Source organism: Cheilinus undulatus, linkage group 23, assembly GCF_018320785.1.
Source record: "Cheilinus undulatus linkage group 23, ASM1832078v1, whole genome shotgun sequence".
NCBI classification, from domain to species: domain Eukaryota; kingdom Metazoa; phylum Chordata; class Actinopteri; order Labriformes; family Labridae; genus Cheilinus; species Cheilinus undulatus.
This window is the reverse complement of record NC_054887.1, coordinates 28,055,241-28,194,714: the sequence shown is the minus strand read 5'-3', so window position 1 is coordinate 28,194,714 and position 139,474 is coordinate 28,055,241. Positions and strand designations below refer to the sequence as shown.

The 139,474-nt window shown below is 39.2% G+C and overlaps 5 protein-coding genes across 7 annotated transcripts; 2 read left to right on the top strand and 3 right to left on the bottom strand.

Moving 5' to 3' along the window:
- Window positions 1-36,215: 36,215 nt before the first annotated feature.
- ndufa12 (NADH:ubiquinone oxidoreductase subunit A12) lies at window positions 36,216-38,973 on the bottom strand. Its single transcript, XM_041781066.1, has 4 exons — window positions 38,841-38,973; window positions 36,780-36,865; window positions 36,585-36,672; window positions 36,216-36,464 (listed from the first exon to the last, which is right to left on the bottom strand). Exons 1-4 carry the CDS (start codon window positions 38,927-38,929, stop codon window positions 36,284-36,286), a joined length of 444 nt encoding a protein of 147 aa, XP_041637000.1. The 5' UTR covers window positions 38,930-38,973; the 3' UTR covers window positions 36,216-36,283.
- Window positions 38,974-41,117: 2,144 nt separating this feature from the next.
- On the bottom strand, window positions 41,118-77,210 carry fgd6 (FYVE, RhoGEF and PH domain containing 6). 2 transcript variants are annotated; one of them, XM_041781241.1, is made up of 21 exons: window positions 76,978-77,210; window positions 70,881-72,933; window positions 62,368-62,479; window positions 58,821-58,888; window positions 58,708-58,738; window positions 50,863-51,014; window positions 48,421-48,577; window positions 47,937-48,024; window positions 47,101-47,151; window positions 46,955-47,013; window positions 46,795-46,866; window positions 45,906-45,974; window positions 45,657-45,740; window positions 45,245-45,324; window positions 45,056-45,158; window positions 44,826-44,969; window positions 44,636-44,738; window positions 43,310-43,404; window positions 43,082-43,210; window positions 42,852-43,000; window positions 41,118-42,520 (listed from the first exon to the last, which is right to left on the bottom strand). In XM_041781241.1, exons 1-21 carry the CDS (start codon window positions 76,985-76,987, stop codon window positions 42,478-42,480), a joined length of 3,852 nt encoding a protein of 1,283 aa, XP_041637175.1. In that variant the 5' UTR covers window positions 76,988-77,210; the 3' UTR covers window positions 41,118-42,477. The 2 variants fall into 2 exon arrangements, with proteins under 2 accessions (XP_041637175.1, XP_041637176.1); XM_041781242.1 differs by having other exon boundaries at window positions 58,821-58,885.
- Window positions 77,211-77,635: 425 nt separating this feature from the next.
- On the top strand, window positions 77,636-102,759 carry vezt (vezatin, adherens junctions transmembrane protein). Of its 2 annotated transcripts, none has more exons than XM_041780637.1 (12): window positions 77,636-77,779; window positions 78,939-79,076; window positions 87,060-87,149; window positions 87,237-87,421; window positions 87,857-88,141; window positions 90,956-91,102; window positions 91,340-91,487; window positions 92,602-93,014; window positions 93,225-93,418; window positions 96,690-96,793; window positions 96,975-97,182; window positions 99,451-102,759. In XM_041780637.1, exons 1-12 carry the CDS (start codon window positions 77,744-77,746, stop codon window positions 99,999-100,001), a joined length of 2,499 nt encoding a protein of 832 aa, XP_041636571.1. In that variant the 5' UTR covers window positions 77,636-77,743; the 3' UTR covers window positions 100,002-102,759. The 2 variants fall into 2 exon arrangements, with proteins under 2 accessions (XP_041636571.1, XP_041636570.1); XM_041780636.1 differs by having other exon boundaries at window positions 90,944-91,102.
- A 1,852-nt stretch (window positions 102,760-104,611) lies between these two features.
- LOC121505331 (methionine aminopeptidase 2-like) lies at window positions 104,612-120,080 on the top strand. The gene is made up of 11 exons (XM_041780533.1): window positions 104,612-104,807; window positions 110,121-110,216; window positions 110,321-110,383; window positions 110,534-110,636; window positions 113,393-113,554; window positions 113,777-113,958; window positions 116,318-116,412; window positions 116,496-116,592; window positions 116,751-116,854; window positions 116,971-117,086; window positions 119,017-120,080. Exons 1-11 carry the CDS (start codon window positions 104,651-104,653, stop codon window positions 119,267-119,269), a joined length of 1,428 nt encoding a protein of 475 aa, XP_041636467.1. The 5' UTR covers window positions 104,612-104,650; the 3' UTR covers window positions 119,270-120,080.
- A 553-nt stretch (window positions 120,081-120,633) lies between these two features.
- Window positions 120,634-139,168, bottom strand: usp44 (ubiquitin specific peptidase 44). Its single transcript, XM_041780532.1, has 6 exons — window positions 139,084-139,168; window positions 133,015-134,734; window positions 128,692-128,890; window positions 126,089-126,197; window positions 125,445-125,698; window positions 120,634-122,631 (listed from the first exon to the last, which is right to left on the bottom strand). Exons 2-6 carry the CDS (start codon window positions 134,569-134,571, stop codon window positions 122,507-122,509), a joined length of 2,244 nt encoding a protein of 747 aa, XP_041636466.1. The 5' UTR covers window positions 134,572-134,734; window positions 139,084-139,168; the 3' UTR covers window positions 120,634-122,506.
- Window positions 139,169-139,474: the final 306 nt, after the last annotated feature.

The following is a 139,474-nucleotide window of genomic DNA, read 5'->3' as shown; positions in this document are numbered from 1 at the left end:
CAATTTTACTCCATTCTTCTTTGCAAAACTGCTCAAGCTCTGTCAGGTTGCATAGAGATCGAGTGGGAACAGCCCTTTTTAAGTGCAGCCACAAATTCTCTATTGGATTAATTGGATTGGTCTGGGTTTTGAAGCATCCCCACAGCATGGTGTTGCCCCCACTGTGCTTCACAGTGGGGATGCTGTGTTCATGGTGATGTGCACTGTTTGGTGTCTGACAAACATAGCATCTTGTCTGATGGCCTGTAAGCTCAGTTTTGGTCTCATCAGACCAAAGAACTTTCTTACACTTGATCCATGGAGTTTACAACATGCCTTCTGGTGAACTCTAGTCCAGATTTAATCAGTTTCTTCACTTGAGGCACATTCACTGCACTCAGGTGATCCCCATTTAACTAGCTGTGAGACTAAAAGCACCAAATCAGCTTTTACTTTGATAGAGGGTTTTTTGTTTTTTGTTTTCAAAAAAGACAAATTAAATTATAGGCACTGTAAGTATTTATGGAGAAAGATCAGTGAACAGGTAACCATCCTACTTTCTCCACAAGGGGCACCAAAGTGGACACAAGCCAAAAGTGATCAAAGAAGCTTTACGTCAAAAGATTCTTAATGCTTTTTTTGTCATACAACCATGAACTGTTGGTAAGACTGCACAGTTAATAGCAATTTAATAGCTAATGGAATAGAAGCATTTATACTAAAAACATTATTGATTTTAGCTGCCTTCCACTGAAACACTTGTGACACTCCAAAGTCTCCAAAACTAAAGCACAGAGTCACAGTAGGAAAATACATCATCTCCTCCAGCTGCAATTGTGTGATCAAACAAGCCTACAGAACATAGCAGACCAGCTGTTGCATGCAATTTCAAGTTTCAGCTCATGATGCTGCAGATCTTTGGCCTGATGTGGGATTAAAGGTAATAAAAAACACCAAGTCACCTTGATAATTAGATCGCTGATGCAGCCTGACATGACACCAGTCACATCTCAAGTGAAAGGATGGATGAATTACTTCACAAAGGTCTGTGGACTGAGTCATGAATGATTTAAAGGCGCAGCAGGTCTCCTCTGACCGAATGCTGATAAAGATACCAATTAGCATGGTTAGTGGCCCTGTTATGTGATCCGAACCTGCTGATAGTTTATTGTCTGGGCGTGCATTAAGTATTCATTCTTACAGTAAATGTCCCCTCTTTAACCCTCCGTCTTGAAAAACACTTCAATAGAGAGGAGGTTTTCATCTTGGTCTTCCTCTACTATCATTCCATTTCGTCTCCCGAACACATCGACCTGAAGGCCACTTTATGAGGACAGTAGTGAGTCAGCCACCTGTTAATCACTGTGACGAGTGTGCATGCTGACAGGTTGGGCACTCTGCGGCATGATGATTCAGCCTGCGGGGCGAGGAACCTTCAGGGCACGAGCGCTGTTATCGAAATTTGAATCCGATCCATACCGATTCAATTATATTCCATGAATGTGTGTTTGCGTACGTGGAAAGATCCTTGCATTGCTCTGGGATGGAGCCGCAATAAATCATTCTGCTGCGATCAATCCAAATAACCTAATCAACTTCCAGTCCATTTCTCCTGTGTATTGATTTATAATATCCACACGTGTGTGTGAGTTAAAAAGAGATAGCAGGCGTGGAGTTAAATGTGACATTTAATTAGGTTCAGATTGGAGCTCACTTGTACTTTAGCATTGATTTTGTGCAGAGAGGGCATTCGCTGGGAAAGAGCCGGAAACAACTTTGGCCTTATGTAAATGCCATTAGGAGCAGTAGCCAAATGGTTTTTGCAGCACTGCATGACTTGTGTAAAGCTGTAAGAGCAACAGCAGTTTTTTCCTCTCTGAGTGCTTTGGTTCACCGCAAGAATATAAAAATATTATGTCAGAGTGGAGAACACAAAGTCTGACACGCATGCCATTGCTGTACTTCATCTAAATGTCACTACATTTGACTTTTAATAAGTGCAATTGAGTTCAAAATCCTATTAGCCGACTTGGAGAGATGTGCAATGCATTATTTCTGATTTGAAGAGGATAAATGTCAAAATTCATCGTTATAAAAAGGCATAAAATCCATACATGCGTCAGGGATCGAAGGATTTGCGTGCATACATAAAATTCACTCCCTTAATCACAAGATGCTATTGTTCCCTTTCCCCACCAGCGATGTTTGTGTTCTTCATGGTTTCCTGCAGCAGTTCCTGTCTCCGTCTTAGCTGTGACATCAGTCTGACCTCCTTCACCCTGGAGAACTCAGGAAAACTGATACAGGTCAGAGCATTTTTAGGGCTGAACTCTGAATGTTTGGAAGAGGACAGGGAGCAGAACATTCTGGTAAGGCTGTCCGAGGGACTCTGGAATTTTTAGGCAGTAGGGGATCAAAATGTTCCTGTAGGTTGATGGAATGTTTAGGGTGGAAAAAGGGAACATTCTGTTGGGATTAGATTAGACCAAAGGCTTCTAATGCAACCAGATGTTTAGAAAAATGTTGGGACACTTGCAACTGTATGATTTGAGCTGGTGCAGCTTGACTCCGACTGGCTGATGATGTTGCCTGTGATTCAGAAAGATAAATTGCCGATAGCTGGTTGTAGAAGGTCACAAGCAGATAAATGTGAAATTGATTGTCCTGATAGGCTATAAAAGCCAACAAACATTTGTTCAAATTAGAGTGTTTTGTTTGGAAATGATCACATCTATCTAAGGCTGTGTCTGGATTTGTCAGTAGAAAAATATTATTCTGTGCTGATATCTTGGTTGTAACAAGAAGGAGCTAGCAGAGCATTTTTGTGGTTATATGTGCTGTGAAATTTCACTGCCACAGAACTATGGTGATGAAAAAGGAATTACTGATGAGCAGGAATAATACAGCATTTATGTAACACGTTATCATGATGATATAGGGGGAAACGGTTAATGTTAATGACTTTATAATGCAATACATTTTTAAAACCTTCAAATAGTGTAGCAATGAGAAATGTTGCTACAGAGATGATGAATCGTCTCTCCCGGTTGCAGCAGTGTGAACTGACAGGCTTCTAAAATGTTGCAACTTTTCTGCCCAACTTTGGAAACCTGGGAAAGATGTTCTGGAAGCATCCCAGATCGTTAAAGTTACTGGGTTGGAGTATTCCACTGGGATTCAAAACAAGGCAGATGTTTCCACAGAGATTCTGGAATTTTAAGGCTAAGAGTTCCAAACTTCCTGTTGTAATTCTGGAATGTGTAAGGGGAATCTTACGACTCCCATAGGGTTTTTGTATTTTTGGCTTTGGGATATTATCTGTTTTTAAAATGCTTTGCTGATCATTTTGTGTAATGCAATGACTTCAGTGAATAAGGGTGCAAAACACTCCAACCCTGCAGCGTTGCATTGGGTCATATGATGCACCTCAAGTGCCGCACCTTGCAGCAATGTTTCACCAATCAAAGTCAATGCATTGGGCCAGGAGCTTGATACCAGAAACAAGAGCTTGCCTCCCTGCCTCACTGGGTAAGTGAAAAAACAAAACAAAAGCAGTGGTACTTCACTGGCAGACAAGGCCTTCCAATTATTCAACACTTTGAATGGAAGATGGTGCTAATTTTTTTCTTCTGTGCTCTTAAACAGAGCTGCCACTTGGCAGCTGAGATGAGAACAGCTGTTCTGGCAGGAAAACATTTCACCAGCTGTGGCTGGCCAGAACAGAGTAGTGGCTTTACCATGGAGTAATTAAGTGCCATGGCGAAGGGTGTCCACATGCGCCTAGCAACCGCCAGAGTGGGTCTGTTAACAGAAGTAATGGGGGTGATCATTTAGACGTGCATCAGTTGGCACGTGTTTTTTTGGCTTCACACAATGCATGTTTGATCCCAAGGTCCAGTTTGTTTTGACTAGAATAAGTGCACCATGTTATATTAAAGCCCAGTGTACTTCCTTAGCCCTGGCTCTGATGGAAGAGGCATATTTCAGGAGAGAACAATCATGCATTTACACAAGTACCAGTGGGCAACAAAGATATGACTTATAATCAATATAATTGTTCCTCTAGACCAGTGTTTCCCAAATATTTTTCTGATGGCCCACTTTTTACAGGATACAAGCCATCGCGACCCAACAACTTCTCTTTCTGCCCCGTCCTTGGCTGGTTGGTTGAGCTGATGGCTAGTGCTGACTTGGATTACTTTAACTCTGGACTCAATCTGATCCTGACCTGGTGTTTTCCGTTTACAAGCTTGAAAGAAGCCACTTCACCTCTGTCACTTTTTTCACATGCTCAATCCTTTCTGCCTTCAATGGCTGTCTAGTCTGGAACAATGTGTTTCTTTTTTATTAGCCGAGCATCCATGACTGTGACTTTGGCTACATTCATACTGCAGGCCTTAATGCTAAATTCTGATCTTTTGCTCAGATCTGATATTTTTGTTTGGCTGGTCACACTCCAGTCATATTTCAAAAGATCAGATATGTATCTGAATCTGATACCAAAGTGTCACATTCAATTTGACTTGTGCTGTTTACACTGTCAGAAAAAAATCAGATTTGAGTCACTTTAAGCTGCAGTGTGAACGTAGCCTTCAGCTCTTTTACTATCCAGTGGCTGGTAGAGCCTTTTTTTGTAGTCGAGACTTTGAGTCTTAGAGGGTGGAACCCCCATGTGGCCTTAATGTGGACTGTAGACATAAATGTCACATTAAATACTGTAGAAAATAAATTCTGAAAATTCATGGTGACCCCCAAAAAATCTTCATGACCCAACTGTGGGTTCTGACCCAGACATTGGGAATGAGTGCCTTTGACTATCACTTAAATGGCAGAGTGTGAGAAGGCCATATCAGACCAAAACGCCTCAAAATATGCCACAAATTGAGTAAAGGTACTGTCACATTGACTGTGTACTTTTCCACTGTGCTGACTGAGAGAGTGCTTCTTGTAAACTGTGTGCCATATTATGAAGCAGATATCTCCACTTTTCTAGAATGAAGAGAGAAGAGCAGCAAAATGTCCCAACTGAGAGGCCAGAAGTTAGAATTCAACAGTGCACTGCTTGGTACAGATGTATAGGGTTTCTTCACGCTCACTGAGTTCATTGTGTTGCTTCTATGTCACTTGATGACAGTATTACTATCTACAGCGTTATTATTCATAACTTCCATGCCAGAACAGCTAATGTATATGCTAATATCCGTTTGCCACACCTCGGTGACTTCATCCTATATGTGTGAGATAGAAATGTCAGGCATGAGTACAGACTGTGAGAGCTAATTGACACACTGCTGTTTTAATCCAGCCGGGTCACTGCTGCGTGTGAGTCAGACAGGAAGGGAAACTCCAAAACAGACTGTGTGTTCAGACAGGTCTCTGTGGGAAAAAGCATCTCTTCCTCTCTCTCATTCTTGTAAGATAGCACTACTCAGACACAGGCGCACACAGAAATTAATATAGACTGTCAAATTGAGTTATAGTATGGAGATTAAACCCACAGGAGGTCAGGTGTAATTAATCCCTCACTCATTTTCATTCATTACAGATATATTGGATGAATGTGTGAGCGCTTCTGCTATTAAATGACGTAAAATATTTGGAGAAAAGGGTATTATGAGAAGAGGATTACATTTTAATTTTATCTTTTCACTCCAGTAGTAGCCAGGGCCAGAGGCATTATGATTTCAGATTCTCTGGCTGTCCAGCCATATATCGGTATGAGCCATTCCTGTGAATGCAACATCTCAAGAATGCTTTGAAATTTTCTTCAAACTTTGTAGAAATATATACCTTAATTCAATGGCAAACTGATGAGTTTGGAGGTCCAAGGTCAAGTCATTGGGCCTCATATTCACCCCTTGCTTGTGGGCCTAAAATTACAAAAACACTTAAAGGTATTCTCTTCAAATTTCAACTATCAACTCTGACTCAAGAATAAGCTAATAGGATTTTAAAGGTGAAAGGCATAGGGCAATAGGCCTCATGTTCATCCGTTGCTTGTGAATGGGGTACTGTACGGACGCTTTGAGAGATTTTCTGCAAACTTTGTACTGATATATATGAGAGGTCAAGGTCAATTCCAACTTTGCACAAATGTTCTCTCCAGAGTCAGGACAAACTGATCAGAAATTGAGGACAAGGTCAAGGTCATTGGGCCTCATGTTCGCCCCTTTTTTGTGAGCCTGATATCTCAATAACAGCTAAAGAGATTTTCCGCAGACTTTCACAAATGACCTCTCTGACTCAAGAAGAACTGATTAGATTTTAAAGGTTAAAGGCTATAGTCACGGGGCCTCATGTTCCTCCCTTGCTTGTGAATTGGATACCTTAAGGACACTTTGAGGGATTTCTGCAAACTTTGCACTGATATTATCTACTAAGAGTGAATTTACGACATTTAAATTGGTAAGGCCTTTGGGCCTCATGTTCATCACTTTGCTTGTGAATGCAGCACCTTAAGGATGCTTTTAGCGATTTGCAACAAACTTTGATATCTCCTAAGACTCAGGGTGAATAAATGAGATTTAAAGGGTAAAGGTTTTTGGGCCTCATGTTCATCCCTTGTTTGTTGAAAAATCTCAGGAAAGACCTTTGGGATTTTCTTCAAACTTTTCACAAAAATCTATCTGATTAAGTTTTGAGGGGCATTGGTCAGAGGCCTAGGTCATCGGGACTTATGTTCATCCCTTAGTGTGAGCCTGATATCTCAACAATAGTTAAAGGGATTTTCTGCAAACTTTAACAAATTACCACTTTGACTCAAGAATGAGCTGATAAGATTTTAAAAGTGAAAGGCCATGGTCGCTGGGCCTCATGTTCATCCCTTGCTTGTGAATGGGGTGCCTTAAGGATGCCTTAAGGGATTTGCTGCAAACTTTGCACTGATATTATCTAGTAGGACTCAGTGAATCAATGACATTCAAATGGTGAAGGTCTTTGTGCCTCATATTCCTCTCTTGCTTGTATATAACACACCTAAAGAATGCTTTAAAGATTTTCCTGCAAACTTTGAACTGATATCCATTAGGTGTGAGGGAAAAACTGATACATAACATCAGTATTGTGCTATTTTGCGTTGCAATATTGTATTTGTTCATTCCCACCAAGTAAAATTTTTTCAAATTAATTACTTATATGAACTGACATCTTTGATACTGGAAAAACAAAATCAGTTGCTTTTTCTGTCCACTTATAAAGCTGTGGCATCCTTTGTCCAGTAAGGTTGGCAGAGGTGATGGTCATAGAGCAGGAGAAAGTAAGTGCAACAAATATGGCAGCACCAGGGAAAGGACATCAAGATTGAAAGCAGGACACGAATGAGATGGATATGACACGTGGTATTGCAATAGTAAATGTATAGCAAAATGTTTAAAACTGCAGTCATCTTGAATTGTGACCTAAGTATCGTGATAATATCATATCATGGGGCCACCCTGAATATCGACTTTTACTGAGAATAAAGAGGACAGACTTTGAAAGTCAACAGTATTGGTCATTGGGCCTGATGAAATGAGTTACCTGAATAAAGGGGTTTAAGCTGCTCCTCATTTATGCAGGTGGCCCAAGTTCAAGTCCATTTAAGTCTCTCCCCAACTCTTTCAACACTGTTTCTGACTCTATTCAATCTTTGTCCTCTATGAAGAAAGGCATGAAAATCCCAAAAATATCTTTTAGAAAGATTGTTTTAAAGGATTTCCTCCAAACTGTGTTCATCTGCTATGACTCGGGATAAAGCTCAAGGCTAGTGTGCTCTCAACTCTTGTGAACAAATATTTTCAGAATGTACAGAGTGATTTTATTCAAACTGAGTTCAAACCTACTCTCTCAGGGAGGTCAAAGGTCATTATTGTTATGCATCGCTTTGATCCCCATACTCTTAACTAACTCTGAGTTGCAAGGTTTATTAAAAACATGCACACACCATTAAAGAAATACGATTTCTACTAATCACACAAACCTGAAAACCACGCAGCCCTTCCTCTTGACCCTGCATTGTACTCTCACTGTCTGTATACTTCATGGAGGCATATAGATGCCAGGCAGTCATTCTTGTTGCAGATTTCACAGTTATGACTCCAGCCTAATGTTTCTCTATCACTGCCACAGATGATGTTAGAATATGCTTATAATTTTGCATTAGGTTGGGAAATTTTCCAGCCTACACCCAGATGAGAGCAAAGGAAAAAAAAGGCTGTGACCCATTGCTGTGGGCATCTGTTGGGTATGAAGTCATCTGTCATCATCAGTGCCATCTAGGGCGAAGACAGAATCCGCATCAGTTCAGTCAGAGGCAACTGAACAGGGACAGGCTTGCACACATATGTGCATCCTTTGGGCTCTGTAATTGGAGCAGTGAAGTTTTGGTGTATTTTTTTTTATTACATAACCTTCACAGAAGCCCTACAGAAGAAAAAAATCCCTACTTTCATGGCTGTGTGCTCTAACACTCTTTTATTAAAGCTGTCAACCTCCAGCTCACTTTTATATTACATCAGCGCTTTAGTGCCAGCAATTACATTTTCTTCATGATGTCTCCTCCTTAGAAGATAGCGTCCCTGCCTCTCTTTCACCTCACTGCTTTTATCTCCCCCTTAATTTCTCTCACTTACTGATTTGCATTATATATTCAGCAAGCTTTTGAAACACTGCAGCCTGGCTTCAGTCAAATACAGCTCCTGATCTGTGTCACTCACAGTTTCACCCTAAAAAAAACACGTAATCCCTCCAGATCATGTTGCCAAAAAAAGCCAGATTTATCAGCGAGGGTAGTTTGAACTACATAGATGGTTCATCTACGATGTAATATTAATTCTGATAAGCCCCATTAAACCAAGCAGTGGACGAGTAATGATACTTTCTTGCAGACAGACGTGTTGCAGCACAGAGAGGGTAGTAGGGCATGAGGGCAGCTGCTGCTGCTGTAGCTAACGTTTGGCATCAGGGACAGTGACTAATCAGGCTGAGCGTCCACATAAATCACCAGAGCTAAACAATACAAGCAGCAGACAGGGTCTGACATGCTTTTATCAAACTCTCTGCAGCAGCGGGGTCAAATATGGTGCCAAATTCTGTATGACATGCGAAGATAAGGCACAGAAATAAAGATTAAGTTGCATGACATTCCTTTAAGTCCCTCACAAGACATTTATGATATTGATTTAGTTTTAAATGAACTTTATAGGATTAGAAAATCATAATTACAACCTGAAACAAATTCACATGCATTATGGACAGCAACAAAAGAAAAAAGCAAACATTAACATACATAGCCCTCTTACAGACTATTCGTTTGAGACACTGTGTCAGGATGAAAATACACACTAAAACTTCCGATTAAACTTCTGTTTAGGGTTAGGGTAAGGGGTAAGGTCATGTTAGGATACCAAAGTTAAAGTCTGACCTACAAACCCTGATTCAAAAACATGTAACAGAGTCAAAAAAAAAAACATTCAGATAACAAGAAGAAAGCTTGTTCTCCATGAAAACAATTCACCCAGCAGGCAGAGCTTACCATTAGCTGCATAAGCTATGTAGCTAAATAAAAGCTCACTTTGCTAAAGCTTACTTTGCTGAAGCTCACTTTGTTAAACTTACTTTGCTAAAGCTTACTTTGCTAAAATTTACTTTGCTAAAGCTTTCTTTGCTAGAGCTCAATTTGTTATAGCTCATTTTGTTAAAGCTTACTTTGTTAAAGCTCACAATGCTAAAGCTTCCTTTGCTAGAGCTCATTTTGCTAAAGCTCACGTTGCTGAATCTCACATTGCTGAAGCTCACTTTGCTAAAGCTTACTTTTCTAAAGCTTACTTTGCTAATGCTTTCTTTGCTAGAGCTCAATTTGTTATACCTCATTTTGTTAAAGCTTACTTTGCTAAAGCTCACGTTGCTATAGCTAACCTAGCTACATGGGCTTATGTTGTAACGTCAATAACGGAGCTAGTGTAGCTATGTTAGCTTACCTAAAGCACACACATTGCTGAATCTCACATTGCTGAAGCTCACTTTGCTAAAGCTTACTTTTCTAAAGCTTACTTTTCTAAAGCTTACTTTTCTAAAACTTACTTTTCTAAAGCTTACTTTGCTAATGCTTTCTTTGCTAGAGCTCAATTTGTTATACCTCATTTTGTTAAAGCTTACTTTGCTAAAGCTCACGTTGCTATAGCTAACCTAGCTACATGGGCTTATGTTGTAACGTCAATAACGGAGCTAGTGTAGCTATGTTAGCTTACCTAAAGCACACACATTGCTGAATCTCACATTGCTGAAGCTCACTTTGCTAAAGCTTACTTTTCTAAAGCTTACTTTTCTAAAGCTTACTTTGCTAAAACTTACTTCGTTAAAGCTCACTTTGCTAAAGCTTACTTGCTCATGCTTTCTTTGCTAGAGCTGAATTTGTTATAGCTTATTTTGTTAAAGCTTACTTTGTTAAAGTTCACAATGCTAAAGCTTCCTTTGCTGGAGCTCACTTTGCTAAAGCTCACATCGCTGAATCTCACGTTGCTGAAGTTCACTTTGCTAAAGCTTACTTTGCTAAAGCTCACGTTGCTGAAGTTCACTTTGCTAAAGCTTACTTTGCTAAAGCTTCCGTTGCTAAAGCTAACCTAGCTACATTGGCTTATGTAATAACGTTAATTACGGAGCTAGTGTAGCTATGTTAGCTTAGCTAAAGCTTACAAAGCTAAAGCTAGTCACTGTTCGTGTATATAAAACAGGCCAACATATAATTTTAGCCTTAGACCTCTAACCTTTTTTACTTATGCAATGTTGCTTCATCTGTAAAGTTTATGAATAAAATTTAATGTTTGAAAAAATATAAAACTGGAAATATTTTTTAACTGGTAAAGTACGACACTTCTGTTCTGAAATAGATGGTGTGTTACAAAACGGTCAGTGAGTGTGGTTGTCAGAGATGTACAGTCTGAAGCCACAATGTCATGTCGTATTGTGCTAACCTAGCTTACTTTCATTTAGTTAGCATTGTTTGCCCTACATTTGAACTTTATAGAGCTTTTTTATCTCAGCATTAAATATTTGGCATAAAATCATTTTAAACAGCTTTTTCTTACATGTAAGGTTCTGAACTTAATGCAACATTACTACTTGAAGTCTGATTAGTAAAATAGCATGTTTTAGCTGAAACTGTGGCTGCAGTTGTTAAAGTAGCTGCTACAACAGTCAGTTAAATATTCCTTAACATTAGAATGTAGTGAATCCTTTGTCAAGTAAACATAAATAATTTCTATGTGGAAGAATACTGACATTGTATTGTTCTGTATTGTATACCTTTCTTTCTTTATTAGGATCCCCGTTAGCACTAACAAAAGCATTGGCTATTCTACCTGGGGTCCAACACCTAGCTAACACTAAGTAGTCACTCAGCTAGTAGTACAGTATTTCATGTGTAACAGTTTAAATTTTGACATATTTTGTTGTTAACATAAACAACAAATGTCTTAAACTGCACTTATTGAGATTCAGTTGTTGAATTTTAAACTGTAACACCTATTTTTCTTCTTATGAGTTAGCTAACACAAATTTAGCTTTAGTTTTTAGTTACAACCAACAGTTAACTGAAGTACGTCTTTAGTTTGATGTAAAATCTTGGCACAAACTTAAATTCAAACCTGTGAGGAGCATCTGGCTCCAGACTTTTTAATTCACTTTCCACCTTTTATTAAATATCTTTCACTGCTCTCTCTGCTATCTCCTTCTCTAAAACATTTATTTTTTTTCAAACAGATAAAAAGAAGAAGCTCCCCTCCTGCTCCGTCGCTCCCTCCTCTTTATGCTCCTCAGCTCTGTTCAGCCTTCATAATAGAGTCTCTTCAGGGAGGGCGAAAGTTCTCTGCTTTCCAAAACCATCCTTTGTCAGAGTCCATGGGGGAACTAAATGAATGGGGCACTTGAATGGACAAGCTGGGAATTCAAAAAACAGATCTGGCTGTTGTGAAGGGACTCTGGCAGTAAATTTAAGATGACTGGGGTTTAAGCTCTGCAGAAGATAGATGCAGCACTGTCAAGGTTAATCACACGGTTAATATTTCAGTAAATCTGATGCATTTTTATCTTAAACAGAACTTAAGTGTAAATGACACTGTGAAAGAAAACAACATGGTGTATCTTTGGGTAGCAACAGATGGTCCACTGAGGGGGCAGAATAGGGACGGGGGTTTATGTGTCCAAAGGGTGATGCTAGCATTTGCTCCACTAGTAGAAAGATTAAAAATAAAATATGAAATATGATAGTTGGTCACTGCATAATTTTGAAAATACAAAGCCATTCAGGAATAAAATATCAAAAGTTAGAAATGTTCTATCAATCACATGACACAAATATCAGTAAACAATCCAACAAATAACAGCGAGCTAGATATATTGATATAATTCTAATTACAATAAAGTAAAATGTTTGCTCTTCTCTGATGGCTTTAAAGCTGCATAGGGAATAGGGAAACAAACCATGAAAGCACAAGAATGCTTACCTCATAAAATAACCATGAAAGTCTACAGCATTCTCAAAATATTGACAGCTATAAGGGCATTTCTCCCGTCTTTGTTCCAGTCTCGGGAGCATCTCTTCCTTTGGTCTTAAACATTTCAGAGTATTGATTTTGAAGCTTAGCTGCTGTGAAACGCAGACGTATGAATCACATTGACACTCAATATTTTTACACAGTTCTTGCCTTGGATTGCATTTACTCAGAAAAATATCACACTTGCTATCATACCCATCTAAAATCTCTCATCTCCCTTCTGACCCTTTGACTCTGTGAGCACTAGGCCGCAAAATAAATCACTGTTTCACTGCATCTGCAATGTGAGAGTACAAAACATACAGCAAAGGTCTGAGAGAAATGAAAGTAATCAAAAAGACATAAAGGCTTTCTTACTCTGCATGCTCCAGTTTTACCAACTGGAGGTAAGCCTCTATATACTGGTGATGCTTTTACAACATTTTGATGCAGATGAAGCTCCGGCTCACTATCAGCCACTCTCTGATTCATTGGTGCCAACTGAGTGGAGAAAAAATGCTTTTTAGAATTATTTTGGATTCAAGAGTGGCATGGTGTAAACATGCAAAACATAAAGAAAAGAAAAAAGTTATTATAGCAGTTATATAGTTATTGCTTTATGCAGTCTGTAACATTTATGATCTAAAAATATCGTAATTCTCTTGCGATCACACACTGCAAATTATCTTCTCATGCATGGCTACTAAACAGGATGTTTTTGATACATGCAACTACTGGATTAAGAAAATCCATCTTGCAAAGCTCTCATCTGCAATGTTTGTAGCAAACCAGCCGCTGCTCGGACCAATCAGTGTCATTTGAGGAGAACAAGGCAGTAGCTACGGGTGGGGTTCAGTTGTACTGTGAGCCGACAGCAACTTCTGAGTTACTCACAGGTAGCTCGGTGGAGTATAGCGGCAGTTTTATCACAACTGGACCACATTTCTTTGTACAATAAAGAGCACAAAACAGTACTGAAAGCTTTTCATGACGATAAAGACATATCCGCCCTTCTGTTGACCTGCTCCGGCATGAGTTTGCAAGAGTTACAGGGGAAGGGAGGCAGGGGGTGTAGTGTGGGTTTGTATATACAAACATCGGCTGTAGCATTGGTAAAGCGGCAGTTTAATCAGAACTGGACCGCATTTCTTTATTAAAACAAGAGCAAAGAGCCACAGTGTAAGCTCCTCTTGGCAGAGAAGACATTTTCGCTCTTCTCCCGACTGCCTGCAGTGTTTAATCCACATCATAATCCACGGTTCCTTAACTACTTGTGATGGGAACTTTGACTCTTTTCAGTGATCTGGCTCATTTGGCTCAGCTCAGCAAAAAGAGTCGGCTCTTTCGGCTCCCAAACGGCTCTTCATTTGGGTATCTGTTTTGCATCATTTGACCTGCCACCTTTTGCAATGTTATAACATATGATTGACATTTGGGCAGGTATTTTACCCTAACTATGCTCAATTTTTAAAATTGATGAAAATATTATGTAATTATTTTTCAAAATGTACTGTCTCCCAAAAACACCTTGTGGGTCAGATGAAATCTGCTCAATGTTTGGGATGCATGACACATCTGACATAAAACATGAATGTTACACCATCAAACATGAGTCCTTAATGCGAGGTGTGCCTGTGGTAGAGGATCAAAGATCATTCCTACTAAAGAATCAAATAACACACAGACACACACAATCTATTTACAAACGATAATAATAATAATAGTTATAAAAATATAAAAACGGCTCTTATTATTCACGTAAAAGAGCCAGCTCTTTGAAGCGGCCTGTTCACGGACGACCCATCACTATAAACTACGTATGCAGCCCTTAGGAACCAAATTGGCCATCCCTGATTTAGAGCAAGCACATTCTAATGTTCAGTATATGGGTGAAAGACATAGAGAGGCAAAAACTACCTTTAAAACTTACCATCACACTGAATTGTTGATGCGAGCATCAATTTTTTTTATGTATCAAATATAGATTTTTGTTTTGATAGCACAGCAACAAAAACAGAACTCAAAGGCATCCAATTTTGTTGAAATTCTTGTTTTTCTACCGACAAAAATTGCAGGAACACTCCTGCACACTGTCAGACAAAATATTTGCAGTATTTAGATATTAAAACATTGCCATATTTTTTCCACATAAGGCAACGCTTTTTGTCTTGTGAGGGTCTGATTAAGGCACACTTTTGGGCTTTGATGCTTTTATACAGACAGGATGGTGGATAGAATCTGTAATTGGAGAGAGCAGGAGAAGGAGAGTGGGGAATGGCATACAGAACGAAGCTACAGGCCAGATTTGAACAGCCTCTGCACATGAGGCATGCTGATATGACCAGGTGCAGTTTTAGTAATTTGGAAGCCCCAGGTTTACTCTTGGCCCCTATATTCAAAAACTTGATCATTTAAAGGAATTTAACCTCATATCTGATGCACACCTATAATGACTTTATCTTAAGACCCCTTGGAGCACAAAGCCCTGGCTTTGCCTTCCTTTGCCTAATGTGTGACCACTAGTCTACCGGCATCCTTGAAGCTTTATTAAAATATGACTAAGGATCTGCCATTTAGTTTAAGTTTCCATTAAAATACCAGAGAGTATAAAACATGTGGTATGAAAATGCCTCCAAGTATCTAAAACTGTGACAACCTTCGATGCCTGGTGTCTCCATCAGCATTCATCAGCGATCCAAACTATCCAAACACACTAAAGGAGAGCCGACCTGACCATCAGAATGCATAGACGCTTTCATAAAGGACAGAGCGGCCTCTTTGAGCAAACACCGGCACCAGGCGGCTGTTTGAAATAAATATCTGAGGGGTCACACTTTCAAAGCGTGAGGGGGACAAACAGGCACGCTTTCATGTATCACCCTGCTACACGCCCACGTCACTGCCCGTCCTGCAACGCCAGCCGGTGACATTTCAGCCTCTTTGTCTTCCTCTGACTGCTCTGAGCCCTTTCTGGATTATTCTTTTTTTCTGTTGAATAAATGACAGCGGCCCTGATCTGTGGGAGTTTAGAGAGAAAGAGGAATTGAAAGTTAAAGTGGTGTGACATTAAAGCTGGAGGTCAGGGAGATAAAACAGTTCAATGAACTGTCATATCATCACCATTAGTCTGTCAATACATCATATCCCTCCACAGCTAATGGATGCATCTCTTTAGCAGCTTTCTCTATGTTTCCGTAGTCATACATCTTTTTGCCTTTTTAATGAGATTTGTACTGAGAACTAGGATGCTACTCCATAAAGCTGCTGCTATCGGCTTAGCTTGGTACAATGCATGAAAACAGAGCAAACGAGTTGTTTCTCTTTTTTTTTTAGGTACTTAACATGATACTTACAATGCTGCCTGATGTTGCTGAATTGCTTTATCAAGCTGTAACAATAGCTCAACTTAACAGAGCATGTTAATGTGCTAAGTGAAGGTTGCAGGGAGCAGGGGTGTCAGCAGGAAAAAATATGATGTAAAAAGGATGCAAAAGAAATCTAAGATTGCATAGAAAGCAACAGAGTTCAACAGTCCAACTGGACTCTTTGTATTACATGAAAACAACAGCGCCATCCAGATGAGTACACAACAAATCATAATTTTACTATTTTTCTTCAAAATCAATCACTGACATTACAGTTTGCCTGGTTTTATTCTGGTATGGCAGAGAGACTGAAAACTTGATTATAATTGGAGTAAATGGGACACTTTTGTCCCCACAAGGGTTATTAGGGAGCAAAATTTAAATCAGACTCTACACACAAAAAATATTAGAGCATCAAAAAAAGTTCTGTTGTTAATCTTCAGCACATTCAGGACTAAAATTAAAAAAATACCACAGCCCCCCATCATGTTTTATGTAGAAAATGACTTGTTTTTTGTGTGATTTTCATATAAAACGGTGACACCGTGTATTCAAACTGCATTTAAAGGGTTAAAATCCTGATGATAATTGAAGATTTGGTAGTTTTCATCAGGATTGAAGTTGATTGAAAGATTTAAGCCAGAAAAAGCAGAAAATATGAATCTGTGAAATTTTCGTAGCAGTTTTCATGTGTGGACATTTTTGTCCACCAATAGCTTATTAGGGAACAAAATTTTTAAATCAGATTAAAATAAAACCAACTTCATATCAGTTTTGCTAATATTCAACAAATCCAGAACTATGCTTGGAAATAATCCCCCAGCCACCTGACATTTTTTTTTTCATTTTCTGTGATTTAAAAAAAAAAAGAAAACCATTAATTCTTGTAGTAAATGGCATTTAAAGGGTTGAAAAAATCTCTAAAATATTAGGCCTAAATATTTGGTAGTTTTGGTCAGGACTGAAATTGATGAAAATAATTAATTAACAAAATGGGGGGAAATATTTTTACATAACTTTTAATTCCTGTTTTTATAGTGGGCATGTATGCCCATGATTTGATAGGACAGTACAGAATAAACTAATGGTCAATGTAAATGTGAAAAATCCACTCTTTTTTGGATAAAATGCCAATAGTTAAACCAGAGGGTTAGGCTTCTCGCCTTTAAATCAAATATGTTCATCCCTCTATAGGGCAAGGATCCATATATGGTCACTTTGGTTTTGTGGTCTCCCCCTGACTCTGAAAGATTTTTCTCAGCCAATCAGTGGAGATCAGTCAACTTTGCAGAAAATTACATCGCAGCATCTGACCAATCGGAAATGGCTCAGGGAGTCTAGAACTTCCCGTTTCCTCCAGAACTCCAAAAATGCAGTTTTCTGTAATTTTTGGTCCTAAAGAACAAAACACCCTTAAAACCATTGTGAAGGATTTCTATCAAAAATGCTGATGATATTAATGCATATGATCAACTCATCATTTTCTTACACAACCACTAGTAACATAGGATAACAATACTCCATGGTGTAGTATACAAAGCATGTAATCACTTTCACTTTTAATCAAACTCATAGCAAAGGCACAAAGAAAAACTACTGTGTTAAGTATTTTGAAAGTGCCATAAAGTTGCTCCTTTTTCTCCTCACTGAGCCAGTATCCTGAGTTTGAGTCTAATGCTAGTTTATGTGTCATAATGAAGCAAAATAAAAGAAAAGCCTCCCAGCAGAATTCAGCAAACATCATCACAAACAAAAAGCTCCAAAAATGACTCTAAAGCTGTCTCACTACCTCTCCAAAGGCTGAAATTGAACTCAGCATTACTGCCTTTATAAAGCTGGGATTTATTGTTTTACAGCAGCTAGAGAGCTAATAAAACACCAACTGGATTGTACATAAAGTCAAGACAGTGTGAAATGAAGAGCAGAAGGAGACTAGAACATTTCCTTTTTTTTTCCTGCTGACTTCACTGATTAAATAGATGACAGTAGAGAAAGGACTGAACCTGTATTTACGCCACAAAGCTTGTTTTTTTTTCCTTTAGCGCTGTTAGCTAGAGGCCACGACTGACACAGACAAGGTTATATGTTAGTGGAACGGAGTGCACACACACACACAAGCACCAATGCGCTGTTTAACTTAAGCTCAACAAGGCCAGTTAATCACTAATAAATGCTATCATATCTGCTGTAATGGTCTCATACAACTGGACGAAAATGTGCTTATTATTTCCTGTGTCGTCTCTTCATAATGACAAACCACAACCACACACCAATGCACAGAGCCACATATAGAAGCTGCATGAGCCGTTAGTTATGGTTTGACCCCTGTTTTGACATCATTATTGCTCCAGCTTGCACAGTAAGAAGTGTGTGCAGGTGTGTTGAGTCTTCTATCTTTATGAGGAGAACAGGAGTGTAGATAAAACAAGAACATAAACCCAAACTCTGTTGTTTTGAGGTGTACTACTCTACAGTAATTTTGTATGTTTAAATCACTACTAGCTTATGGAAATAAAGCACTATTACATAATAGAGCACCTAGAGTACCTGCTGTCTCTCCTCACCTACCACCCACTTAGAAACTCTAACAATGACTTTCATAGCCATTGTGAAGAGAGGAAAAAGTGCACCTTGCCATAATTCATACCTCTAGTTTTTGTCAGTGAAATCTGGGGGACGAATACACATCCTAATACCTCTGAAATATGTGTTCACTAAACTTACCGCTATCTATGGCACTCTAAAGAAATCAAACACCCTTCAGATAAGACTTAGGTAGGTACTGACCCCAATGCATTCGCTAGATCTAAAAATACTTGGTGCAACTCCCTATCCTCTGCCTTAGCTGCCTGACTCTGATGCCACATCATGCTTGTGTGCTCTATGCACCCTGCAAAACCTGGTATCCCTGCTTTCTGTTGCACCTATTAACCTATTAATTTCTAAATAACTGGATAACCTCTGTGCCATGATACCAAAGAAAATCTTCCCCTCCACATTCAGGAGTGAGATGGTACAAAACTGCTTCAGATCATAGGACTCCTTCTCCTTGGGAATCAGGATTCCCCCTGCTCTACACCAGGCTTTTAGGAAGACTGTTTCTCTCAAATAGTGGTGGAAAAAGTATTCAACTCCAGTACTTGAGTCAAAGTATTGATACTCGTGGTCAAATCTTACTCAAGTACAAGTACAAGTTGCTCGGTGAAATTTTACTCAAGTTAAAGTACTAAAGTACTTCCTTTAAAAATAAAAAGAAGAGGAACTATTTCCAAATCCTAACCCAGGTGTGAGCGGTGACTGTGATTAGTTCCCTTCTATGAGAAGCACACCGTGTGGCCAATTGCATTTTAGAAAAGAAAAACACCAACATCTGACTACAAAGCTATGCTGAACCTAAAAGGAATGAGTAACGACAAGCTTCCGAGAAATGTCGTGGAGTCGAAAGAACAATATTTGTCTTTGAAATGTAGTGGAGTGAAAGTCATAAGTTTCCAAAAAAACAAATACTCAGGTAAAGTACAAATACTGAAAAAATGTACTTAAGTACAGTACTCAAGTAAATGTACTCCGTTACTGTCCACCGCTGCTCTCAAACTAACGTCAAACACCTTTGTAAACGCACCAGCACATGAGTTGTAGAAGCCAACATCATTTTTAAAGGAACTGGCATCAAATATTGACACTTGTTTTGATACCACAGCAACAAGAACAGAAATCCAAATGGCAAGCAGGACTCCTGCACACTGTCTAAATGACACAAAATATCAGAAATGTTTAGGTATGAAAGCACTGCCAGAGGTTTATTCACTTTAGACAGTGCACGATGCAGGGTCTTTTGAGACATATTTTTAGGCTATAACGCTTATATCCAGACATGACAATTGACAGAATCTGAAATTGGAGACAGAGAGAGGGGGAAGGACATACAGAAAGTAGCCACAGGCTGGATTTGAACAGTTTCTGCTGATGTGACCTGGAGCAGTTTTAGTAATTTGGAGGACCCAGGAAAAAAAAATAATAATAAAAACTCCCTTCATATAAGAATATTTGGACTTTTTGAGGGGGCTCCCCAATGGACTTTATGGGATAATCAAACTCTGTTTAAGGTATTTTATTCACTCTTTACCCCTTATTTCTATTCAAAATACCCATCTTGATAATCAAAAGGTATTTTAATGATGATTAAGAGTTTTTGCCTCAGTTTTCAGGGTTACATGTGGTTTCTTAATAAAAGGAAAGGTTCGAGTTTGACTTAGATTAATTCATAAAGAATATCATTTTAAAAATATAACAGTTTTTAAATAGCCTGCCCTATTATGAAACACATATCTGTTCATTATGCTGGGAGTAGCTGGAAGCAAATGACAGGATACTGTCTAACTAGCACGTATAATATTAACCTATCCAAAAAAACTGGATTAAATTTTAGGTAAGTGACATTTCACTGAGGGTTTTCGCTAGGAAAAGCTACAAACTGTGTTGTGCTGCTGAAGCCAAATGTCCACCAGTGTGGAATGAGAGCTACTGGCTACTGGCTTCATCTCTGGTCGCCATGGTGACAAATTGATCCGTGCATCCGCGACAAACATGATGAGGAATGAATGGTGACCACGGGATGACACTCTCCACAGTTCATGTGTCTGTTGGTGTGTGATCTGCAGATACAGTCTGAGTAGATCTACTTGGTCGCTGTCTGAGAAGGTCACTCTCATCATAATAATTATAAATCCTCCATGCAGAGACACACGCACACAGACAGCACATCTAATCAGGGTGACAAGCTCAGGGGGGTGCCTCGGGATGATGAAGATGTGCTCAGGTTATGTATGTCTGCTGCTCCTCTCCTGGGGTGTGGTGACGGAGGTGGTGGTTTTTTACATAAATGCTCTTGCGTAAATAATATGCAAGTGTTTAGATGGTGAATTGCAGTGGGGCTTGTTAAAATAAATGAAGGCTCCACATGTATACTCTGAGAGAAAAAATGTAAATAAATGATGCTGTCTGGACTTTATTAACCACTGAACTCAGTACATGATACCTTCATCAATACTAGTAGCTCTTGTAGGAACCAAGAGTTCATTTTTCCCTGAGAGTTCTTCCTATCCCATCAAATTATGGTTGACTGTATGTTTCAACAAATAGAGGATAGGAAATCGTGCGTTCCATATCATGCATTGATACGTTTTCAGTAACCTATTGGACTCACTCGACTCCATCTTCTACAAACAACGGACATCTTTTCCGTGGCTCCTTTACCATGGCTTTGTATCCTTGCATGCTGCGTGCAATGAATCTGCTGGCAGTACAAATGAACAGGGGAGAATTAGCCACAAACTAAGAGGTTAGAAGTGCCTTTTAACAGCTTTTCTCCCTCATGTTGTCATAAAAAATCTTTTTAAAGGGCACAGTGATTTATTATCCAGCACATATTTTGTAGGGCATCTATTCTATCAAAATAATAACTCAATTTCAGACATCGTTGATGTTGAGGTTTCACTTTTTACAGGTCCTTCAATATTAAAACTGAAACACACTGCAGGGGGTGTTAAAGTTTGTGTATAAATTGCAGGTTCAGTGCTAAATGACTTGGCATATCTGTACAGAGTAAGGACTATCAAGAGGGCCCAGTCAATTTGGCTCAAGCTGCTTCCGTCTGGCTGCAGATTCAGCCTGCCAGGGTGCACAACACTCATTTGTCCTGGCTGACATTGGCTTCTGGAATCAGCTGATTTGCTCAAGACACGCCTAAAATCGCCCTCATGCTGCCATATGTAAACTGCTCTCACCCAGCTACAATTTGCTGCTCACTTAGCAAGCTGCTTTTTTGCAACCCTCCACCCCAGCTCCTCCTTTATTCTGCCTCTGAATTAATCAGTGTCATTCAGTTGTCAATGACGCCTGCGCTCCCTGCCTCAGACTTTCCTTGTACGCACAGGAAAGGTAGTGACGTGTGCTATTCCTGCTTAATGATTGCCATGCGGGGTCATGAAAAGGCAGGAGGATCCCAGAACAGCCAATAATGAATAGCAGCAGTAAGTGCAAACTAACAGATGCTAATAATAAAAATATCTGTAAGTGCAAATCATGTGTGTTTTTTTAGAAAAGGAATATAAATGTTTTACTGCTGCTGTAAATTGCCCTTTGCATGGCCTTATGTGTTGTTTGCCAGTGATCTGGTTTTAAGAGCTGGCTCTTTTTGTGAGTTTCTTCTGCCTTTTCTTTAAATTTTGGATCCACCAACTACTTTGGTACTAAGAGCATTAGGGCCTCCATTTAAAACCTGCATTTATGGGACAAAAAATCCCTAAAACTAGGCTAATAAAAAGGACTGGGATCAAAACAGGCTTTAATTTAAAGCACTACACTGTTCTAAAAAACACAAGGTCAGGTGTATAATCTACATTGCTACCTACTCTGTGAGGCTGCTTTGACAGACAGTATGCACATACTTAATGCAAATACAAGTTTTCATGTTCTAATTAAGGTACAGTGCTGCTGCATTACACAGTAGCATACCTATATACTACATACTAGTCATAGCTTTCAGTCAGGTGACTGGAGTGGGGTCCTGGATGGCAAAACGAGTTTAAGGAAATGGCAGTGACGATTTCAGACTCTTTGGCACTGCAGCATGCACGTGTTGATTTTCCAACTCAATGAAATGATGCACTACCTTAAAAACTGAAACTATAGGGCAGCGCCCACATCACAACTTCAACCTCTAAAAACAGTTAGTTCCTAAAGCCGGGTGTACACTATGTGATTTTCCTCAGATTCAGCCATGAATTTAGAGTCGCATGACTCACTTTGAAGTCGGGCCGACTTCAAAGTGAGTCATGTTGGAGCGGGTGTCGTTTGTCGTGCTGTGTATAGGGGGATACGACGCTGGACCACAGCCCAACTATGACCTGACGACCTGCTCCCAACTGGTCAGGAGGATTTCTGGCATGTTTGATATTTTGGTTGTACGACTCCAGACACTTCACAGTGAGACCAGAAACGCAAGCAGAATAAACAACTTTGTGGGATTGTTTTCCTTTGTAAACAGTCGAACAGCATCCTAAATTATCATGACAACAGCTGGAATCAATTTGTGATGCACCCCTGCTATGATAAAGGAAATAAACAAGCAGGAAATATTCCTCCTCGGACTTGGAGCAGACACAGAGGTGACGCTGTTTGTGTGTTTGGGATAGAGAGAGGTAGAGGGAGAGGGAGAGAGAGCGAGAGAGAGCAGGAGAGATATGGGGGGAGAGAGAGGGAAAATGACTGGAGACACTTCTCCCTGAGTGTGTGAATCTTTTTAAAAAGGAAACTCTGTGGGTTTCTGTCACAGTCCATCCCGACTTCAATCGCACAATGTGAGCACTCAGGTCATGCACAACTGTCGGATCGTACAGTGTGAGCACACAACTTGTGTGCGATGGTCATGCGTCGTAAGCAATGCAGTCATACAGTATGAGATGACATTCTGCCACGACTGTCGTATGGTCGGCTTGAAATCGCACAGCGTATACCCAACTTCACTGTGGTGAGGGACAATGAGACCATTGACCACTATGTGGAGCTGCAGCACCAGGCATTTGCCATCACTTGAAAATGATACATGTTTAATTCACCCGTCATTGGTAGAAAAACTGAGATAATTTAAATATGGACCTTCACTGATGTTAACATGACAGTATTTAGTGGGGAATCCTTCCCTTTGCATCACCACCAGGATGAAAGTGACACTTAGCTGCATGTATTTTGATGTAACTGGGTCACTAACGCTGCTGTTTGAGAAAAGAAGGGCAAGAATTTTGTTGTTATCAAAGCATATGTGAGTGCTAATTATCTAGCTAGTTTATGTTATCTAACTACAGTATCAGGATCTATCAGCTGTCACTTTCACCCTGTATTCTGGGGAAGCGATGTTAGGGTATATGCAGTAATATTTAGCTCAGTTTAACAGAATATTTTGTGGCAGGATTAGGAGAAGTTGATTCTCCTGTTCCCTAAGGCGAAAGAGGAGCGTCTAATAGAATTAAACCACATCTCCTCCTCTCTGGGGTTTATTTCTCTGATGGGGTTGAGTGGAAAGATAACCCAGACAGCTCTCAGTGCAACTATTTAAATGGCAACTGTCCCTTACACAAGAAACACTTGAGGCTAGTGTAAATGTCTTTGATTTGCAGACATTTATGCGGCACAGATTTGCATTTTGACCCAGTGAGGGCACTGGACTAGAATTAAAAGGACTGCAAATGTTTGAAACATGAGGGTAAGGAAACTGTGTAAACTAAGTTTGCAGAACAGAAGAAATGAAGTTCATCCAAGCATTTAATTTGCCTTCTTGAGATCTCAGAGTTTTGTTTGTTTTCCCAAGATCTTAATCTACGTATGTTGTTATTTCAGTGTGACACAGCTGGTGTTCTGGTGATGGCGAGTTAATTACAGCCATTCTTTCAGGAAATCAAGGAATTAAGGAAACAGCCATTATCACAGGAAAATGGAATAAGATAAAATACATGCAATTCATAGCTTTCACATGACTTCAAACACTCATGGAACCGCCCTCTGCTGGGTAAGAACTTCCTACTGCTGTTAACTGTGGAGAAGTTGACATCATGTTTTAGTCATCATTTTTTATTTCTGTGTTTTTGAATGAAAGACAGCTGCTCTGACTCTGCAGCTGCATGCACTAAGCAATGAGGAGACAAGCTGGAATTTTACTCTACAGAACCCCATCAGAGAGAGAAAACCCAGAGAGGAGCGCAAGACAGATTAAAGCTGTTAGATGCTTTGTTTTTACTTTCGGAAACAACGCAGGAGAGCTGAATCGAATCCTGCCGTCAAATACTGAATTAACATGATCAAAACATGACAGTGTTTTTAACAGTATTACAGAACCAGAACACTGACTGACAGCTAACAGTGATCAGTGTTTTGCATGTAATGACACTGTTCTAGGGCAGTATAGGTAGTTGTTATGTATGTTTAATTTTTTTGTGGTTCTACTATTTTGAACATAACCATCAAAAGAGAGTTGTGTGAAGGCACTCAAACAGCATCACTCACCTACTGAAGTGAGTATAGAATATTTGCTGCAAATATCTGCAGAAAAATGTTGAAAAGATGGCATTTAAAGCTTAATTTTAACCCTAAATATCACACCTCAATCAGGGCGTTTAGGGGAGGGACATACCAGTGGATGTCTCTGCACACACAGATGGTCTTGCAAATTTTAAGATGAGATAAAATGGTTAGCAAATATACCTAGGTGGCTGTAAGTATACCTGGGTGGCCTGCCCAAATATTGTTTATATGTGGAAAATACTGAGTGATCCTCTTAATATCACTAAGTAAATTGAACTAGCTAACAATTGATGATTTTTTTGCCTGTCACTTCCCGAATAGCAGCACATTTTAATAATATTAAACTGTTGAAGCTAGGGTGCACAGATAGCCTAACGTCTAAGGCACAGCCTTTGAACATGGGCGGCCGGGTTCGAAGTCAACCTGTGGCCCTTTGCTGCATGTCTCTACCCATTCTCTCTTTCTGACTATCCACTGTCCTCCTCTGTCAAATAAAGGCACAGAAAGTCCAAAAATAAACCTTAAAAAAAACTGTTCAGGCTATTGCCCCATCAGATTTTTCTGATTGTAGTCATTTAGATGATGCCCCAGGTTCAACATAAGAGTCTAACATATCAAAAACGTACAGTTTGAGTTAAAATCTCAGTTTTTCTTCACCTGTCAAGTGGTGTAAACATACATAGTTTTATAAGGATGGAAGAAATAAAATGCCCAGTGCTGAGGCTCCATGTGGTTGTCAATGGTACCTGCTACCGTCCAGAGTTCTTTTTCCACTCCAGCTCTCCACACTGGTCATGCAACTGACAGCTTTGAGTTAGGGCCTGTGTCCACAGCCAGCTTTTTCAACACTGGCAGCGCTTATTTTCAATTTAAAATCAATGAAGTCCAGCGTTCTGAGTGCTCAGCACGCTGTAGAGAAAAAACAAAAAAATACATCCTCAGCGTTAGCTGTTTTTGTTGCTGTTTCAAGCACTCTTGGTTGGAAACCATTCAACTTTTGGAACAGCACTCGTCAATGTCACTCCTCCCTCACTTGCCAATCAAAATCAAGAAGGGCTGGGACTTCTGACAACAGCAGAAGAGAAATTGGATTTCTCTTTGTTTGAGTGTTATTCTCAGCTGCTTGTGTTAGGACAGGATTCCTTTACATTGTCTGCATGTCCTTTCTGTGATATTTCCTTAAAATACGGAAACATGAAGCAAGCAGCAATTTTAAAACAATGCTTTGGATTCTACAGAGGATAGCAGGATTCGTTTTTGTGAGGTTGCATCAAGGATTGTGGTGAGAAATGCTCTGAAAAGGAGCTATAGGTGCTGCCATTACTGAAAAAGCCAGCTGTGTGGACACACAGTCCCTCATTTATAGAAAACTTGTATCTTTAGAAAGTCTGGGGCTGGAGAAGTCAGTATTACAGCTTAACCACTAGACACGCCCTTTTAGTCCACCTGGATTTGGACCCAGAGGAAAAAGACAGGAGATTGTTTAAGTCAGCAGGATTTTATCCTCTGGGACAGTGGTTCTCAACCTTGGGTTCAGGACCCCCTTGGGGGTCACGAGACACTGAGAGGTGGTCTCTAGATTCCTTTAAAAACAATAAGAATATTTTTTAAATTACACTGTTGCTACTTTACACAAATTTAAGCAAATGTTAACCCTTTTTCATCACTTTTTGACAGCAATTTTAACACATTTTTTGCCACTTAAAACCCATTTTTGTCCATTTTAAACCCTGTCCATCACTTTTTTCTGCTTGTTTTTGCCACTTCTCAATCAATTCTTGCTACTTTCTGCCAATCGTTGCCTCTGTTGACCCATTATTGCCTCTATCGACCACATTTTACACCCTTTTGCCCATTTTAACCAAAGTTTACCCATATTTGCCAGTTTATATCACTTTTTCATCCCATTCCACTTAATTTCCACCTATTTTTGTTCTTTAAAGCCATTTCAGCCACTTTTTAATTCCCTTTTTGTGTCACTTTAACCTATTTTTGTTATCTTTTGCCACTTTTAACCCACATATGTTCTTTAAAAATCCAATTTCATCACCTCTCCACCATTTTTTGCCATTATTAACCAATTTTAGCAACTTTTCACCCATTTTAATTATGACTTTGACAAAATTATTTCATTTAAAGAAGCTAAATGAATAAATAAAGATAATTGTTTCTTTGACAAGAGTGGTTATTATTTAGGTCAAATATAAAATATGGTTTTCACAGCTTAACTTTACAATAGACCATGAGTTTGCTGACCTCCATGGGCCCTCAGTTTGGCTGGGTCCCTGAAACCTACCCCTTTATCCCTCCTCATGGATGGCCTTGTCTGCACACAACTGTTCTTGAATGTTCATGGCTGTGTATAACCACCTTCAGGTCCATTGGGGGTCCCCAGTCTCTGGCACCTTTATTTTGGTGGTCGCGGGCTGAAAAGGTTGAGAACCACTGCTCTAGGATCATGAATAATCTTTGCAGAATATCATAAAAAGCTATGAAGTTGCTGAGCCGTTGTATGGCTGAAAATGACGCACAAACATCCCCGCTCATTGCTTTGCAACAGCACATTAAACATGAGGATAGAGACAACCACCACATCATAAACAAATACTACGCTACATTTCATTCACATCATCAAACTTGCACTGTTATAATCTTATTCTGGAGTAACCTAACGTAGTAAAACCCTTCAGTGTCCTAAAGTTGCATCATTTCTCACAGAGAGCACAAAAGGACTAAAACAGACAGATGCACTCAATGACCAAAAGAATGGAGCTTCTGACACAATAAACTGTGATGTCCTTGAGATACTTCCTTTGTTATGGGATAAACACACTCTTCTTAATGAGAGAGGATATGGAGGTTATAAAAGATGAGTTTCAACCAAGGTCTTAAACGGCATGTGTCAGAGACACTGTTATGGTTACCATGGTAAACTGATGAAAGTGACCACAGCTACCAGTGGGAGGGCGTCTACATTTCTAAGCCTTCACAGATACATTGAACACAGCTGATTTCACAACATATCAGGGTTGCAGAAGCTGTAAAAACACTCATCAAGGCTTATTATAGACACCGCAGAACTTTGCAGACCTTGAGGAGGGTGTAAACAAACCCACAGTGCGATAAAAAGCAGCGTCCTGCCGCTTCTTCCTTCGACTATTTCCTTGTTTGTGGACTTACAAAGCCTGCTGCCTTGACAGGAAAAGCCCCATTATACTGGAAGGGTTACATAACGTTATTTTACTGCTTTTTGTTGTGTGTATACTGGCAGATACATAACAGAGAGTGTCAGCAGAATAAAGGCAGCCCAGAGAATGCAGACCATCCAGGGAATCAGGCAGGGATGCTTCTCTTAGAGCCGACACTTTCTGATAGAGCTGCCAAGATTGAGACAGACAGATTACGACAGGAGGGGAGCAAACATGACCTCCTGCTCGAGCACTCCAGGGCAAAAAAGAGAGACATTTAAGGGTATGTTTTTTCCAAGACAGAGAAATGAAAACAAGCTCTGCAGTTTGGAACATATGCATGATATATGGCCGACTATACACATTCCTTAGGAGTTACCTAAGCAGGATAGGCCAATCATATGCTGGAGACAGAGAAAGAGACGTGGTGAAACTTGTCTGTCTCAAGGCTTAACTGCCAAAAAACAACTTCTTTGATTAAGCCTGATCGTAAAAAGCAAAGGGACTCATTTACAAGCACAGCTGTAATAAACAAAGCCATTTAAGAGCACTGCAGCTATACAGCAAGTGCCAACCCTTGGAGAACCGTCCTGAAAAGCAATGAAGTTTTTATACCTAGAGCTCCACATGTGACCCTGTAAAATGTCAAGTTCAAAAGTGCAAATGTGCCCTGCTGATTCCATGTGACTCTCTGACTTCATTTGACCTTTTCAAGCTTTTCTTTCATGCAAACAGCACCCAAACAAACAAACAAAAAGCTGTTTGAGAGTAGAAACAAATGCTAACCTCTGTCACATAGATGAGCGGCGCAGCGCTGTAGTTCTTCCTCATACCTCCCTCTTCCTCACAGCCTGAGGTCAAAGTGTAGCTTCAGGAGGAACCCTGCACATCAGAGAGCTCTGTCTGCTTCTTTGAAGTGTGAGGACGACCCAATAGGGGCAGAGGAGTGCGTGTCAGTCTGTATGTCAAGTAGTATGTTTGCACCCTGCTTATTAAGGAATATTTGCTTCCTGTTTTAGCTCCCTGTGCACCTCCTCAAGCTATAATCCAGACCTGCGCTACACCACTGCGTCCTGAGGTGCGTTCCCAAGCTCTCCTGTTCCGGACTGTTCTCAGACACTTCTGCCCCGTCAGGGAAACACCACCTTAAAAGGAATGAAGGCAGCCTGAGTCGGAAATTTCTGTGATCCCTATCTGCTCGGGCACACTCAGCTGCCAATCAGGAGGGAGAAGGGAGAGGATGGAGAGACGAGGACAGGGGGTAAGAGAGGGACGAGGAAAAAGGGAGTGAATGAGTGTGGGAATGTTGAGTTAGTGCAGGAATCTCCTGCCAGACGTGCTCCCTGAGGGGGGAAACACACTCTGCAGGATGGAGACTGTGACAGCACTGCTAATCTGCAGAGCCTGATAACAGCATGTGTGTGCATGTGTGTGACACCAGCTCCCACTCATGCTCATCGGCATTCTTTAAGAGTGGGAGTGGGAGCGGGGTCAGTGTTGTTTCTTGTCATTCAGCTGATAGGAAGGCAGCCGTGGAATGTAACCAAATTCTTCAAATAATGTTTAGGGAAAAATTAAGGTGCTTATAATTAATGCAGCTGTTTTCTTTTTATAAACTTTTTAAGCTGTTTTTTTCTCATGAACTCCTGAAAATTTAAATAAAATTACAGTACAAGGGGCTGGATCTCATTCAACACTGCAGTCTTTATGCTCATAAAATACCCAAGATTGTGGACGAAGCAGAATCCAATGTTTTGAAAGTTTTTTTTTTTTTTTTTAACCTGTACATCAATGCTATGTTTTTTGGACACATCTACAGTGTATTTAGAGCCGAAATTCAGGATATTTAAAGTGTTTAAAGGAATAGAATAATTCTGCATGTAGGTTTGTTGTATGACAGGTCAGTGTGTTACAAACCCCCAGGTAAAATAAAACATCTCTAAGTTTAGAAAATTAAGCTTTGAAATCATGAAAAATGAGGCAGTAAAATCCTCTCCAGGATGTTGTGGGTGTGCCCGTTGAATGAGCGAAAGCCTACAACCTGATTGGAGGAAAGCACTCAGGCCATTAGCCCGCCCCTTGACCTTACATTGACCTTAGTGCAGCTGCCTGGCTCTGCGCCAGAGAAGAGACAAAGTCTGTTTTCTGGCTCAAATCTCTGTTATGATGCTTTAAATGAACCATAGACCACTTTGTCTGATGGATTTGGTGAATTTACCTCACAATGAACAGAAAACAGCATTTGACTGACTGTTAACTTTCAGCGAAAGCAGTGACATCAGCTAACAACACTGTACTGAGATGAACTACTTGGTGATTCATTGTAGCATTGGGGGGTGGGGTTATCTGCCATTGGGGGTTGGTGACATCACCAGCCCACATATTTGCCCCGCCCAAATTAAACCCAGCCAGGAAAGAGGTGAAAAACTTTCTAAATCCAAAATTCTGTCACACATAGATCTCAGTATTTTCATGTTTACGGGAACCTTATTCCAACACATCTAGTGTGTTAAGACACAAAGATTAGATTTCACTTTACAGGGTCTTTAAATCAAAATCCTGCTGCCCAGCTGATTGGTAAATAAAGTTTTCAGATAAAATGGAATTGTAGCCATTAAGTATTAAGCACATCAGCACTGTGGCTCACATTTAACCAAAAGGCAGCATTTGACTGCCAGCTTGAAAACCCTCTGCTAACTCATCTGTTTCTGCTGTAAGTCAGTTATTTTCCTCTACACTAGGGGTCATCAAGTGCATTTGCACAAGGCCCAGATTTAGTCTTGACAGAGACTCTGGAGCTGGACTTTCAAATGAACAAAAATTAAATAAAGAGTATTTGTATTGTCTTCCACAATGCAGAACATTTCTAGGCATTAACAGTGAGATCTATCCCTATTATCTAGCTATAATTCAGCAGGCCACAGTGAGACAGGCCTGACTGGCCCCCTGAAAATCCTACAAAATTGGCCCTCCCCAGTTGTAATTTAGAACCAATATTAACTCATTTTTGACACTTTTTCATCCCTTTTCACTACTTTGCTAGGCTATACTTGTTATATTTATGCCACTTTTAGGTCAAGGTAAATAAAAAGTCTCCAAAATGAGTTTAAATGTAACTTAAAGATAAGAAAATTCAGAATTCAAAAGGCTCCATCTATCCATCTCTTGAGTGCCCTCTTATGTGAGGAGACACAAGTGAAGTGGTCAGAAAGAACTGGGACATTTCCTGTATTTTTTACTGCAAAACACTCAGTGGATGCCTAAAAATAAAGGACCCACAGCACCCACTCCGCCCCATTAGGCAAAGTGAACATTTAGAGAATTGCAGAAGAAATGGGAAGCCTGGAAATCCTCATTAAGGATCTCACACACTCTCACAGCCATGCATGGGAAGAATCTGGGCATGAATGATGCGGAGGAGGCTGCAGGGAGGGGAGGAAAACAGCCATAGACAGTGATGTTAAACAGAAGAGAAGGAGAGTGAGGAGGAGGAGAAGGAGAAGAAGATGATGGATACGCTTAAGAGATGTGACAGCTAAAGGCACAGAAGATTGAAGAGGAAAGGCGGCCAGTCGTGGAGCGTGTCTGGCGTTTGAGATGACCCTCTTTAGCCTCTTCCTGGTGCCCAGCTGGCATCACTAGCAGCTGCCACTTCAGCAGACTGCTGCATCAGCAACTATAGAGGCTGACATTATCTGCTCCATTTTGCAGAGAATGAATCAGATAACGGCTATCGGCTAATTTTACATGCAGACGAAACAGAAGGAAAATAAACTAATCTGTGCATATAAAAGTAAAATTTGTGTTAGCGAGCATTACACTCCACACTAGGGGCTTTTTGTGATCTGTCAAAGCCGTTCCAGCTCATTATTCTTAATTAATTTCAGGGGTTTTGGATGATATATCCCCTTGTTTCTGGAAGCATGGTTGGCTCTGGTTTCTATATAAAGAAGGGGAAAGTATTGTTCACTGAAACGCTGACTCAAGAGGATGCCGCAAGCCTTTTTCATCCCTGATACAGCTGACTCACAGACAGAAAGGAAACAAGACAACGCCCCCTGTTGATCAACAAATATTACTACAGAGAGTGTGTTGACATACATCTAGCAGACAGTCTTCTTCCCCTTCATCCTCTTCCTCCAGACTATCCCTTCCAGGAAAAATGGATGAAATAGTGAACCTCCTCATTAAACAGCAGCAGCACACTGAAACGAGGAAAATGATCATTAAAGGGCATAACTATGAGACAAAAATACAGTAACAAACGTCATTTTATTATTACAGTTACAGGGATAACCTGAATAAACACAAAAAGCATTTTTAAGTGATGATTTCATTTATCAAGTTATCCAAACCTACCTGGCCCTATCTGAAAAAGTAGCTGCTTCCCTTATTAAATCATGAATTAACTGTGATTAACCACATTTTTTGGAAAGCTGAGTCAAGAAATCCTGATAAACAGAACTTGTCTGACAAAGTGAAGTAGGGTAAAAGATCTCAAAGAGCAAAAACACAAGAACATATGAGAAACAAAGTCACTGACATCTATCAGTCTGGAAAGAATTACAAATCCATTTCCAAGGCTTTGGGACCCCAGCAAACTGGGATGAGAGCCATTATTCACAAAAGGAGAAAACTTGAACAGTGCTGAACCTTCCCAGGAGTGGCTGGACTTCCAAAATGACTCCAAGAATACATTAACAACTCATCCAGGAGGTCACAAAAGAACCCAGAGCATCATCTTAAGACCTGCAGGCCCCACTTGACTCTGCTAAGGTCAGTGTTCATGATTCAACAACAAGAATGAGACTGGGCAAAAATGGCATCCATTGGTGATTTCCAAGGCCAAATCCACGGCTGACCAAAAAGAACACAAAGGAAAACAAAGGCTGATTTGCATCCAGTTAAATCTGGTGTAAATCAAACACAGCATTTCATCAAAACAACGTACAAACAGTCAAACATGGTGGCAGTAATATGACCATCTGGGACAGCCTCAGGACCTGGGCAACTTGCTGTTGATGGAACCGTAAATTCTGCTCTCTGCCAGAAAATCCTGAAGGAGAATGTCTGCCAGTCAGTTTGTGACCTCAAGCTCACACACTTGGGCAAAACAAGCAAGCACATCCACCACTGAAAAGCTCAAAGAAATGAAGGCTTTGGAGTGGTCTCGTCAAAGTATGGACTAATATCTGACTGAGATGCTGTGGCATGACCTTAAACAGGCCATTCATGCTCAAAAATCATCAAACATAGCTGAGTTAAAACAATTATGCAAAGAAGACTGGGCCAAAATCCCTCCACAGTGTTGCAAAAGACTCATTGCCATTTATAGCAAATGGCAGCTTGCTGTATTTGCCGCCAAGGTTGGAACAACCAGTTATAGGGGACAACTATTTTTTCACAGGTAGGTTTGGAAGGCCTTTTCCCCCTCAATAAATGAAATAATCACTTAAAAACTGCATTTTGTATTTATTCAAGTTATCTTTGGCCTGATATTCAAATTTAAGTGTGCCTAATATGCAAAGAAATAAGAAATCTCTTATGAGACAAATTATTTTTCTCAGTGAGAGACTGTAACATGTTTTGTAGGCCATATCTCCATTACTGAGCTTGACTGAAACTAAAAAACACTATGTGTTATGTTTTTTAAACTGTAATTTCATCATCGGTGCACCTTTAAGTATTTGCATGGCCTTCTTTAAAAGGTGAATAAAGTAACATTTTGATGATACAAAAGCATATGATTCTTGAACACCTTCGATTGATGACTACACTTACTGTTAATAAAGTTTTAATAACCCTCAATCTGCATTTAGTTTTAAACTTGTATTGTCGAATAAGTTTTGTAGCTTTAAAAGCACATTAGGCCTATTTGCTTCTAAATTTGAGGAAATTAATAACAAAGTTGCATCAAATCTGCAAAAACGTACAACCAAAGCTGTATTTAAATAGAGTAAAATGACTTAAAATGCTCTTAATTAAATGGAAATACTTACATTTTTACTGTATGCTTTTCATTAAACATTAAAACCGAATGAAGCCACACAAATTTTACTTAATAGTATGATTATATTTCGGGTAGATTAAATTTAAAAAATAAGTAGGGACGACGTTTTTACTGTAGAAAATATTCTAAAAGCTGTTGGGCAATGCGTTATATCATGCTAAAAGATATGGGCTAGAATTAGCATGCTAACAAACCGGTGCCCAGTGGTAATGGTGTTTTAGCATAGCTAGCGCGTTAGCATGCTAATATTTAATGCGTAGCACAAATATCAAAGTACGGCCAATGTTAATCGACGTGTCACTACATTTTTAAAATTATTGCGGAGATTACATTTAGTCTGGGTTTAAAAATGGCCTTTGAAAATATAGATACAAAAAAACCCCAAAACAAAACTATTATTTGTTTCATTAAAGCTTAATTAAATGCTTCAAAACATACTGAAATAGCTAACGGCTCAACGGGGCATGCTAATAGTACGTTAGCATGCTTATGTTGTTACACACCACTAAATTAAGATTACATTTAATTAAAAAGTATTCGCTATTTACCTGAAGGACAGGACATTTTTCTACCTGTTTAAAGATAAGATTGACAAAGGAAAAGTGTCAAAAGTTTCTCAAGATATAATTATTCAATGTTGCCATGGCAATCCAGCTAACTCAATAAATATGAAAAAGGTTGTTTTAAGTATTGTTTCATTTCAAAATAATACTTTTTTTATAGCATCATGTTTACCAATTAAAGTAACAGTCGGTTCAAACTTTCCCTTATATTGGGGGCTGCAATCACATTAAACTTGGTATTTTTATTTTTTGGTCATACATAGTAGTGCCATAAACTGTATTGAATCAGCCTGGACGAAATAAATGCAGTTTTAACACTTAAGTCGTATTGTTTCTCTCCACAATAACACTTTGTAAAGACTCCCCCCACTCATTTTTTTTATATGTTAAGTAAGTACTGATTCAGTTTCTTGAGACTTGAAATAAATTATTTTAGGTTAAACAGAAAGGGTTTCTGTTCACTGTCCAGTCCACAGATTGAAGTTATGAGTTACCCAATGAACTACAACTTCTAAACCACTGGTTTTCATCAAAAATAGCCTCTTTAAACATTTTACAGAAGCTTATGTTTAGCTGTAGTAATAAGTTATGGTTGTACAAAACCTACTACACACTTGCCTCGCACATCTGGGAATCATCACTCTGAACTAACTCACAAGTCAAATAAGCACCTCTGCAAAACATTCAAATCTTCATAAAAAAGGATTTCTTGGAAGGATGGTTATTAAGCCTGCATTAGTTGCATCCCACTTCACCTGACTTTAGCATAAACAAACAATTGAAAATATTCACCCATGGTATCCAAAAAGCTGAAGTAACAACCAAAAACACAAACCTCCTCTTCTGGAGTTTGACAGGAACTCTGGCACAGGACTCCTAATGATGTTGAGTCACTTTCACACTCTCCCAGCAGGCAGCTCTGAAGGATCTCTGCACACCTCAGTGTGAAATGCTTCACAGTGCAATTTTCTCTCAGCTCAGCATAATCCCAATGTGATTAACATGCAGCAGACAGAGCTATAAGCTCCTCATCCTCAGTCTCTGCTGCTTCTCTCTGTCTTCAGAACAATGGTGGAAGAAGTTTGAAATTTACGGGAAGGTACAGCTGTAGGAAGGTTTTAATTTTGCTGCTTTACCAACCATTCACAGCTTAGATGAGAAATTGGTGAATTGCTTTAGGCACCTCAATCATATAGATGAAAGCCTCAAGCTCAGCTTCTAAAAAAAGTTAGGATTTATGTTTTGTTTTTTTAATCATATTTGATGGGAAAAAATGTCCTTTTATTTTGGAAAGTTGATCAGACAAAATGCAATAAAGATAAAAATGAAAACAGCCTATAGTCACTTCATAGTCAGCCTACGTTGTTTAATTTAACCCAGCTAAAAAAGGCTATTAAGTAACCAGTCTTTAAAGTTGCAGAGCGTAGAAGTAAGGCTTGATATCTAGGCTCAAATAAATTCATTAACAGTTGAGAACTTTTGCTATACAAAAAAGTTTTCCACAAGGCACCATATCCATCATAAATGTTTGAATATATTCTTTATTGTTGACATGGCAGGGTAACATAATTTACAAATATGTAGTCCGAGCTCACTGAGCTCCGGCTTTGGGCGGGACCCACTCGTGGATCTTCTTTCTGGTGGTGGGGTAGGGCACATACTGCTGGGGACTGCCGCTCACGTTGAACTGATGGACTTCAGCCAGGAACTTCTTGGGCACTGGTGGATGTGTTGTAGGAGGGTCATCTGTAATACAGTGCAGCCAGCGATGCCTAAGAGGAGAGAAGAAGAAGATATTCGCTTGCTCAAGAGAAGTCCTGTTTACTTCATTGTTCTGTGTTTGCTGACACTGAGGTAACATTCTAATTACTAGAATTAGTTGTAGGTCATACCATTCAGCTGGGACCATGCTGCCGTCCACCTCCCACAAGGTGTTTTTTCCATTCATCTCTGTTGTGTAGATTACCCAGCGGTGACGCCCTAAACACACAGGAGAATTTAATTATCAGTTTAGCAGCAATAAAACAGAAAGCAAGCTGAACCTCCATTCCAAAGTCCAAAAACAAAAGTATTTATACTCGACTCACCGAAGAAGTAGTGCTTATTGTCCTCATAGTATTTGTTTCCATATTTATCCACACCAATCAGGGTTCCTGTCTTTATATCGTTCACCCTGTGAATAAAACGAGGAACGTCAGGTTGACCAGCAAAAGGCGTATAAAGCATCTTGAACACAATTAAAAGTTTCACTCAGTTTTGACAATCTGTGCTAAAACATTTACTTTTAAATAAATTCTTTACTTGCAACTTTTACCACAGCAGAGCTTTTCCAGAGTTACACAAAAAGTAATCTTCACTCACTTGGACGATTGTGTGGTCAAATGCATTAAATTTTGGTTTAGAGAAATTACAGTTAGACCAGAATAGAGCCACAAATCTGGCACTGAGCTGTGACCTCAGAGCTAACATCACCAAAATGCACATGGGTTGCCACTGGAGTATTTTACTCATTAAAATCCTAAATGTTCTGTTTAATCACTTGCTTTATAGTAAAAACAGGAATATTTTCAATAAAAGACATGCCTCTTACAGGTATTTAAACGTTGACTCACAAGTACCAATTCAGGACAGCATACTGTCCAGATTAGACGTATGAAAATATGGAACAGTCTTCTGTCAGATGTCACAGGTTAAACAAGTAAATCATTTTCTAAAAAGCAGTCAAAGCAATATATAATGTGACAGAATACGTTCCATCATGATTCAAAGCTCGTTATCAAAATTGTAGAATCTTAAGGACCTTTGTGCCATCACATAGTTACTGTACTCATTACCCAATACATGAATCCTGTTCTTATTGATCTCTATTATAGCTGTTAATGTGCTTTATCATCAGTACTGTTATTCAAATACGACTTATATTACTTAGAGATGAACACAATATGGTATCATCATATATGGAAACCACTGCCGCTATTGACAATCAGCCATATGTGGAGTTTTAGACTGAAAAAAGGGATTGAAGTCTTCACTTTTCCACATTCCTTGAGTTTAAAGTGTATTTCTGGATCTGAACTTCATCTAAATATCTGTATAATTCCAAAATGAACTGATAAATATCAGCATAAATCCATTGTGCATCCCTGCTTCACTGTCTTTTTTTCTTGGACTTTTAATACTAGAATTTTGTGTGGATATTTTAATGTTTGCCTGTGTAGACCTATGAAGAGTAGCTGCTACTACCAGATTTCTTAACCTGACTACTACTCAGAATGGAATAATATCAGTACCAGTTTCAATATCATGGGAATAAAAGTAAATGTCTTAGGACACTTAAATTTTCCAGTATTTTACATTATCTTCAATACCATTGCTTTAAAATGAAGCAATCTCCATTCCTGTAATGTTAACCAGTATTTAGTAGTATCTTAACATTAACAATCTTAACACAAACAGCGTGTATGGGTTTCCTGGCCATTTCTATTTAACATAGTTTTTAAACAGGTTAACAATTATTAGGATCATGTGACCTCTATTTTTCCTGCCGTGACACTGGCAGAGGTATCACCTGCACATTGTCTGATTATATTTTTGAGTGAATTAGCCAGTGCTCTTTCTGTTTAGTTTGACAGATTTAAGTTAAACTGTTTCTGATGACCTATAGTGTTTAATGGTTTGATACTAAACGGAATGGAAGTTAAATAATTTATTCGAAATATATTGTCCAAAACTACGTGGTATTGAAAATATTTCAGTATCTTAGATTTTCACAAACTTTTAAGAGTTTTTCAACACTGTGGTATTCTTAGAGGTAAAGGGTAAAAGCGGTTCTCCTTCTGCCGTTGTATTTATTTCACCAGAACTGGGCTCGTTTACCATTCATTTCAGTCATGATCTTTAAAAAAGATTTTTTTTGACAAATTTGCAAGAAATTCATCACGAGCTCACACTTTAAACAGTAATCTCAACACAAATACTTCAACGGCGTTGGTTTGATTTAACGTTAGCTTGAGCTCCAGCTAGTTAGCCAAATTAGCTGTCAACATGCTAGCTCTGAATAATTAGACCCAGGTCAAACCTCTTTAACAAACCCCGACAGTCACTGACAGTCATATAACAGCTAATTACCTTTATTTAACATAACTTACCTGAATAACTGAAGGAAGAACCCTCGGACTCCTCCATGACCTCCTATCTGTCCCAAAGCCCTTCGGACGAGGTTCACATACTCCGCCATGTTTAGACGGAAGAATTATGAGGACGGACCGCTCCGTAGTAAAAACAGGTCCGAGTTACACCCACGGCTGTTAGTTCCACATCAGCATGCAAATAAACACTGGCACTGCAACATGTCAATAAGAATATTATGATAACGTCTGAAACCATTAATAGCACTTGAAATTACAGTGTACATATTTATTCATATTTTCCATTAAAATGTTGACTTTATCACATTTTTTCAGCTTTACAGACAGAATCGAATTAAAATTGACTACAAGCAGTCCTGACCAGAAAAATCCACAAAACCCTACAGCAAGGGTGAACTTAAATCATGGCACCATGGACGGCAGGGATGGCACTTGGACACGCCACGGCGTTTTATAGCAGTTGCCAGTAAGTTGCCAGTGTCTGTGCCAGATACACAGACGTGTAACAGCACTTGCCACTGTGTTATAGCAGTTGCCAGTGAGATGGCACTGCCTTGGCCAGATGTCACAGACTCACTGCAGCAGTTGCCACTGCTTTAAAGCCATTGTGTGTGAGTTACCACTGTCTGGTCCAGATGCCATGACACTTACCATGGCATTTGCCACTGTTTCATAGCAGTTGCCAGTGAGTTGCCAATGAGCTGTCTGTGTTTGGGCCAGATGCCACGGCATTTGCCACCATTTCATGGTTGTTACCAGTGAGTTGCCATGACTTGCCAATGCTCCTGCTGCTGTTTGGAACAGTTGCCAGTGCTGACTTGCTGCTGTCTGCAGCTGTGATCACCCCACCCCACACTACTTAAAAGCAGTTATTTATGGTGTTCAAAAAGCACCCTATTTGCCTCTGTGTGCTTGTGACCAATTCAACTAAGATAGTTCAAAATCATTATTTCTGAAAAAGGCAGACCACTCCAGCTCAACATAGGGATGCCCAGCCAGAGTTTGGAAGCTTAACTTTCACACTTTAAGGCAGGGGTGTCCAAACTTTTTCCACACAGGGCCACAAACAGAAATATGTAAGGGTAGTGGGGCCACTGTCATAATCCTCACCATCAATGTTTTAAAGTTAGTAAGACTAATCCACAATGTAAGTTAATGCATGTTTAGTGACTGAGTACGCCTAAATGGCTACTGAATGGCTGACAGGGCAAATAGACAGTAATTTTTAGGGTGTTGGGGAGCCAATCAGATTTCAGAGGGCCCTGTTTGGTCATGGCTACCAGTGGCTCTGCCCATGAAATGTTACTGGTTCTGCGATAACCCATCGGGACGTTATTAAACAAAATATCTTGTCAAATGTTTGTTTACAGAATAAACATGGCAGCACTGCCTTATGCTGAAACTAAAAAGTTTAACAAAGTTATGCGCATGCTTCATCTTATTTCTAGAATTTGCTGCAGGCCAATCAGAAATGGGCTGTGGGCCATAGTTTGGACCTGTCTGTTTTAAGGCATCAGTCTAAACCAGTACACCAATGTGTTACCTTACAGTGTTTGCAGGGGTGGGGTTGTATCCTTTCAAGTACCATACATTAGTGTGGTCAACGCTCCAGCAGAGGGGCCTGCCAGGATTTGATCCTGGATCCTGCATAGTGTAAGACAGCAGTCCTTACCGCTACACCACTGTGTTGTCTTACCAAAAAATCGCTTTGAAGGTGGTACAAAATTATCATCCAGACTTCAGTGAAACAAAGTCCCACACCCTCAACAGAGGAAGAATGTAGCCAAGGTTTCAACCCTAAACCCACTGACTATGAAGTGGGAGAAGAATCCATCACATTTATGTGCCACCCTGGTGTGCAGCCTGTCAGGGTTGATTTCCTTTCTGCTACATTAGACCAGTTCAAAATCAGGCTCATGACTTCAATAACAGACAAGCTGACTTTATCTCTTCTTATGGAAAAGGTCAGCCTCTCATCGAGCTCTGTGTTCTGCTGCCTGAGAGGTTTGATATGACACAGTTCAGTGTCACAGCACAGAAAGATCAAGAGGAAATAGAGCAGAAAACCACAGTGAAGTCTGCCTGACAAAAAATGCCTCATTTATAAAACCAGCGCTTTGACTGACCAAAATGACAGATATTTAACTCCGACCTTTCATCTACACATTTGCCTGCAATTCAGTCCTGACACTTGTTTGCGATCATTGTTTGAAGTAAAAGAATGGAACCAGATGAGCATGATTTATTTATACATTTTTTATTAAAAACTGTTGCCTGACAGTTTAGATTCATTGTTTATAAGAGACTCTTACTCTGAAAGAGTTTATGTTTACAAAATGTTAATGTACAATCATTGGAAAATTCATGCATGGTAGCTCAGGATCGGCCCAAATCTAACAAAGACCGGATTAACTGATTAATTCCTTCACTAGAAAAGTGGGATTTAGGTTTCTTTAACTGAAAGTTAACACCTACTGGGGTAGTGCAACATTCTGTACACCAACCTTACCAATGAGAAAGATTTTAAAATAACTGTTTTAACAATTAAAACTCACAATATCTTGGCTAGAACGTGAGCCCTGCTTACTGAAAATCTAAAATTGTTAAATGAAAGACATCTAATAGAGAATGGAGGCATAATATCTGTAAAACAAGCACCAGAAGTCAAATATTGTCTTCAGAGCTTTTAGAGCTTTTCAGTGGAAATAGAGCTCTTTTATTGTCTCATTTAAAAAACTCATTTTGAGTTTTAATGAAAATATATGTCCTAACAAACCCTGACTACCAAAATAAGTGGCAACCTGTGCTTTTCACACAATAAATCTTCCTATTTTATAAATATTAGCTCTTGGCTTTGCTATAAAAAAGGTCAATGTTGCTCTTTCATGTTCATATACACAGTTTCACTCATTTCACCACTTATGTGGTTTCACAAGCAAAAACACATTTTTCTTATTTAAAATATCTACACTATTTATGGCATTTCCAGTTTTCTCCAGGATGTTTTTATTCCAATGATTTGAATGTTTTGTTAAATTTAAAATTGCAGGAGTGAAATCTCTAAACCAGCGAGATAAAACAAAAGAGTAGAACTGCTTTCTGTGTAAAAAAAAAAGTCGGATTTTCACAGTGAAATCCCACCTCTATACATCTTTAAACTTTCTAACTGGCATCTATGATAATTGTGTTTTTATCCCATTTTACAGCCACTAAATAACACAACAGTGTCTCCTATAAAACATGATGGAATGAAGGTGGAAAGTTTTTGTTGTTTTCTTTCTCTTAACTTCTTCATTAATTTGGAGCTCAAAGACTTTTCCAAGGTCTTTAAAAGTCCCTGACGACTGTTCTGTCTCACTTCCACAGACGTGCTTCTAGACTTGATTTTTGACCCACAGCTGTAAAATACTTTACTTTGATCTCAGGAGAAGATCAACTGTTGACGATGGAGAATACGATTCAAAAAGAACCCAGATTTTGGAGGACATAGCAGTCCGTCTTCCCACATTTTGCAGCGGCTTTCTGTTCAAAGTTAACAGTCCATCCGGAGTCTTTACTGAGCGGGTAAACTCTGTCAATCAGGGGTCTTCAGGTTTCTCTATCAGCCTTGGTACAACTCCGCTGTTATCCAAACGACTCACTGCTCAAGAATCATCGCCTCCTGGAACGCTTCGATCCATCTGAGGACAGAAAATATGCAAAACAGAAAATCAAAAGACATGTTCGTACTGGCAGCCTCAGTGCTTGCTATTTAATTTTTATTGTACATGCTACCACTTGGAAATATCATAACACAATATAATGTCAAACATCACTTCTATGCCGATGACACCCGCTTATACATCTATGTTTCTCCTGATGACCCTACTTTAATCTCTCACTGCCACTGTGTACAAATATTTCATGCTGCCCCTGTAGAAGTTAATGTGCTGCCACATCCCTGCTGATTCACCACTTTCTTCTGTAGGTTTTGAAAAATAAAGTAGCTGCTTTAGGAGCTATTTCAGGTACCTCTGAGCAGTGGGAATGTCATCAGCCTTGAAGATGTAGAACAGAGTGTTTTTGTGATACAGCTTAAACTGAAGCTTCTGAGCCGGACCGTTCTTCTCCTCCCGCAGGAAAAAACCCAACAAGGGCTGACTCTCCAACGCTGCAACATCCTGGAGGGAGAGAAGTTTATTAATCATCCAATAATGTGGAAAAGCTACTCAGGGTAAATTGAAAATGAGAGGGTTGAGTACCTCACTGGCAGCGTAGGTGTACAGGACTTTATTCTTAATGACAAACCACAGCCTCTTCCACTGCTTCTTGTTACCCTTTGACCGATTCAAGTAGCCGCTCATAGAGGAGTTCTCCGTGTTGGCAGACACCTGGAAATCAAAATAGAAAAAAAAAAATTGCTCTCAAATTGTAAGATTTCTGAAAGGAGGTACCATATCTTGCCTGTGGGTTGTCATTTCTGTTCCCACCTCTTTTAGTGCAGCAGGAATCTTCTTCTGCTTTCTTGTGAAGGAGAAAGCTCCGGATTTGATCGGAGAAACTGATGTTGAAACACAGCGGTCACCTAAAATAAACAAAATGATCCAGTTACATAAAAAATGCTCATTGCATTTTGTCTTAAGGAGGTAAAACTTCCCTAAAATGTTCATGTGCTGTTATCTTAACTATATTTACACTCCAACTCCAAAAAAGTTGGAACATTGTGTAAAATGTGAATTAAAACAGAATATAGTGATTTGAAACTTGTTTTCAACCTATATTCAGTTGAATAGAGCATAAAGACAACATATTCGATGATCAAATTCATCAATTTTACTGTTTTATGGAAATGTACACATATTCTGAATTGTATATCTTCAGAGCATTCCAAAAAAAGTTGGGATGGGGTCAAGAACAACTGATTAAGATGTAAAATGCTAAAAAAAAAAAAAAAAAAAAAAGGTGGGTAAGTAGGTTGGTCATAGGTAACAGGTGACAGTACAATGTTTGGAGAGAAAAAAAGGAGCACTTCTCAAAGGCTCAGCCGTTCTCACTCAATGATGGCGGTATGTTCTCCACTTTGCAAAAGACTGTGTAGGCAAATAGTCTGACAGTTTTTGAACAGTGTTTCCCAATGTGGGATAGCAAGGTCTTCAGAGATTTCCCCACTTATAGTCCTTAATATCACCTAAAGATTCAGATAATCTGGAGAAATCGCTGCATGTAAGGGGAAGGCTGAAGAATGCCTGTGACCTGTGACCTTCAGGCTGCACTGCATTAAAACCTGGCATAATTCTGTGATGTGATTAAAACCTGGGCTTAGGGACACTTCAGACCATTACAGTTAAAAGAGCGGATCACTGCATATTCAAATGTAAGTTAATACAATGCAAAGCCAAAGCTGTATATAAACAGCATCTCTGATGAGCCGCATAGCATGGCTTGCTGTCCAGATCTGCCTTCAGTTAAAAATGTACTTCAACAATTAGTGTCTTCAGTCCCTTGATGCTCACAGGGTGTTCTTAGAAGAAAATTTGAGGTAACACAGCAGTAAACATACCTGTGTACCAACTTTTTTGGAACATGTTGCAACATGCAACTGAGAATGTGTATGTTTAAATAAAAGTATGTTTGAACATTCAGATCTTGTCTTTATGCTGAATTCAACTGAACGTAGGTTGAAAAAACTTGCAAATCATTGCATCCATTCACATTTTACACAACGACCCAACTTTTTCTGGAATTTGGGTTTGTAAGTCGAAGTCAGCGTATTTTGGCTAAATCGTTAATAACAGCTGAAATCCCTGTGAACTCACTGTTCTCTTGCAGCTTTGCAAAGCAGTGATCACAGACGCGTGCCGGCTGGTTCTTCAGATACTCTAGGTAGTATTTATTAGCGGAGCAGGCCTGACAGACCACCTGTAGAAACACATGTACACCAGTGATGAGAGGACTTAAAATAATGATGGACGATACTGCAGGAGCAGGGGTAGCTTATATATGAACCTTTCCACAGGCGCGGCAGTGATGCCTCCTCCAGGTGAGCGTGAACTCGCACGTACAGATCATGCACATGGTTGCTCTTAGATCTGGGATCCAAATGGGAGCTTTGGAACCTAATGGGGCACCACTATCGATAACCCCCTCCGCCTGAGATGAGAGAGACTGAGAGTTAATAAAGATGCCTTGATAAGGTATTTATTCTTGAAATCACCCCTACAGATTTATGTTTTTACCTCCTCCTGACTTCGACTTGATATAAACGTGATCTTCTTTTTCGTGTAGTCGTCGATGGCTTTGGCAATGGCCTCCAGCCACTCGTCTCTCTCTGTGGCAGAGCTAAAACAACAAAACACAGCAATTCAACTCAAGTAAATACATGAGAGTTGATAAAAATTTATATCTGAAATATAATGACTGCTAACCTAGCAGACAGGATGAAGGAGCGTTCAACACTTTCGATGTTCAGCTCATTCTGATACGCCTCCTGACTCGGCTTACTCACCTGGAGAACAAAAATCCACAGCTTACCAATATTATCATTATTTGTAAGATCAAATATATAGAGAAAATGTTAAAGCTTTTGCTGCAAGACTGATGCATCAATTAGCTGCAGCATGTGTAAAAATGATCTGGTAAAAAAAAAAGTAATAGATTTGCTGAAGTTTTAACGGGAGTTAAATAAGGAGTCAACTATTAAAAGAGAAGGGGAAAACAGGTAACAAGATTACAAAATCCAAATAAAGAGGCCCCACTGGTTATAAGAAAACATAAAATAAAGCAAATAATGCAATAAACATGCTGAGTGAGCTTTTTTTCCCCCATAACTCCTCTGACCTTCATCCCAGCCAAGGAGAGCACACTGTTGAGTTTATACTGGGCTGACTGGACGGGAGTGGTGTACATTAATGCATCATTGAACTGGAAAAAAAACAAGAAATTTTTCAGACAGATTAACAGAAAAACATCAAAATATCATCACATAATTATTTCTGTGAATTCCATTACCTCTACTTTTAGAGGGCATACAGTTGAAGCATAAAACCAGTGAGATTTATAGTAAAGAATTTCCTACTTATAACTCACCAGGAAGAACATCCGTGGCTGCATGACTTTCCTAGACAGCTTCATCAAGGTGCCCTCCTTCAGAAACACCTGCAAACAGGACGACTGTTAAAGGCATGCTTGGATAAATACAAAAATGATAAGCAGCTGCAATTAAAGGGGCAAAATTTAACATATGGCAAAGGAAAGAAAACAGTATCAGTGAAACAGTGGTGCTTGTGGATCTTTTGGCTGTACCTCATACTACTAGCAAACACTACTTTGATTATTACTGGTACTTCTACTAGAGCTAGAAAGGATCCCCTAGTGCTAGTGGGAGAGCAAGTCACTAGTTTTACTATTCATGCTACAACTAAAAAAAATATTTCCCATTTTGACAAGTAAATAGTTTGCGTATGCAGATATGCAAGCGTTCATATGGAGTTTTTTCTTTTTTTTCTTCTTCTTTTTTTTTTTTTTACAAACTCCAAGCAGGCTTTCATGTGTTTTGCACTGAGTACAGACTTCTGTCTACCCACTCTGCCATAAAGCCCAGATCAGTATAGGGCTGCAATGATGGCTGTCCTTCTAGAACTTTGTCCCATCTCCACACAGGATCACTGGAGTTCAGTCAGAGTGACCATCAGGCTCTTGGTCTCCTCTCTTACTCAGGCCCTTCTCCCTCTAGTGCATGGTCTGGCAGGGCAATCAGCTCTTGGAAGAGTCCTGGCTGTGCCACATTTCATCCACTCGAGAATTATGGAGGCCATTGTGCTCTTGGGAACCTTCAGTGCAGCCTATTACTTTTATACTATTATACTAGGACTATTCAGTATGTTCTATTCTATTTCCCGGTACAAACCTGTCAAGTTGGATCTTTGTCCTTGTTTGGGATTCTATCACAGGTTGTGAGACGTTTTTATTCACTCACCCTGCCTGGTTGAACGATCTCATGGTGTCCGTTGAGGCTGTACTGAATCTGCATCAGCTTCTGAAAGTTATCCTGAAACACAAACATCATAGAGATGAGGAGGAGAACCATGAAGCTGTAGCAGATCAAACTTAAAGCCCTGTGCGGAGAAAGCTCTCACCCCTTGCTTCATGATATCGTTAGCATGGTTGGCCACTTCTTTCACGATGCTGAGGGCAGCTGCATGGACAACAAAGACAAAACAGTGTTTCTTTCTAGTGCAGCTTAAATAATGATCATCCTGGAGAGTACTGCTCTGTTTCTAACCTTGTGTGTCTTTATAATCCTCAGAGTCCTCTGGAAGGTTTTTCAGATAATCTGAAAAAGAGAAAAATGTGTTCGTTTGTATTTAAGTGGGAAAAATGTGTGCATATTCATCCTGACACACAGCTGCTGGAGAAAAAAAATACGGCAACAAAAGCAAAGAGGAGGCTGCCCGCCCACAGGTATTTGTAAGATCCAAGAAGTTTCTATAAATACAAAGTTTCATTCTGCACAGACAAACCAAAGTGAACAAGGAAGACTCTATTTTTTCTTGGTGAAAATTCTGTCCTCCCAAGGCAAAAGTTGAAAAACATGACCCTTTTTGTGCTGAATATGCATGCAGAGACCAAGGGAAGGCAATATTTTATTCCAAGCAAACAGACCAGTTTCCTAAAAAGATGGGACTAGGCATTCTATATGAATAAAAACTGACAGTTTAAAAATGCTCTGCAGTTTGTAATGTGTTGCCAGAATAGAATTCAAAAAGTGCAATATCAAATTGAAAATAGCTCTAAGTTAGCATAAGTTGAAAGTGAATTATCCCCCCCCCCCCAAAAAAACAGTTTCAACTTATTATATGATAACTTTGTACTATTCTTAATTAGTATGAGGTTTAAATGCCTTATTAACAGATGCTTGTGTCAGACTATTTTCTGTTCCCGTTTCTGTCCACCAGGTGTCAGTGTAGCAACGAAACAAGCATGAAACCACTGCAGAAAAAACAGACTTCAGTCCCAGTTACATTCAGGTGCTGTCAATAAAGAGGCTGTGATTTAATAACCCCTTCAGCTTTAGTGTGCAGAGTTCAACAGCACAGAGAGAAGAGTGCATGATCATACCTGTGAGCAGCAGCTGGTACTGAGGGATCCTCTGGACTGGTTTCAGCAGGTAGTGTTTCAGAGCCAGGCTGGCACATCTTGGACTCATCTGAGACAAAACAAACACAGAGATAAAAAACAGACATTACTTTTGGACTGATGCCTATAAGAAACCATCTCGAGGCAGGAATGGAGTGTTTTGGTGGTAGCTTCTTCAAAGGTTGAAAGACATTTGAAAACAGTATTTTTAATGTTATTAATGTTTTCCAATTAGAGGGTGAAATGCTTGGCATGAAATTGACAAATACCCAAATTCAGACCAGAAAAACACTAATTTGACACTCAGAGATATAAAATTAGCTTAATAGATACATTTTTTTGTCTATTCGTTAATCAAAATAATAAAAATAAGAATAAGAATAAGGATACTTAACACATGCTGGGCCTTTATCAATAAATAACACATTAAACTAGAACACTTAATTTGCAATCTTCAAAGCCCTACCTCAAACTCTTTGACCACAGCAGCAAACGCTGTGTTTTTCCTGCACTGCTCGTCCAGCAGAGCCACGTTGTTGTCAAACTGGCGGATGTAGGTGGAGTACATCTTCAGGTAAGGACCTTTCTGGACAAAGATGTCCGACAGTCTCTGATGATCACTCCTGAAAACAGAAACACATAAACAGACCAATTAAGTTATCCTACTGAGACCTCATAAAGCCTAAACATTTCAATAAAAATGTCCCCAAAAATGCATGTCAGTTCATCTAATTTCAAAGCAGTTACCCCAGAAATTTCTAAATACATGAAAATACCTTAAAATATCTTAACAATGATATTTCATTGAAATTCTTGAGAATTTCAAAAGACAACCAAGCTCCCAAAATCCCACCCCACATTTCAAAACAGTAACAAATACATTTCCCAAACGTTAACAGAAATACTTTAACAATGTCAAAGCAAATTTCCCAAAACATTTAAATCACATTCCCTGAAATTTCCATGTAATCCTTGAAAACTTTAAAGGATATTCCCCAAATTCCCAATCAAATTTTTTTAGAAAACACAATTTGTTTTCCCAAATTCCCATGAAAATGCTAATTAATTTCAAATCAAATTTTCCCAAAAACTTCTAATGAAACTCTCTAAAATAAACAAACATCTAAACAAAATGTTCTTGATAATACTTGAAAAGTGCCAGCAAATTCACCTAAGCCTTCGAACAAATTCCCTGAAAATTCATTGAAAACCTTGAGATATCCAAAGGACACCGTTCATTCCAGGAAATCTCCCTTCATACCAGAACATTATTAAGTAAATTTCCAAAATTGTCTAAAAAATCTTTAAAATTTCAAAGCAAATTCCCTGATATTTTCATGTAATCCAAGAAAATGTTAAAGGACCCCACTCCCCCACCAAAAAATTTCCCAGTCAAATTCCCAAACATTTATAAACATATTTCCCGAATGTACAATTTCCATGAAAATTTCCCAGATTTCCAGAGAAATACCTGAAAATTTCACAGCAAATTCCCCTTAAAAACAAATTTCACAGATTTCCATGAAAATACCAATACATTTCAAGCTAATTTTCTCCAAAATCTCAAATGAAAATCTCTAAATATACAAACATCTTCCCAAAATGTACATTAAAATGCCTGAAAATTTAGGATGAAATTCTCCCAACATTTTTAAGCAAAATAACATAAACTTCAATGAACATAATAGACAATTATCTCCAAAAAAAAACCCCAGCAGAAGTTACCACTACGTTGTAGGAAAATCAACATGTAATTTCCTCACATGTCAATGCAGGGTCTTAGAAGGTTAATAAAGTAGTGGATGAAGTGGAAAATATAAGATATCACTCCTTATTTGAATTTTTTTAGACTTAACACATAATTTATGGCTAATTTCAATTAATTTTGACATTATTCTTTTTATATGGTCCTTGTTATGCCTCTGCAAAGGTGAACGCTAGGTCCAGAGGCATTATGTTTTCTGGGTGTTTGTCTATTTTAAGAATGCATTGAAGGATTTTTTGTCAAATTTGGCCCAAATCTACACTTAGGCTTGAGGGTGAGCTGATTAGATTTTGGAGGTCATAATGGCCTTGCATACTGTGCTGTCACATTGCCCATGTACCATTTTGTAGCTTCTTAGGAGCTTGACCCACTACTATACTGTCATTACCTGTACATTTTATACTTCACTGCGGCATACGACCCCCAGGCAGTAGCTCTACTTCTGCATCTATGAAATACAAAATGCTGACAAAAACAAGTCCAGTAGAGCAGCAGAGCTGATCTAAGACTAGTAAACAAACCTCCAAGTTCAACAAAAAGTAGTTAAATACACTTCTTTAGGAAGAAAAGATTATATTGGATGCAGTAGAACTGTCCATTAAAAAGGTTAATTGCACTGTAAAATGGCACAATGACAGCAATTACAGCGAGTCAAAGTTGAACCAGGAAACAGCTCTGCTAACATGTGAGTCAAACCGCTCAAAGTTGGGTAATGACTGCTATTCACTGTTGTTTAAACAGACTTTTGAGCGACTTAAATGAAGGGTTTTAAATAAGGAGGTGTGTATATGGGAGAAGCACAGAGAGGGCAGACAGGGAGAGAAAGAGGTAGAGATACTACCTGAGGTGGAAAATAACAGGAAGTTTGGGTGTTTTGTCTCAATGATTATCTGCTTATCACACTGTAAACTACCCTATGACACAGCTTATCAGGATGATTACGGTACTTTTAACACTTTACTGCTGCATCTATCCAAAAATATACTGCTTCCAGGAGTTATAACTGTTATGATGAACATATTCTATATTTAGCAGGACTTGCACAGCTTATCATTACCTTCATGTTTATCACTATAATCTGAGTCAATATGATGTCCAGTGAGTTATAAGTACAGTTGTGTGTCTTGTGTTGTGAAATTTTACCAGTGTGCCACCCTCTCCTCCAGCTCCCTCAGCAGGTCTCTGTTCAGCTGGTAGAGCTGTGGCAGGTAATACAGGATCTGACTGAGGATCCGCTCATCAACCACCGGCTTCCCGTTCTGACGTGTCGCCTTGGCAACAGCATCCCTGAAGTCCTGAGGAGAAGACGAGGAAATATGGTGTCATTATTTCACAGACACGCTCACAGATGCCCACAGTGTTATAAAGGGTTCAGAGACACATGACCAACATTTAGTTTAACACTTTAACAGGAACACCTGGTTATCACCTCATAAACTCTCCACCCTTTTCCTACAGCTCTGCACATATTTAACACAAGACACAATCACACAAACATGCACACACAGAGCTGAGTCAGCACTCCTGACTTCAGGCAGTGTGTGCCAACACTCACATCCACCTGGAAGGAAACAGGGAGGCCAGGCAGGATCCCACTGACCTGGTTAATGTGGTCACCCTCCCATAAACCCACAAGGACTGCTCCACCAAATCACTCTGATTCATCTCAAAAGTTACAGATAACTGAAAAGGGTTTGATTTTGTCCCTTTTCAATCTGGCCAATCATAAACATGCCACATTCAAAAACTAGAAATGTGATTGGTTGGCTGAGCTTTTGGAGAGAACATGCACAGGCTCTTGCAGGATTGGGCCTGAATTTTTGGGCCCCTTTCAAGCTCTAAGTCGGCTTTTTTCTAAACTCTGCATGACGCAGCAAAACCAGTAAAACATGCAAAATCCTCGTATAGACACTACTGCCTCCACAGTGCTTGCACCTGTTGTCATAAACAGTTACTCTTAGATGATCACATACAAAAAGCACAACAACTAAACAAGCAATATAATGGAATGCTCAAAGAATTTACTACTCTTTATATGGTCTCTTAGTAAATCCGGGCCTCAGGCTGGCCACACACTAGAAGATTTTAAAATTGGCTGTTGTGAGTAGGGATGCACAGATGCATCAGTTTTACATTGGTTTTGGCTGAAATCGTCCCTGTTTACAGACATCAGTTACTGGTGTTTATCTGTTGTGTGCTATCATTTTAATGTTGGCATCTGGTGTATATATCTGTTGATTTAATTAAGAGACTTTTTACAGAGCAGAGGAGGTGACCAGTTAGACAAACTATGATATGTTTATATGGCCAAACTAATATAGGAAAAAAGGCTTAAAGAATTAATGAAAAAAAATGGTATTGCTTTCAGCAAACTAGTTATGTTAAACATTGCATAATATTAATTATATGATTATGATATCAGTAACAGCTCATAATGGCCTAAGAAGTGAATTGTTGGCATTGGCAGGTATGAACATTTCTGCCAATATTTACAACGATACTATGATATTTTAGCCATAAAAATCTGCCTTTATATGCTGTAAATAATTGCCAGATTGATGAAGTTTCACGCTTGTCCAACAGATGTACATGAGTTGAAGTTCATCCACATGCCTTACACTTTAAAGTGAGTTTTAAGGACTGAAGTTTTAGGTGTGAACTACATTTGAATATCAGTATCCATATTGGATAAAACTATTTTGAAAATATCTGAAAAACCCAGTATTGTGCATTCCAAATTGGTATTGTATCCAGTGTTAATTTTGGCAGCTATTTTTAATTTTAGTCCTAGTTTTAGTCTTTAAATGAAATGCACTTGAGTTTTAGTCACATTTTAGTCATTTCTATCCTGGCTGGGCTTGAACCCTGGCCGCTCGCATACAGGAAGCTCGACCTAATAGCTAGTAGGGGAGAGGGAAAAAACTAATACAGCATAGTATTGCGATATTTTGTGCAGTGATATATCGTATCCTGACTTCTTAAAATTAATTGCTAATATGAACTTAAGTCTATGGCACTTGACAAATAGCTTCAGCTGCTTTCTGTCACTTGATAATGCTGTTGTGCCTTTTGTCCAGTGAGGTCGGCAGAGGTGACGGCCATACAGCAGAAAAAAGTAGGTACAACCAATATGAAAAATAAATCAATAAAATACTGCGATAATATGATAAAAATAAAGGCAAGGCTAATGCTAAATCAGCTTAACAGTTGAAATAAAAACAGTATAGATAGCAAAGTACTGCAATATATGGTATCACAATACTCTGTGTATTGCAAAATGTTACAACTGCAATAATATTGAATCGTGGCATAAGTATTGTAATAATATAGTACTGTGGGGTCAGTGGTTATTCCCAGCTCTAATCACTATGCTACGAGGTTTTATATATTTCTGACTAGAAATTAGACAAATACACTTGTTTAGATTTTAGTGATTACAGTGCAGATTTTTAAAGACAAAATCAAACTACAGTAGCACCGATTGTAGAAATTAGGGCTTATACTGATGATCAAAATAACAATTTAGTTAATTGCCAAAACTGATGTTCTGATGTTTTTATAGATAAATAGATAAACTTTGTTGTCAGTCCAAGAGGCAGCAGAAATTATTCTCTGAAAAGGCTAAAAAAAAAGATATAAAAATTTCTGAAGGTATTTTTGACCAGTATTTCAGCATATCTTGACTGTCAATTTTTGCCATTTTTCTAACAAGTTTGTAAAGTTTTAGGCTGGAAAAATCCAATATTGTGCATCCCTATTTATTATATTGTTTAGGGTGGTTATTTCAGAGGGAATGATGGATTATTTGTAAGTATTTTCAGGGCCACAGGGACTTTATATTGTCTGCCTGATGGCAGTAACTGGAAGGAGAGGTGGAGGGTGAGAGAAGGATGCACTGTGATCACAGCGCTGTTGTACAGTTCAGAGAAGGGATTTCAGGGTGAAACTGTGATTTTGCTGTCCTGATTAACAATGCAGGACAGTTTTGTTTTATGTTTGATGGTGTAGAAGGATAAGATGTTGAAGGTGAGGATAGATTCATCGCTCCTTTTTGTGTAAAAACCCAACTTTGACAACATTAACTTTTCCAGAGGACCATGAAAACAGATCAGAGTTTCTTAAACAAGATTTTTTTCTGCCTGATGAAAAAAATACTATTTCAAACAGTAGTTAGAGGTCAGCTTTAACCATCTGGACATAACAGATTAGGCTACCGACTTCCTTTCATGCCATTCTTAAATCCTCTACTCAAGACTTCAAATCACCAACAACAAAATAAATCAAAAACAGAAGAGGTGCTAGTAAACAAGGTCCAGTCCCTGCCACTAATATAAATCTCTGCACCAACATCTGCCAAGATCAGGGAACCCAAAATAATACAAAACTTCAAAATGGACCAAAATATTTTGGAGATTTTGGCCACAAAATTTGAAGAATATAACCACCTCAGCACTATTAGCTTGGGTTTTAAAGTACCACATGTGCTGACAGTGAAAAAGGAAAAGTGCTCAGTCAGAGTGTTCCTGTCCTTAAGGTAAACTGAAAAACCGCCGTCTTAATATTCACAAAACACACAAGAACTCTGGGTACAAATAAACTTCAAACGGGCTGAAAAATGTAAACACATGGGCAGGATGACATGCCATAAGTGTCCACAGTCACCAACCCTCCCACTCCACTGACCTGCAGCCACACAACACTTAATACACACTCACAGTGGGGGATTATCTGAGGTATGCGTGTGTCTGGAGGTCGTCTCTGTGGCCTGAGGAAGCAGCTGCTGCTCGGCCGGGACGTCCACACACAGACAAGAATGCGTTCTGACCTCTTTCTTGGACTGAGCGCCGCGCCTCGCCCTCCCCCGTCAGCCGCAGGACGATGGTTTCTACTAATCCTGCTGTGGGCTCCTTTAAAGCTACGCCTGGGGCCCCAAGACAGGTGGACCCTGGAGCCTCAAGGTGGACCGAATGAACCCTGTCACCTGGGACTCCCTTCAGGACAAGACGACACATGCTTCCTGTGAACTGAAGGTGTTTTTATGCTGATGTGACACTAAATGGTCACACCAAACATGGCTGTAAAGATTCTATCAAAACTGCTCTGAGACGAGGGTTTTTATAAATACTGATACTTCAAGTCACAGGACCAGCCTGCTATGATAACCAGACATCATCCAGTCACATGATTCGTGTTTGACTGGCCTTCATTTAAAATAGAAAAGCATGCAACATGAGTGGCAATTATAGAGCGTTTTAGTAAATTCAAAGACTATATGGAAACAAACTGGTCATGAAAACAAGTCTATGAACTCTAAATTACAGTTTTATGGGTGTCATTGCTATGCTGAAGGTGAAGGTGGATATGTCTCCAAGTTAGAGAGCTTTACTGTTTCTTCCAGACATAAATTACCTGGTGGAGCTTCTGCTTTTTCCCAAAACACCAAGCTTTTCTTTTTTTATGATAAGCATGAAATGCTGCTATACAAGAGTTGTCTCTTTTTATGAACAATGGGAGCTGGCTCCTGTTTGAGAGACAGTTTCTTTTTTCCATTTTGTTGTAAAGACATTAAAAGGCAAATGGCATTGAATGAAGGGTCGCTGCTGAAAGACCAGATCTTATTACTGAGATGAGATAAATAATCCAGATTTTTAGAGAGCTACAATTCCCTTCACTATAAGTGAGGTTAGATGGGCATAAATAAAGCCATGCTTGTTTACTAGGGGAATACCGCAGATCACATCAGTTGTTGGGGCGGTCGCCATGGCTTTCCATAAGTGCCAGCAGTCAGCCAAACAGCCGACTAGTCACTTTCAGTCTCCCCTCGCTGGCTGCTTTTTCCCACAGGCTGACTACTCCATATGTCTGTGGAAAGCACCGGGTCTTTAATGCATGCCAGCACACGATGTGTCTCCACAACCAAGCCGGTTTGGGTAAAATCTTCCCAGACCACTTCCATATGCAGTCTCAGCAATCGGATGCCAAACCATTTTTAATTCACATTAATGTACGTCCATGTACTGCATTCAGGGTTACTAAGTGGTACCTGGATACCAAAAATGGATATAAAACCCTCTTAATGCATTCTAAAAATGGGTGTCGATGCGAGGTGTAAACGCACCCCTATGTGTCCTGACTACATGTCGACACCTGACAGCTCAGACTACATATGAAGGTGGTCTGTTGGCAGTGTTAACGCTTGTGTGTCCAGGGCCGCATTAGAGACCACCCCCTCACCTGGAAGAAGAGAGCTGCTTTCTGCCAGATGTAAAGCATTCAGTCTTTTCAGGCTGTATAAACCTTGAATTAATATCCATCCTAGGTAGTCATAGTAGGCAGCAGAGGAGATGCATTGTTAATGCGAAGTGTAAATGCCTGCATTTGAGTGTGGTTCACTGGAAATCAAATCACCCAGGCTGGAAGCTGATTCAGCATTTAAACAGTCTTCTAATGTTAGGCTGAAGGGGTTGTGCAGTAGTGTCATTGTGTTCCTGCCTTTTTCACTGATTAGGTTGTGTTTTAAGCACATCTTCTGCAGCAGGAGTTATGTGCAATATATTTTTTGTTTTAATTGATATTGGTTTCTGTGTTCACTAGGGAAGCATGATGTTGGATTTTTGCTGAAATCTGATATGCTGTTATTTCCAAACCTAATCTAGCCAATACCAACATATGCACACCTTATTTTTGTAAAGGACACCAAGTGTCTCCTATGCAAAGGAAAGGAGAGTCTCACAGAGCTGAGAGAGGAACGGGGAAGTAGGCAGTCCTGCAGTTGTTTTATGGTTGGGGCTTCATTCAAAATGTTCAGGGCTAGGGTCGGGTATCGTTTGTGTTTTTCCCCGATAATGGTGCTAAATCGATACTTTTTAGATGGTGAGGGAGCCTAAGCAATGCCTAAATCAATGCCTTTGAGGGGAAAAACGTGTGTTGAACGTCAGGATAAGAATGAAAGCTGTCTGGTATCATACATGGTTAGCAGAAGTATCTTTATAAGATGCCAGTCCAACATGGAATAAGAAAAGGAAACCGGTGTAACTTTAACACATAAATCACACAGATTCTATAATGTATTTCTTGCCTTTCACTGGGGTGGTTTCAAAATGAAGTTTTGATATCTGTGTCTTAATTCAGTCCAGTAGGTACTGGATATGTTGGTTCTAGTACCACATTGGTACCGGTTTTCAAAACTCATCCCTATTCAGGGCTCAATGGCCTCCTTAAGTTTGTGGCGGCTTAGGCCTACACCTGATGTTACCGCTGTATATTTTACTAATATTTAAGGTTGATAAATGATTTGTACCACCAATATGTACGACCGATGTCAGCTGTAAGTATCGGCAGAAATGGTCATATCTGTTGTTACAGATATATAACTTTTTATGTGAATATATGCCAATACCGATATCAAGCCAATGATATCATGCAAACCCAACATTTTCATGTGAATTGTTTGCCTTTTTTTTATTAGTGATTCAATAGGTCAATCAATCAATCTTCGTTTGTATAGTACCAATCCATAACCAGTTATCTCAAGACACTTTACAAAGCGGGCATGTCTGGATCATACTCTCTGTCTATTATAATAAACCCATGTTAATCACCATGAGCACAGCACTAGCAGTATTTAGCCCCATTACAGTGGCGACAAAAACCTTCCCTTTAATGGGACAGGGTATTAAAGCAGAACCAGACTTGTGTTAGAGCCATCTGCTGAAGCTGAACTGGGGTTGGAAAGGGCAAGTAGGAGTGGTGGAGGTGGAAGAAAAGCAGGAAGGCGGGAGGGACAAGAGAAACAACAAAACAACAATGGAAGACAAACTTACGGCAGTTAAGGCCATAAACTTTTCTCCCTAAATGTGTGTTATTTGGTGTCAAACTATAATTTCTCCAAGAAGAAGATAAATCATGTCAGATATTTGGTATCATATCATTATATTATTATATCAAACTGGTATCATATCATATCAGTGTCGTATCATATCAAATTGGTATCACAACAGTATCGTGTCCATGTCACATCATATTGTCTCCTCTCCAGTCTATATGGTTTGATTGGTATCATAGTGTACTGTATCGTATCGTATTACATTGAATCATAATATACAGTTTCGGCTGTATCATATCATTTTCTGGTCTTATTGTTTTGCATATCACATTGCATCGTTTCGTTTCTATCACTATGATTTTGTGTCGGATCAAAATGTTTTATATCGTACCATTTCTTTCATACTTTGTTGTGTTGAATTGTATGGTATATCGATCTTGGAAATACTGCTGTTGTATGTGGTCAAAGTAAACCTCTTTTTAAGTGAATATGGCCTCTTACAAAAAAAACTTTAACAGAAGAAACAGCAAAACAAAGGAAAACTTGAATACAATTATCAATGAAATAAATAACAAGCAAAAATTTTATCAAATTAATTAAACCACCCCAACACTTTAGAGTGAATAGCACTTAAAAAAGAAAACTGCCCACAGTAACCCACCTATATTCAAGTACTTTAGAAGCTTAATGAAACTACAGATTTAACATATAATTAGCAACTAAAATATAGTTGAAAATCAATCTTAACTCATCAGAAAAACTACACAGCTTGCTGCAACAGATCAAAACTGAACCACAACTAAAGACAAGCTTATAATCTCTCCTGTTTCCTGCATCTTACACATGCTGATCAAAGCAGCGCCTCCCTTTTTGTGGCCATGCCTTCACCTGCCCACTGTTACCCACCGGAGCAACCAAAACCCACCAACACAGCAACTTCAGCTTTGAAATGTCTGCATTATTCAGCTCTGTATGGGTACTTAAGTGGAGACGGCCAACAAGCTCATTAATTCATGCCCATCCCTTGAAAGAAAAAAAAAAGCTTTGAACGCCTTTCAAAACAATCACAGCGTCTGCGCTATTTATTATGTTAGGCTCTCTTTTTCCCTCGACCACTAAAATAACAACTTTTCAGTGAAACTCTTGAATAACAAAACACTTACTATGTGAAGAAGCTTGAGGACGTCCACAAACCTGATGAAAAAAGAGGAAGAAACCATAAAAGTCTGAATATTAAAGCACAGATTTTACTTAGAGTGAGATTTTTCTAACTTACACTTTCTCCGAGCTCATAATCTCCTGCGCGATGTGCACCACTTTCTTCCTCTTCATTTCGTCCTCCTGCTGAAAGAGGGGAAACACAGTCAGAAACATCAACAGCGACTTTTACTAAAACAAGCCACTCTTAACTCACAGGCTCACTGCAAACCACCATGATGACTGGATCCTGTTTCTCTCGGTAAAAGCATCAGGATTGAGTTTACAGCCGTCCAAACAACAGTTCAATCAGACCAAAAAAGTGGAGCAACAACCTCTCCCTGCTCTCTCCCAGTGTCTCTGATGGTGTGTGCTGCTGAATGGTAATGGGGGGGCGGTCTCTCAATGACTTAATTTGGACAGCGGCCTTGGCCCCAAGCGTGACTGAAATGTCCTGCTGGTCCTATCGGAGCCTCTGTGTGTGATACCCAAGAGCTGTGAGGGGCATCACACTCAGGCGCTGACATTATCACAGAGAGGGTCACATAGGATGAAAAAATACACCTCATTCAGTCATTAAGAGAGCTATTTCTGAACCAGTAACCCTTCCGTGTTTACCCCTCCCTCTACAGCAAACATTCACAACAACACACACCTACTTCTGAAGCTGTGATGGACAACTAACACACTTGGCAACAAACATTTGCACAATCTCCAGCGGCTCCAGTTTGACAGTTTAGACACTGGCAATGATACGAAGAGACGCCCGTAATCTGTAAACATGCTGACAGTTTTATACTCTGGCATCATGTCTGAAAACAGCTCTGAGTAATTTTTTTTCCCCACGATTAATGTTTGCTTCTAAAAGACGCCATCTTGCATCAACAGGTCTTTAGATCCAAAGTGATATATTTTGGAATGTGAGGGAGCCTAAACAAATCTTGGCTACAAACTAGAAAATTATGAAATCAATGAGAAATCATGGGTACAAACTTATATCTTTAGAACAAAATTCTTACTCTCATACCCCTTTACCAGCTGTTGAATCAAGTCAATTGAGAAATTTCAGAGCTATCAAATAATCTTTCTTTTAATTGTAAGCCGCTGCTACGTAGAATATATCAGTGTTAAAAATTTCAGAGTTGATTTTAACTCCCTAAAAGTGGTTTAAGCTCCATTCCTAGCTAATTCACAGTGTTAATCCAACTCTGTAGAGAGTCAACTGTTCCAAGCTTCACCCACTGCCATTCAAAATCTGGGGACAGAGTTTTCCCATCATCCCTTTGGGCAAAGTGTTTACCTGTTGCCTGTAGTGCAGTGATCACTGCTGGGATTCCTTTAGTCCTGTTTCTGTTGGATTATTATCTTTGTTTTTGATTTTAGACGTTTCTGCACCACGAGTGAAGTTATCCACCAAGTTACCGACTTCCCGCCTGTGTCAAAGGGTGGTCTACAGGAAAAGGTGGTCAACTGATTTTCATCAAAGGTGTGTTTCCCAGCTCCACAATTGTCTCTTTGCTCCATCCTCAGCAGAAGACACCTGACATTGCCACAAGTATCTAATACAACATGGCAATCTTAAGTAAATTATGAAAAGTGCATTGCAATGTCTCATTAATTAAAACTGTAAAAACCTAAAATTTACACCCAAAGCAAAAGGAAGTAACACCTTGTTGTGTTTAAATCTTTATTTCTGGCAATATTTCATTCTTCAAATAATGAACTACATACATTTTTAGATCTTACAGCGTTAGCATGAGGATAACACCTTGATAGCTTAACATGATTCACTGAGAGAGTACATCTTTGTAATACTACAAAGAAGCACTAATCTAAAGTAAAACTGCTTGCTGTTAAGAAAAGTTTGTTTTTCTCCAGCCTTTTTTTGAGGTTCCAACTCTACATAAAGAGTCAAATCACTTGGTGGAGTCAATCCATACAGTCACTATAAAAGTGGCAGTGTTAACTTTGACAGTGTTACTTTGACTACACAGATTTTGCTCTGCAGAATCTGTTGCAATTTTTCAAAAATAAATCCTTCATTTAAAAATGATTTTTAAGTCTTGGTAATGTAAAGAAATTATGACCAGTGACTTGATTCAAGAATCAAATGCTGTCAAAGAGATGTATTTTTTGATGCAGATTTTTAGATTTATTAGATAAATGAGGACTGATACAAGTGTTTATTCTATCAAATTTACTGTTTAATTAACAGGATTGCATGTACAAAATGACTCACTGATGTCAATTGATCTTGAAAACATTTACACATTTCAGAAGCTAATGTTTGGTTGATTTCTCTGTGGAAGTAACCTAGTTAAGATGCTTATTTTAAGGCTTTGGGTTTAAGGTAAATGGACTTGAGCTTGTATAGTGCTTTTCTAGTCGTCTGACTACTGCAGGTCATACCGACCCATTCACACCCATATTCACACACTGATTGTGAAGACTGCTTTGGAGAATTTGCCATCAGTATTAGCTGATCACATTTGAATGCGTTCAAACCTCTTTACAAGCCACTGATGAAACAGTGGGACGAAATTGGGAGTGGAAGTCTTGCCAAAGGACACATCAGCCTTCAGATTAGATTCATTCCGACTGCAAGACAACCAACTCTACCTACCGAGCCACAGTTGCACTGGCTATTCAGACGTCTGTCACATACTAGGAAACTAGGCGTAATGGTGCTTTCCTTCCTGTGTGAGTAAATATCTACTTTATTTTGAAAAAAAAAAAATATATGGAACTGAAGTTATGGCTATAGTTTAACCAAAACAGAACGTGCCATGGATAGAAAGAGAAATGATGTCTTTGTTTTAAAAGTGGATATCAAGCAAAATAGATAGAGAACAAATTTAAACGTATCCCAGTTCAAAGATAGGAAATCGTAAATTAATGTTAACTTATCAGGACCAACTGATCTACTTCACCATGCACACCTGGTTTGATGTCTTCTTAAATAACTTAAACAAAAATAAAACAACTGAGATTCATGGCATATGATATAGAACTGAAACCAAACTATTTCGATTCTAGATTTGAACGTTAGATAAACAGAGGTGTTGCTGCTTACTTTTAAATAATAGAAAAGAGCATGTTTTTTTATTTTTACAGTCAAGAAAATAACTCCAAAGAAGTTAGGAACAATTAAATAAATAAAAACTTGATGGTATGACACAGTGAATTGTTGGGCCTTTTAACAGTACTACTAAATCCATACTTTCAAAACTTTACCAAAGGTTCACAAAGGGTGGAGGTATTATGACGAATTACACCTGAAAGTAAAATGAGACATTCAACAGAGCAGCAAAGCCTTATTTTCCATCAATGTGAGAGCCAGGAGATGCTGCACAGCATTTGCTTAGCTTTCAACTTGATAGTTGATGTTGTTTAGGTCCATTTTTTCAAGTGTGTTTTATTTCTAACTGTAGGTTTATTATCATAAGGAAACTTAAAGTAAGATAAAACAGAAACTCAATGTTTTATTAGTTGTTTAAGGGTTTTGTTATTGATGTTAAGATCAGGCAACCCTTTCAGTTTTACTTTTATGTGTGACTGCTGAGTTTGTAGCGGTACAGTTATTACTGTATGAAGTCATTGTCCAAAGTTCAGAGGGAGGTGATTACCTGTTTGTCTGCCTCATCCAAGTGCTCTTTACTCGACGTGGAGCTGTTGTCTTCTTCGTCTGAACTGTGGATTCCCTCCTCCTCTGAGTGGATGTCCTGCCTCAGCCAGCCGCTGCTCGACAAAAACACAAACACCGCATATTAAACACAACAACAACAACAGAAAAAACCCCAGAGTGACTAGGAAAGACAGATTAAATGTACTGTGTTGCAGAGTTTAGCCCTGCCTTTTAAGGGATGTAATAATGTGAGAAAGAGCTGAAGACGGGCCTCTGTGGATAAACAGAGATTAGAGACAGTCAGAGAGGAGGACTTGACTAACAGAACCCACTTCATCATCAGGGTTTGGTACAATGGAAAACATTAACAACACTGTTACAGCAACTACAATGATGGGAATTATTACAAAATATTTAATTAGAGGTTTAAAGAAAATGTCAACACTGGCTGAGTCATGAACATGCTGAGTGAATAAAAGTATAGAAAATTTTGGAAAATACATAAACAAAATCAAGTCTTACTACAAATACAACAACAAGATAGAGCAGTTGGTTTATTATATCATAAAAAGTTATTGGAATCTACCAGTGTGTTACTGAGCTACAATTAATAATCTAAAATAGCATGAATCAGTGCTAAAGATAACAAGTGTATGATGTATCATTTACTTACTATAACGCCTTTCAACAGGAGTACATTCACTTGCTGTGTGTACAAAAGTCTATGTAAAAAATGATGAATTCACTTGTGAAATAAGTAGTATTTTAGAGTTCTTTAACAAAAGCAATATAGCCTGTTCCACAGTTTATACATTAGGGTTGACACATAACTGTCCAATATTGAATAATCATTATCGTATAAAAATTTACATTTCCAATAAAAAAAATCAAATACTTTGCAGGCACATGCTTGTAACGTGGCACTAACGCTAAACCATGGATGCAAAGCGGTTTTCTAACTGCCATGAAATAGCAAGAGAAGAAGAAACCACTACTGTCAAGAGAGGCAGCTATATCACTACAGACTGTAGAGCAATGGTCTTCAACCAGACCAGCCTCAGGACCCACCCCCATCTCCTTAATGAATATTCGTGGCCAAAATGTTTTGATATTTTGCATCCATCCATCCATCCATCCATCTTCTTCCACTTTTTCAGGTTGGGTTGCAGTGGCAGCAGGCCAAGCAAATCAACCCAGACATCTCTCTCCCCAGCAACATTTTCCAGCTCTGCCTGGGGGATTCTGAGGTGTTCCCAGGCCAGATAAGATATATATAATCCCTCCAGCGAGTTCTGGGTTTACCCTGGGGTCTCCATCCAGTTGGACGTGCCTGGAAGACCTCCACAGGGAGGCGACCAGGAGGCATCCTGATCAGACGCTCGAACCACCTCAACTGGCTCCTTTGGCCAAGGAGCGAAAGAGCAGTAGCTCTACTACAAGATCCTTCCAGATGCCCTATCTCCTCGCCACAATCTTGTTCTTTCGGTCATTGCCTTCTGGCTCAGCTTCTTCTTCACCACGACGGTGTGGTACAACGTCTGCGATATGGCAGATGCTGCACCGATCTGCCTGTTGATCTTGCAGACCCTTCTCACCCATGAACAAGACCCTGAACTCCTTCACTTGGGGAGAAGACACTCCCCGCCAGGAGGGAGCAACCCACTGCTTTCCAGCAGAGAACCATGGCCTCAGACTTGGAGGTGCTATTTTCAATCACTCAAATCTATTCAATGAAAAGTGAGAAATTCTTGAGAAATTCACACAACATAATTTTTAAAATGAGCTTAATCATTGCATCCCTGTTAGGCATTTATTTACTATTGTATGTTCATATACTGTGATGCATTTACTTACAGTTGTGTTGTAGCATGCATTAGACTGCATAACTGCTGCTAAATGCCAATAACATTGATGTGTTTACTTGCTGATGCTCCTAATGCAGTGCAGCTTGAAATTGCTTGCAATTATTGATGGGATATATTCCTCTCTTATGCACCTGTCTTTGGAAATAAATGCAATTTGAACCCTGATAAATTTACTTACTACTGCATTTACAGAAGCAACTTTGTCTAGTGATGTGTTTACTTGCTGTTTGCACTTTTCTTAAACAGGATCTGTTAATACTCATCATGCTAGGTAGGTTCACATCTACTCTACTTTTTCTGAAAATTATGACAGAGTGATTTAAAGACAGTATTTCTATCATCTGGTGCTGCCGGGAGCAATAATACTTGCTGACTCTTCCCTTAAACTGAGTTGTCTGCCAGGTTGGAACAAGCAGCAACATGTGAGTGTGTCACTAATGTGTTTGTCTAACTCTCATCGTCTGTTCTGCAGAAATAAGTTGTGTGATTTCAAACTCTGATGAAATTCAGAGGAGAACATGTTTTGATTAAGCCTCTTCAGCTGTTTTTTCTGCCCTGTGTTACTCTCTAGGGGGAAAACGAGTGATGGCTCCGAATAAATATCAGATAGAAAAGACTGTGAGACTCCAAAAATTCTCACATTTCCTTTCACTCTCTCTCTTCACTTCCTTGTTTTTCTTACGTGCTTCCCGACACTTTCTTTGACCTAAATCTCAATTCACACTCTCTTTCCCTCGCTCACTTCTTTTCTATAGTGGAGCATTCCAACACACTGGGTCAGGCACAGAGCGCCACTTGTTTACAGCCCAAGGCTACTTACATAAACCTAACAGGCTCAGATGCCTGGGAAACACTACAGATTCACTCGCTCCCTCCTTCACAGCTAACTCTGTGGCAAGCACTCAGCATACCAGACAGAATTAAAAAGCTGAGTACATCTTAATTGTTTCTATAACGGCTTATTTCACACCTCATAGTCACCTAACTTGGCCTGGACGCTTTTACTTATCAGTGGAGGAAACAGGAGCCATGCCATCTATGAACCAAACAAATCGTCTGAGCCTGCTATCAAAAACACAGCAACTCAAAGGGATCTTAATGGCTTGAATGTGACTCAGTGACAGAGAAATTTGCTGGCTTTGTCCAGTTTAACTAACCAGTGCTGATGAGGTTAGCAAGTTCATTAATAACCAATTAACGTTTAGCATTCATACAGAGAAAAGTAAAAAGTCTGGTGCTTTTCAAATTAGTCAGACCAAGATGTGGATCCACTAAAAGCTTTCATTATATTGGGATGAACCCAAAGAAATATTTAAAAGGAACTGTATTTCTACTGAGGAGCAATCTGTTGGCCTTATTCGAAGGAAGATAATACTTCAGTAGAACTGCCTGCATGGGTTGCTTTAGGAGAACTTATATTTATCCTTGAATGATGCTAAGAGTCATAGAGAGTGTGCATAGGAAAGAGCTAATTTTCTTATCTTAACATCCCCTTGTCATTTGGCAAGAGGAAGGGTACAGTCAATCACAGGGCTGACATGAAACAACCATTCCCGCTCAAACTCACATCTACGAGCAATTTAGAGTCACCAATTAATCTAAGCAGCTTGTCTTTGGTCTGTAGGAGGAAGCCAGAGCACTGGGAGAGAAACCTCATGCACTGGGAGAGCATGCAAACTCTGTTTATATTAGCTGGTTTATAATAAGGGCTTTCATAACCATACATTTTTTACATCACACTTGGAATTTCTGCAGCTGCAGTCAATTTATCTCTCCATTTTTAAAATCCACTGTTTTGTATTTAAAACTGTTTTTGTTTCATTTTCAATTTTGTACTGTCATAAGCTAAGGGTAATTGACTTCCTATTTGGAAACAGACCTGTTTTTTTTATTTCAAGAAAATAAGACACTTCAGGTAGGTAACATCAGGTAACATGAACTTAACAATAGAAAAAATGATTTTTTTATGGATTGAAAAGGAAATAAGGAAATGTTAAGGTAAATGTTGGATTTCACAGTGCAGAGAACTTTTGACTGGCCCAATGAGCTGTCTGAGAATTTTTAAAGTGAAATTCAGCATAAAGGTATGTTGGTGGACTTTTTTACATCACTGTGGCACAAGGGAGACACAATAGTAGCTTAACCAAAGTCTGCTACAAGGGAAAATAAAACACTCTAAATTAAGAGAAAAAGCACTAGTTTGGACCTTATCTAATTGCAGTTCATGTATTAATCCTCTGAGCCCTACACTATTTTGTAACCGTTGTGTCTCACCTGTCCTTTTTGTCTTAAAAAGCTCGTAAAACATCAACCCTGTGGTGCACAGCCAAGCTCTAAACCAGCAACAGTTTTCAAGATGTTACAGTTTTATTAACATAAATATTTCTAGATTACACGAAATAATAATGGACAAATAAATTGATTATGCATGTGCATATGCTGCAGTTGTTTAAAAATGAACTTCACTAAAAAAGTTATTTGATTATTTTTAAACAGCAGGTTAGAAAGCTATTCATGGAAGGTTGTAGCATCTAAGTACTTTTTATACCTCCACAATCAATCATGTCAACTTTTCAAATTAGATTCTGCAATTTCATATTTCAGGATACAACATGTAGAATTTTAGGGTTGAAATGTGTACATTTATAGAGAAAATGTAGCTTTGCTTTTTAACTTTTTAACTGAGTTCTAAGATATTTCCAACAGTTTTCAAAGCCAGGGAAATTCTTATTTTCATAGCTGTAACAAGACCTGTCTTGTCATGCCACCTATGTGCCATGACAGATTGAAGATGCTTATCAGTGCTGTGGAAGCACCTGATATTATGTCAGAGATTGCTACTTAAGGAAGCGTGAACAGCTACTGGAATCTGTAGTTCTGATGCCATTTCTAATTCATGTTGTGTGCTGCTTACTTGTGATGACTTATGACTATCTGCTGCACGTTTGTTGCCCAAACTTCCACCTTGATTTCATCATGGGTGGTGAAGTACCAGGGAATCACGACCACAATTCCTGACACTCAGTGTCATCTTTTGTTATTGTTTTGATTAAGAGCTCTGTTGCAAGGAATTTACATACAGTTTTTATAACCTAATTTATAGAATATTCTTCATAGAGTAACTGATTTAATATCATCCTTTCATATTGCACTGCAGTTTTCTTCCTTCCATATCCAGCCCTCTGTTCCTTCACCAGGTTGAAAACAAATCTCTCAGAGACACAGAGAGGAGAAAAGTGGAGTGATGAGGTTAAGAAGAGGCTAAGCACAGTGCGAGGGCGTGCAGCTTGAGGAGGAGGAGGCCGGTGGTTGCTGGAGGTTTATTTTCCCTGTTCTAGAGAGCTGTGTGGCGTTTCTGCGATTCTCAGACATTTCCTGCCCTGGCCACTGAAAATAACCCACAGGAAAACAGGCCGACCTGCAGCACATCAATGCTCTATTCAAGTACAGTGCCACTGGCTCACTGGATGACTTTCACACGCTTGCAGACACAAAACGCTAATGTCACCTGTCACACATAGCCGTTCCCTCAGTGGAGCTACAGCTCACCTGAAATTACAGGGTAGCAGCAGCAGGGTCAAGTGTTTAACAGCAGGTCTGCACTTCAAGCCTACGTATACTTTCACAGGCTTTAGTTTAGGATGATAGTTGTGATAAGAATTATCAAAAAGCACATGCAAATCACCTGATGTGGTAAAGGAAAATCAGGGCTTTTCACGTGTGCCAGTGTTAGCAAAACAGCCTACTACTCACTTAATCACAGCTGACTACTTTTTAATGGCTTAATATATATTTTTACTGAAAAGTTGTGGCCTGTTTTTCCTCTGCCTTTTGGAAGCGCTCACCTCAGCTAAAACCTTTATGTTTTTGAGAGAGATGCCTGTCTGTCCGTCAACAGACCCTGCCCTTGACAGTATGAGTATGGCTATTTTCTCCCACATGCTTACTACTCCATATGTCTGTGGAAAGCCCTTAACAGTGAAACGTGTCAAAATGGGAGTAATGTTATTTAAGCATCTTTAATGTACTGCTGATGAATACTGTCAAAAAAGCAAAAACACTGTGAGAGGAAATGTGCAGATAAGAGACTGAAAAGAATGAAAGAGAAGTAAGTTTAATTTTCTGGCTCAAGAATAAAATATCTATTAAAAAATGTTGTTTCCCATTCCCCTGTCTACCTAGCCGCCTAGGTACAGTGAAATTCTGTGGGAAACACTGAATTACTGCTACACTTCTGCATGAGCTGGGAAAAGAAACATGACTTCTTTGCCAGATACCAAGACTGCACAATTACAATGTGATTCACCATTAGTTAGAAATGTGCATTTCTGTGTCTAAATCTTTGTTTTCCCCCAAACAACAATCAAAATCTTTACATCATTCAAGCTTTGTTTACAGTCTGATCCAAACCAATGTTTCTCCTCACAGCTTGAGAATAAGACTCAAAGAACAGGGCATCTCTGCAGTGTATCAGCATCACATTATAATACTGCTAAGTCACAAATTTGACCTTTATCAAGACGAGGCTGCTGCTGTGATTTAGGAATTGCACATGGCCATGGAGGTGCATCTACAACTAGATCAAAATTGCAATTTCAGCTGAAATTGCGTGGGGATGCTTAGAGCTGACTTGTGGAGGAACTGCTGAAAATAGCCAAAAGCACAAAAATAGCTGAAAATAGCAGAAAATAGAATAAAAATGCATAAAAGTACCTAAAAAAGGCATTCAATAGCTCAAAAAAGGATAAAAATAGCTGAAAGTAGCCTAAAAAAGCTGAAATAGCCTGAAAATAGCCAAAAGTAGCCTTAAAATAGCTGAAAATAGCATAAAAATGTCTGATCTTGGCCTAAAAGTAGCTGAAAATTGCATTTAATGGCTGAAAAAGCATAGAAATAGCTGAAAATAGCATGAAAGTAGCTATAATTTAGAAATTATAAAAGTTAAAAATGAGAAGTCATAGCAGTCGAATGACAAAGAAACTTAATTTTTTAAAGTTTAAACGGTGTTGATACGACAAAGTATGAAAGGGGAGATAGCCGGTGTGGAAGAATAATAATAAAGAAAATGGCCGACACGATTATCAATAGTGTGGATGCTCAGCATCCCCATTAATAAGTATATTAACAGAGGATAAATGCTTATCAATTAGTAGTTTTATCTATTATGATTTAATACATTTGTTTTATTATCTTCAAACCTCTAGCCTTTTAATTAAAAGGACAGTGAATAGGTAGAAAACGAGAGGAAGTTTGGTAAATGATACCTTGGAAAGCAACCACAGGATGAACTTAAATCAAAGATGCTTGCTTAGAGCCTCAGTATAAGGGGCGAGACATAGCAACTACATCATCAGCACCCCTCTATCATCAATAAATGGTTTCAGACATTTAGGGAGGACAACAGCAATTTTTGATTTGCAGACTATTAAATGTCATGATCTGTGGAGTTTTGTGTGTATTCCATCACTGTGTATTGAATACTTCTGGGATTTAGACAGAGAGAAAAACACATCTTGCTTAATCAGTGAAAAAAGCCAATTACCCTGTTTACACGATGCTTTAATGAGGAGTAATTGGAATAGTGGCTCTTTTAAGCGATCAAGATGTTTTTAGCTCAGCTCAGTAATAGGGTCAGTCTTTGAGATACCAAATGGCTCTTCATTTGGAGCCATTTAACTTTTTTTTAGTTTTTAAACCAACAATATGTAGACATTTTGCACTGAAACGTCTATTTGAATTTAAAAATTACTATGCAACCCTGTGTTTATGTATGCACAATACTGTATGTAAATTTTAAGCATGTCTGGGCCGAAAATTGAGGCTGCAGTAAGGTGTAGATTTGGTTGGTAAGCTGCCTGAGGGCACCATCAGGAGGGACAGAGGACTGACACAACCCTGTTCATGCTCTGGATGTCCTTGCATATTACCAGAGGCATAGGAAAAAATCATGCTGAAAAGCCCACACTTTTAGGGTAGAGTAATGGGTGGATGTGATGAGTATGATCAGCCTAGGTAATGGGGAGCAGGGTTGCCATGAGTCCCCACTTGTGCTGTGTATGGCCAGAGGGCCCGAAGAACTGCCAGTGGCCTCCAGGCATAACACCAGCCATGAAAGGCACGGACAATTATTCTCTGCTATTGGTTTCCAGTCCATTTACCCAAGCTCAACCCGAAATGTGGACACCCCCACCCATTGTGACCCCACTTGGCATTTTCATGTCCTGGAGAGGCCAGGCCTCCTGCTGATCAGTGCGGCAACCTCTGTGGTTTACTCCTTATTTTAAATTGAGGACTATGATCATTAAAAATGGAACTACATACAGTGTATTTACTCAACAGTAAATGAATGTTTGTGGTCTCATTGATATGGTTCACACATTGAGGGAGAAAAACTGTTTAAAGTCCTTCCAGGCACACGTTTCAAGCAATCCAAGAACATTTTGCAAGAAGCTTACAGGATGAACCCATACGGGCACTATTAGCAGCTTTTCTCCCTCATTATGTGACATTCAACATTGGTTTCTTGTTAAGCAAAAACATCTTATGGAGTGCTGTTTTTAAGAAAGAGTCCTCAATTCAGAATAGCTGATTAATAGTGATAATAATATTCAAAAACGTATCTGACATCAGAATATGCATGATACTGTACCTTTCGTACTCATGGTCCTGGCATCTGTGATAAGGATCCTGCACTTCATAGATGTCTGAATCATCAGAGTCTGCCCAGCCGAGCCTCCCACTGTGAAATGGCAGGTTCATGTACTCCGGGATCTCCTCATACAGAGGAACATTCTCATACTCCACTGACCCATCTCCACCTTCTCCACAGATATCAGCCTCCCCTATGCAGCTCCTAGGCCGCTCCAGGCTCCTCTCTCCCCGGTTCGACTCCGTGCTTGTACAGTCCAGAGACTGTCCTCCCTTGGCCAGCAGCTTTGGCAGCATCTTGACGGACAGCCGGAGCTCCAGCAGCTTCCGGAAAGAAAGGCTCCTCTTGTGAGAGTCTGCTCTTGTTGCCAAGTCTGCTGCAGAGAAGGACTGCGCCCTCTGCTTTCCCCCCAACATTGGGGCTCGGCTTTTTGGCGGCACACTGCTCCTGGTGGGCATCTGCCGGCTGAAGAAGGTGACACAGGGTCGGGTGAAGCGCCATGATGTCCTCTCCTGAGGCGGTGCGGGAAGCTCTCTCATTGGGGTGTGGGCATGTGGAGGTGCAGGAGGGCAGAAGGAAGGCGGAGGTGGGGCTGGGAGGCTGTGTCTCTGAGGTTTTCTTGGTGGGGCTCTAGGTGATGGCTGGTCTTCAGCAGAGAAGGCTTTCCTCTCATTAGTTAGCGGAGGGTGACAGGCAAGTTTGATCTGCTTGGGGAGGCTGTGTGTGATCGGATAGCGCTCAAAGTCGCCGTAGCCATCCTCCTCTTCCTCCTCCACACGCTGCTCCTTGCCCTCTTTCATGTGGCCCGCTGGGTCAGGATGTGAGAGCAGGTCTAAGGAGTGGGAGGTGTTTTTGTTAAGAGAGGACAAGGGAATGTTGATAGTTCTGTGGAGGCGTGGAGAGAGGGAGGTCTGACGAGGAGGGGGAACTGGGGCATCAATTTCATCATCTCCTTTATTTGAGTCTTTTCGGTGTAAAAGTTCCCCACATGAGTGTCGTTTTAGCTCCACTGAACTGATACACAGACCAGCTAGACTCCCTTCAACCTCCCGCACTTCATCTACATGTTTATGCTCCTCTGCCACATGATCCTGGGTGCTGCTTTCCACGCCATCCTGCCTCACCAGGGCAGGCTTTTTAAGTTTTCGTGGATGTGGGACCGGGAGAGGCTTACTGGGGGCAGCAGGGACGTGCATATCATGGTGTAACCTGGTAGGAGGCTCCCTGTGCTCTGTTTGAAAGGACTCATCAGATGATTCATGAGGAGGGACAGTTGAATTGAAGATGATGCTGCCTGCAACATCACAGGCTGAATTACAGTTCGTTAAATGTGTGTTTTGCGTCTCATTCTGTACCTCTGCTGTTGAAACATCAGGCTCAACAGAAGCACTTTCCTGTGATTTAACAGTCTCTGTAGCCTCCTCATTGTGCTCCTCAGTCCTCTGTGCCTCTTTGTTTACCAAAATCCTGTCCAGGTGTCTCTGTCTTTGAGGTTTATCCCTTGGCTTTTTGCTCTTGTCTCCACCTTCAGCCTTCTCTTCTACAACCGTGTTATCAGCTTTCTCTTGCGTCTTTGTCCCAGGAAATCTGTCTGTTGAAATCCCATTCTGCAACACCTCTTTGTGCAAATCACTCCCAGTTTCGGTTGTAGTTCCATTTTCTAAACCCCGGCACTGTGAACCGTCTTCATGCCCACAAGGGCAGGTGGGAATTATGTAATCCGACTCACGTTTGTTTTCCTCTGATAAAATCCCATTTTTAGAGTTGAGAAGCAAGAGGCTATCTCCCAAAGATTCCTGTTGTTCCTGAGATAGGATTAAGGGTTCACTTGGTTTAGGTGGTGGGGGTGAAACAGGAGGGGATGAGGGAGAGGATTTGGGAATGCATGGTTTGGGGGCGACAGCCGGCTTGGTCCTTTTGAGTGTTGAAGGGGAAGGTTGGGAGATAGATGAAGACTGGGAGAGAAGACCAGGTTTGGGGGCGATGGGTGGGGGAGAGGGTTTGGTGGTAGCAGGGAGTTTAGGTTTGGGAGCTAATGGAGGCTTCTTTACACCTGCAGACAAGTAAGAGGGAGGAAAAATTCAAAAATCATTACTCACAATTACATTTAAATTATGCAAGATCAGAGAGGCACAGAGAAGCATGTGTCATCAACACCTCCTCCAACACTAACAGCTGCAGGCTTTAGTTAATGCTGCAGTTCGGGAGGTCAATCTGGAGGTCAGTGGGGAAGAAGGGATGGCTGAAGTGATGGTGGGATTGAAATAAGGGTCTGTGCCTGTCAAATCTTCTCCGGAAGTAAAGTCTCTCAAAAACTGGATTATTCTCCTAAGCTTGATTATTATATGTTTACTAGGCCTGGATTATTTCTCAGGTTTTAAGATTTTATTGATAAGTTTTCAAACAAGATAAAGGGTGAGACAATGTTGTTTATGTTAATGTCTGTTTTAAAAAATAGATCCCAGGCCTACTTTTGGTTTAAAAGATTGTTTTACAGCAGGGCTGGAAATCAACTTTTTGCCTTCCTTCTACAGTGGCTGGTGGTTTCAGAAATCTAACAGCCACTGACTTTTTTTTGCCTGCCACTTTTTATTCTTGCAAGCAATGAGATAAAGTATAATAGTCAAATCTATTGAAGTTATAGGCTTTTAAAAAATATGGAAATGTTTTAACTGTTTAAGAAAACACCGGCACGATCTCTGATGTTGCTCATAAACCAAAAAAAGTTTACTTTTTTTTAAGGCTGGTTAGAGTCTCCACTGCAGCCAGGACCTCAAATGCAGATTCGACTGCAACTAAACTTCAGCTGAGAGGCAAGAGAACTAATTTATCATCATGAACTTATATTTTGTTCTTCTTCTGTTTGCTTTTGCACATGTCAAAGCACTTTGTAAACCCTTGTTTTAAAAAGTTATGTACAATCTTACAATCTTGACTTATGACAATCATTAAGGGTTTGCTGAAAGGTGTGAGTGTTGGTTTGCTGTCACATGTAATACAGCTTTTTCCACATGTCCCATGTTTAAAGAAAGTAAAGTGTTTTTAGAACTACTTACACATGTACAGGACAAGCGGGAAAACAGATGTACCAATTTCTTTACAGGGCTCACCAAAATTAACACATACAATTAGTTTCTCTCCCAGTAATGTTAACTATAGGAAAGACTCTTTGGTCTTTTTGGATATGAACATTTTTGCACATTTTTGCATGAACATTTTACATCTGATATTTTGGCTATAAAATGTGCCTGTATCAGCTGTAAATATTGGCCGTACAAACAGATAAGTTGGTCAAGTTTTAGGCTGGCAGACGGACCTTCTTTGGCTGAAGTATTTTTCTTTATTCATCATCATTCTTTAAACAAAGGACTGAAATTTTAGGTCTGAACTATATTCAAGTATCAGAATCGATATTTAGCTTGTTAATATTGGCATAACAGATCTCTGCAAAAAACAAGTATCCAATCCAGTAATCTGTTTGCAATGCTCCATCTGAATGGGAGAACATCTTCTGATCTATTCTATTTTGTTTAACAAGAATTTTTCAAGATAGTTTATTGTCCTTTTTCATGTAAGTGTCGACATTCTGCAGCTGGCTATCAATAAAAGTGCCTGTGTGACACTTAATGTTTTGCTAATGTGGGTTTGACAACATATGACTTTATTTTTGTTGTTTCTATACAGAAAATATCGAGATATATAATGACATTTTTCCATTGAGCTTAAAAACCCTACAGAATTCCAGATAACATCAGTCAAAAACACCTATCCAGAATACCCAAATTAAAGTGAATGCTGTGTTTGAACCACTTTGAGTATGAGCAAAAACAAGACATCTTTAGAAAGGTTACACTCTTGACGTTTCTTCCCAAACTATCAGACTCACTCTAACTACTACTACTATAGAGTAATACAGCAAAAAAGAATAACATTTGTCCTGTATTGTCAAACAGAGGTTTGTATGACTATAGCTGGGAGATATTCGCTGGAAAACTCAAGTGGACCAAGGCATGAAGCTTTAGCTTCTTCAGGTTCTAAGCTGATAACAATAGACCAGGAGTTTCAAACTGCAGACTCCTACAAGGATCAAGGTTGGCAGACATTTTCCTATATAGCACTGCTAATAATTGCCTGGAATAAATGATATTGTTAAAACAAGTACAGTGGACTATTGAGAACAATAATGATAGATTTCAAATTATACAAAACCACGGATGCAACCATGTTTTTGGACAAAATATTTGATGGGATTGTGAGGACTTTCTGAAGCATGGACTATATTTGATGGAATTTTACGATCGGGAGAGCTTCTAATGGTCAACTGTGTCACTTTATTATTGTTTATTTGTAGCCTGACAGATGTATCTATTGTGACTGCTGTGGTGGTTTTATCCTGGCATGGTTAACATGGTCAGAATCCTGAGAATCAGAGCTTTTTCGTGGTGTATAACATGAGGTATACTTATAAACAATCATTTTGTGAAGAACTGAATAGTTAAAAAAAACAAAATCTGTCTGTCCGCAGGTGGATTCTCAGATTTTAAGGGGTTAAAAATGCAGCAGTATGATTTTTGGTCCATTTTGCCCAGGCCTAATTTGTACCCTTTGTCCTGCTCTTTAGAAAATTCTCAATATCTTTATCCAAAGTCTAAAATATATTGCATTAAGAACCCCAATGACAACCAGTATTATCAAAAAGCAACAGAGGATTCTTTTTCAATATGAAAGTTCTTCCACCCTACACTTAAAGGTGTGTTTTAGTCAAATACTATAAGAACTGGTAAAACCAAAGGTTTATGTACAATGCCATACGCCCATGTTGAACTGATATATTTACTATTATGTGAAAACAGAAGACAACGGTGAGACAGTCCAAATATTATTGGAATTAACCTGGCTACACAAGTATATAGACAAAGTATAGTATAGTATACTCATGCCACTATCCTTTATAGTTGAAGACACAGTCGCTACACCAATAAAAACTTGTGAATTAAGATTATAGGCCACATTTTCCGCTCTACTGGCTGAAATTCTTGGCTGGCCGACACCACGAGAAGCGGAGTCATCGAGCGGATGTTTCCGAAAAGACCAACGACCAACAAACCGCTCAGCCCCCTACACATGCTGCTCTGCCCTAGCATACACTGCCTTACACCAAACTCCGTTTAAAATTCACCATATATAAAGTCACAAGGCCTATTAACAATATAACCTAAGTAGTGGTGAATTAATTAACACACTACATATGTAATTGGGAATTCCTCTTTAATTCGGCGTACTTGTATAATTTGAAAAGTTCAGCTTTAAGAAGTGGTTCAACCAAATATCTAACGGTATGGCGGAGATGAGGGGGAAAAGTAAGCCCATAAACTGTATTTACAGCTAGTTTGTGTTTTATCTATGAGCCGAATTTGTCAGCTCACGCTTTCAGTGGCGTGACAGCAAGCTAATAAGCTATGACATTATCGAAACAAGAGCAATAAAGGCAGTAGCCAAAGTGATAGTCAACTGCTGGATTTTTAAGCGGAATTTGGCCCCGAGTTCTCGCTGTAACACGGAACGCCAGGTATCTGGAGTTAACCCGATTTTGCCGCTGAAAGAATAAACATTCAACGCTGTAGCAGAAGTCTTTGTAACACAATTCCAACAACTGTACATTCGGGTCAGTGTTAACGGTTAAAAACAGGGATGTTAACACTTCAGCGTCTTGTCGAGTCCGACTTGTTGCCTCAACAGCAGGACAGATGTTTTAAGACAAAGGATTTAACCCCTCCAGATGCAACAGTAGCTGTAATATAATGAGGAATGTGCCGTTTTTTAAATTTGAGTTATTAAAGTTTTTGTGCGAAGAAGTCAAACTGAACCATGTCATCCTTTATACAATTTAGAAAGCTGTTATTATGAAAAACTGTAATTAACTATGGCTGAGTAAAAATAGAGTGGATGCTACCGTCCGTTACAACCTTACTTGCGTATTTCTTTGTCTCAGCCTACATACAAACGACTTATTTGTATAAAATTTAAGAAAACAACAATATATACTCGCATATAGCTTCACTTTGCTAAGTTAAGTTAGCTCCCACACGAAACAAACCTGTGCTCATGACTCCCGACTGGCTCCTTTCTCCATGGGTAAATTTACTTTCAATGGAATAGCGAGAAATTCTCCGTTTTTCCCTCCTTCGACACCATTGTCAGTTAAACCACTTCAGGGTGAAAAATATGCAGTTCCATAGTTTTTGTTTCTTATCTCTCAGGCGGATGCGCGGATGAAGTCTTTACGCCAGATACTTTTTCCATTTTCCCAAAGTTTTCAGCCACGGTGCTTTTCCCAACATAATCAAACACGACACAGAAAAACAAAAGACTTCCGCTTAAAAGTTAAAAAATAAAATTTGCTGAAAACATAATTATATTCAGCTGTTTAAAATTCCAAGTAAGACACATACATGAGTGTAATTACGCATCATTTGCATGTCCTAAAAAAATAAATGCAAATTTGAAGTGGTAAGTTGGTAATTATGCGCACAGTATTCTGGTAAAAAGTTGAATGATTTTATTTTGAAGAACTTATTCCGGTGACGTGCTTGTTAATTTTGCTAACTTTGCGATATTTCTCCTTGCCCAGCATTCCCAACGGTTGGGCCACAGCCTCTCGCGACCACTTGAAGCGCTCTTGTGCACGAGCTCTTCTCCGTTACTTGCGAGGAAGCGGCAGTTGAACTGAGGCATTGTGGGGAACGTAGTTCCAATTGAAGTTTAGCAACCGGCTAACTACCAACTTCTCAACGGCTGTTCTTGACTGCTGTCGCCTACAATTTCAGAATGCTTGACGGGCTTTGTATAGATGGCGGAGAGCAATGACTGAGGAGTTTGATGAAGATGTGGTGTTTGAGGTTTGTATAAACGCCGCTGCTTGTTGACGAAACTTGTAATTGATGCTTTGTCATACCTCGCGAGCCCTGAGGTGATGTATACGTTGGGTTCTTTAACGGCTGCTAGCTTCCTCAGATAGCTTAGCGAGCTTGTAGGTGTGCTAGCCTCTCATTAGCAGCCGTTTGCCCTGTTGCCATGCGTTGACAAACCAAAACAAATCCACATATTTGGCTGCCTTCTTATTATTTCCCTGCCAAAGAGCTTTGGTGGTCATGAGAGAGGCTGAGCTGGGTGCTAGGTTGCTATTGTTGCTGGTGTTTCATCAGACTGGTTGTTAAAGGTAGGGTGGGGATGACCAGATCCAATGCGTCGGTTCTGGATCTAAAAAAAAAAAAATCTTCACATACACGAAGCTACATCTGGATGGTGACAGCATGAGCTGCGACTTCGTGTGACAATGCATGTGAGTAGCATTTAAATGCTTGACAGCTGCTTTCTAGACCTGCAGCATTCAATGATGACAGATGGTTGAATTAATGAAAATGTGATGCTCCCGCAGCTGACCACAGACACCAAAACACAGCACAGAAATGTTCTCAATGCAGCTGGGGAGAACTGGGTCATGCATCTGTAGGACCAGTCCTATCATGGGATATTTTTCCTCCTCTGCTTATTTCATGGCTGATTTGGATGTGAGCTTTCTTTGTTCGGGGTAAGAAAGTACAAGGTCTGTGTATAAGACGATAAGGTGGTTACATGATGGATTGTGTCTACATGAAGTCCGGTTTCCACGCAGGGGAGAAGAATTTAGAGAAATACAGGGTGGAGGTAGAATCTCAAAAGACAGCACTGGCCTCTGCGTGCATATATGATGATTTACAGATTCATACGTGATGACACTTCTGCTTTACAGCAATCCTCCAAGAACAAGAAAGTACGCTGCATGCTTGTGAGAAAGATCCTGGTGATTCCTCTGGGAAGGTAGACCAGCTTGACAAATGCTTTTCCTTTGCTTATTGCACACCTTTGGATACACACTGAGAAAAACTAGTGCGAATGTCAGCTCAATCTACGTCAGAATCTATCCCCTTCATTCAGTTGGAACTATTCTGTCCACTACTCACTCCTCTCACCTGTCATTCTTCAGCTATGTTTGAATATCCCTCTTTTTCTTTGCAGAACTCGCCTCTTTTCCAGTACCTGCATGATTTAGGACACACAGACTTTGAGGCATGTCCAACGGCATCACAGGACGAGGACTATGGCGGACAAGAGGGAGACGCTGCATCTCTTGATGAAGCTTCACAGAAAACTAAAGTAAGTTCTTTTTTAAAACTTCCACACAATATCAACATGATACCTGTCTTTCCCCTTTCTCCTGTTGAATCAACTAGTTAATTTCCCTAAAACATTTTTCATCTTTGATATAAAATTTAAGTGTCTCAAAGGTAGTATGTTTTATACACAAGGACCTTCAATTTTGTTAAATCTATAATCTAACTGAACTTGGCAACATCAAGCCCATCATCACTGACAATTCTGAAATGAACCAGCAAACTATGAAAGAATTAGAAGAAATAATTAAAACTGAAGTGCATTTACAAGACTAGCAGTGTGTTCACATGAATTATTTACACATTTATAAATATTGTAATTCAGCTATAAGTGCATCTTCCATGTCTTGGTGAAATGGTTGTCATATTCACCTCTTACCATATCATTTTTAATCAAAATAGATGTGTTAATTAATTAATTTATTGTCTGATATGAAAGGTCCAATACATAGGCTATAATTTAAGATGAACATAAATGTGATGTTGTCTATGGATGGACCTACTTCATTCATCCTAAAATAGATCATCAAATGACTAAGATAAATCATTAATTAGAATCAGAATCAGCTTTGTTGGTCAGGTTTCACATCTGTGAAATTTGACTCAGATTAACTTCACTCCTTGTGAACACTGTTAAACATTAGGTATTAAACTAATAAACTAAAACACACCGGCTGTTTATTTCGACTTGGCAGTGGCATTTTAACCAACATGAGATCTCACAGAAACTCGCTTGTTCAAATATATCTGTAGAGGAAAACAAATGTGGAGGAGGGTCAACATTTAGTCAGCTGTTTGCCCTAATGTTGCATGACTTTATCAAGACATTGTAAAGGCACTGGTGTTGTTGCTTTAATTTCACCAGCTGGTCTTCCTTGTCAATTTGCACATTTGCTTGTGGTGTGTTTCTGTTTGCTGCAATGTTTGAAGCTGTAAAAGTATGCAACATTCAGTTGATGATGCTACCTGGTCTGCTCGCTTTATGGTTATCAAAGGTTGAAGGCAGCCAGATCTGAAATCTTAAATATCACTCAAGGGCACCAAATGCACCAATAGATTTGGATATCACCTATATTGGCCCTGTGGACAGGCAACAGCACGTTGACAAATAATCAGCATGAACAAATGATGGTAAAAGAATTTCATCTGTTGTGTAGAATCAGTTTAAATCTGGCATCCAGGGAACCAACTGCTGACTCAGAGACAAGTTTTTCCAGGTAGAAGATGGGAACTGTCAGACAAACTCAGATCTGTTTTTGAGGTCAAACATAAAAGAAAAAAATCTGCATTTTGGGAGTCTTTCATCTAATATTAGTGGTTGACAATTACAGTTAAAATCATAATTTTGGCTTCCAACAATCATGGAAATTGGATCACTGTTTGGTAACTGATTATTGGGCCCAGGGTATAATAGTTTTGCATTTTTCATTAGTTTTAATTTTTATTTAGTTTTACCTTTTGTTTTAAATTTCAGTTTAGTTTGTATTAGATTTTGCAGTCAGTTTGTTAGTTTAGTTTTTATTTTAAAAAATGCTTCTTTTTGGTTTAGTTTTTATTAGTTTAAGTGTTAGTTTCAGTTTTTTAAGCAATATGGATGCTTGTCAGGACCCTGATCCAAAAGTGCTCTTCACTTTTCTTTTTATGTATTCAATTTTGATGTTTGTATAACACTTCATTGTGTTCAGTCTTCTTTCATAAAATCAGGCCACTTCACCCTCTCCCTTCTTCGGTTCACATGTCAATCAGTCTTCTGCTGTCAAAGACTAAAACTAAGGAGATTTTGTCTCTAATTATATTTTATTTTAGTTAGTTTTGTCAGCACAGTATTAACTTTTAGTTTTCATTTTTTCTTGTAAAAGTTAGTTTTTATTTAGTTTCAGTTAACTCAAATGGTTTTTAGCTTTTAGTTTTAGCTATATAGTTAGTATTAGTAAACTATAATAGCCTTGTTTGGGCCACATGCCATGTGCTTGTTTTATTCATGTTTTTTTTTTTTTATTTGTAGCAAATGTTTATTTATTTATTTATTTGCAATGGCACTACAGCAATAATACTTAAAAACATGGTTAGCTAATTAATTTCTGTTTATTTATAAAATAATTTTTTACATTAAAATATTTGAAAAAAATATTTTCATATATTGCTTGTTTTCCAAAGTGCCCTGAAAAATCAAGTTCAATAAAGGCATTTGATTTAGATTATGTGAACTCAGTGAGTAATAATGTTTCATAGTTGTGATCTTGATATCAGTTAAATTGATCACAATATCATTTTTTGCCATACTCAAGCATCCCTAGCTTGCATTGATTTTCAGCCCTGATTTTCACAATTGGTGTATCTCTTCTCTATATCAAACATGTTTGATATACTAATTGCAGTGCAGGGAAGCTATCACTTAATTTGGAGTAGTAAATAATAATATTGGCATCTCGCACTTTAGGATGATTTGGACAAATAATCAGTTTTGATAAACCTTGTATCGAGTCATGTCCCCTATCAATGGGAAGAAGGGCAAATTGGGCCAAAATTGAGCCTAAAATCATCTAGTGTGTGGCCACTCCTACTGGAACAATGTTTTTTATGACAGAAAATTGAAATAAGAGCTAAATATCACATCACTTCATTAGTATATTAATTTTTATTCATTAGTTAGTAGACAGGCCAACATTCTGAGTATTGGAAATTATTTTTTCAGTGCAAAATTGCACGAAATTCTCTGGTTGTATGCCCTACTTATCTCATTTTCTTTCATCAGTAAAAAGATTAGTGATTATGATTTAGTTTTAGCTGTTGGTTTCAAATTTCATGAAGGTAACAAAAACTTAGGAAAAGTAATGTTTGTTCTGTCTGGGGGTTCACAGTTTAAATAACACAATACAATGTCCGTACTCACATTGTTATTACCCTACCCATATGTTAAACGTTGAAGTAGACTGAAAAAAAATACACCAGTATTTGGATTAATAAGCCAGTAATGAAAATAATCATAAATAGACCTCTAGAATAAATGAAACAGTCTTCTTATCCATAGACTATATGTATGAAATAAAATCAGTCTACACATTTCAATGATAAACACCCCATTTATGTGGACTGACTTTCAGGGTGCAGCCCTAACTGCCCCCCAAAAAGAGACGGACAGTCTGTGCCACTGCCTTGGGGCTGTGTGTGTCACTTTTTACTGTTTGACCTGTGCAGTCAGACAGAAAGTAATGCATTTGTTGGTTGACTCCATCAAATCCATTGTGTTACATTAACACCCACAGACTGTTATGTTCCCTGGCTTACATGTTTTGCTTCTGTCAGACAAGAAAAGACAAGAAGGGCTTCCTACTCACAGATGCAGGTATTAAATATTTTTGAATACACGTTCTTTACTTTGCAACAATACTCAGAAGATTCCTGTTGTGCATCTCTCTCCTGCTGTTGTTCTGATCTTACCAAAGATAGCACAAATACGATTACTGCTGCCATGCTCTCTGACGTTATTCCTGCCTCTGTGAGCATCCTCTGACAATCTGTGTGCTCCTATTGATGTCATCTGTAAGTCTGTTTTATTGGATTTGTGTGCACTTTAACTCTGCAGTCAAAGCAACTTGTAAAGTCCCTATTTTTACTGATCAAGTTGTAATGAATGTAGTTTGAGTTGAGCTGTGGTTCATACAGACATTTAATGTGTCCTGGGATGCTCTGAATCACATGACACAGCCCACCCCTGTTCTGGACAGGAAACGTTGTGTTTGCTTCGTTCAGGAACTTTCCGTACTTGTCATGCTTCCTCTCTGGTACGCTGTTGTTGTAAGGAGTTAAAGATTGGGATGTGACAGGAAAGCTTTTGGCTTCGTCTTTCTGTGACTGGTTTCCTGGAGCTCTGATAGAGTTGGAGCCAAACACCTTGTCCACATAGACGGACGAGTTTGTGTGATGAATAAACAGCCACATTGTCCTGTCAGGTCATACATGTGGTATGTACAGTATGTGTAATCATCCATGACCTGATTCTCGGACACCTGTGAAACCATGTAAGGTAACTTGTATGTTGAAGCGTGTGATATTTAGAAGAGGAAGGATTAAGTGAAACTCAATGAAAGGAGGAACACAAAGGTTCTTGGTTAAAGTCCACAGACTGGTTTTCAGAAATGATGGAGACAACAATTACCTCTATATGACAATCAATACAGCTTTTTTTATTGTACCTGGTCAAACTGGAAGTAGGTTTCGGGTTGCTCTTTGAAATAAATAAAGACTGAATGTTCAGCATACATTTTATATGAGCAGACCTGCAGTAATGGCCAGAAAAAAAACATCTCTTTTGTAGTTTAACATGAAGCCAACATTACTGGGGTGAGAGGTGCATGACACATCAGATAGGGATAGATTAAAAGACAACATTAATATAGTACATCACAGTACTTGATTTGCACAATATGACATGCCTTTAAAAAGAGGATGCAGAATTGATATATTTGTTGCTGCAAATTACTTTCAGTTTTAGCCCTTCACCCACTCAATTTTTTCATTGCTGTCTCACATGTTTCAGCTGCCCTTGAAAGCCAGTTGGGAGAATAGCAAAAACTCCTTTAATCAAGAAAACATTTTAGTGTGGTTTGCTCTTCTTTTAATAAGGAAATGTTGTCCAGTTCTACAGCTGCATCCGTGTTAATCTGTTCCCTGGTCTTCATTGTTTACAGGCTTTCAGTACAGTTAAACCATTCCCATAGCTAGTACCTCTGTCTCTTCAATCTACACTGATTGGTCTGGCTTTTCTCCAGCCAGTTAATCAAACAAAGCCCAATAAAGAGATTTCATCTAACCTTGCATCAGTTACCTAGGAGGGTGGGGGGTCACTTTCTGATGAGGGACGGGCTTGATAAATGAGCACTGGGGTCAGTCGCACGATGGCGACGTATTAGTAATAGTTGTGAAGATTATACTATATTATCACATCTTCTTTAGTTAATATATTTGTGTTTATATTATAATGATGACAATACTTACAATACATTTATTTGTATACCACTTTTAAAAACAGGGGTTTACAATGTGCTTTGTTAAGAATCACATCATAAGGGCCCAAAAATTTGCTCGTACTATATGAGCAAATCAAAATTCATACATGGCACCTAAGGAATCCCTTTTTTTCATCATGGGGCTGCAAAAATCTTCACAAATATAAAGAAGAGAATGAAAAATCTTCTTTCTACCCCCCCCCCACCCACACACACACACACACAAAAACAGCAGTGTTCCTTCCTTAATTATATTCCTCAAAAATAAAAGACATATAAAAGATTTGAATGGTGGAACCAGTATATAACCCTTTGTCTGATAGATTTACTATCATATCCTTCTGTCTGTGCTGTGTCTGTTCTCTTACATTGTGGTGTTGGAAGCTGCAGAGATTCCTGTGTGACAGCAGGAGAATACTGATGAGTAAGAACTGACTGTGCCAGTCAGCATGTAATACAGTAAAGAGAATGCTGCTGAGACATATGAGAGTTAATCTGTACATGGTTTACATCATCTCTGTTGGAGCAGTGCGTGGGAATAGACAGTTTCATGCTCTGGAGAGGACTGAGCAGAGTTGTGGCCTACTTGTGTCGGATGTTTGGGCATACCCAGTCCTGAAGCTTTGCCTCCAATCACTAATCAATACCACTGCAGCCCTTAGACTAATAACACTTCTATGCCCCCTGTGAGAAAAGGGTCAGTGTGCAGGCTGCTCGGCCTGAATCAATAACTGCATGCAAACTGGAGCACATACAAAGATATCTGCAGGATTCTACCATTTATATCTGAAGAGAAACAGTGTGAACGTGAGGCCTGGGTTAATACAACACATTTCAAAGACTCTACAACATGCTCTAAGCATATTAGCATAATCTAGATCTCATTTCTGATCAGGCCATACTTTGTTTTAGCCTCTTGCATGAACAACTTGCTGCATTTCAGATCAGTATTAAGTTGTTTTTGCATCAGAATGTGAGCACACTTTAAAATTTGTGGCACCATGTCGCTCTGGTTGTGTTTGGATGTCTCAGACTGTTTAGAGGAGGAGTACACAGTCCTGGGAATGCAGCAACTTTAAATAGGCAAGACATAAAACAAAAGTTAGTGTGTTTCTGTGTTGTGTTTCCAAAAAGGGATGAATAAACTTGTTTCTTTTTCCGGAACTAAAAGAATCTGTCTTCTTCGTCCTTGAGACATGTATTTTAAATGTTTTATAGTTGCTGAAAATGTAAACATTCAGTTAAAATACCAAAGAATTTGACAAATGTGGTTTTGTGCAACTGCAGAGCTACACAGGAGTGTTTTTTACAAACACACATTACTCTTATTGTTGTTCCCCAAAAGAGTCTGTCTCCTGGGAGACTCCTTTGTACCGTGAGTGAGGTTGTTTGTTAGTGCACATAACTTTTAACTGATACGTGATTCCTTGGAAGTAGACCCAAGAAAGAAGAAGCATATGAATATGAGTGAAAGACTTGCAGTGAAATATTGCAACCTCAGCTCCAAAAATGTTTGGGCACTGTGTAAAATCTAAATGGAAACAGAATGCAATGATTTGCAAATTTCATAAACTCAGATTTTATTCACAATAGAACAGAACACATCAGATGTTGAAACTGAGACATTTTACCATGTCATTGACAATATAGCCTAAGCTCATTATGAAATTTATGGCAGCAACACTTGTCAAAAAAGTAGGACAGGGCCATGTTTACAATAGTATAGCATCCCCTCTTCTTTAAAGGTGCAGTGTGCAATATTTAGCCTAGTAGCATTTAGCAAAACAAGCTTGGTTAAAATGAAACATAACATTTATAAGTAGATTGATCCAAATTAGTGTTGACATCTGATAACACATTTTTTAAATTTATGTTTTAAATTAACTCAGAATAAGCCTTTTATTCATACATAGGGAGGGTCCCCTCCAAGGACGCTGCCATCTTGGATTTTTGCATTTTGCCTGTTTCTATGGCACCATAGAGGGAACAAAAATAAGAATTAAGCATGTATTGATTTTTAAACTTCACTGGTTTCCACAGTTATCACCAGAGAAATGATCATCACACTCCAGAATTGACTGTTAGATGTTGATAGTCCCAATTTTACACACTGCACCTTTAATAACACTCTGTCAATGTCTGAGAAATAAGGAGACAAGTTGCTGGACTTTTAGGAGAGCAATGTTGTTGCATTCTTGTCAAATGTAGGATTCTAGTATCAGAGGATTTAAAAAAAAGAATTATTTCAAAATTTTCATCTGACCACAGAACAGTTTTCCATTTTTCCATTTTCCAGAGTCTTTCTGAAATAAAGACGGGCAAAGGTTCACCAATGTGGAAAAATCTACATCTAAAAATTGCATCGTAAATAATTCAGGAAAGTGTTTCTCAGTGTAAAAGTGTGAACACTTTGAATATCCCACCATCTATAGTACATAATATCATCAAAAGATTCACAAAATATGGAGAAATCTCTGTGTAAAATGGAAAGCTGTTCTGTGGTCAGATGAATCTAAATTTGATTTTTTATCTTTTTTTTTTTTTTAAACCGCGCTAGAATCCTACATCAGACAAAAATACGACGACATTCCTCTCCTTAAACTCCAGCAATTGGTCTCCTCACTTCCAATATGTTCACAGACTGTTATTGAAAGAAGAAGGGGTTCTACACAATGGTAAACATGGCCCCAGTCCCTACTTTATTGAAATGTGTTGCTGCCATTAAATTCCAAATGAACTAAAATTTTTCATGAAATTGTAAAATGTCTTAGTTTCTTTATCAGATATGTTGTTTATGTTTAATCATGAATACAATATGGGTTTATGAGATTTGCAAATCACTGCATTCTGTTATTATTGTCAAAAATATTTCAATGTAGAAAGCTCTGTACTAAATTTGAATCCAGGCAGTGTTTAATTGATTGCATTCCAACCTCTCCCCTGTGTATGATTGGCAGGGAGGACGTTTGTGGAGACTGGCTGAAGCCCTGTGGAGATGGAGTCCGATTCACCAGGCGGCTGCATCTAATAAGCTGGGGCAGCAGCTGGTAGGTAGAAGAAGAACAGCAGAGGAATGCTGGTGCTATAACCTGCATTTTTAAGCACTTCTTTCATGTGTTTCTCCTTTCTCGTAGGACTGCGTGTTCGGCCAGTACTCGGTGAGGTGCATTCTGGATCAGGATGTGCTGCTGCAGGAAGATGTGGAGCTGATCGAGCTGTTAGACCCGAGTCTGCTCACCCTCGGATCGTCTCCCTCAACCTCGTCCAGCCGAGCAAACACCTTGCCAAAACCAAGCCTCATAGCCAAGCCCTCACTATGGTAAACTGTTAAGACTGAGCTTCATAGATGTACGATGAATGGGAGAAAAGGGCCTCTTAAGGATTGAATACATCCCCTTACATCACCAACATAAGCTAAAATTGTAGCCTTAAAGCTAATCATTTGTTATAGCTTTTTAAAGTGAGGTGTTTCAACTCAGAACATGTATGTGAGCTCTGAATTTTTCATTGAAGCCAAGCATTAAGATTCTTGTAGACAAGATAAGAAAATAGACTGTTGACAAACATACAAAATGACTTGTTGAGCTCTTCAGTAAGTCAGAATCGCCTGTTTTTTAAATTCTATATTAGTTTTGTTTAACCCCAAATTAAGATTACCATGTAGATTTCCTTCATAGTCAGCCAGTCATTGTTGCTGACATGATCTAAGTCTGTCTTAAGGTTGCACTACTCTAAATTCTCTCCTGCCCCTCAGGGACATGGCTGGTCTGGTTGGCCTGGCTGCAGTCCTGCTGGGTCTCTGCTCCGCCTCTGACAGCCTGTGGTCACTGGCAGCAGCTCCTTGGGGCCTAGCACTGCTGGGCTGGGTGGGGCTGCGGGGGTTCATGCTGTGGAGACTCGGCCGCATGCAGAGAGCCGTCCACGCACGGGCCACACAGCTCCAGACTCTGGTCCACAACAGCAAGACTCTGACGGGACTGTCTCGCAAAGCCCTACGCCTGGTTCAGGAGACCGAGGTCATCTCCAGAGGGTTCACCCTGTAAGTGTTCTCATTTTATATCTGCTCTCACCTCACCCAATCACATGATGCTAATGGGCATTTCCTGTCATGTCTCCGACTGTCACTTCCTGGTTCAAGCCTGCTTAGTTGATTCACTCCTTTGTTGGCACTTGTAGTTAGTTTAGATCCTCAGAGAGTCCGTCTGATCTATGTTAGCATTTTTTAGATCATTGTTTGTCTCTTTGTAGCAATGACTGTATATTAATATGGACTGCATGTCTCTTTCTGTTGTACAATAATGAAGCCAAAATTACCCTGTGACAGTTGCTGATATATTGCCCCGTAATGTGAAGCCAAGTCAAACAGGAAACTGACTGATGGAAATTCATATTCAACACCTTATTCACTAACTAAAGTGTAAATTTTACTTACCATTAAATCATCAAAGATCCCTCAGGTCATAACAGAGCAAGATATTGTTGCAGGAGTCTACACGTCTGTTTATGTAAAGTTTTATGTCTATCTTTAATGTTTATGTTTTTTGTTTTTTTTCCCTCAATTTTCTTCCTCTACTCTCATAATCAGATAAAGATAATAATTAGTAGTGGCACAAAGGGATATTTTGGTATTTTTGATGTTGAATTTTATTAGGTACTTGGCGATAGTAGTGCCATTAATCTCCAGGGATTTTAGAGAGCATTGCTCCTTCAACAGGACATGCTTGGGGAAGCTAGGCTATACAGTGCCTCAGATGGTTATAGCTACTCTGCATTATTTAGCTAGTCTTAGGCCTAAATGGGCCCAAAAAAACAAAGTCTGTTCACTTGCACGCTATATCGATCATTTTTGAAGCTCTTCATTTTTTACCCAAAAAGTCTCTGTGTTTGGAACTATTTTGCAATGCCAGCTTTGGCTACCGGCTATGTGCTTGTCCGCCTCAACGTATCTATGCCAGTTTTTGTGTCTGTGGCCTTGTCAGAGAAAAAACACCAAATTAAATTTAAAGTAGTTATTTCAGCAAAGTTTTCCACTACAACAGCTAACACAATGTTTTCAGAAGGTAAACATAAAATTCTGACTGTAGCTTGTCTACTTGTCAGCCATTAAGGAATGAAGTGTCATCCATAAACTTTTCTGGATGATAAATTCCCATTCAGCCCTTCTGGTAGGAGTCAGTTTATCCAACTTATCCTTAGAAAATTTAAATAGGTCCATAAAACCCTTGTATTCAGTAGGGTAGGGAACTCTGGATGGGGGAGTGATGCAGGCTGCAGGCGTCTGTAAGCCACTATTTTCGATCAGAAATGTCCTGAAGAAGTGTTTTTGAGATCTAGTCCTGACAGCTCAGTGGGTGTGGGCTCAAAGTTTCCACGCCCAATGTAACGTGGGATCTCTCCTGCTTGCCAGTCTCTCCTAAAGTTTCTCTCCCCACATCTGCAGAAGGAGTACCTCTGTCTACCCTGGCGCATAAAAGTATCCCCTTGTATTCACAGTAAAAGGCACGTTACCACCAACCAAGTCAAAATGGCAAATTTTAGTGTTGTTTTAGATTAGTTACTACTTGTTTCCTCTGATTAAGCATGCCAACCAAACAGCTTATCAGATCGATGAGACAGAAGAGCACATAGCCGGTGGCCAAAACTCGCATTGCAAAGTAGTGCCAAACACAAAGGCTTTCTTAGTAAAAATAAACACCTAAAAAAGGGTTTGATATGGCATACAATTTTGCCAACATTAATTTTTGGCCCATTTTTACCTTAAACTTGCTAAATTAAATGGGTCAGCTATACCTGTCATGCCATATAGTCAAGCTTCTCCGAGTGTTTCATTCTTAAAGGAGGAATGCACGCTGACATTTCTGGATTCTAATGGCACTGCTATTGCCAAGTACCTCATAAGACCTAACTACAAAACAGAAACATCCCTTTAACATCTGCTCTTTTTTGTGTCGAACAAGTTTTAAAAACAAAACTTTTCAGGCAAATGAACACCTGGACGTAAATCAGTTAAATAATACACCATCATGACAGAATCTTGGCAAGATAAAATTGTTGGATGTGAATTTAAATTTTTTATTTTGTTCATGTCCCATCTCGTAACATGGATGAGACAGGATTTATGATCTGTACTACTAGCAGTGGGCAGAAGGAGCTCTAAATGTTTTGGCTTTACTCTCAGGTGGCTGTTACTCTGTCCATCTTAGTACACAGTCAGTGGTTTGTAGTGTTAACATTGTCCATAGAAAATCACTGATTTTGTTGTATTATACTTCAATCACAAGTAGGAGAAGTTTGACATTGTCGGACATTAGACTACAAAATTGGTACATTCCCATGTCTGCAAAGGAAAGATGAAGCCAAAGCAAGCAGCCATTGAGCTTAGCTTTGTTTAAAAACTGGCATCGGTAAGCCTGGATGTCCAAAGCCAACAAAATCCTTCAAACAAAACTTCCTTTTTGAGCAACAGTAGGTATAAGCTTCCTCCCAGTGTTTTCCAGTCTTTGGATTTAGTTAAAGCTAAAAAGTTGCAACTGTTGCTTCATATTTATCACACAGACATGGGAGTAGAATCAATCTTGACATGTAACTCTCTGTAAAAAAAAAAGAAAAAAAAAAAAAAAGTAAATAAATAAGCACATCAGCCAAAGTGTCAAGCTGTTCCTTCAGTCATATTGTCTTGTCATCACAGCTGTGTTTGTTTCAGCGCTCCTGTGTAGTGATCACGTCTGAATTGTCCCAGTCTGTCAGTTTTGTCGCCTTTAGTGATGTGCTGTTCAGTGTTGTATGTGCCCCCTGCCTCTTTGGGACGTCTCCACAGTTGTATCACATTTCACTTGTCAAGTTTGCTCGACAGGGTGAGTGCGGCCAGCTCCTTTAGCAGGGCGGGGCCAGGGGCAATGCCGAGGGGCCAGCAGCTCATCGGACTGAGGAAAGCACTGTACCGGGCACTCCGATCGGCCTTTAGAGCCTCACGTAGAGCGACTTGTCACATGCTCAAGGCATATCCTTTACCTGGAGAGAAACAGTTTAAGATTATCTAGTATCAGAAAGAATCTATGTGTTTATTTGTGAAGTGAAGGGGAAATTTCTTGAGGAAAAAGTAAATTTGGTCTGATCTTTTGAGTTAGCACTTGTTACTAGGCAGATACCCTTTGATTAATTTAAGGGCATACTTTTTAGCCAAAAATATGTGCAGAATGTTTTCACTAAGTCTGATGTGTCCTTAACTCCTCCAAACGTTCCCGCTGAACTCTGAGATTGATAATGTGACCAACTACGTGTCTGCGGTGCCCCTAAAAGAACTTGGGCTCGGCCTTGGTATCGAACACCTTGGGGATGAGCAGGCTCAAGAGCTGACGGACGACTACAGTCTGCCTGCCCTGAAGGTAAGACCCGAGGATAAACAAGAGATTAATGAGAAGGGGGAGGAACAACATACAGGTGTGGAAACAGAAGATAAACATTAGCAACACAGAGCAAATGAAACAGACGATGTAATTATGGTCATTTTTTTCTTAATTTGATCACAAGTATTTGATGGATGTTTTTAAAGCGATACCTGAATCAAGATCCAGCCAAAGTGGGAATCTTTCACCTTTAAAGGAAAGAGTGTCTTATAGTTATAGGCTATAGTTATAGGGCTAGCGTGGAAACTCAGAGTGGCTAACCTAGCATCCAACAGTAACAAATCCTATACACATCCTACACACACACATTAATGCCTTCAAGCAATTAGGTCAGAAATTAACGTATCAAAAGCTTTAATTGCATCAATCACATGTCAGTTTGTCAGTTTCTGGTCGTGCTGTAGTGAAAGACACAATATGTAGAACTTTTGCACTGGAATATCTTTATTGATTGAAAAAGTGATTTGTGTGTCATATTTTTTAACTGAGGTCTTTCAGTATCTCAAATATTTCCAAAAGTTTTCAAAGTCAGAGAAGTTAAGACCAGCACTGCTCAGTGCCATCCACACCTCTGCGGCTTCCTTCTGCGCTACCACTTCTTCTTTTGAATTGAGGACTTGTGCACTCTTGCGTTGCTTCCAGTGCACATAAGCATCCTGGGATCACTTCCAGTGTAAACCGTCATTTCTCCCTCATTATGAGTAATCTATGAATGAAAGAAAAAACAGTTTTCTGTTCAGTCAATATACTCCTATGATGTGCCGTTTTTATTGAGCGGAGTCCTCAATATAAAACAAGAAGCAAACAGCAGAGAAGGGCAGAGCTGGGCAACTCTGGTCTGTACTCAATTCAGTTCAAAACTTTATTACAGGCTCTAGGTCCAGAGAATATATAAAAAACAATACAAAACATGCATAAAAAAGGACAGAACAATACATACATGTTTCCATAAAGGTACAATACTAGGTAATAAATTAGATTCAGTATAAAAAAATCATAAAAATAAGATCACTCATCATATTTAAAGAAATTTTGCTGATTTATGTCAAAAGATTGTTTTAAATGTATGAATGTTGTTTATCTCCTCTTGCAGATGCTGTTTCAGCTGTGGGTGGGACAAAGCTCTGAATGTTTCCGTAGACTTGCTCTTCTCCTGTCGCCCCAAAGAATAGAGGATTTAAAGGAGGAGAGTACCAAAGGAGAAACTTCCCTCCCAACTTCTTCTGCTCCTCCTTCTCCTCCTCCTCCTCCTCCTCCCCCTTCTCCACCTTCTCTTCCCCTGCTCCATCGGTCCATTGCTGCGGTGACCGAGCCCCTCCATCATGCCCTTGCTACCTGCCTAGGGGAGGTGCAGCGCAGCTACGACTTCCACCGACACTTTGAGACCCAGCTGAGGGCGGCAGGCTCAGACAGGATGGGCAGAGTCAGGGAGAAATGCCGAGAGCTCAACACCCTGCACACCTCCATCAGGAGTCTGCAGCTGCACCTCAAGGCCCTCCTCAGCGAGTGAGACACACAGACACAAACATGTCATCTAGACTGCCTCAATCGACACCTTCTGTCTAATGAGATGAGAATTTAATGACCAGTTTTGGAAAACTAGGTCATTGCACCAGCAGAGCTATAATACACAGTTGTAATAACAAATATTAAAGATTTGTTTTCTCATTAAAATTGACCTCTTTCTGCCTTCTCTCTGTATTTCATAATCTTCAGAATGATCATCCTGGAAGATGACCTGGAGAAGCTGATGGTGGCCAAAGAACCGACAGAGCTGTCGTTCGAGGGCTACCAAGAGCTCAGTGACCGCCTACACCAGCTGCAGCCTCACATGCAGGCCAGCACTGGCTGCTGGGAGGACACAATCAGCCAGGTGGAGCGCATGTTGAGACGGGCCAATGCCTGTCCAGGTGAGCTATTGCCAACAAAAAACATGCACACTATGTGCTTCTGCTAAAATGTCCTTAATATTTGTATTCTTTTCAGAAAAATGGCTACTAAAAATAATTTGCGTAAGACACTTTTTTATTTCTAACAACACAGCCACAAATACAAAAATAGAAAATGGGAGCAAAAATAATACCAGATTGTAAAAACACTACAACAGAGTAAAATATACACAAAAGACTGACACCCTGAAATAAGAAAGAAACGTGTCCATGTTGGTCCAGATAATGATAATGTCTGTGAATCAAATAAAGGTCACAGGGAGAGTGCATGAATCCCAGGCAGCACACAGCTGACTAAGGTACATGGTAAATACTAAAGAGCAAAGACCAAAAAGCATCAAACAGTGCCACTCTCAGTAGTACATTAGAGTAAAGTGCAAAACTAACAGGCTTAAACCATTAACAGTTTGACATTTCTCCTACTAATCAATGAAAAGACCCTAAATCTTTGGATGAATTTTAGACCAACATTGCCTGATTTCTGTAAGATATAAGCAGGGAATAATGTTATTTAACAGTTTATTAAAACAGGGAGGGGAGGCTTATTTCAGTGCTAATTTCCTCAACTGAAACTATAAATAAAAATGTTAGTCAGCCATGAGGAAGACGAGACATAGACTAGGTAAAATTAGATCTTTGATGAAAATCTCTGACAAAAAGTGAGGGGATTTTTTTGGTCAAGGAGACAGAATTAGACTAGTTTAGATGTTGTCTGAAATTCAAAATCCATGATATGAGAGAGAACAAGCTTTAGGTGGACTGAATCTGTCGCTTCTACCTTTCAGCTGTAGAAAGCAGCAATACTGGGTTTTGCAGGGTGCATAACACATATGTTTGATTTGCACCAGGTTCATGCAAAGAGATTAAGTGTTTTGACAAAATTCTAAGGACCTTTTATGGATTAAAACTGGTCTAAAATATTTTTTTGTTTTCTTCTTCTAAAACCAAACCAAACTAAAATGATAAAGAATAGAAATGACTAAAATGTGACTAAAAGTAAAAGGTAAATTCAATCTTAAGACTAAATGTCAAAATGAATAACTCTCTTCACAATTATAATACAAAACCTCAGATTGTTGTAAAGCAGAGAGCAGGATTAAAGAATGATTGTAGTGTCCCAATATCCCAGCAAGGCAGTCAGGACTTAGATTCTTTGCAGATGACACCACAAAGCGGAAGAGGACACCTGTTGGGGGTCAAGAAGTGATTTCTACATAGAGAAATGCTACCAAAAAACTATGTTTTGAGCTGTTTACAACTATGCAAAGCGTTCGGTCATGCAAGACATTCTTAATTCTTAATTGCTACTTTTCTGTCCCAAAAGCAGGTAAACACTCAGGCAAAAATTAAAAAGTACAAAAAAATTAGAAACTCATGGAGAAACAGCAACAGGCACAGATTAAAAAAGCATGGACAAGCAGTGTCACACCCCGGTCCATTCCTACAAAGTGACCATGTTTGGTTCAGTATAGTTTGCCATGGTTTGCACATTTTAACTCTGATCTTACCCATGTGTCCTTAGCTGATGTCTGTCTACTCACATTTGTTGTAATGGGATATCCTCCTCTTTAAAGAGATCAAAATTGTTTGGCTCAGCTCAGTAGAGTTGGTTGTTTGGCTCTCAAACACCGCTTTACTTTTTAACAGTTTGAATTTTTAAATGTGGATCAAATAACAACAAAGTATGGAGGAAAGGAAACTGGCACTCAAACAGGAGCTAGCAAAACAACTGTGATAGTACATGACTGTTTAAATTAAAAGCATGCTTGGGACAAAATAAGTATTTTTTATCTGTTAAAGGGGCTTAGCTAGCCTCTCTGCTCAGTATAGACTACTCAAGAGTCATGTCTCCCTCCATCTGGTTAGATGCTGCTAGGGCTGTGGGAAAAAACAACACTTTTTGTAAAGTGGGTTTGTACTCAAAATTTGCTGATGATAATTGCAGTGTAATAGTCCATTTAGAGCTGCAAAGTACTAACTTTCCTCTATTCCCATCCATTCTAATCGCTGTCCCCCATCTCCTGACCCCAAACGGATATTCAGGATCTTGTGATTGGAAACAACCTATCATATATGATATTCTACAGCTGAAAAATATTGTCAGAAAGTCTTTAAGTTCATGGTATGTACAGAAAAGATGCCCTAGTGTCTTATCATCTAATTTACACTTATCACAGGTTGCAGAAACTGGAGATAAAAGCCTGTTAAAGCCACTTTTGATACCCATTTATACATTAAAACCAAAAGTACCATACCAGTAAACACTGACTTTTCTAACACTAACAACTTAAAGAAATCATTCAACATTTTTGAAAGCAAACTGGGCCATAATGAGAAGACTGATAGGCTTCAGTACATGTATATTAAATAGAAATCTACAGACAACAGATAGCTATTCAAACTTAGACATACACTAAAATCAGAGGGAAACAAATGTCTGTCTACCTACCAGCTCTCTAAAACCTTCCAGATCACTAGTTGATCTGGCTGTGAAAGTCACAGTAAAACCAACAAAGCCAGTCTCCCTGCAAAGAAATGTTTCAGGAGTTTTTATATCATTTGAAAAATAGGGATTATTCAGTTATTTAGTACTGAGAGATGTTTGAAGGTTTATTTTTGCTAACTTTGGACATGGCTTACCTTTCTGTTTACTCTGGCTTCCTGTGTTTTTACTAAGTTTAAGCCAACTGGCAGCAACAGATCTGCCCTATTTAGCTATCACGTCATTTCCACACAGAAGAATGGCATCAATAATCTTTCCTAATGTCTCCTAAAATAAGTTACCAAATGTTTGAATTATTCCTTTAGATTTCTATGACCCCAGTTGAATTTGAACTCCAACTTGTCACTGTTTTCTGTAGATTTTCTGGGACTTTCCATAGATTTTCATGCAAGCTTAGCATGTTAAGCTTCCTAAAGCACAGGAGGTTCAGTGCTAGGTCACAGCTTTAGTCTCACATGTCCTGCAATTCTCAATACACCATAAAATATTCACAAGACACGGCAGTGACACCCCTCTTGTATTATGCAGCTTTCCACATTTATTCTGGGTCTATTTTTAGCTCAGACTTCCTCCTTCCTTTACAATGACTCAAGACTGCTGCCAGTCGTGGAGGAAGTCGCTCCTTGACGATATAGGACAAGAAACAGACCATTCGGAGCGCCAGTACAAAGCTGTTAAGGTCATTTGTTTTTGTTGTGAAAATAAGGTCAGTTCACACAATCACTGCAGGTAACGCTGAGGCTCTGGAGCACTGTGGACCCTCGTTACAGGAGATTCCTGCTCCTCCATCTTACCCGCTGATCCTGGACCAAGATCCAGTGCCAGAGGAGCTGGTAAGATGAAAATATGCACCTTTCATCTGGCGTCTGTCACAGTTTCCCTCTTAAACACCACAATCCCCATCCTTCAGTAAAGATTTCCCCCAGTACTGCTGTAAAACTGACATCAAACAACCTGTTTCATTCATTTCTGCTCTTGTCATCCATTTCTTGGATGTTGATCTACCTGAATCAGGAGTGGGAGGCTTACGTGTCCGACTCAGACTCTGACGGTGAAGGTAGAGATTCCTGGTCAGACATGTTATCACCGGAGGAACGGGAGCGTCAGCGGCGGGAGAGGGAGGAGTCCCGCCGTGTCCTGTCTGAGCTGAAAGCTGTGCTGGGCTTCCGCGCTTCAGAGGGGGAGAGGATGAAGAGGAAGCAGCTGCTCTTCAACGACCAAGGTCTGCAGTCACATATCTCATTTGTCAAATGCGATGATTGTGACTGTACTGTGGACATTTTTAGCATAAGAGGGTTTGGGTCCATTTATTCTGAGGGTCTTTCAAGTGTAGTTAAGAACACAAAAAAGTGCTATTCTCTGAAGTAAAGTCAATCGAAATAGATTAAAACAAAGCCTGAATAAGAGAGAGGAAAAAGGCCATCTCTGCAATTCTGCAATTCTCTGCAATTTCTGACAACAAAATGATTTTGTTCAGACATATTTTGTCTTTAACTCATTAAGTTTTCAAAAGTAACAATATTTATCACTTTAAACTTGCTTTGTGATTCCTAAAACACTTCTTACATCTTCAGTACAGTTTAGCCATGGTTGAGCACATTGAACTCTGATCTAGCCAATGCTTCCTCAGCTAAAGTTCGTCCAGTCTCGCTCACTGTGACGGCAAATCTGTCTCTTTAAAGAGATCCAGATCATTTTGCTCAGCTCAGTAGAGCTTGTTACTTGGCCCCCAAATGGCACTTTATTTGGTACAAGTTTTTTGTTTAAAATGTAAATTAGATAACGATGAACGATGGAGGAAAGGAAACTGGCACTGAAATGGGAGCTAGCAACCATGGCACACATAAAAGAGCTGTTTTGTAGCACAGGCTTGTCATGAACAGCACATCACTCACTTACTTGATCACTTACCCCCACAAGGCTTATTAAGTTAATAGTATATCACCCTTTTCAATTGAAAGCATGTCTGTGACTAAATGAGGAATTTGTTATATGTTAAAGGGGTTCAGCGAGCCTCTTAGCTCAGTTCAAGATTCCTCTAGACTTTTTTTCTCCCTTCATCTGACTTGATGACACTTGGAGGTCTGCAGGGCTGAGTAAATCCTGATATTGATGGACTCCATGCCAGATAAATCGGTTAAAATGTGGAGAAAAAAAACACTTTTTTGTAACGTGTAGGGATCAAACTCAATGTATGTTGAAATTTTCTGCTGATAATTGAAGCATATATAGTTAAGCACGAAATTATTCATACCACTGTCAATTTTAAGGAGTTGTGGAATTTTCTAATTTATACAGCAGCTCTCCACCCAACATATGTGATAGGATAGCTTTTGATTACTAATTGTTCCCCAGTTCCCATTCATTGCCAATGGTTTTCCCTCACTACCTGACCCCCAACATACATTTGTGCATCACCAGACTCGCGTAACTGCAAAGAACCTTTAGTTACCTCCTCGTAGGGGTGGGAGAAAAAAAATCGATTCTTAGATGAGTTGTAAGTTAGAGATGGAAGATTCTGAATTGATGGATAAATGTCCCATAATCGATTATTAAATATTTAATATTGTGGAATAGCCGGAACAAAAAAGTAGAACTCTGACTCATTTCAGATATGTTACAAGGAAAGGATGCTGCTACCTTTGTTTCAGTGCAATTGTAACTTTCCAGTTTACACACTTCTTCAATTAGAGGATAATAGATGTTTAATTTATCTCATTTTTTTTCTAAACACAAAAAAATGCACCAATAATCGATTAAGAATTGAATTGTGGCCCTATGAATTGTAATCGAATTGAATCTTAAGGGGCCTAAAGATTCCCTCCTGTACCTCCTTGAGTGTTTCCATGTTGTTAGTTTACATCCCACACATCAGCTAGTTGTGTATGGCCTAAGGTCTCTGGTGTACCCTCTAGTGGTGTCCCCTAGTAACATGCGTCACATCCAGGCAAGTTTATTTATCCAACCCCAGTTAAACTGGCTTCTGTGTGATAGCTAACATGAGTAACATTTATTGGCCTCATTACTGATAGATTAACATTATATGATGATAGCACAGCGCAGTGACTCAGTAACATAACATTCTTTTATTCACTGGAACAAGAAACTTCTTTGTGTCAGTTTTTTTCCATTGTAGAGGGGTGGGGTAGTGATGCATCTTTCCCATGACTCCCCACTGCTCTTGATGTCATCCTTTGTTATTGTTTTGATTGAGACCCCCCTGGTGGCAGAATTTACACTCTTAAAGGCAGAAACTGTCATCATAGTGCTAGTGTGATTTCTAGACCTTTTTACTTTGTGTTTCCTACTGAGACGATCCAATTTTTGTTGGACAGGGAGAAGATGTGTGAAAAGGCAACTCAGGGGCAGCCTGTCCTGAAAGTGCATGTGTAAAATGCATTAAAGCCATTTAAATGTACAGTTTTCCCAAAGAAAGTTCAGTTATGTGCACCAGTTTAACACTAAATTTTTGTGTTTCTGCTTTTTTCAGCTGCTGTAGCACCCTCAGCCTGCTGTGAGGCTTCAGATTCCACCACATCAGACGCCGTGACCTCTCTGAGATCAGTAGAAACCTGTGACGATGAAGGAAACCACCTCTCAGAGCGGCCCGCAGGAAGAGACGGGGAGGAAGAGGAAGGAAGAGACGGCAGGGTGAGGCCTGACCCCACTGCTGAGCCGCTGACAGAGTTCAGCTGCGGCTCCGAGGCAAAGGAAGGGGATCTAGGAGGAGCGTCTGTCTGCACACGAGGAGGAGGAGGAGCGTCAGAGCTGCATCAGTACGACGGCGTCCCGGAGGAGGGCGAGGGGCAGAACGGTTTGGACTGCTTCATCACGCCCAAAATCCCTGCTGTCTCTGTGATGGACAGACTGACAGAGATCCACGGCTCAGCGGCTCTCAGCTTCAGCTCGGCCATCGCTGCACAGGTGGCGGCACGCTCACACTCGCTCATCAACATGGAGGAGCAGACGTTTGGAGATGAAGAAGATGAAGAAGAAGAGGAGGGAGAGGAGAGGGACAGACAAAGCCTTGAAAAGGACTGAAATAAAACCTCGCTGCTGTAACGAATCACTGAGCAGAGACTGTATTTATGTCTGATGTCTGGGCATCTGTATCGATGGGTCTCGTGTTACATCTTTAATGTTTCTCAGAAATGTATGCCAATCTCCGTCGCCCATCCGTCCACGTTACTGTTCATCACCCACGATTCTTACTGCTCTTTAGCTGTTCAAACTCAGGTACCAGAACCACTAAAGCAACATCTGGCCTTACAGTGTTTGGGTCAGAAAACCAGAATGTCTGCAGTGTACTCGGTGACATCCACATAGTGTTTATCGTTCACAATCGTCCAACATGTGTGGAAACAAAGATTGTAAGAAAATAAAAATGAGCATCATTCATAGAAAAATAGAAGAGAAACGTTTGTAATGACAGTCATTTTCATGAATCACTGTGATCAAAACACTCCAACATTAGTCAATGTGAGTTCAGGGGTGGAGATAGAGATATTAAACAGATGTGTTCAGACAGAATCACAAAATGTATCAATTAAGATGTCAACCTTAAGGGTGGTAAATTTGCAGGAAGATCTGTCTGCATGTTTTTATCTGTAGCAACAAATTTAAACTTACAGATGATTAAATTCTACAGAGGTCAACGAGAAAAGACGAAAAGTGAGTGTTTATTATTCAGTTTGTAAGAATGAAAAAATAACAAACAAAAAACAGCCCAAAAGCAAAAATAATGTTCAAAAAATATTTGGTAAAGGAATTTAAAATTGATGTTTTTTATTTTTATCTTTTTTTTTCTTTTTAATTTTTTGACTTTTTCTATTAAAAACACTGAGACTAATTAATCTGTGATCATATTAGTTGGAAAGGTTGTCAAAATGTTTGATACTTTGAAAATTTTGTTATCAGCCTTGTTTTAAAAATATATAATCTCCTATATTTAAACTAATGATGGTAACAAAAAATTCAAAGAATTATCTCTTTCATGAGACGGGTGCTTAGCTACAAAGGCCTATTAGAGTCACTTTTAAAAAGAAAAATAATAAAGATCAGTTAATTGAACACTGGATAAGCTAAAAAATTCTGTGTTTTTATTCTAGTAATCAACACAATAAAAACCAAAACATTTTGAGTTTTTTTCTTGTATGCTTACAACTTAACTCCAAAATTCAGAGCCTGGTTTTCAGTAAATTTAAAACTTTAAAATCTCAAAAAATTCATTTTTTTTTCTTGTTAATAGACAACTTGATAAGATCACAAATTCTCATAAATTTTCAACTCAAACTTAAAGCTTAACAACTTGGAAATTCAAAGTTTGTTTTCTCATATTTTTACAACTTTACAATCTTAAAAATTTCAATTTTTTTCTTGTAAATTGAAAACTTGATAAGTGCTCACAATGTACACAGTTTAAATCCAAGAATTTTGAGGGGTTTTTTTCTTGTAAAGTTCAGTCTTTATTAACATTGGAATTCTGAGTTTGGTTTAAACTTGGTAAGCTGAACAATTGAGAATTTTAGTTTGGTGATCATTTCGGTTTTTTTTTTTTAATGTATGGAAACATAGAATTCCAATTTCAATTTTAGACCTACTATTCAATTAACTTGGAAATTTTGAACTCAGTTTTTGCTTATATTTATGACTTCAAATCTAAAAATTTAGAATTTTTTTAATGAATGGATCCTTTTTTTACACCATACTAAAGAGAGGAATTAATCTTTTATTAGTTAAAGGTAAAATCTTACACTGTATTAGGCAGTGTGCAATTTTTGATAACTGAAAACTACAAAATTAAAAATATTTGGTGCCTGAGACTTCTGTTTTTGATGCCATAGTATCAATTCAGATTTTTATATTGAGCAATTTGAATTGTATCATACTTTAAAGTGTAAAACTCTGGTGACTTGACAATCCTGATATTCTCCTTATATTTGGTGATTAGAAGACATTTTTTTAAACTTGAGCTATGCTAGCCAGCTACATGTAGCAAAGTTCTCCCTGAGCAAAAATGACCCATTTTTAGAGAGTTGGTAACCAACTAACCCCAAGGAATTGTTATTTATCAGGATTAAAATAGTTGAAATTGAACCTAGCTGCACTTCTTAGATAAATGATTGTTGCTCTCTGATGTTATTGTTGGTTTCTTTGAAGATTTTTGGCCAATCCACCATAAATCTGCTGTTGATTCTGTCTGAACACGTCCCTGGTGGAAGGCCAAACTCAGCTGAGATTAATCCTGACAGACAGATATGTAAGCCCACAACTGTGGAAGAAGAAGTAAAAATTCTATTTTTACTATGAGTGCTTTATTTTTGTCCATCCATCCCTGCTGTGTGACTGGACGTAGCAAGGGTTCACGATGACACAGGGGTGAAATTTCATTCATTATTTGAGCTAAGACATTACTGTATTAAGTGTGAAGAGATGCTGTTTTAAGAGTGTGATTACACATGGACAGATCAAGAGGACTTGTTACTGATTCGACACTTTATTGAATGAATTGTGTGGCATGAATTCACTGAACTGTGCTGCTGTGAGGTTAAAAAAAAAATCAAATACTTGTACGGGTTTAGAATAAAAAGAAGAGGTCTTCTCTCACGTGAGGGCAATCTTAAACTCTCTGTTTCATATGAAGTTGCCATAATAGCCCTGATGTATGCCTCTGCCCTGTCCTCCACCTCTCCAGTCTCTCTTTGTCACCATGTCTGCCTTGTCCTGACCCCTCCTGCACCCTCTCTCTGGGGATGAGGTCCCCCCCTCCTGCATTTTCCAAACGTGAAATAAAATACCATTCTGGAAGTGTTCGTTTCATCTTCAAGTCTTTTCTGGGGCTCGTGTTTCAGACACTCTCATGGTGTCGGGGTTAGAAACAGGTCTGGTGAGTCACTTGATATGTTTTGTAGGATTTTGCATTTGTCTCACTCACAACAGCTGGTGCTCCCCTTTAAAGACACTACTGCCTTGGAGCAGTCAACACAAAGACTTTACATTTAAGAGACACATGAGAAGGGAAACAACAGATTTCAGCAGCTAACTCTTATGTTTTAGTTGGCATTACACCAGTGAGCTTAAACTTTGATTATCATGAAAACCACCCACTCTGAGGCTGTCTCTCCAATAAATTGTGCATTAAGTAGCGTACATGCCAACATTATTAGGGGTATTATTTTATTAGGTCATTTTTGCAGCTTCTCTGCCACCTTGTGGTCAATTTTAGAGCTTCAATATTGCAGGAATTTTACCTAAAACATAGTAATAAAATAATCCATACACAGTAAGTGTGTGAAATTTTGAAAATTAACTATTTTCAGATAACATCAGTATGTTTTGATAAATGTTTGCATCTTAATTTTGTCAGATTCAACAACTTATTAATCATTTTTATCTAACCAAGGTTATTTAACTATTTTCAAATATATGTATTTTGATTGTGATATTATGCTCAGTGTATTTAAACGTCCATTTTTTAGCATTTGAACAGGTTATTTTCCCATTAGGCTCACCGCACACCTTCAGCTGATTCAGCATGTTTTACTTCATGCTGCCTTCACAAGCCACTAATAATGTAGGATTTCTAAGAACATACAAGCGTGTGGTTTTATAGGATTTTATAGAATATACCACATTTATACCAGTGTTGGCAACTTGGCCTTCATTCTCTGTAGCATTTTTTACAGCAAACAGCCCATTGTCATTAAGTATGGAGGCCTTGAATGGACATTTATCCACTTATTGAATTTTACTCAGTTTGAATGCATTTTAAGACTGACCAGTAAAGTGTTTCTTAAAAATTAGTTGCGCTTACTAAAAAAAATCGAAAATGGCTATTTCACCTCTATTTTTCTGAGTTGACAGAACACATTTTTAGTTTTAAATAAACAGTACTAAGTCAATTTTGGTATTTTTGTCATTATACTCGCATTATTTGATATAACTATAAGCATTGGACACAATGCACCATGGCTGAAGTAGCCCTCTCAGTTAGGTGGTCCCACCTCTTGAGTTAACTTACCTTGTACCTTGTTTGAGAACCACTTGAAAATTTTGTAATAGGTTAGATGCAAACAATAATTAATTTTCCAAAACTTAGTGTAACATAAAAAATAGCTAATAAGTTAACCTAACATAAAGTTTCAAGTAAAATTGAGTTCATATTAAAATTGCCAAGTACCTGCTACTTAACAAAAACAAATACAAAGACAAATTATTTTTAGTATTATTTAAATTTGTTTAAGAATTAGATTCCTGTTTATCTTGAGTTCTGTTCACTTATCAGGCTTTACAGAGTGGTTTAAATTTGGCCTTTGAGGTCTTAGTTTTATACATATCAATGCAAGGTTATATATTTGCATATCAATCCTAGTTTATGGTAATGACTGCGACGACATCGGCCTGTTTGGAAGTGTATCTGTGCATTTATCGTATAAAATAGAAGTTATTTTCTTGACTGTTTTGTACAATTTTTGATACTGTTGGCCATTAAAACTGCCATTGGCAGTTTCGTCTCAATTACGTGGTATCGAAAAGTATCAAAGTGTCGAACATTTTTAGAAACCTTATTTTTGACAACGATGGTGTAGTTTTGATAACGGTGTTACAAAATCCGAGCGTCCCTAACGTCACCATCACACACAGCACTCCCACAGTCCCTCGCGCTTCCTTTTCCAGCAGCGCCTGCGATCATGGCGGACGTGGTTGCGGAGCAGGTTGCGGACCAGAAACCAGTCCCTGATCAAGAGCTGAACGGGGAGGCGGAGGACAGAGAAGAGGCCGACCCCGTGGAGGAGACAGCAAAAAAGAAGAAGAAAAAGAAGAAGAAGAACAAGTCCGCAACTGCAGGTGAGGCTGACCGGGCCAGTTTGAAGCTAACAGGCTAGCAAGGCTAATGATACTTAGGGAGCTGCGTCAAGGTAGCCGCAGTTAGCTACGGCGAACGCCAGAAGTTACAGGAAGTAACTATCAAAATAAAGTTGGGCAAGGCTTAACTTGCGGGAAAGTTCATTTCAGTTACTTTAAATGTTTAGAGAAATTCCCTACAAAACCGCAAAGGTTTAATCGAAATTGTCGCTGAGGTCTTATTTATGGTTTTAACTATATCGAAAAATCGAATTACTTGGAGTTCCAAGTTGAAATTGTTTGTAGAAATAAATTTAATTGGATTTTGTAAAAAAAAAAACAAACAAACAAAAAAAGAATTTATTAATTCTTGTCTTTGTCGGGGGATCTTTTTCATTAAAAGAGAAGTTATTTTCAGCAGCTGAAGAGAAGATTGTCATAGAAATACATAATGAAATGGTCTTGTTTAATACAACACAAACACTGGTATTTTGCCCATTGTGGCTTTGTTTCTGTCTAATCTGCATGCTTTAATAAACATGTACCGTCCATTTTGAACAAGAGTGATAAGAGAAGCAGGACGGTTTTTTTTTTGTTTTTTATTTTTAATTTTTAAGTTTTTAGTCGTGATTTGATCAACACGAGTAGAGGTTTGCAATTAATTGATTATTAAGGAAAATTGGAATGTATTTATTTCTAGGAGTATCAAGAAACCAAGTGGTTGTTTCTGGGCTTGTCGTTTATTTTGAAAATTCCGCCGGAAGTGTGGCTCTGTAACTATGCGTAACTTGACGCTGATCCTCATTAGCCATGCGGGTTATGAGCGGTGTGGACGGTGGAGCTGTCAGGCCTCATGAAAGACGCCGGGCTTCAGTCAGATCCACATTTAGGATCAGTGTCAGTAACCGCAGCTGACGTAACGTGTATTTTACGGTCTAATTCAGAGAAAAGACAACATTGCGTCAAACTAACTACACCTCCTAGTTACTGTTATCACTGCTGACTGTGTTGACCCTCCGCCAAGTTTTACTGTTTCGTAATTCCCCCTCTGCTGGAGTTATTATGTAAGGAAGAAGAATCAAAAGATGATTTATTTCTAATTCGACCACAACATCAACATTGCAAACCCACATGCGCTTTTAGCCTCATTAAATCCATTAACTTTGCTGCAATGTTGAGACTTTCAGCTGAGTGTGATGGTTACAGTTCACAGAACAAACCCAAGAAAGAATTTAGCAATAACAATAACTTCCTCTCTAATAAAGACTGAACATAATTAATCCTAAAAGACGTGTGCCGATGCTTCAACATTAAATATAAGTAACATACTCTCAGTACTCATACACAATAAACATTACAGATTCTACATCAGTATTAATGCCCATCATGTTAGTCGCTCATTATGTGAACAGGTGGCGAAGTCAGAGCCATGCCTTACAGTTTGATGATAATTTAACATTAATTAGAATGAATTAGAATTAGAATGACAAAAGAAGGGCAGACAGCAGACAAATACAATACTAAGTTTATAAGAGTATGAAGGATTTAAGGAGTCAATACAATAACAACTAAAGCTGGAGCATTACATAGTTTAAAAAGATGCTTGAAAGTACAATTTAAGGATATCACTCATAATAAGCTGGAATACCTACCACACTGAATGCACACACACACAAGCAGGCACAAGGTAGATTTTGCATTTATGTATTCACTTTTACAAGTCCTGTAGTGCCTGCATGAGAGCAGACATTCATATTCTTGAAATAAAATGTCCCTCTACGTGGTTCGAAAAAAGTGGCATCAGTGCATTCCCCAAAAAATGCAATAAGTCAAGTAACAAAGCAAGTTGTTTAAAATAGTAATAGCATTATTGGTAGTCAAGCCTCAGACTTGTCTGTTAGATTAATCTAATTTGTAAATAGATTTCTTATGACTTTACAACAACTTTAACATATTAGAACTATCAGTCTTTTATCCTAGATATTCTCTTTCTGTAGGAGATGTGCTGTACTCCCTGTGAAAACTGAACATTTATGAAGTGTTTGAGTTAAGCAAACAGATATTTTCGTCTGAAATGATGCTGAACTGAAGAAGGACGTTATTCAGGTCATTCAGTTTCGTGGCTCAACTTTAGAAAACAAACCGTGTCCTCTCTCTATATGGTCCACTTACAAGAAGTGCATTTTTGCTGATGTTAAAGTTATTTTTAAATATGCTTTACATCCGAAGAGGTCAGTTAGATAAACTGCAAATTTGACCGACTTCATAAGTCAAGCACAAATCAAGTCTTCACAGATCCTCCACATATACCCTTTCTGATTCCACTGTTAAAACTAAAGAAAATCCTAAAGGATCATGTCTTGTATTGTCTTTTTTCTTTGTGTATAAACTAGAGATTACCAATCAGTTTAACATCAGTATCAGCAAAGATTGGTCCTGTTGACAAACATCAGCCATCTGCAATTCATCTGGCATGAAGGGATGTCAGCTGTTTCTGCATCTTCCTGCCCAGGGACCACAGATGTAAATTAGCTCTATAGATAACCCTGACTCAACAGCTGTGTTGTGCATGGCCCCAGTCAAATACACTAATCAACTCAGCTAAGCTAATATGGGTGCAAGATTTTCTCAGCATGATATCTGTATCAGCTTAAAGTGAATTGTCTTTCTTGGCTGACAGAAAAAACTTCTGCTGGTTTTTACACTAAATCCAGTATTTATGAGTAAGTCTGTGGAGTTTTAGGCAGGACCAACCGCATCAGCCTCATTTCTTAAACTGTAAAGCAGTGGTTCTCAGATGGTGGATCAGGACCCAAAAGTGGGTCACAAAGCGGTCATGAAGGTGTGCCAAAAGTCTAAGATGTACAAGTGGACATACAGCACATCCATACTTTTTTAGGTTTTCCTGTGATGACGAGCAAATTTTGTCACTTTCTCCAGATTTCAACTTTACTATCTCCCTTTCCCCCCCCCGATAAAAAAAGCAGGTTTTCTCTAGATAATTAGGATTTTCCTTAGGAAATGACCAGATTTTGATGCTGTCTTGTGGAAGAGGAGCAAAATCAAATATATGCAAACAGGTCCTTTTATAATGGTGTACCTTGTTAGCATGTTTTTTGTCCTAGGATCCAATCTGCAAAGTTTTCATGAATTTGAGTGGTTGGAAATTTCTGAAACTTGGGTTGTGGTTTCTATGAGGAGGTGGTGGCAGGTCCTGATGTCTGAACAGTTGAGAACCACTGCTTTAGAGAGTGTTTTAAGGGCTGAAGTTTCTCCATTGGATTTGTATAATGCCATTGGCTAAACTGAATTTGTAAATATCAACATTTTAGATAAATTCAAAGTCTAATGTTGTGCATCCCTAGACAGTAACACATGTTTATATGATATGTCCAGTCAGGTTAATGCCAACAACTTGCACATCTAACTATTGGATCAAAGAAGAGGTGTTTTTTTTTTTTTTTTTTTACTGGGCAGAGGTAGTCACCTGTTGTATGACCCTAGTTTGTTTTAATCATACAGAAGAGAAAATGTGAGCACAAGGGGATTCTTATCCCAAAATAAGAATCTAAAGAAACTTTGATATCGACATCAGAAGTCAGCTAAATGGTTATTTTGAACAATGGTATCTGCACTTATTTTGACAATTGGTGCATCTCTCATAAATGTATTTATAATGTGTAAAGTGCAAAAAAAAACAATACAAAAAGGGGCATAATTAACATATCTTCAGACCTTTTTGGGTTGCAATCACGCAATATCACAGAAACAAAGCTCCACCACCAATACGACATTCATTTTGATTGTTAATTCACTTTGCATTATGACAGAGGTCATCAAATCCATTTTCAAAGGACCCGCTTTTTCTTGACTAACGCTGGTGGGGGCTGGACATTGAAATAAACTCAAATACAATCAATATTAAAATATTATTTGAAAAAAAAATTCCTTACAAATTTACTGGAGCTTTAAGCCTTTAACAAAGAGATCAGTCCCTATCACCTTTACTGCAGCCAGCCACAAGGGGGCGATTGAGATATTTTAGCAACATATTTCTGAAGCCCTCTGGTGTCTGTCACTGAGTTTGATGTAATCTAATTGGCCAAAAACACATGCAGGAAACAGATCTGTGAAGATTCTCAGAGGAGAGAAATTGCACTCTCAAAGAGCCTTATGTGGAAAATTATTGTTAATAATAAGTTTACTGTTCCACATTACAGAAATACTAGTGGGCTTCTTGTCTGATAAGCCAACAGGTTGAAGGTTTTCTTTAGACTTCAAGCATGTCATATTTTTGGCCTCTCAAATTTTCTGAATTTAATAATCCTCTAGGGGGCAATTGCAATATGGCCTGCTGCAGTTTTTAAATTTCTTTGACCTGAAATTTGTTACAAAATAGCAGTTTTAAACTTTTTTTTGCAGCAGAGTTGTTATGCATGACGTATCATGCCATCATTCAAATGCCATATTTTTTAGAAAAGTCTACAAAAAAATCCCACCTTCTTTTTGGGCTTTTTTTCTTATTAAAAATTAGAATAAAAAAAAACCTTCAATGAAAAAATTCATATCCAGTTTGCAATAATAGTCAAATGATCAGAGTTAGATATTTTTAAAGAATTATTCAGCCCTTGTTTAGGAATTAAATACAGTTTAAGAATAATCACATAACAAATCACATAAAAATATTTTGGAAAAAATCTCAATTATTTTCCAAAATCTCTCAGCCCTAGCAAAAATGCGAGAGAGCACGACACAGCAGAAGCTCCTCATACACAGACATTTGCAAAGACACTGCACTGTTTTTCCTCACTCCACCCATCCTACCCCGCCTCTCTTACTACATCCAAGGCAGGCGCAGAGGAGGGATCACTTCATCCCATCTTTACACGTCTGTGACATTCATATTGGAGGCAAAATATCACAGAGGTGTAAATATCCCACCCTGGAACTACAGTCTGAAGGGACCGTGCTTGTCTGTTTATCATAGAGAATATTTTTATCATAGCCTGATTAAAAAATGCTCCAACTTCTCAAAATGTTGACCATCATATTTTCATTGTGGTTGAGCTCTATAGAATCTCTTTAAAGCCAGAATCTCTGCAGTCAAGAGGATCTGTTTTTATACCATCATTTAAAGGATGCTGCCCTCATAAGACTGAACCTTGGCTTCACTCATGAAACCATTTCTGCCCCCCCATCCTCTGCATTCTGCTGCCTGTGCTGACTCAGCACAACTTGACTGCTGCTGCTAGTTGATTATTTATTCTTCTGTGCATTTGTTTTCCTGTTGTTGACAATGTTTTTCGTTGCTTGCAGGCACTGAGGCAGAGACTGACGGAGTGGCCGAGGTGACCAAACAGCTGGAGAAACAGGCGATAGAAGACAAAGAGAAGGAGGAGGATGGAGAGGAAGGTCATTATCATGTGACATCTTACATACATCATTGTTTTATTACAGTAATACTGATGCAGTACACCTGGTTAGCATGAGTAACAGCAGCATCTTTCCTCACACAGATGGAGATGATGGAGAAAACTCGTCAGGGAAAAAGAAGAAGAAGAAAAAGAAGAAGAAAGGACGTAAGTTGTAAAGCTTTGCTCTCACAGTTGTACAGGACGGCGTTTGTCCTCAGCTGAAGGTTGTCTGTGTCATCTCTGTTGTCCTGATTCAACCCTTCACTGTAAGACATCTGTTTGCCAGCCTGATTGGGATTTCTTTTCTCCTTCCAGCCAAATCTCAGACTGATCCCCCGTCTGTGCCCATCTGTGAGTTATACCCAAATGGTGTGTTCCCCATCGGACAGGAGTGTGAATACCCCACTGTACAGGACGGGTAAGAGGAGCACACGCACGCACCCATGTTTTCAGTTGCTCTGGCTCCTTAAGTAAATTTCCCTCTGTTATATCCAATATAGTCATTTTACAAAATCCTTATATCAGCATTTTTAACCCTGCAACCCAGCCAACCAGCCACCTGCATGCTTGAATCAGCTTTTCCCACACATGGACAAAACAGCCACCCAAGTATGTTTACCCACCATTTGTCTTTTTAATAATTTAACATTTTAATTCATTTTTAATCACCATCTGCATGCATGAAAAGGGATCCACTTGTATATGCCTCCTGTAAATGTACCGATTTAATTGCAACGATTCATATTTAAATTTCTGCCATTGTTTCAACTATTTTCTGGAGCTTCTTGCTATCTTATACTCTTGCACTCTCTGATGATGGTTGCAGTATACTACCTCATCAACAATAGGCCTCCAAACATGCAGCTCACCTGCTTTGATAAAGAGATATCAAGAAAAACATTTCAAAAGCAGGGTGATGTTATTTGACTGTCTTTATACAACGTACTATTGATGAATCCTGTCAAAGAGCAGAAACACATGAAGCTGAACATAAAGAATGAGGCAGGGCGGGATGTCCTTCCCTACCACCCGAGTAGAGAGTCATCCTGTGGGAAACCCATGATGGGTTACCATAAAACATCAGAACTGCTGCAGTAAACAGGATTGGAAGTCTGAGAAACGTCAAAAGCTGTATATTCTTTCAGGGGTGAAGGAGAGCTGTGTTCCCCATCCATTGTGATTCCTTTAATTTATTGTGAATAATAGATTTTCCAACTTTTAAGAGGCACACAGATCAACTTTCTGGCATGAGTCTTTTTATTCTTGTAAAATCTCATTTTGTGAGACTCCACAGCTTGAAAGATGGATGTTAAAACCTGCTGCGTGTTGGTACAGTTATGATTACATCTACAGCGGTTGCCTTGACAGGTTTCTTTTTTTTAACAAAATATGAAGGCAACGGATGATAGTTCAGAGGCAAAGTTTGTATGTATGGCAAAAGCCACGTATAAGAGTGTAAGTGTGATGTTGAGAAAAGTCTCGGTCTCTTCTGTTCATGTGTGTCGCGTCATGTTGTCTCAGAGTGAACTGGTCATGTGACACTGTACGTTACGTCCTGTGACTTTAAATGCTGTTAAAATGTTTCGTTATATCGAAACCTCATCATGAGAGCATAAAAACTTTTTAGTGATATTTGAGAGGTGTTTCGAATTTCAGGTGTTTGCATTGCCAGTTTTTTAGATTTTGTGCATTTCTAAGGGTAATGGGAACGCAGCTAGAGGTTCAAACATTTTCCTAAAGAAATAGTGGACCACTGACGTTGATATGTGGTCATAACTACAGTTTTCTGACAGTGTATGAACCTGAATTCAAGTACATAAAGCAGAGCCTGAGGGCACACATCAGCCTGCTTCATCAGTGATGAAACTGAATAAATGAAGTTTTGTTTACATGAAGCTGTAGATCAGTTGTTTCTCTGTATTTTAGTGTTTATTTATTGAACCAGTAGAACATGCATTGCAAAATAGAGACAATAAACACAGAGGCTTTCTGGGTAAAAAATAAAATGCTTCAAAATTTGTTGATAGTGTGTATGTTTGAGTAGAAAATGAGACGTCAGCACTCAAAAATGTCCTTTTAGGTTCTTTTATTTAGGCAAAGCACAACAAATGTGTTTCAACTCATGGTCTTCTTCAGTATCCGTTGTGCCCTGCCTAAATAAAACTACATAAAAGGACATTTTTGAGTGCTGACGTCTCATTTTCTAGTAAGTCTTTTTTGTCGTGCACCTTGAGTTTATTGTTTGGAGGGTTCTCCTTTTTTTGCTTTTTCAGTGTGTACATATGAGCCAACATTGTTATGTGGCCCATTTTACCAAAAACTTGCTATATTCCACTGAGAAATTGTACCCATCTGTCTCCTTGAAGGAGCAGTGCTCACTAAAATCACTGGAGGCTAATGCCACTACTACTGATAGGTCCCTCAGAGGATTCAGCTTAAAAAATATGGAAACGTCCAATAAGACTGATTTGGCTTTTGCTGTTGGTGTCCCCTCAGTTCTGAAAACCAAAATAGCTGGTTTCTTTGTGCTTTTTTTCTTGATTGTTTCCATATTTCGCAGCTTTTTCAGTTCTTTAATGCAATTGAGGAATGCTTTTTTGCACTCCCTTTTCTTCTTCTGGTCTTTATTTTGCACCTCTGACTTGCAGCTTTTTCTTATGCATGAAAACAAAAACAGAAGATGCATTCTTAAAAATATGTTTAAAGCCTTCCACTTGATGGTATCACATGTGGATATATGGCCTGTTTTAAATTTCAAAGCAGTACAACTTTTAATGGATTGACTGGTATTATGTCTATGTTATGCTTCTAAGCTGTTGTCAGATTAAAATTTTAAAGGAACAGACTTGTTGAAATTGTCAATTTGAATAAATCCTTCTCACAGTTCATCAGTTGTATTATCAGATATTTGCAAAAGTTCATGGTTACTCTGGTCCTTAGTGCAGATGAACTCATTGACTCTGATCAGCTGATTGTGGCCGGTGTTTGAGTCATGACTCTATGTGTTATTATGTTGTAAAACCAGTTCCTTTCTGCAGTTTAAACCGTTAACTATCAACGCTGGTGGTCCAGAATTTTCAGCATGTCAGTTTTTAATTGGTTCTTTTACTGAAGCTGAATTATTACTATGAGACCCAGTAAATGAACTTTTCTTTTTGTTGTTTTCTTCCCCAGGCGCAGCGCAGTGTGGCGTACGACAATCGAGGAGAGGCGGGTGATGGATAAAGCCAATGAGGAGGTGTGGAATGACTTCAGACAGGCGGCAGAAGCCCACAGACAGGTCCGCCAGCACGTCCGCGGCTTCTTGAAACCCGGCATGACCATGATTGAAATCTGGTGAGGCTGCATCTTTTTTACTGCCATCCGTGTAATAATTAACATGGTCTGAAAACAGCAGGAATTTAGCTCGTTGAATATCAAGGATTGATCTGTTGTCTTATTAACAGAAGTCAGAGCTACAGCGGTTATCGAGACGCCTCTTTGTCTTCAGAGGTCAGGACGCTGCTGTTTCCTCTACTTATTTCCACTTTCTAATCCTTGTATTTCGTCCATCCTCAGCGAGCGGCTGGAGGACTGCTCTCGTAAGCTGATAAAGGAGAACAAGCTGAATGCCGGCCTGGCCTTCCCCACCGGCTGCTCCCTCAACCATTGTGCTGCCCACTACACTCCCAATGCCGGAGACACCACCGTCCTGCAGTATGACGACGTCTGCAAGATCGACTTCGGCACGCACATCAACGGTACTGCAGGACACTAACGGCCACTTCAACCGCGATCTGTGCTGATTTTTAATGATGCATTCAGGGCACATTATACGCACATCCATAATGGATAGTTAGAGGAGCTGCCAAAACAGATTAACGCTGAGGAAGTGAGTGGGTTAGTGCAGGAAATGAAAATCAATGTCAGAGTCCCTAAACTACTGGCTCATCATTACAAAGAACAGCCTGTAATAGAGTACATCTCTCTTTTATTGCCTGTAACTGTGAGTGCAACTTTAAATACAGAAGTTAAATTAAGTGATTGATTTTCCACCTTTAATTTCATGTTAGGGCTTTGAAGAGAAACAGCTGCCTAATAACTTCCAGAGTGTTATCTGTGCTTCCACATACAGAGTTTATAGTACGGGGTCAGAGCTTGAAAAGTCAGGGTTTTCTCATCAGATGTTTTCTGCTGGAGGCTACATAGTCTTTATTTTACGTGTTAAGAGCTCATTCAGACCATGCCTGAGTACACTTTTGCCCCAGAGTCTGTCATGTTTGACCGTGCTCCAGCACGCTCCACCTCCTAGACCCTGGCATGGGTGGAAGAGGTGGGCTTTGGTGGGGTACGACTGCATATCTACAGTGCTGTGAAAAAGTATTTGCCCCCTTCCTGATTCTTTTGTATATTTATCACACTTAAATGTTTTGGATCATTAAACCAATTTAAATATCTCACAAAGACAACCCAAGTAAATAAAAAATGCAGTTTCTAAATGATGATTTTATTTATTAAGGGGAAAAAAATCCCAACCTATCTGGCCCTATTTTCTTTAATGCAGCAGGCCACAAGGAGACGGTCCTGGCTGGACCCATGAAAACCCCGGAGAATGTTCCTCCCCAATTGTGATTTAGCACCTATATTAACTAATTTTTTACACTTTTGAACCCCTTTTCACTACTTCATTCAGCTATATCTGCAACTTTTTAGCTACTCTTAACCCATTTTTAATAATTTTTGCTACTTCTAACCAGGGCTGGGCAGTTAATTGCAAATTAGATTAAATCGCAGTATGGCTTGCTGCAATTTTCAAATTGCAGAGGGTGCAATATTTCTTTAACCTGAAATTTGTGTCAAAATACTAGTTTAAAAATTTTTTTTTGCGGCAGAGATATTATGAATTGCATATGCAATCATTGAAGTGCCATATTTTGCGAATAATCTACATGACATCTACTGTCTTCATTTTTGTATGTTCTTCTTATTAAATATGAGAATGACAGAAAAATTATCATTCCTTTAATACATAAAATTCATATACAATTTGAAATATGAGTCAAAATTATCACAATTACTTTATTTTTTCAAAACTGTTCAGCCCTGGTTTAATCAGCTTTTGTGCTTGTTATAGTATAGAATGATTTATCGCTTGTGTTTCCTGGAAAATGCATAAGATGAAGAAATAATTGCATATTAAATCACAGTCGCAATATTGGGAAAAACATCACAGTTAGATTATATTCCCAAATCACTCAGCCCTACTATGAAACCTATTTTTACTTCTTTCGCCCATTTTGTCACTCTGTAACCCCTTTATGCAACTTTGCCAGGCTATTTTTACTATACTTTTGCCACCATTAACTCATTTTTGATAACTTTTGCTTCTCAAACTTTATTTTTTCATTCTTTAACTCCTTATAAACCACTTTTCTTGCAAGTTTTAACCCCTTGGTGCCACTCTTTTATCAATTTTGCCACTTTTCAACTAATTTTCTTACTTTTTGACCTTTTTTCCTCTTTACCAATTTGTGCTACATTTTAACCACTTTTCCTGCCATTTTTTTGTCACTTTGTGCCATTCCACAACCCATTCTGACACTTGTCATCCATTTTTGCCACTGTCCAACCCCTTTTCTGGCCATATTTAACCTTTTTTTTTAAAACTAATAATGGCTAAGTGAATTTCTGTAAAAACAGATCAAATGTTAAGTCATTCTAGAAATATTTCAATATTAATGTTTTGGGGTGGATTTAACAGCTGCAGATATTTAAAGACAAAAGATACCCTTAAACCCACAACTTCTTCTTTTCCTCCTTTTCTGAATTTAACGATCTTCTGGGGGCCGGGTAGGAAGCTTTGGGGGGCCTGATATGGCCCTCGGGCCACCAGTTGATGATCAGTGTTGCAGTGTGTCTGTAAATTATTTTAATTCTGTCGTAAAAGTAGTGTCTTAATGTCACATAAAGGCAGTAAATGCTCCTACATATTCACTTTTGGGGAATTTAAGAAAAATGTATGAATTCTCTTGTTGTAATCTGTTGTTGACAACCATCAGCATAATCCCTAAAAACCCACAAACAAGCTTCTTAAAGTTTTATTTCCTTGTGTTTTTACAGGGCGAATCATTGACTGTGCCTTCACTGTCACATTTAATCCAAAGTACGACAAGCTGCTGGAGGCTGTGAGAGACGCCACCAATACTGGAATCAAAGTATGACTAAAAACACAAGCAGACTCTGAGCTGTTTTATCTCTGTGCGTCCTTAAGCTCATGACTTCCTGTTGCTTCCTGCAGAACGCCGGCATTGATGTGCGTCTGTGTGATGTTGGAGAGGCGATTCAAGAAGTGATGGAGTCCTACGAGGTTGAGCTTGATGGCAAAACATACCAAGGTAATACAATATTTGCATTTTCCTGTGTTTTTTAAAGATTATGATCAAATTTAAACATCGAGAGTAGAGTTTTCACAAGTGTTCTAACATTGCAACATGTCCATGGAGTAGTATTTTGAGTTGTGGTGTAAAACCTGATTTTTTTTTATGTGTTCCAGTGAAGCCGATCCGAAACCTGAATGGTCATTCAATCGGTCAGTACAGAATACATGCAGGAAAGACGGTGCCCATTGTCAAAGGAGGAGAAGCAACGAGGATGGAGGTGAGTCTGTCACCACTATTATTCTGACTAGTGCTGATTTACTTGTAATGATATTAAAAGGGGACATGTTTGGAAGCTTAAAGCTCAGATTTTTTGTATTTTCTGTGTTTTTAAAGGAGGGAGAGGTCTATGCCATTGAAACATTCGGCAGCACGGGTAAAGGCGTCGTCCATGATGACATGGAGTGTTCTCACTACATGAAAAACTTTGATGTCGGCCATGTTCCTATCAGGTAAGAGCACGTCTGTCTTCATGGTCGTTCCTAAACTAAAAACATGCAGCTATTCATTTTATTATCTGCAAATTAAATCATACAGATTATATGTTTAAAGCCTGTTTTTCTACACATCTTAGGACATATTTCACCCTCTGTGGATGGCAAATGAGAGACACATGTTATTCACAGTTAAATAACTTTTGAACTGTAAATCATAGACACTTGTTTTTTCCTCTGAAAGCCCTGTGTTATGCTGTTCTAATGACGCTATCCACGCCTTTCTAGCTCTTATAGATTGTTTCTAGTGAGGCTGGCACTTAAAAGGAAGTTCAATATCGGAGTTACTGGTGTCGATTAAATCTTTAAAGACCCTTGAAAGTCAGTTATCAATTTATAAACCATTTTTCGTTAGTCCTGCAGTTAGTCATTAGCCCCCACCCTGTTGTCTGCTTATATGCCCGAATGCATTGCAATTGGGCTGTGACACCAATGGCAGGCTGTTCCGTCATCATGTCATGCTTTGCTGCACAGTGCATGTGCACAGATTAGAAACTGCAAAACAGAGTCTGAATGTCTCATACTAGAGCGAAGGAGACACAGAGAGGCTGTGATATGTCCCTCAGAGTCACTGCGCTTTAAATTATGACTCAGATGCCCAAAAGTAAAAGGACTTTTTTGCAAAAATTTGAATATTTTGAAGACTTTTTGCCACAGAATTATTTTTAAAAATTCTTTAGTCTCTAGGAGATGGGAGAATACATTTAAATCTCTTGTTTTGAATTATGATAACTTCTTTTCTTTTGTCTTTATAGTCGCAAAACTTTTTGTTAAATTTAAGTGACGTTATTGTAGCACACATATTAATAAAGCCCAGGTTGTCCTGAAAAAAAAAAGTTCTTCAGAGTTTGACTCTACACCACAGGGTTGATGTTTTACAAGCTTTATAAGACAGAAAGTCCAGATGAGACACAGTGGTTAAAAATGATCTTTGGGCTCTAGGGCTGGGTATTGTTAAGAACCTCACGATTCAATTTGATTTTGATTCTTTAGGTTGCAATTCGATTCGATATCGATTCGATATCGATATTGATTTAAATGCTTCAATGTCGATTCAGTAAGAAGTAGAAATACACAACCTGTTGACAATTTTTTAGTAATTATTTTCATGCCCATGTGAACATATTTGGTATGTCACCTCACATTTTTGAGCAATAAAACATCTGAAAATAAAAATTTGCACAGCAATAACTTATTGGGCATATGGAGTACAAAAGTAAAAAACATGACAGTTCTGTATAAACACTGAAAAAGTTAAGTGCATGTAAACTTAAGTAATATTTCTGTCTTCTTGGAAATTGTGATAAACCTCACATAACATGGTTATGGTTGGTTGTTTGGTTGAGTGCGGTCTCCGTCCATACAGGGCAAATCCCGTACACAGCTACCCCCACTGGCCAGGAGGGGAATCGATTCAGAGGATTTGCTGAATCGATATTGGACTGGGGGAGAAAATATTGCGATGCATCGATTAATCGATATTTTTACCCACCCCTATTGGGCTCAGAGGGTCAAGTAATTATTGCACTTGTGGCCTTTCAATGCAGTCATGGTTTTCAGTCAGTCATGTAAACATAGCAGATTACATTTGACTATTAGAAGAAATTCAATAGTTGCACTTTATGAGTGCTAGCTGCTAACTTGTCTTGCAAATCTTTGTTCTGAGCCGGGCTTTCATTTTAAAATGACAATTCTGACTACTACTGGATATTTATTGGTCTAATTTCCAGTCCCAGTTTCATGATTAATGTTTAAAGCTGAGAAAAAAATCATTTTTCACTGCTCTAACAGCATAATTTCAGATCAGTAAAGTACATCTTTCTTTATACTGTTCGCTAACTGTTGTGTTTTTTAAAGACTGATACTTACTTCCTACTGTCACTTCCAGGCTTCCCAGAGCAAAACACCTCCTGAACGTCATCAACGAGAACTTCGGCACGCTGGCGTTCTGCCGCCGTTGGCTGGACCGTCTTGGCGAGAGCAAGTACCTGATGGCCCTGAAAAACCTGTGCGACCTGGGCATCGTGGACCCCTACCCTCCCCTCTGCGACACCAAGGGCTGCTACACGGCTCAGTTCGAGCACACCATCCTGCTCAGGCCCACCTGCAAGGAGGTAGTGAGCCGGGGAGATGACTACTGACACCCCCACCCCACCTACGGCACCACAACACCCCCTACACCACCGCTCTGCACCTCCAGACCCTGTTAGCAACTCCTTCAGAGAAACAGCAGAAAAAGTCTCCTAAACAGGATGTCAGCAGCTCTGAGGGATGCCAAATGCTACTGTATTCTACCCACAATGCACCACTCACAGCTTGCACAGAAGGAGGACTGGCTTTCTGAGTTTTCTGTCATCACCCACAGCTAAAGAAAAATGCCTCAACATGTTTTTGTGGGAGGAGGGATTGTAGTCTCCTTCAACATCCTGTGGACCTAATTTACAAACAAGTAAACAACCTGACAGTTAAAGATTTAATAAGCTGCCGCTAAATCGAATGCACCCCCAGTATTCATGAGATGGAGAGCGTGGGAAACCCCTTTATTACCTCCCTTTCATTTTCAAAGTTTCTATGGCTCCACTCTGAGCCTCCAGTGCTTTAGTGCTCCAGTTAAGTTAAGCACAACTGCTACTGAGTTGAAGAAGTGGTTATGCCGTTGCATGGCCAAAAATCTCTGCAAAGGACAATTCCTAAAATTCAAAGCTCGGGGTGTCGTAGTAATAAAAGCCGACTACATGCAGGCACCGTGCATCTGCAGCTGTATGTTTGGCTTCTGTCGCTACAGGAGGGAACTCTGCACTTTGGCCCTCCAGTCATCGTTTCTTTGATATTTGTAAAATATCTTCGAAATGGTTGCTGCCACTGTATGTTCCCGATTGAGATGCTTCATTTTGAATCCCTGAAAATGTTTTTGTAAGAAAAAAAAAGATTAAAATGATTTTGCTCATTGTAGCATTTCCTCTTCTGTTGTCTTTAATCACAACAAAAGTAATTTCCCAACAATCATCAGCATGAGTTACTCTGATCAGCAGTCACAGAGTCACTCTGATGTAGGGCCGAACGATTTGCAAAAATAATCGAATTGCAATTTTTTTGACAATAAGCTATAAAAAAGGTGGCTGGGGTGGAGGAGGTAAAGCTTTGCCAGCAGCAGCATGGTTCATTAGCATCACTGCAAGCAAGGATTTGTGAGCAGTACGTCATATTTAAATACAGCTGAGAGAAAGAGCTGTGATTGGCTGTGAGAGCTGGGAGGCAATAATTGGTATCAGCTGGAGAACTAACGTTATGCTTCATCAATATTAGAATAAACTGGGGCAGAAGAATGAAAAAAATATATATAATTGCAATTATTTTTGCTCATATTGCAAATTTATTAGTTGCTTTATTGTAGGGGTTATCATTTCTGTCTCTTGTTTTGATTAAGAAAACAAACAGAACTCTTTTTTTTAAGAGCAGTTGAATGTCTGTATAATGTGCATAAAATCTCTGCTGCGGCAAAAATTAATGTATTAAACTGGTATTTTGAGACATTTTAAGTTAAAGAAATATTGCAACTGCTGCGATTTGTAGACTGCAGCAGGCCATATTGCAATTTTATCTAATTTGCAATTAATTGCCCAGCCTTACTCTGGTGAACACTCAACAATCACAGTTACTGTAAAGATCACAAGTCAGCGTTAAACTGACAGTCTGCTATGACAATGACTTAGACTGATAATCTTTACTGTCTAAAGATCATATAATTATGACTTTCCAACTTTCTTTGGGATTTTGAACAATAGAATTAAAGACTTCACTTGCATAATGTTCAAGAAAGACCAGCATGACACAGGCGCCTTTGTAGAAAAATGAAAAAATATTCTCATTTATTGAGGTAATTTTCTCTAGAAAAAAATTGAGGTAACAATTTGCATAGTATAACTTTCATAAATTTACACACACACAGAAACACACACATCCATGGAGTAGTAACCAAAAATGCCAACAATGTGTCACAACATGAACAATGGAGGAAAACAACAGTATGAAGTGTGCTTCAAAGTCATCTCTGGTGGAGAGGAAACATGGTTGAGGCGGAAAATAAATTTTCTTTTTTACAAATTCTCCAGTATGGAGATAAATATCACAATCTGTATACACTGCAGGAATCTGGTTAAATGTGGATAAAGTACTGAACAGAGTGTAAATAAAATACAGTATGTACACATGGTGGGAGAACAGTAATCTCTCTCTTATCTGCTGGTGATTTTGAACAATCAGGGTTGTATAAAACCTTTGAAACAGTCTATGGCCTCTTTTTCTAAAGCCTCTGAGAAGGATTGTATAAAAATACATTCATAATCTAAATGCTGGTGTGAGTGGGGCTGCAGCTGTGCATATTCCACTTAGCTGAATCGATATAAACTATAAAAATATATCTGATTTCTCAACAAAAGGGCACTTTTCTAGTACACTAGTATGAGTCCGGTTGGGGATGGTTTACAGAGAAAATTACATTCTGGAGCAGAGAGGTGGCAGCATTAAGCCAGGAAAAATACCACTGGAAACTTTCCTTACTAAGAGGAAAGAAAATATAAACCCAGCAAATGTTGAACCATTTTGGAAATGCTGAGAAGTTTTTCCATTCACTTCCCCCAAGGCTTTGGCTTGAGGTCTGCCAATTTTTCCCCGACAGACCCAGGAGAACTTCAGAGTGAAAAAAACATTTCATGCCCTACTAGCTACACAAATATGAACCAAAACCGAGTAAAAATACAATGCTGACTAACTATTCTGTAGAAAGTAGTGCATTTCTGGCAGGAAACTGGCATTTACATCTATCAAACTTTACTTGTGTAGAAAACAGGGAGGCCATTACTTGTGAATGAATGACAGTTTACAACCCTACATCCAGTTCTTCGACAGCTATCTAAAGTGACCGAGAAATATTTGAGTTGATTCAAACAAAGAAACAGCATTTACAATCAACAATCCACCGTATGCAGGTAGGCAGACGTGTAAATACACCTGTACGACCTGGAGAAGACACTGTAAGTCGTGTCAATCACAGTCTGTTGGCTGCTACTGAGACACATCTTGGCTGATACTCTCTTTTTTATAAAATACAGCTGTACACTAATCACAAACATCACCATTTTTAAAAATACCTACATATAAACAGCATATACAAGAAGTTCACAAAGCAGAACCAGGTTTTAAAAAGGAGTTCTTTCTCTCTTTTGTTTTCCTTATTTAGAAAAATAGACTTAAAAACAAAATACCCATCCTCCTAGGTTATAAAAATGCCCAAAGAAAAAAAAGGAGAGAGAAAGAGCAATAAGTGGGGCTGTGCTGATATCATCTTGACGAGAAGGAGGAGGAGAGGGACTGTGGTCCTATAGCGGCCGGTCTTTGTCCTGAGTTACTCGCTGTGTGTAGAAGAGGATGTAGGCCTGAGCGCGGCACACCTCGTCAACTGAACACACGTTTAGTTTAGAGTCATTACAGTGAACCCAGAAGCCTGCAGGAGAAAAACAAAGAATCAACAGTCAATGTGAAGCTCTTGAATGAAGAGCAAGAGGACAATCACATTCTTTAGTTTAGCAGATATTTGACTAAGGTTTAGTGGTTAGGTTGTGCACTAATCATGCAGGCAGGCGGCCAGGGTTTAAGTCCAGTCTGTGGCCCCTTACCCACACATCATTCCCCACTCTTTTGCCCCTATTTCTGACCATCCACTGTCCTCTACAGATATTGGTCTCAGAGGTCCCCAAAACATGCCTGTGAAGTTTGTTGCTGAAAAAAAAACCAAAAACACTCCAGTATTGGATTTTTGCATGTCTAAAACCCCTCTGTTTAAGCCCTGCTCAGAACGAGCCATTTCTGTCTGTAACTTTAAACTTTAATTAGCTGGTTGACTCTGCCCCTCTCAGGAAATGGATGTGGCTCTCCTGATCCTTCTCTCAGCTGTCAGCTAAGAGGAGGATCAGGAGAGGAGGGCGGAACTTTCTTCCATGTGGGGAGGGCCAACCAAACCTGGGGGCGGAGCTAACTCCCCACATGACATCATAAGGCTTGTCTCAGCACATATTTTCTGTAAGGTGAAGAAAGACAGGCCAGGGGCACATATTTTTAGCATAAAAGCCTAAAAAGTGTGTAATTTAAAAAGTGTATTTTGCATAGTATGTGACCTTTAATGAAGCAATTAAAATGATCGATTTTTGACAGCAATGTGACACTCCCCCCCCCCCCTTTTTGTGGTTAATAGAGGGCACCGCTTGTTTATTTACATATCTTAACTGGTAATGACAATATTTCAAAAATGAGTGTTGAGGTAGAGCCATACTAATGTGTATGAGAAAGAGCATGAAGCTGCTCTACTGTACCAGCTGCCCACTGCTCGCTTGAGATGATCATCATTTCTCCTGCCCACTCACAGGTGATGGATTTTCCTGACCATTCCTGCTAATATTGTAGAAATATAACCTATAGATAAAATGTGAATGAATTTGTATTTACACCGCTCAGCTACGAAAACAGAGGAAGTTTTCATAGGTTCTTCACATGAGCTCTTACTTATGCAAAAAGGGAAAATGTCACAGAATAAATAATCATCAATTTACTTTCTATTCTGGATCTTTCAGTTCTGAATTTCCAGAAAATAACCTGATGGTATAGTATGAGTTCTGTTTGTCTAAGCTTCAAAATCACACATTTCTAGCAGCCAGCTTGTATTCATGAATTGGTGCTGTGGAGTCTGAAGGGCTCAGGTAGTCCTCCAGCCAGGTCCCTGCTGTTAAATTAAATTACAGCAATTCCACTTTGGTTTGAGTGTCAGCTGCCAAAATGCTCCGGCAGTTGACCACAAACCCACAGTCATGTTATAAAATAAGGTGTGTACACGTTTGACGGTCTCCCGAAACTAAAGAGTACCTCTTGCTCTTGCTTGGGTCTTCAAGCAATGTTGATGTTTGCACACTTTAAATAAGGCAGGCAAAAGATTTCTGTTAGTTGGCTTAAATGTTAAAAAAATACAGCTTCTGTTGTCTAAACCAGGGGTTCTCAACCTTTTCAGCCCGCGACCCCCAAAATAAAGGTGCCAGAGACCGGGGACCCCCACTGTACCTGAAGGTGGCTGAACACAGCCATGCAGATTCAAAAATAGTCATGTGCAGACAAGGCCGCCCATTAGGGGGGAAAAAATGGGAACGCTTTCTGGAACCCAGCAAAATCATAGTCCTTTACAAAGTTAAGCTGTGGTGTTTTATATTTTAACCTGAATAATAACCACTCTTATCGGAGAAACAAAATTTAATTCATTTGTGTAGCAAGTAGCCCTTGTGAAAATAAAAATCCTTTTGTAAAAAACAGAATTAAAATACGTTCAAAATAGCTAAAATGGGTTAATTATGGTAAAAAAAATTTTGAAAAAAATGATAAAATTGGCAAAATAACCCAAAAAATGGCAAAATGGGTTTAAGTGGCAAAAATTGGCATATTAAGTGGTAAAGGGGATTCAAAAGGGGCTGAACTTGTGTTAAAGTGCAAAAAAAGATGCAAATTTAGTGACATGGGAAGAAAATTGATATAAACTGGCAAAAAAAGGGTTAGCTGAGGCCAAATTGGTCAGAAACTGGCAAAAAAAAGCATATCAAATTGTAAAATGTGGCTTAAAAAGTGGTAAAAGGGGTTAATAGTGGCAACAGTGTGTCAACAGAGCCAACAATAGGCAGAGAGTTGCAAGATTTGGTCTAGAAGTGGCAAAAACAGGCAGAAAAAAAGTGCTGGAAAGTGTTTAAATTTGACAAAAAATGGGTTTTAAGTTGAAAAAATGTGTTAAAATTGGCAAAATTGGTGGGGAAAGTGATAAAATGAGTTACAATTAGCCAAAATTGTTGTAAAGTGGCAACAGTACGATAAAAACAGTTCTTAGTTTTTTTAAGGCATCTGGAGACCCCCTCTCAGTGTTTCGCGACCCCAACGTTGAGAACCCCTGGTCTTAACAGTGCTTTTTTTTAAACAATAGGTGTTATCTGGTTATAAATCAGCATAAACAAAGGAGCATGCCTCTTTCCTCATTTAAAGTAAGCCATCTGTTCCTTTATTACATAATTTTTTTTCTGTTTATTTCAGCATAGTTCCCACTCCTCCCCACTGCACTATTGTTTTATAAAGACTTGTTGTTACTGGTTTAATGGTGCGGTATTTCATTTTAATGCTTGTGCATAAAGAGTAATGGTAATTGGAGTCATATTCCTTGTATGCATAAAAAATAAAGCCAATAAAGCTGATTCTGAAAAAAATTAACTTGATATTAATCTGCTGTTCGCTCACCTCCTTCTGTGTTGTAGCAGTAGGAGGTGTAGTGGCCAGAACCAAAGCCCTTTCCATGATGCATCACCACAGCTGAGAGGTCGTAGAGGAAGTGCTTGGGGCGTGGTAAGCCTGTGGAGCCGGGGCTGCTGGGACTGGAGCAGGTGGGTGGGACTTTGGGCGAGGGGTCTCTGCAGCAGTACGGCTCCATGTTGAGCAGCTGGTCGAAGCTGACGTGGACTCCGATCTTCTCCCGGTGGTTCCGCCCCGACCACCTGAGGACCAATCAGGAGACAGAAACCCAGTCAGCCAGTTAGATATCAGTCAGTATCACATCATTTACAACAGTTTTCCTATAACACTGTATTTTTAAACTTTACATGTCATCCATCTGCTGATAAACTGAAAAGCTGGTCATTAATTTAGGCGGCCCGGCTGTTTGCTTTTCCTGTATGGAGCCAGGAGTAAATGGGAGTAACTTTAGAGGAAGATATATCTCAAATTAAACAAACACACGAAGAATAAATCATGCACTTCATGTTCTTGTTTAAAAAAATTAAGAAAGCAATTCTTTTCTCATCCCCCATAGTATCTCTTTTTGTTGATCCAAGGGCTGAGCTGCTTTTAGTACGAAAACAACGTAAAAATAAAAGTCTTTTTCCTACCTGAAGCGTTTGAGGTGAAGCCGCAGGACCTGAGGCAGTTTGTGGACCATCAGCTGTTTTTGTGCTTCAGTCAGGATGACAGGCTTGGAGGAGCTTCGCCTTCGAGCAGCTATAAACAAGCGGAGAGGAAAAACAAACTTTACTGTGACATGAGCAGATACATTTATTTCCTTAAAAAGGGGTTGACAAAAAATGCATCTGGCACACTGTAAAAAAAAAAACGTTTTAGCTTCATAATTTGACACATTTTATGTCTTAAACTCTACTTGAACCTACAAAGCTCCTCATTCAATACATTAAACTCCTGAAACTATTGATTTCTTTTTGCTTTACTTTGCTCTCTCCGCTTCAGAGAAGACAGTCTCCTTCTATTACTGTTGCTGGCTCTACAAAAACCCTGCTGGAAAATCTACTTTAAGACGTGTTAAGGAGTGGAGGCTCTTCCCTCATATACAATCTTTGAGTTCTGACAGTTCAGACAGGCCGAGTCTTGCAGTGAGCTTTTTTAATCACAGCCCACCAGTTTAAGGTTTGCCTGTTATCAAGTTTCTCACAGAGTGATCTGGTAACTGACAACTGATATGAACCCCCGCAGGCTAAATCCATCATTTGGCTCAACAGGAGAAGCTGTTACAATAATGTTTTTTACACAGCTCTGAGTTAATGAGAGAAAGGGAGGAGATTTATGTTGGTATCAGAGTTCAAGACAGAGCTGCTCACTTCTATTTTGACCCGTACACGGTAAAACCATCACTGTCGTCAGGAAAGCAATCTAAGTGACAGATGCTGTATAACACTAGCAGACAAGTGAGGACAAATTCAGTAAAAACAAAACAATTACCCATTTAAATATGCCTTTTTTCTGCTCAGGGCATCTATAAACAACAGGAAGGTTTAGATTAAACTCCTTTCATTTATACTGGGGCTGAACAATGCTAGAAAATAATCTAATTGCAATTATTTTTTCCAGTGCTGCAAATGCAATTTAATGTGTGTTTATTTTAATTTCCTAGACTTGTGTATTTTTCAAACAAAAGGATTTGTATTTTATTCTTCACGTTTGCAGGTGTGAAGCAAAATATCTCTGCTGCAATAAAAGGATTAGTTATTTACTCTCATATTTCATGTTAGATGATATATCACACCTTCTGCAATTTGAAAATTGCAGCAATTTACCTTGCCTAAATCTGGTACCAAATCATGGTAGTGTGTTCTCTGCACCCTGACAAACCTGGGGTCCCTGCTCTCTACAGCTGAGAGGCAGAATAGATACAGCTGCATTGTTTTTGTTGACAGATTTACCCACAGTGGAAAATATCATGGATTTTGAATGTCTGACGAAAATTACATTACATTTTAGTCTAGTTTTAGTCATTACAGATCTATTTTTGTTCGTCTTTAATTTTTGTTATAGAAAAAAAAGCTGTCGACCAACATTTCTAGTCATAGTTTTAGTCGATGAAATTAACACTGGTAAACTATAGTTTTAAAACTTTAACATCTCAGCTTAAACTATATCTTAATTTGCTGAGCTTAATCATCCTTAAACTACAGAAATAAGTCAGTTAAAAATAGTGTGAAGCACTGATTTTGTTTGCCTGTTAAAAGAAATGTTAATTACGTGTTAGCATCAAGCCAACAAACTTTGATTTATACTCCAGTCCATCTGTTAAAAATTTTCTTTGAATTACCAGTGGCTTTTGAAGAGCAATTATTCCTCAAATTCACATTCCTACTATCTTTAATTGCTGATCCCTGCTAACTTCGTTTATAAATCGGCTTCAACTTGACTATCCCCTCAGGGATCTTTGCTTTGCAGCCAGGCAATAAAAACACATAAAATATGGGAAACACAATCCAACTGATGCAACACTAAAAATGCATAAATAAAAAGTTACATTGAAGGACAACTGAAGGCAAAGCCATCATAAAGACATCTTCAGATATCTATAGTGTGAATAAAGTCCTCTTGGATTTAGCCTTTGGTAATCTGAATCCCTACCACCTGGTAGGAGCTCAAATTCAGCATGAGGAGGATCAGGACAATGTATGATGTCTTGAGCCTTAGACGTTACCCTCTAGTGAAAAGCTAGGCAGATAATTTAATACTAATAATTGCATAAATTAATTCCCAAGATAACCTAAACAGGAAATTCTGATTTATCAGATGCACACAGACAGTTGTCTGCTGATTACTGGCAGGATTTATCTGCAGATTGTAAACCTTCTGTTAATGATGTTGTGCCAAACTACACTTTCATGCCATTTATTCCACAGCATGCTTACTGATTATTTCTTTCAACTGTAAAAAAATCAAACCAATCAATATAGAAACTTTGATGTTTAGTTGGCAGATGATCTTCAGGATTCCACACAAGTATAATGTTTCACCTTCAAAGTATTTCACAAAGATGAAATATTTGATAAACATATCAATGATAAGGTAATCATTTCTTTAACCTCCATTACATCCTGAACATGTTTAAACTTGATTTATATAAGAACTGGAACGGCGTTGGAAACCGAGACCTACCGCAGTCTTAATCACATTATTGTCAAGTGTCAAGGCTTCAGATTAAAGTGTTTGCAAATGTTTCACTCACAGTTGCACTGGTCACAGGCGTAGATGTTTCCCTCCAAAGCTTCAGTCTCAGTGAACTTGGCGAGCATTTCTGTCAGGTGGCATGACGCCTGAGCAGCAGACTCCCTGCTATTACTGTGATAACGTTCGGGGAACTCCAGAGACAAATCCCAGAATGGCTCCACCGTGTTGGAGCGATGGTCACAGGCCAGACATGTCACCTGCACAGAGGTAGAGGATTATCAAATATATGTTGTGATATTACTACAGCTCAATTATTCACTGATCTGAACATGCTGGGTGCTGTTTCCTTTCTCTTATTACTACACCAAAGTGCTGCAGAAGTCACAGATGGATTAGTTTGTTTGCTTTATTTTCAAATAAATGTCAAACCTTTACTTTCACGGTTTAGTTGTGGTTCTAACTTTCATTGTCAGGGTGCCTACGCAGTGTGAGTCAGTGCTTTGGTTAACATCCACATGGCAGAGATTCCCCAATTCCCCTCCACAGACACACAGCCCTCTCTGTTCAGTAAGAGCAGGTGTTTCAGAGTGTGCTCGGCCTCCACAAGCAGAGGCTAATCTCTCTCACACTCCATGTGTCTCTAAATCAGCTGCTTGGCATGATATTAGAGTTATATGCAAGGTTGTTTATATGGTAACAAAATCCCTTGCATTATTATCACTTATTTACACGTGTGAGAGCATTATATCTAAAGCACACACTGAATATGTTTGATTTAAAAAAACGAACTAAAACTTAATTTTTGATGTGATAAAAATTCATCTTTATAAAGTCAACCTAGAGCCTGCTCTGTATCTGGAGCATCACTTAAAAGAAGGAATGTTTGCTTACAACTATCAAAAAAAGGTTGTCCTTTGTATATAAAGGGGGAATAAGTAAGTGTATATTTTTTGTTTGTGATTTGGAGGACTTTTAAAACAACTGAGAAATATTTTTCATCTTATTCCAACTCTGAATGAAATTGGTTAAATCACTGGTTGCAAACCTGGGGTCTGGGTCCCTCCTATATAAGCAGAAACATAAATTAGCCAACAAAGAAAATACTGATAGCACTCTTTCTGGATAGTTCACATAAATTACTTTTGGTTGCAACAAGTGTTGTGGTATTTCTGTTGGGATGTTATCAACAAGATTTACAATACTTTAATCAACTTTTGATAGACTATTTCACAGAGGGAGGGTACTGGTGTAGCTCAGTGGATAGAGCACGCGCCCACCAGCAGTGGCTAAAGTACTTGATGCACTGGTTGCGGGATCCATTCCCAACCCCAGCCTATGTTTAGTGCATGTCTTCCCCCATTTTCTCTGCCAATATTTCCCGTCTCTTCAACTGTCCTATCCAAATAAAGGCAAAAATCCCCAAAAATAAACTTAAAAAAATAAAAATTAAAGGGGGCTTTAAGAAAAAAGGGGAACCACAGGGTTTAATGTTTTTTTATACTAAATTGAAGGTCCAGAAAGCTGTACTATTGTTTGTATTAGGGGTAGGCATTTACTGTGATGTCAGTGCTTAAATACTTGCACTACCTTATGAAAGATTACCCAAGCACTCTATTTAAGTATGTTAAAAAATGTGTCACACGTGGGCCTAGGGCTTCTTGATTATGGCAGAATTCATGATCACGATTAATTTCACTGCTAATGAGATCATGATTATGAAACATGATTACTTGTTGTTTACAGCCTTGGTTCTAAAGTGGTGGGTTGGGACCCAAAAGTGGGCCACAAAACCATTTTAGTGGCTCACAGATGTGTGCCTGGAAACAAAATATGCAGCAAAGTCTACAGTGTGCTTTTATTTTGAAGGAAATATCTTCATCTCTTTGTTTCACAACATTTTTGGTCCCACTCCCATGTCCAAACTGCTCAATTTTTTATGAAAAATTGTGGTATTGACTAAAAAGTTTGAGAAATTTAGGTTGCAATTTGTTATTAATGAGGTTGCTGTGGGTCCTGATGTAAACAACCTGAGAATGACTGCTTTACAGCATTTGCATCACACTAGTTAATCGAACCTAGATACTCTTTAAACTTTGAAAAACAAGCAATAAAGGAAAATAAATGAGTGGAAAAAATCAGTGCATAAGATAACAGCAATGAGGAAACAAACACATTACTTTTATGGCCAAAGACCATATAAAACCTATGGTCAAAATCTTAAAACGGCATGTAGCAGAGCAATCATTTAATCAAGATCATCTTGTTTCCATAACTGTGTGAAGCCAAAAATCGAAATGAAACTGAAACTCGATTAATTAGTGAAAAAACAAATGCTGGTAATGTAACTGAGGGCTATTAGCCTTAACTTAACTGTATAAATATGGAGCTCTGTGGTACAAACAAGATGGTCTAAATTCTTAACACAGCAGCACAAAAGCAAAGCACTTCATGACCTTCAAAATAAAAGTCCCCTGGACACCAAACTGTTAACCAGAGATGAACTGAAATGTATAAAGCATTATGCTATTCTGTGACAAAACAGTGAACATGAACCAGGGATGCACCGATCCACCTTTTCTAGTCCCAATACCAATTCTGATACCTGGGCTTTGGGTATCGACCGATACTGATCCAATACCAGTGTTAAAAGAATAACCTGCATGCCCTACTGTAAGATAAGACTGGTAACTGTTTTGGGTAAAAGGCAAAAAATGAGTACATATAGATAACTGAAGATGATATCTATTTAAACTATAAAGTGTTTAAATGTTTACCAGCAGTTTGGTAAAAACAATGTTTCAGAACTTACAGAAATTACGATTCAATTGTAAACTTTTATACTCTGTAGACTGGTAATGCAGCAAAAAAAAACAAGGAAAGTGCATCAGAGGTAACATTCCAGTACAAAACTGTATTACACAAGAGTTTTTAAACACATACTGTAAACAAAGTGACAATTCTGTGAGAAAATAGTGCAAACAACCTTGTAAAAAAGGCTTAGAGCTGGTTCCCTAGATCTGCACCACGGATCAGCCCTTTCCCATCGATACCCGATCCAGCTTTGAGGGGCTGGATCGGGCCCATACCGATACCAGGATCGGTATCGGTGCATCCCTAACATGAACATACTGGTTTAACTCTCTGTGGAGAAATCTGTCCACAAATCTTAATTCCCCTGCACTCATACTCCTCGTACTTGCTTTCCACCCTTATAGCTGCTTTTCTTCATGATGGCTGCTTTCACTCCGGCGAGACAACCACCATCAACTCATAGAGTCCTTTTCCTTCCACAAAATGTAAACAGAGCATATCTCCAGTCAGTAGTTTCCTTAATGGTAGGCTAATCTTTAATTATCCCAACAATATGTGCTAACAGGGCCACTAAAATGTGATGCAGATGGTTGAGTTTGAATTAGTGCTTCTGTGACAGGCATGTTATCTTCATCTCGCTGTCAAAGTACTTCCAGACATCACTTTTCCTGCTCATGGCTGACGTCCTGCATGTGTAACAGAGTGTTCTGTTTGTTATGCTTTTTGAGTAATGTGTCCCTTGAGAGTTGCTGTAGCTGCCATAAAGCAGTTGTTTTTGTTGTTGCTGTAATTAGACTGACTGTGCAGATAATGCCAAAGCAACGGATGGAGAAGTTATACCTCTGTGTACCTTTTTATTGTCTGACTTGTTATTTTAACAAAGTATGTTCAGTTAGGCAAACCCAGAAAGTTCAGTTACACACTACTACTCAGCCCGAATCTCGTAGCCTAAAACTGAGCATACACAGTGTGTGAGTAACGAAAGTAAATAGTAAAGAAAATGGCCTTTAGACTTGTTTGGTGCTGTTCCTTTTCTGCTGTAGAACCAACTGATATGCAGTCTGAAAATGCCCTCTGAAAATGATTGATCGCCATTACCAGTGCTAATCTAATTACAGCCCCCGTTGAGATCATAGGGGCTGGGAGCATGAATCTTATCTTTCAAAAGCTCAGAGTAATCTCTTTAAATGTCTTAAATGCAGCCAACAACCAGAAAACATTGAGTTTGGTATGGTAAATGAAAAAGAAAAGCAGCAACCTCTCTCACTGGTGAATCAGAAAAGAGAAAATCTATTAAAATGTATCTAAACTTTTAGACTTAGGTCAAAGCCAAATGCTTAACCTTTACTTAAAGATTCTTAGTAACACATGAATAATTTACACATGGTGAATTTAATCTAAATGATGAATTAGTGATGCACTTCAGTCAGAGCTGATGATGGTTGGTGAATTATCAATGCAGACTGAGACTGATGGATTGGATGGACATGTGCAGTGAGTAAATCAGATGTATTGCAGAGTGAGTTAATGATTAAGTAAAGGTTACAGCAGTCATGTGTTTGCATCATACCTGGCTGAGCAGCTGGCCATGAAAGATGGTGTTGACCACACTGAGCACCTGCTTGATGAGTCGTTTCTGTGTCTGAGGGACTCCTGCGCTGGTTGTGTGTTTGCCCGTGCTCTCCAGCTCATGCTGCACTTTGTCCAGCAGCTCACACAGGAACTCCTGTGCGTCCTGCTGAGCGTATCCTCTGAACGCCGGTATCAGCTGCCACACCGAGTGCAGCATGGCGAAAGGCGAGACCAGCGCCCACTTGCCCGACCACATAACCTGGAACAAGGTGTGCAGCTCGTGGCAGAGGGAGATGTGCTTCGAGCTGGGCTCTTTGGGTTGTATCAGCTCCATGCTGCGGGCCCTTGAAGCCCCGCCGCTCAGCCCGGCCCCAGAGCCCGAGCTGGCCTGGGGTCCCTTCCTTTGGGTCAGAGGGAAATGGGATGAGGCTTTCCCTGTCAGCTGGCCATGGACAGCAGAGGCCAACAGCTCCAGCGCCTGAGTTAGATCCAGACGCAAGAAGCACTCCCTGAAAACATGCAGGTGGCTCAGGACCTGCAGAATGGAGTTCATATAACAGGTGTTGCCTAAATTCCTCAGACCCGTCACTCCAGGAGTGACAGTGGGGCGCCGTTTAAAAGGAGAGCCACCTTGTTGTCTAGACTGCTTGCGTCGAGCAGGTATTTGAGCAGAGCGCGGGGTTACTGAGGGAGTTTTGGGCTTAGGTTTGGTGGCAGAAGAACGACTGCGGGTTCTGGGAGTAGGTTGGACCTGTTTAGTCCGTACACTTTTCCTGGGGGTGGCAGTGGCAGGGCTTCGAGTCCTTGGCCTTCGGGTGACAGTGGGGGGCTCAGGGGGTTTTGTTTTGTTGCGTGCCCTTCTGGGTGGTGGTGTGGCTACTGCTTCTGCAACTTTCTGGCTCTTCCGACGTAAACGTCGACTTTTCCTGAGCGGGGCGTTCTCCAGCTCCTCCTGTAGCTGCCTCTTCTGAGCCCGCCTCCTCTCCCTCGCCTCCCTTTTCTGCTCCTCCTCCTCCTCCCTCTTTCTCTCCTCTTCCTCCCTCCTTTTTCCACATTCAGTTAGTCCAAACCAAAAGCGAAAAATACGCCCCATCAGTGCCCGGCGACGGTGCCAAAGTGCAGTAAACATCCTGTCCTCATCCCTAAGCTGCAGCTCACGGGCACCGCAGGAGATGACGGCGTCAGGAGCAGCACTTGCAGAGCGGAGGGTGCGCCCACTGCGGGTGGTGACCTCATAGCGCTGGCTCTGGATGGCGCTGAGTGTACTGCGAAGTAGCTTCAGGTCTCCTGTAGCATTATCGTTCAGGACATAATCATCACACAGGTAACAGAAAACATAAAGTTCATTCACCTCTATAGCCAACGGATGGCGCTGCTGTTGGAAGTGCTGCAGAGCATGTTCCTCAATGTAGCGCCCGCACGCCACATGAGCACAGCCCAGGCAGGCCCAGATAGACTCAGTGGTGTTACAGTCCACGCAGTGCCACTTCTGGGGATTGAGGATGGAGTGGTCTGGGGCGAGCCGCAGCCGCCCCACGTGCTTACACCTGTCCATTACACACGCCGGCCAACCGAGCTGGCTGGCTGGCTGTGTCAGTCAGTAACTGACCGTCTGTGTGTGAGTCTGTGTATGTGTGTCGACGTTTCACACTGGCTTCATATCACCATGGTTACCATGGTGAGCTGAGAAATGGGACCCTCCCAAGGCATTATGGTGTCTGAAGAAGAGAGAGAACAGATGTAGTTAGTCCTGATGAATAGATGGAGTATCAGAGCAGGTAAAGACAAAGAAAAAATATGGCATCCTCTCCTTATCCTGGAAAAACACATTACAACACCCACTGATTACTATCTCTATGTCACTACATTTATCCTCTGATGACTGTGTTTTACGAGGCCGTAGCTACACGGTAAACTGTGGCAAATTGCCAGATGCTACACAGGCTTTAACATATCCTTACAGACACCCGGGCCAACACTAACACTACTAAATGTGTGGTTGATAAACATGACTACACTGAGTGCTGCCAGGCACATCCACAGAAAACAGAAAGGTGTGTAAATTACTATGGACTGTTGAACCTGGATATGAAAAAATCAACATGACACAGCTTGGAGCTTTTCAAGAGATACTGAATAAGAAATAACAACTCAGCAGAAACAAATGTAGCACCAAAAGTGACCTATCAGGGATATAAACATATTTTACTACATCTAACTTTATCATGTGACAGACACCTAGTAAGCAGAGAAGATTTGCCTCTCAGCGAAACACAAATCTTTGGGTTTTTTTGAGCTTCCAAGTGCAGAAGAGCTGTTCAAAAACACCGACTGAAGAAAGGAATTTCTTCATTTTAAAGACGCAAGAACTACTCTTTTCTAAAACCCCGACAATCAGTACTCACTCAGCCTCCTCTGGCACCTTTTCCCAACCCAACAGAGAAAGTGGGGGTCCTTGAGTGTGCTGAGTACTATCAACACCCACACAGAGGTCAGAGAGGTAAAATTACCCAACAAATGAGGGGCCAGGCTGGCAAAGTGGTTCACATTTTGTATGGTTACAGGACTATCTTTGCTAGGAGAAAGAGAGTGAGTAAAGCAAGGGGAGAAAATTGACTGTGAGGAAAGTAATGACACAAAATAAATGTTGGATTGCAAAAGATCATGTTGATGCTTCATATTTGATAATTAGATTATCAAATTAAACAACTCAGTATACAAAACATGCCCCAAGCAGTATGGTCAAAGTAGGCACTTGGTTATCAGACTAAAGTAAGAGTGGGTGTGATTATTAACTAACAGATCATCAGCCTGTTCAGCCTTGAGTGTGTGCAGCAAAGCTGGCATAGTTTTCTATACTTTTTGTATACCATTTGATTAAAATTAATACAATATTTGATGCTGCCATGATTTACAGTATCAGAAACCAGCAAAGCTTTAAAAAAATACAGATTTCCAATCATATATTTTATCAAAAACTGAAGCAAGCAAAATAGGAAGGCCACTGTATAAGATATGTTGTTGGCAGATAGGGTTGTTATGATAACAGATTTTAAAACTTAGGTACGATTTGGGTGAATTCAAAAGATAGTCGTACTTGTTTGGTTAACAAAGCAACAAAAATGGAAGTGCTGGGCACCTAGGACTTGTTGCAAATTACCAAAAAGCAAGCAAACTCCAGCGCTGTCTAAATAACAGAAATACCTTGACAAAATTTTAAGCTGAGAGAGACTTTAGAAAGTTCACTCTCTCTTTTTTTTTAGCTTGTGGCAAAAGGGATGCACAAAAATAACTATTTAATTGTTACAGAAATCTGAGCATCACATAGCAAACGTCTGAGTATATTAGACTACATATTTCGTGGAAGCAAAAACACTTTTTTCTTTTAACATGCACTCATTATCAGTTGAAAGGAGGTTTGTGCATTAAGACCAAGCTCTCATACCATTTTGATGCAGACTGATGAAGCTCATAATTTCTACCGACTACCCTCAGATTAATTGGTGCCAATTTAGTGGTGAAAACAATGGTTACTAGATTTAAGATTGAACTGGGTATGTAAAGAAATATGACATCAACTTGAAAACTTTTTAAGACCTTTTCAATACCTTCTGTATATCATTAGATCCAACTACATCTTCAATTTCTAACCAGTTACACTGGTGACACGGTTATGTAAAAGTTTGGTGCAGATGTAAGATAAAAATGTGACAACAAAGCAAAGAAAATGAAAACAGTATTTGTTAATGTAGTATGCAAAATAAAGCTTGATTTGAGATGCTAGAGGAGTTAATATTAATATTAACCTGAAATATGAGTAAAAATAAAAGTTTCATACAATTTACTTGTGGCAGTCATGTTATGCTCTACCCATTATGCAAACATTAAAGTGTCGACTTCTTTATAGTAGTAAAAAAATGTCCCATATTCCTTATTTTGTATGTTTTTCTTAACAAACAATGTTTATTTCCTTCCATCCAAAAACTCATCCTGAATTTGCAATATGAGTTGGGCTGGGCATTAAAATCAAATTCTACTACTGCAATTTTCAAATCACAGCAGGTTATTTCTTTAACCTGAATATATGTCAAAATACCAGTTAATACTTCTTTGCAGCAAAGATGTTAAACTACATACATCTTATAAATGTTCAAGTGTCATTTTCTTAAATAGCTTCCAAAAAATATCCTACTTTCATTATCTTTTAAAATATTTTCCTAAAAAAGGGGGAATGACATAAAAAGGATAATTCCCTTCAATACTGCAATTCATTCAGAATTTGCAATTTAAAAAAATCTTAATTAGATATGTTTGCAAAGTAGTTCAGTCCTAGTTAATCTATCTAATAATGCATTGGTTATAATGTAGAATGGTGTATTGCCTGTGTTATTGTAAATAACTTCAGATGATGAATTCATACACTAATCGCAAATTAAATCACAATAGCAATACTGGGGAGGAGAAACACAATTAGATTATTTTATCAAACCGTTCAGCTCTAACTGCAACATATTAACAGGAAGAAAAGATATCACAATGACATTTAATTTCCAGTGTTGCACAGCCTAATAAGGTTGCCTTAAACGTTGATTTTAGCTTTCTGTTGATGCTGCATGATTTAGTAATCATGTGCAATTGCGACTATACTGGACAAAATTACGATTGCGTTACAATATAATACATGAATTGTATCACAAGTCCACTTGCTTGGTTATGAATCAAAACGCAGGGGATAATAATAGTCTTCTTGAGGCGTGTATTTCTTGACTCAAGACATTTTTTATACAGTACTACTCTAAAAATAACTTCTATTAGGGCTCTACTATAAACTAAAAGCCTATCAAGTATTTAATACAAAAAGTAATTGCAGCCTTTTATGTGATTATGTAATTGCACAGAATGGCATCAGGACTGCGATTACATTAATTGCGCAGCACTGTTTTCTGTGGTATCCATGTTGATATGTTGTCAACACTTTTTGTTTAGATGTGAATGGTATAAAAGTTTTTAAAAACCCGGTTTCTGACAACCCCAGAGTGCAGCCACTGTGATATAAATATAACCCCAGGTGGCACGGACCCAGCACAACCTCTGTTGATTTGATAAATAACCTTAAGGTTCGTTAAGATTGCCAAACAGCCAATCCTTAAGGTTGGCCCTTTAGATAATATCACACTAAGCAATAAAAAGAGCAGAATAACGTGGCACCGAGGGCTTGAGCGGCTCAGTAACTTATGTCTACATTAGTACCGCGCTACGGATTATACATGTTGTACCCAACAGTAAACATTACGACGATTTAGCTGTAAAACTCATGTTTATATGCAGCAAAATGTGTCACGTAAACAGACAAATTCATTAAAGACCCCTCGGAGGACTGAAGCGGAGTTTCTAATGTCACCGAAGTTTTATCAGCAAGTTAGCGCGCTTTGCCTGTTTGTCCTTGTGCTGCGTGGTTTTAAGTGGCTGAACACAACACAGCCTTACGCTGACGCTAGTTTCAAAAGTAAAAATCACAATGTCTAAGCTTGTTAGTATTAAACATGCTGTTTACAACAATATCAACGCAATAATTATGATGTGAGTGTCCCAACTTTGAAATAACGCTTCTTCTACGGCTAAGGTTAGCTGGCAACGCTAGCGTGTAATTAATACAGCCAAGGGGAGTTACGATTATAACACACTGATATCACACACAAATAAAACCAGAAACTACGATGGAAAAACTTACAAAGTGACTGCGAAAAAATACTGAATAAATTTTAAGTTTTGACGAAAGAGCGCCATCCACAATGGCTCTAAAACTCGCTGTTATTTATACAAGAGATTAGTGAGCTCTAGCATTAGCCGTTGCTAACATTAGCCTAGCATGCTAACCAGCTAGCATCAGACAGCCTATCTTTGATAATCCTCACAAGTTCGTGCGTTAGCCGGAGGTCAGCCTCCAACGTCTGACTCGGCTTTAAAACCAACATATCTGTTATGTTTTGATAACAATAAATGAACAATTGGCTTCTTTCTTCGACACTGAGTTAAAATGACTGTAGGTGAAGAGAAAACAGCATACCGAGCCTCTCCTTCACGGCAGTAACTCCTCTGTTTCTAAAATGATCGCCATCTTGTCAGTCCCTGTCGCGTGGTGTGAGCTCGAGCGCGTCCCCGATCCGTGACGTCGTTGTTGTTGTTGTTGTTATCGAGAATAGTGAGGGTGAAAACGTCACTTATTTTCCATAAAAGCTATCTGAGAATTTGTTAAATTAAATTTAGTATGAATATATATTCCAGAAGACTGTTAAATGACGGAATATGTTACAGTTCAAATCTGTTTAGAGTTCAATTCTGATTTTGGATTATTTTTGTCGAAATGTACATGCGTGATTTTTGTCTTTATTGCGAGTTATGTAAAAAAAAAGTCTACATTCATACTAAAATATTAACAAGCTAAACAAGAACTATGA

Coding starts and splice junctions, on each gene's coding strand:
- ndufa12 (XM_041781066.1), bottom strand. CDS start 38,929: ATGGCGGAGTATGTGAACCTCGTCCGAAGGGCTTTGGGACAGATAGGA. Junction 36,866..38,840: donor TTCTTCCTTCAGTTATTCAG/GTAAGTTATGTT, acceptor TTTTATTCACAG/GGTGAACGATATAAAGACAG. Junction 36,673..36,779: donor CAATAAGCACTACTTCTTCG/GTGAGTCGAGTA, acceptor CTGTGTGTTTAG/GGCGTCACCGCTGGGTAATC.
- fgd6 (XM_041781241.1), bottom strand. Junction 47,014..47,100: donor GGATTATAAAGACACACAAG/GTTAGAAACAGA, acceptor TTGTCCATGCAG/CTGCCCTCAGCATCGTGAAA. Junction 46,867..46,954: donor ACGATATCATGAAGCAAGGG/GTGAGAGCTTTC, acceptor TTTGTGTTTCAG/GATAACTTTCAGAAGCTGAT.
- vezt (XM_041780636.1), top strand. CDS start 77,744: ATGACTGAGGAGTTTGATGAAGATGTGGTGTTTGAG. Junction 91,488..92,601: donor ACAGTCTGCCTGCCCTGAAG/GTAAGACCCGAG, acceptor CTCCTCTTGCAG/ATGCTGTTTCAGCTGTGGGT. Junction 97,183..99,450: donor GCTGCTCTTCAACGACCAAG/GTCTGCAGTCAC, acceptor TGCTTTTTTCAG/CTGCTGTAGCACCCTCAGCC.
- LOC121505331 (XM_041780533.1), top strand. CDS start 104,651: ATGGCGGACGTGGTTGCGGAGCAGGTTGCGGACCAGAAACCAGTCCCT. Junction 104,808..110,120: donor GAACAAGTCCGCAACTGCAG/GTGAGGCTGACC, acceptor CGTTGCTTGCAG/GCACTGAGGCAGAGACTGAC. Junction 116,855..116,970: donor GAGAAGCAACGAGGATGGAG/GTGAGTCTGTCA, acceptor GTGTTTTTAAAG/GAGGGAGAGGTCTATGCCAT.
- usp44 (XM_041780532.1), bottom strand. CDS start 134,571: ATGGACAGGTGTAAGCACGTGGGGCGGCTGCGGCTCGCCCCAGACCAC. Junction 126,198..128,691: donor CGCCTGTGACCAGTGCAACT/GTGAGTGAAACA, acceptor GCTTGTTTATAG/CTGCTCGAAGGCGAAGCTCC. Junction 125,699..126,088: donor CTTCACCTCAAACGCTTCAG/GTAGGAAAAAGA, acceptor ATTGGTCCTCAG/GTGGTCGGGGCGGAACCACC.